General features: G+C 37.8%; 8 protein-coding genes across 13 annotated transcripts; 1 reads left to right on the forward strand and 7 right to left on the reverse strand.

Annotated features, from left to right (window-relative positions):
- The first annotated feature begins 2768 nt into the window (after positions 1-2768).
- On the forward strand, positions 2769-4048 carry cdkn1cb (cyclin dependent kinase inhibitor 1Cb). Its single transcript, XM_082158911.1, has 2 exons — positions 2769-3496; positions 3610-4048. Exons 1-2 carry the CDS (start codon positions 3016-3018, stop codon positions 3669-3671), a joined length of 543 nt encoding a protein of 180 aa, XP_082015037.1. The 5' UTR covers positions 2769-3015; the 3' UTR covers positions 3672-4048.
- A 6907-nt stretch (positions 4049-10955) lies between these two features.
- On the reverse strand, positions 10956-14507 carry ifitm5 (interferon induced transmembrane protein 5). Its single transcript, XM_082160113.1, has 2 exons — positions 13453-14507; positions 10956-12917 (listed from the first exon to the last, which is right to left on the reverse strand). Exons 1-2 carry the CDS (start codon positions 13657-13659, stop codon positions 12696-12698), a joined length of 429 nt encoding a protein of 142 aa, XP_082016239.1. The 5' UTR covers positions 13660-14507; the 3' UTR covers positions 10956-12695.
- Positions 14508-14656: 149 nt separating this feature from the next.
- cat (catalase) lies at positions 14657-21586 on the reverse strand. The gene is made up of 13 exons (XM_082160101.1): positions 21362-21586; positions 19518-19689; positions 19083-19193; positions 18675-18805; positions 18489-18593; positions 18280-18405; positions 16960-17151; positions 16652-16804; positions 16275-16413; positions 15926-16056; positions 15742-15849; positions 15550-15633; positions 14657-15282 (listed from the first exon to the last, which is right to left on the reverse strand). The coding sequence occupies exons 1-13, from the start codon at positions 21422-21424 to the stop codon at positions 15220-15222; spliced, it is 1578 nt and encodes a 525-aa protein (XP_082016227.1). The 5' UTR covers positions 21425-21586; the 3' UTR covers positions 14657-15219.
- Positions 21587-22484: 898 nt separating this feature from the next.
- syt12 (synaptotagmin XII) lies at positions 22485-34097 on the reverse strand. Its single transcript, XM_082160102.1, has 8 exons — positions 33892-34097; positions 28868-28918; positions 28281-28474; positions 27202-27582; positions 26174-26389; positions 25925-26045; positions 25708-25841; positions 22485-24346 (listed from the first exon to the last, which is right to left on the reverse strand). The coding sequence occupies exons 2-8, from the start codon at positions 28908-28910 to the stop codon at positions 24173-24175; spliced, it is 1263 nt and encodes a 420-aa protein (XP_082016228.1). The 5' UTR covers positions 28911-28918; positions 33892-34097; the 3' UTR covers positions 22485-24172.
- A 1081-nt stretch (positions 34098-35178) lies between these two features.
- Positions 35179-42126, reverse strand: prc1a (protein regulator of cytokinesis 1a). Of its 3 annotated transcripts, none has more exons than XM_082160097.1 (15): positions 41969-42126; positions 40655-40787; positions 40447-40569; positions 40100-40333; positions 39728-39898; positions 38882-39031; positions 38643-38790; positions 37837-37973; positions 37645-37740; positions 37415-37561; positions 37215-37325; positions 36411-36503; positions 36164-36322; positions 36042-36067; positions 35179-35658 (listed from the first exon to the last, which is right to left on the reverse strand). In XM_082160097.1, exons 1-15 carry the CDS (start codon positions 41977-41979, stop codon positions 35610-35612), a joined length of 1788 nt encoding a protein of 595 aa, XP_082016223.1. In that variant the 5' UTR covers positions 41980-42126; the 3' UTR covers positions 35179-35609. The 3 variants fall into 3 exon arrangements, with proteins under 3 accessions (XP_082016223.1, XP_082016222.1, XP_082016224.1); XM_082160096.1 differs by having other exon boundaries at positions 36042-36070; XM_082160098.1 differs by lacking the exon at positions 36042-36067.
- A 148-nt stretch (positions 42127-42274) lies between these two features.
- On the reverse strand, positions 42275-47566 carry ubap1la (ubiquitin associated protein 1-like a). Of its 2 annotated transcripts, none has more exons than XM_082160103.1 (6): positions 46691-47566; positions 45619-45754; positions 44869-45528; positions 44133-44300; positions 43942-44043; positions 42275-43179 (listed from the first exon to the last, which is right to left on the reverse strand). In XM_082160103.1, the coding sequence occupies exons 2-6, from the start codon at positions 45748-45750 to the stop codon at positions 43045-43047; spliced, it is 1197 nt and encodes a 398-aa protein (XP_082016229.1). In that variant the 5' UTR covers positions 45751-45754; positions 46691-47566; the 3' UTR covers positions 42275-43044. The 2 variants fall into 2 exon arrangements, with proteins under 2 accessions (XP_082016229.1, XP_082016230.1); XM_082160104.1 differs by having other exon boundaries at positions 45619-45751; positions 46691-46710.
- Positions 47567-48376: 810 nt separating this feature from the next.
- peak1 (pseudopodium-enriched atypical kinase 1) lies at positions 48377-81726 on the reverse strand. Its single transcript, XM_082160084.1, has 5 exons — positions 81533-81726; positions 57046-60303; positions 55156-55373; positions 52796-53529; positions 48377-51916 (listed from the first exon to the last, which is right to left on the reverse strand). Exons 2-5 carry the CDS (start codon positions 60189-60191, stop codon positions 50753-50755), a joined length of 5262 nt encoding a protein of 1753 aa, XP_082016210.1. The 5' UTR covers positions 60192-60303; positions 81533-81726; the 3' UTR covers positions 48377-50752.
- A 4505-nt stretch (positions 81727-86231) lies between these two features.
- Positions 86232-91622, reverse strand: hmg20a (high mobility group 20A; the record flags this gene model as incomplete). Of its 3 annotated transcripts, none has more annotated exons than XM_082160598.1 (9): positions 91453-91620; positions 90557-90632; positions 90268-90477; positions 89530-89662; positions 89264-89301; positions 88234-88306; positions 87927-88142; positions 86750-86882; positions 86232-86665 (listed from the first exon to the last, which is right to left on the reverse strand). In XM_082160598.1, the coding sequence occupies exons 2-9, from the start codon at positions 90620-90622 to the stop codon at positions 86662-86664; spliced, it is 873 nt and encodes a 290-aa protein (XP_082016724.1). In that variant the 5' UTR covers positions 90623-90632; positions 91453-91620. The 3 variants fall into 3 exon arrangements, with proteins under 3 accessions (XP_082016724.1, XP_082016722.1, XP_082016723.1); XM_082160596.1 differs by having other exon boundaries at positions 88234-88309; positions 91453-91610; XM_082160597.1 differs by lacking the exon at positions 86232-86665 and having other exon boundaries at positions 86746-86882; positions 88234-88309; positions 91453-91622.
- Positions 91623-111799: the final 20177 nt, after the last annotated feature.

The raw sequence follows: 111799 nt of genomic DNA on the forward strand, positions 1-111799 counted from the left end.
TTTAATGAGAGGCGTTTGTAAACCATGTTTTCCGCCAAAATAAAAGCTTGATGCAGTTTGCGTCAAAATAAAAGATCATGTGCTTATCTCTTTCAAGTATAGAAATTGGAACAAACTAATTATGAAAGTTTCCTTTATTTTTTAGTGCATTTGATTTACAAAATATGGCTATTACTGTCATTGGATTAATATTATAACTATTATTATGTAGTAGGTGTAATGTAAATAGAAACATTGGTATAGCTATGCCATTACAGCTTATAGCTTGTTTTAGGATTCATCACTGTGGAGTATAGTTCAACTGTATTAATTAATAAATGTCAAATTTTCACTCGTTCCTATACTCACTTATTACATGGCATTTGTGGTTTTAAGGAATAGGAGTTGGTATGCATATAATTAAGGGCGTGCAAAGATGGGTGGTGTTTATGATCATATAGTGGGCCAGTCTGGGCCAAAATGCCCGGGACGATTTTTTCCAAGTGGTACTCGATGCAGAGCCAAATGGGAGGAGCTAGAGCTCCAGCTCCTCCCCTCGCTAGAGCTCCAGCTTCACCACGCTGGATTTAGTGGGCGGGGCCGCGCATGCGCAGGTTAACTTTCTCGCTATCAAAGAGTTACGTCACGATATTTTCCCGCAGCGTTGCATTCCGGGAAGGCGCCGCCATTTTAGGTGGTAACTCTATCAGTTACCATGGTTACTTCTACAGTGAGGCCAAGATAAAGATATGGATTAGGAGGAAGCAACGGGCTCTATCGGGAGAGACTAAATAATTATGCTAGGCAGCGTTATTTAGAGAAACTGCTTGTCGCTAAATTGACAGCAGCAGCGACTACGAACACTCAGCATGATTTCAAAAGCAACATATATCAGCGCCAGATCGATTTTTATTTAACACAAATGAACAAAATTAATACTCTGTTAGTCAACAAGAGTTGTTTCATTTGTTGTAGATATCTGTACCGCGAACAGTTATAAAAAGACACATTTTTAATGACGTACGACTAGCATTGACAGAATGTACGATCTGTCCGCTTAAATGGCAGGTCAAAAATGCACATCCAATTCATATCAGATTTATTTCCACATATAAATGACGCCTGAAACCTTCCTTTTTACCGGAGTCTGACACTGCCATCTCTGTTTTATTATTGATAAGTCTGTCTGATACTTTTTTTGCCATTTCTGTTTTCTTATTTTATATTTTAAGTCCGATAATGTTTTTGCTACTCCTGTCCTGTTTAAGGCTGCTCTTAGCTTTGCTGCACTAATCTGTGTTGTGCTGTTATGCAAGTATTATTCTCTTTTAATTTTGTAGTTCTGTAAAGCACTTAACGTTAGGTCAGTCAGTGGCTGTTATAAAATGTGCTGTATAAATAAAATCAAATTGAACTTGAATCTACCAGTGGGGGTACTATGAAAATAAATTGATTGAGTTTTGTAAAATATTACAATGTTATGTGAAGTGTGTTCTTGAAATATATTCATAAAATGTATTATTTTATCTTATTATACCAAAAATGTTGTGTGGAAAAAAAGTGTTGTGTTCTTGGGATATACTTATGTTATTTTTATTTATTTATCTTATAACATTTTATCTAGATTTAGGATTAATTTTATGTTAGATGAACATTTAGCTAATTTAGGCTAATAGAAACAAATAAATCCAACTCAACACTTGTGGGAGAGTGGAGCAAGTGACTTTTAAATTATCTTCTCCCAAATTTGGGTGGATAATCTCAGAGCACATTTTGTTATCTTGTTTTTCCTTTAGTGTGGGAAGTCACATGGCTGGTTTTAGAGTACTGGACTGCTTGTTTCCATTTCATTAAAATAGCTTAATGCATAGCCTATCAAGGTTGAGTCTATCCAAAATTACAGTCAATATTCCATTTAAATTTACAATATAACAAAAAAAATTACAACTGGCCTGTTGGAGTAGCCTTTTACATTTACGTACAAAAAGGGCAGATTAGGTAACCTAGTCTTATTATTTTTATTTCATAAATTAATCAGATGATTTAGATTAATTCACAAATAACACACACGTTAATAATGCAGTGGACAAAAAATAAACGGGTGCACAGATAGTAAGCTTTCACATTGCCTTTTAAGTCTAGTAATTTACATAATCATATAGCAGACGCTTTTGTACAAATCGGCTTTAAAAAGTGAGGAAAACAACGAAACTGTTCATCGTAATAAAGAGAAAATAATACACAGAAACAAAGTTTCAACAGTTTTTAGAAAAACACACGCATAGTGTGAGCAATGGTCTTATTAAGTGTTTACGCGTTTGTCACAGAAACGATAAATAATTAATCAATCATGACAAATATTAGAGAAATACAATATTATGTATGCCAACATCTTGCGCATCAAAACAAACTTGTCTTTTTATCACGGTTGAACTCGCACTAACATTAACAGGCTTGATAGCGCGTCATGTTCTGTCCACTATATCCAGCGAGGGATTAGATCTAGAGCTCTAGCTCCTCCCATTTTACGCTGCTGCGAATCCCCACTCACTAAACATAGCGAGGTGGAGCTGGAGCTCCAGAAAAGGGGGAGCTCGAGCTCTAGCTCCTCCCATTTGGCTCTGCATCGAGCACCATCTCTTTGTTGTCATTAATTTGACTTATTTTACTCCAGGTGGTGCAATGTGAGCGGGTGGGGGGAAGGCAACGGGGTACAACCAATTACATGTGAATGTCTGCGGGTCTAACCAATCATAGCCAAGTAGAGGCGGGTCTAACCAATCACAGCCGGGTAGAGGCGGGTCTAACAACAAAACAAAGCCAAAGGGGTAGCGGATTTTGACCAATGGGAGCGGAGCATGTGGTTTTGCACTGTAGAGGCGCAGGACTTTAAATCTGACGAGATTAAATCACGGCCAGATCTGGAGTTTCACGATTCGTAACGACGTGTGGTGTAATTCACACTGACTAGTCTTGCTCTCAGGGATTTTCACACCCATTTGGCCCGTTTTACTCTGGATCTGTGCACTATCAACGATGTCTACCATCCTGCTCTCCACCATCGCCGGGGAAAGACTGGCCTCTTCAAGGGAAACGGTCCCTCAGAGGAACACAGAGACTCTCCCTCAACGGAAACTGACGGGAACATGCAGAAATCTGTTCGGACCCGTGGATCACGACGAGCTGAAGCGAGAGCTGACTTCCAAACTTCGCGAAATATCTCGACGAGATCAGCTGAGATGGAACTTCAACTTCAATGAAGGACAGCCGCTGAACGGGGCTTTAAAGTGGGAGGAAAGCCCAGCTGAGGACTGTCCGGAATTTTACAGAGAAAAGACTGTCGTGTCAAAAAGACCATTTGTGGACTTCCCCGCGACAGACAGAATCGCCCATGCCTCAAAATGTGGGAGTCGTTCAATGAAAGTTTTGAAAAAGACCATGTGTAACCGAAGAAAATTATCTCGCAAAACAGTCGCTCGCGTCCAGACGAAGAGACTCACAGACATGCGCATTACAGGTAAACAATACAGGACTGTTACTACTACTGTACTACTGTAACATTAACAACAGTCATAATAGTCATGTAAAATGGTTCACGGTTTTAATCTTGTGAATTTTGTTTTCTTGTAGATTTTTATGGAAAGCGAAAGAAAACGGACAGCGTCCACAAGGAGAGCAGAAACATGGAGTGAAAACGCGCATCCTCTGAAGGAGTCCGTGCCGTGCTGGCGGGAAAAGGCCGGAAGTAATGACGTATCAGAGTCTGACCCACGTTATTACGTGATAATGTGATTCTGGAATCTTATTTATGTACTGATTTATGTTCGGTTTAATAACAGGAGCTGGTTGCTCTTTACAGTGTACAACTGATAAGTAACTTTAAATTAAAGTCAGGACAAGTAAGCCTATTTATTGTTGACTAATATATATCAGTGTATATATATATTGTAACGGCTTAAGTTATTTATTTATTTTATTTACTTTTACATTTCAAGTAGGCTATACTTTTGTGGTTGAAAAATGTATATTTTCTTCTTGATCCTGAGCCATATTTGTCACTATTGTAAAGATGTTGCTTTAATAAATGTGTATATATAAATGTATGTTGCATCCAGTTTGTGATTTATTTTATTTTCCTTCCATGCATGTTAAAGTTGTAATAGTTCAAATAACAGGCTACTGTAATCTAAACCTTTACAGAAGCAAATACACTCAATACACTGTTGAATGGGGTCTAGATTATCATAACTAGTCTTACAAAACATCTAGTAACTTAAGGAACGCATATTGAGGATAACATTATTTTGGGTCATTTTAATTATGTACCATTACAGCTTTGCAATTAATAAATTAATTATTTTATCTGGTTAAGCTTATGGAACAGAAAATTAAACGGAAATAAAGCTGAAGTCAGTAACACTTTAACATTTAACATTAGCTAACTAGATTAGTTAACATGGAATAAGAATGAACAATTCTTCTAAAGTAGGCTATGTATTAATCTTAGTTCATTTTAGTGTAAACATTCACTAATACATTATTCAAATCAAAAGTTGTACTTGTTAACAGTAGTTGATGCACTGTGCATGAACAAACAATGAATTTGATTAACGTTAACAAAGATGAATAAATACAGTAACAAATGTATTGCTCATTGTTAGTTCATGTTAGTTAATACATTAACTAATGTTAACAGATGAAACCTTATTGTAAAATGTTGCCTTAATGTCAGTCATTGCTCAGTTCATACCTTAAATAATGGCCCCCAATATGAAGTTCTTTCAAATGGTGATATATTGATTTCTGTAATTTTTACATAATATGATCGAATATTTTTAAGTGAGAGACAAACACATACTTGCTTATGAGTGGGGTTTTCCCCTCCAAAATTATGTCAATTCCCCAAAGATGATGTCATTGATGAACTGGCTTTTTTTCTTCTTTTTTTTATAAGTCTAAAATGATGGAAAGTGAAATTGAGGTCACATATTATCAATTTAAACAATATGTTTACAAGGAAACATGTAAAAAAATATATATATACAGTACTGTGCAAACGTCTTAGGCATGTTAATATCCCCCCACCCCCCCAAAAAAATGGTTTTAAGTCAGTTATTTATATATTTTGCTATAGTGTGTCAGTAGGAAATATCAGTTTACATTTCCAAGACACTCGCCGGTGATCTGCTTAATATTCATGTGTGTTTAACATCTGTATGACAGAGAGAGCCCATCTTCACAGTCAGACGGCAAACATTATTCTTTGTTGTCTTCAAATCTCAGTTGTTTTCAAAGTACAAATCTCACTGGATTATTACAATTAATGGCAAAAAGAATGTTTGGAAATGTAAAATGTTTGGAAATGCTTAAAACCATTTTTGGGGGGGGGGGGGGGGGGGGGGGGGATTAAAATGCCTAAGACTTTTGCACAGTACTGTATATATCTAAACATTTCTATTAGAAAAAATATATAATTATTTAAAAACAATTGAAACTAGAATATTAATTGGAATCATTAATAATAGTTTGCCTATTTTTCATGTTAAAATTCTAAAAACATCCTTTCTAAGTAAGTTATATAGAACATGTAGCACAAGCCTCACGATTGAAGGTATCATTAATGTCTGAAGCCGGACAATATTTAGCCTAATACTCGGGTTAAGGGTTTTTTCAATTTGCCTTTGCAAGCACACCTAAAAGAAAGAAGGCGCAGTGGGGGTGGGGAGGGGGAGGGGGCTGGATGTTTTCAAGACCACATAGGCAGAAGAAAAGCGGGGCGAAAACGAGCGGGAGAGATGAAGGGAGAGCGGGAGAGATGAAAAGAAAGGATGAAGAGCGTGCCGCCTCGCTTTGACCTGCAAATTAGGCCGAATTAAATCTCCGTGACCTGCGCGCTCCTCCCACAACTCCCCGCGAAAACAGTAAACACCCGCTGGAGCGCGCGCGTAGGAATGGCGCGTGTCTGCATACAAACACAAGACACTCGCCGGTGATCTGCTTAATATTCATGCGTGTTTAACATCTGTATGACAGAGAGAGCCCATCTTCACTCTCAGACGGCAAACATTATTCTTTGTTGTCTTCAAATCTCAGTTGTTTTCAAAGGTCCTAATCCGAGACCAAAAGTTTCTGATTGTATTTGCTTAACTTAAAACTTCAAAGCTCTCTTCATATTGACAAAGTACTTAAACTACAAAAGACTTACCTGTATAAACAAGATAAAAGAACCAACTATGACTTTAATGGAAAAGGGAGGACCATCTGAGTCCAATTATTTTTAACTGATGTGGTTTTCTATGCATATGTAATCATTCAAGAGAGAGGGGGGGGGGGGGGGGGGGGGGGTAACAGATTGAGACGAAACCGTTGAAAAGTCCACATCAATCATGCACTGTTAAGAATATGGGGGTGGGGTGGGGGAAATGCACATCAATCAAACATCTGAGTATTTTAACTAGATTAAATGTAATTTGCAAACTAAGATGAAATAAAAGTATAGAGAATGGATGACAAGATTGCAAGTTACATATTTGCACATTTAGCCTAAATTAAACTATTATTCAGTAGGGGTTCAAATGTTGGTTTGTAGCAATTGATATTGATAATAAACCTATTTTGCCATAAATTGAAGAAAAATATGTTGATTGTGTTTTAATAACATGAATGTTTGTGCATGAAGAATGACAAATATTTGTAAAACTTTAGAAAATGTAATGAAATTATTTGTTTTCCTACCTTGCAGTAGAGAGTAAAGAGTCCAAATAATATTATTTCTTGGGTGTCACAATTTTAAAATTGTGCAGTAACGGGGTTGCATATTAACTAACACTTTTCTTTTATTCCTGGGAGTAATTAAATATATTTATTGATTAAAATAGAATGAATTGAATATTAAGTCAACACGGATTATGTCAAAAGAAAGCATGATTACAAGTAGTTTGGTAACACTTTATTTTACAGTGTCCTTGTAACACGTTACATGTAGTTACTATACTATAAATTGTGCATAATTACATGAAACTAAACCCCAAACCTAACCCATAACTCTATAAGTACATGTAGTTTGTTATAATAACCCAGTACTTAAATAAATAATTACACTGCAGAAACCTTAAAATAAAGAGTAACCCAGATTTTAACTGCAATGTACTGAATATTACTTTTAGAATTTATTTCAAAATGTTGACACCGTATGAGAAAGTTGAGAAAGTCAAGACCTCTGATGTGAGACTGGCCAAAATCGACATTTAAATTGGCATACAGACACTTAATGTGTTTAACAGTAACAACTTTTCATTCTAGGTTAATTTTATGTCATATAATAGTTTGATATGAATTGAGCATTAAAATATTAAAAAACCCAAAACATCATAGGACACTAAAATGTATGATATTCGTGCTTGTGTAAGTGCTATATAACCATATCTGGATCTGTGGGCATTGTGAAATGACAGGGCAGATGTCGTCCCTCATGAGTGTCAGGGTCTCCAGTGTTTCTCAGCCACTCCACAGCTGCGTCTCCATGGACACCAGCTGGCCAAACCACATCCGAGTGTGTGGACCACCAGCTGACACACTCGCTCAAGCACGTCTGTGATGTCAGAACGATGACACACGTCATGAAACAGCGTTTATGAATTAGTAAACTCACCAGCTGACCGAATGACCCTTCTTGGGAAAACTCTTGTGTCCGTGTAATTAACGATTTGCTCTCCGGTGACCTGTGTGGTAAAATGAATTAGCCTACATTAAGTTGTTCAAACAACATTATGCATAGAATGCTTTTCTTTAGTAGTTAGTGTACCTGTAAAAAAAACACACAAAAAAAAAAAACACAAAGATTATCTGTTATGGGACCCAGGAATAGACTTGTGTCCACTATAGTAGACATTAAATTTGAGTGAATTTCACACAGTTTTAAGTCTGGATGTCCTGTAAAGAACACATTCAGGGCTTTTCAGAGATACCAAATGTTTGGTCGTCTTTAAAAATGACTGATGAAATTTAGCACTCTTAAGGACATACGAGAATATTTTGTAATTATCATTTAAATCAAACTAATTTTCAAATTGTTTGTCACAAATCAACATCTCAGGAAAATGTTATGGGGTTTCTAATCAAAATATGATTTTCTGTTACAAAAACAGGGCATTTCATACATGACATGCATGATTGTTTAAAGTAAAAGGGTATCATTCCGTTATATCTTTCATAATTTTTTTTTTACAATGTTTGGTAAAAAAATAAAATAAAAATTTGATTGGTGAATGAAAAAAAAAAAATCCCATTGTTTTTGCCTATACATGTCATTTTATGTCTTTTTAAAAGTCCTGGAGTCCTGGTGTCCACAGTGGACATAGCATATGAATAAAATATATTTTTTCAAAAAGGATATATATATATAATTATTTTTTTTAATTATTTTTTTACATTTGCTTATGCTCTCTAAACAAATAAAAAAAAATACTACCATACAGCGCCATCTGCTGGTACTTACAGAATACTAAGGCGCTACCCTACCACATGGGTACATGGACCTTTGAAATGTAACCATGGTATTTATATTGTAATTTAGAATACAATAAAGTAATCCGCAGGTAGCCTTTTTGTAAGTGGAGATTTATTTGCACGTTTGGTTAGCCGCTAGAGGGCGACACACAAACAGATGTAGGCTAACGTGCATTTATTGACTCTTTATTTATCGTTCTATCCAGAGACTTTGATTCAAGATGTATATTTTATTAGCAGGCCTATATATGTGTGTGTAGTGTGTACAATATCAGATCATTCAGTGCCATGGTACCCCATAACTTTTTTAAGGAGATAGGCTACGTGCCTAGAAACAGACCTTGGTCCGTCCGAACTGATAACAAATATACCAAGTCCGCTGTGTTATTAAAACTGGGTGGGAGCTGAAAGCCACCCAGAAACTACCGAGCTTCATTATAGAGCCTGAAACCAGGCGGAAGGGCAAGATTATCCCTCAGTCCTCTCAGATCAGCTGCATATAGACGTCTGCTCTCTCCAGGGTAATTTCAGTTTGTGGGTGTTTATATGTGTGATCCTCCCTAATGTGGTTGTGCAGCTCAAACCACGGCAGCTAAAAGCTGAAAACCCTCCTACTGAAAGCAGATGAATCCCACTGAAACTCTAATGAAGACAAACCAGACAGCAAGAAAACAGAAGCTGCAACTCAATCTAAAGAAACTCAGTTTCAGAAGCACACTCGGGACCGAGGCTATATCACTGCTGTGCCCTCGAGGCTCTGCAGGCGGACTGACCCTGTAATAAGCGCACTGTAAATAGCCTCGGATGAATGTGTCTAAATGACTGCTTATGTGCTGCTAAATCACTACTCACAAGCATCAAATCAGTCCTTTCTGGATTTGGACATATTAGCATGCACGTTGTTTTACAAAGCGTTGAAATGCTGAAACAAATTGTCAATTATACACGGAAAAAAAATCAGTACAGTTATTTATTAAAATATAATTAATGAAATATATTTAGCTTTTTTACTGTAATGACAATAATGATAATGTCTGTTATCATCATCACACATCCAATGGGCATGTTTCCAGTTATCTGAAACTGAAACCTGTTCTATTTTTTATTAAAGAACATTTTAATCCCATTTTCTCAAGGAAGAATACATTACACAGAACAGGGCATTTAGGTTAATAAGTGTACCTTTCTAAATGTCTTCTTCGTACCTGTCGTCTTCTTCTTCGTGAGGTAAGATATATAGCTTTTGGGGTTTTCACATCATGGTTATGTTGGTCTGTGGCCTCAGCTTTCCTTAAACAATGTCCAATCAGTACCTTTTTATTTGTTCAATAATATACAGTACAGGCCAAAAGTTTGGACACATTACTATTTTTAATGTTTTTGAAAGAAGTTTCTTCTGCTCATCAAGCCTGCATTTATTTGATCAAAAATATAGGGAAAAAAAATGTAATATTGTGATATATTATTACAATTTAAAATAATTGGTTTTCAATTTATTATACTTTAAATGATCATTTATTTCTGTGATGCAAAGCTGAATTTTCAGGATCATTACTCCAGTCTATCACATGACCCTTTAGAAATCATTCTAATATGATGATTCATTATCAAAGTTGGAAACAGTTCTGCTGCTTAATATTTTTTCATAACCTGTGATACTTTTTTAGGTACTTTGATGAATAAAAAGTAAAAAAATAAAAAGAAGCAAATGTTTTAAAAATAGAAATCTTTTGTAACAACAATATACCCTTACTGGTCAGTAATTTGGGGTCAGTCATTTTTTTCTTTATTTTTAAAAAATAAATCAATGCTTTTATTCAGCAAGGATGTGTTAAATTGATTTAAAAAAAGTGATAGTAAAGAAGATTTATATTATTAGAAAATATATATATATATTTTTTTAATAAATGCAGTTCTTTTTAACCTTTTATTCATCAAATATATTAGGCAGCAGAACTGTGTCCAACACTCGTAATAAATCAGAATATTAGAATGATTTCTAAAGGATCATGTGATAGACTGGATGTCACATGTGACACTGAAGACTGGAGTAATGATCCTGAAAATTCAGCTTTGCATCACAGAAATAAATGATAATTTAAAGTATAATACATTGAAAACCAATTATTTTAAATTGTAATAATATATCACAATATTACATTTTTTTCTGTATTTTTGATCAAATAAATGCAGGCTTGATGAGCAGAAGAAACTTCTTTCAAAAACATTAAAAATAGTATTGTTTCCAAACTTTTGGCCTGTACTAATATATATATATATATGTTCTTGACATGTTTTGTGAGATTCTCAGATTTGTCTGTTTATTACAGCAATTATAGCATGATGATGCTATATTTTACAGATGTTATCTTAAATCTGCATCTCACCAAAGACCTCTGAGATTTAATTGATAGTGTCGTGGATTAATGAAATCTTTCCCTCTTTTTCAAAAAATCTCTCGAAAGAAGTTCCAGATGCTAAAAATATTAGACTTTATTGGACAAAACCAAGTCGAGATGCCAGTTGATCATCCCGTTACAAATATCATTCTTATTCCATTTGTGTTACCTATAAGTGTGCATTATTAACCAATTATGTTTGTTTGCCAGTTAATCATCAAAGCTTCTAATTGTGGCATGTTGCCAGCTCAATTTTAGAACAATTGTTTATGTTTATTTTAACATATTTAAAATAAAAGAACATTTTATCTCATTTATCAAAAAAAGTGTACATTACATGTAAACAGAATAGAACACTTTAATTAATGTTGGGTGATTTAAGGTTTTCTTTATCGTGTTTTTCGATTGTTGAAATAAGATACACAGAAAGAAACCATAAAAATGTCCCATATAGGCTGTGTGGCCTATGTATACTATAATATTTAAACCAAGATATCAGCAAGAATCCACACAGATGAGAAATAGGCAGAACAGAAGGTCTACATGAGGGTGTGTGTTAACTGCTCTTTAATCGAGTCCCTGCACATCTGTGTCCACTCTGTATACCGACTGAAATAGAAGGGGAGTGAAGTTTGGCAAACAGCTCTGTCATTTAAATGATAAAAATACCAGTCGAGCTGGGAGGGGTCACCGCTGTAAGCACAGGCGGCACAGTCCAACATTACAGAGACGCATGAGAACTAAACCACAGCACCCCTTCAGTCTCCCTGAAACACACACTCCAAAGAATTCATGTTAACCTGCTCTTCATAACCTATTAACTTCCCTGATGAAAAGAAAACAGCTTAAAACCAGCCTAACATGATCTTCATACCCAGGCCAAGCTGGTCTCAGTTGGTTTAAGATGGCGTCTCAACTGAAAAGTAACCAAAACCCCACTAAAACCAGCAAAAAGACAAGCCTGACCAGACTGGAAGACCAGCAAATCAGCTTAATGCGAGTCTTTTTTGGTAATAAAATAAATATTTTGTTGTTTATGATTATCTTTTACTTAAATTACACAGATTTTGCACTATTTATGGCTGTCACAACCTCATCATAGTTTTATTACTTAACATGGTATTTAGCACAATATAGGCCTAGATGTGAATTATTAAATAGAACCGGATCAAAATAATTATTTGTTCGTGAATCAAAAATCACTGAAGGTGCAGCATTTAACATCGCCAGACGCCATTTCGCGGGCGAAAGCAGTCAATGGTCACGCGAATTCATCGCGCTGCTTACTCTTTTGTGCGAGGTTTTTGTTATTTATTCGCTACACTATTGAAATTTGATCTTTTTGCCGTCGAAATTTCGCTGAAATATCGCGTTACTTGGCGAAATTTCGCGGGCGAAATCCAGTCATTGGTAACGCGAATTCGCCGCGCTGCTTGTTTTGAAAGCGACGTGGTGTGCGTTATATCGCTACACGATTGACAATGGACCTTTTTTGTCGTCGAAACATCGCTAATGTACTTATTTAATCTCACTGTTGATAGAAATCTATTCAAGGAGACGCATGTGGAAAAATACTGAGGACATTAAATATTTTATTAAATACAGTTGAGCCAGATTAACTTCATAAAATAGAATTGTTGGATAGATATACAGTACATTGACATTAATTATGAAAAACAAATCAAAATTATAATAAATTCATCACACAGCCAAAGAAAAAAAAAATCATGCTGATAAAGTGAGGAGAACTTGAACTGTCCAGAAGGTTTGCAGGAGCTTTTGGTGGTGGGATTGCTTGAGTCGCTCGGTCTACCTGCTGAAGAGCTTCATGAAACTCTGAAATCCATCTTCACCGAAGAAATCAAACGCTCCCTCTGAGCTTCCCAGATGAACCAGGAGCAGGACCAGCAGACCCAGCAACAGCAGCGGAATCAAGAGATTCCAGCCCGATGCCAGAATGTTGTACCACTTCGCCTTGTCTGAGCATTCCTGTGCTGCACGCAAGTCGCCCAAGGTCTTCTGATCTCGAGCCTGAACACACAAACACACGGAGAACGGAAATGAGAGTCTCAGACAGTCGTATTTTAGCACATGAACTCAAATCAAGGTTCTTAAATGGTTCTCTTTTTAAGCACTCTTAAAAATAAAGGTCCTTTATTGCCATCTATGGTTCTTTAACATTTATGAAACTTTACAGTTCACAAAAAGGTATTTTTGGAAAAGGTAAGATTAGATTAAAATGTTCTTCACACTAAGAAAAAATTTTACCTTTAAAAACTGTTCACTGAAAGTTTTTTTTGAGGAACCCAAAATAGTTTCCTATGGCATCACTTTTATTGTTCTTTGGAGATTAAAAAAGTTCTGGATGTTGCATTATCGGTTCTTCAGATTTTGGTTTAAAGCACCAATAGATAATCTTTTTCTAAACTAGAGGTTCTTCTATGGCATTGGGCTGTAAAACCATTTTTGGTTCCAAATAAGAACTTTGATGGTCCATCATGTGACATCCAGGAATATTTCTGAAGAAGTTAAAGCCACACAAAAGACATTTGGTGTTGGAGCTCACCTTGATGGAGTAGATCAGAGCCATGAATCCCAGGCAGCAGAAGTTGACGTAAAGAGTGTTACAGAGTGACCAGACCAGGTAGTCGTTTGGTGGCTTCTTGCCCGCTTGGCTCATGTTGACCACAGTGGAGCCGCCAGCCTTACGGCCGGACTTACAGTTAGTGAGCGGAGTGCAGTCGTTCACGTAGCTGTATGTGGCGTTATCCATCCTCGGAGGTCAGGGGTCAAAACTCCTGGAAGAATCTGAAGAGGAATTACTGAGGAGAAAGATCAGGACACTACTTATACAGCACTGCATATGGGTGGAGTCAGAGAGAGAGAAAGGTCACCCATTATGTGGTTGTTGCTAGAGAGAACAGGGCAGGGTGCTGCTTCTATACATATATCCATTTCGAGTAAATCTCTAGGTTTGTCAAAAAACGCACAATTAAAACTATAAGGCTATTTTTTAAAATTCGAAATATGCATTTAAATAAAGATAATTTAAAATGCATAAAAAGAACGATTTTTTTTTTTTTTAAATAGACTATTATTTTTACTATTTTAAAAATGTTAACTTACCAGATTTCTGAATCATTCCCGTTTTTCAGGGGTATTTAAGAGCCTCTCATTCATTTTATTAAAAAAAAAGAAAAGAGGAGCCTACTGACTTTTGGGGGATAGAAATGGGGATGGGATGCAAGCATCCTCATTGGAACACCAAAGCGCTTATGTTTAGGAAGCATGTGTGCTGCAAGCTAAACATTTTTTTTATCATCATTCAAGTGATGTTTATTTTGGTCACCACACTGTTACAAACTCCCATCTGGGGATCCTGTGCAAGGAAGTGGCGCCTCTTACTGGAAGAGCAAGGCATTTAAAGGTAAAGTTCACTCAAAAATGCAGTCATTTACTGAAAGTATGGAACCAAAAAAAAAAAAAAAAATTATTTTTCTTTCATCAAATATTGTGAAGTTCCAACATTCCAAATAAAAATGTAAGGAATCAGAATATGAATCATGCAATATTTTGAGCCTTCCAAAGCCATACAGACAATATTTTTGTGGGATGAACAAGCTGAAATGTATACTGTACTGTAAATCTCACACTTGCAAGAATACAATTTAAAAGGTATGACAAAGATGAAGATTCAGGCTTTGGAAAATTAGTATGTAGTGAAAAGAAAACGCACAACCAAGATTTCAAATGAATCCACAACTCAGTCATAGAGATCAAATATTCTTATTTATTAATTACAAAAATGACAAAAGCCGTTACATTCGTATTAACACAACTGAATTATATTCAGTTAAGGCAAAAGGGACGGAAAGGGATAATTTCTCCTATTCAGCTTTAAACTTCATCAGTAGCCAAGCTTCCAGTTTCTCCAGTCTTACAGAGAGCAAAAAAAAAATCTAAAGCATCAAAGTTGTCAAAGTAATCTCAGATTATTTGTCTATTCTACACTTCACAGACAATCAAAATGCAGAAATTCACTGAAAGAGGCTGATTAATTTTGGATTAGTTCAACGCTCTTGCGTGTGCATTAAAGGCCCCCATTTGGTTTAATGGCATAAATCATGATTATGAAATCAGTGTAGCATTTGCAAATACCCCTTGTGTTGTGAATTGGCCATGTTAGATATGATGTCTGTATTTTAACAGCACACAAGGAATGAGTTAAGCTTCATGACTCTAAATCACACTCTATAAGAGAATGAATGTGTGTGTGTGTGTGTGTGTGTGTGTGTGTGTGTGTGTGTGTGTGTATAGGGGCGGCACTTTTCAATCACATCTTAGAGGCTGCAGCCACAGCAGACGCTCCACCGCGACTATAAACATGAATAGTGTTCTGGAGAGACAAAGACAGAAAATAATGATTGAATACTTTTCAATGTAATATTAGTCGAATTTTTAGTAATTTTTTTAGACGTCTATATAGTTTATTAATATTTATTTCAGTTTTCGTTTCAGTTATTTTGCAAAGCTAGTTTGATATTGTATATTGTGCATTTATTTTATTTCAAATATATATTTTTTAATGGTTTTAGGTATGCTTCCTGATACATTCTAAAAGAACACAGATGAATGTGTGTGAGACTGATCGAATGTTTTCTACCTTCTTCCCTTCAGCGTTGTGTTTATCCAGGAGAGCCTGAACACGAGTCCCATAATCGGGGTGAACGGACATCAGGTTTTGGACCTGCAAAAAAAATCACAAAAAACATGAATTATTAGTTTTTTTCTAGGCATGTTCCCCAATAGCTGCTAATGAGAAGTTTGAATAATTTGCATGAGATTAAAATCATACCACGCGTTTCTGAATAAACAGTTGAGCTCCTTTCATATGGCCGGCCATATTCTGACACAGACGCTCACGCTCGGCTTCGTTCAGCACCTCGGTGAAGAACGTGCGCACCTGCGGAAAGGATCAGAGCGGGAAATATTATAACTCGCGGATGGCTGGATTATCCGTACACAGATCGCTAACACACCTGGGTCACATTGTCATCGTCTGCGCTGTTGTATCGGCCCACATCAGGAGACACTTGACACTTCGACTCGATGAAGCACGGCTGGGTATCAGGAGCACTGAAGCTGTTGGGGAAGTAGTTCGGAGCTCCCCCTACAGGACCGGACAGAAACTGCTTAACATTTCAAAACAGATTTCATTGTGCCACAATAAGTTTATAAATGCTTCTGGGTCACATGCCCTGATCCATCATTCCAGACAGATGTTGCGTTGTTAATCTGAGTCACTTTTAAGAGACTAATACCATCTCTTACCCAAAACCAAACCCAGTATGACACATGACGTTTTTTTCTGCCATGCATCTAACTCACCCTGGTTGTCGTACATGCACATGGGGCCGTCTCTCTGGTAGTTTGCCACACGGGTGCGGTAGGGGCAGTTGACGGGCAGTTGGAGGTAATTAGCTCCGAGACGATGCCGATGCGTGTCTGGGTAGGAGAAAAGACGCCCCTGTGGCGAAAGAATTGAGTAATTACAGCATTTAGTCATTCTAGTGATTCTTGTAATTAGTCATTGTTGCTTTAATCCAAAGTAATCTACAGGACGCTTATTACAAGGAACCAGAGCTTAAATGCCTTGCTCAAGAACAAAATAGTGAACAAGCATCTTTTTGTGCATCATAAGCCTGTGCAAACAAACCTGTGAAATGTGTCTAGGTATGTTGCTTGTGACATAGTATAAAAAGTACCTGCAACATCTTGTCTGGGCTGGCCTCAATGCCGGGCGGCATGTTACTGGGATCGAACGCCAGCTGCTCAACCTCAGCGAAATAATTCACAGGGTTTCGGTTCAACACGAGGCGTCCCACAGGAATCAGAGGGAATTCCTTATGGGACCAGACCTGAGAGATAAAGATCCAGACATCAGGATGAGACTAAAATAATGCACAGATTTTTGCAGTCTAAATAGGAGGGCCTTTGAATATTGTCTTGGACAAAGGGGGGACTTGGAGTCAGAAAGGTTGAGACCCACTGGTGCATTCTGGGATGAGAGTACCTTAGTCAGATCAAACGGATTCCACTTCCAGTTCTCCGCCTGCTCAAAGGTCATGACCTGGATGTAGAAGGTCCAGGATGGGAAGTTGCCGTTGGAGATGGCGTTGTACAGATCTCTAGTGGAGTAATCTGGGTCAGAGGATGCAAGACGATCCGCCTCTTCAACGGTCAAATTCTTAATGCCCTGATCAGTCTGAAAGACAACAACAAGTGACAGGGTTTCTTAACCAGGTGACATCATAACATCAAGTGATAAATCTCTTAATTTTACATAATAAAACAATTTATTAAAGCCTTCAATTACCTATACTACTATTACTAATGATGATAATAATAATATTGTTAACCATAATAACATTTATTAAAACAGGACACATTCAATATTATTGAATAATATTATTAATAAGGGATATCAAACCCAGATATTATATAAATTATTAGAACATGAAATTTGCTATTATTAAGCAATATGAAACAACAACAATATTTTTCTTCCATGTTTTAATTCATACAGTATACAAATTCTGTTGTGCTGCGCTATTTTGTGCAGGTTATTTTTGGTGTAAATTAATTGTTATAATTTAATTTGATTACATTTTAAATGATTGATTAAACGGTTTAATGAATTCATTTCATTAGGCACCATTTCTGATAGTAAATTTGTATTAAATCATAAAACAGAATTCAGAAAAATTTTGGGAAAAATAAAATGGATTTCATGGGACCCTCGTGTTCCCCTTCATGTTTAGGGGCGTGAAAATGTAAGTCGATGTCCCTACGTTAACAGACCGGCATGCATCTAATAAATTCATCCAAGAACATGCAACAATGAAATATTGCAACAATGTTGGCACCAACTTAACATACTTTTGAAAATCTAGCGTTTAGTTGATCCTGATAACTCATTGTCACAGTTGTAAACACGCCGACTTTCTTTTTCCATGAGGGGGTTTGGCTTTTGTTTCTAGGCGGACTGTTAAAGGAAGCGACACACAGGTCTTCCAGAGATCCCGTAGAACTCAACCAATCAGATGACGACTTTGAAACTGCCAAAGTATTTCGCATTTTGTGTGACGTTCAGCCAATGGTCCGTGGGTGAGACGTCGGAGACTAATGTGGCCTTATATGTTACATTCATTCCCAAGGTCTAACAAACATTTCCTTCCCCATTAATGGTATGAAATAAATATTGTGATAAATATCGATAATCAAATGATATGGAGAAATATTTTTGACCATTATCACCTAGCCCTATTTGTCCTTATTGGCTGTGATTTTGTCACTTCAAGCTGCAGATTTTACACAAACAAACATTAAGTACCTTAAAGTGGAACTTGCAGTACACCGGCTGCCCCTGAGCATTGACCAGTTTGAAAGTGTGCGATCCGTATCCGTTCATATGACGGTGGCCATCCGGAATCCCCCGATCGCTGAAGAGGAAAGTCACCTGCACATACACGTAAATCAGTATGAGTGAGACTTTCTGCATTAACGTGAGAACACAAAAGTGACCGGCTTCTGCCGCCGTACCTGGTGCAACGATTCAGGACGCAAACCCCAGAAATCCCAAACCATATCCGGATCCTTCAAGTGAGTCTGCGGATTTCGTTTCTGAGAGTGGATGAAGGACGGAAACTACAAGCACAGGGAACACACATATTCTGTTAATATCGGGACAAGGCACTTAATGGACTGTGTGAGGATCGTGTCTCTCACCAGAAGCGCATCCCTGATAAAGAAGATCGGGGTGTTGTTTCCAGTAAGATCCCAGTTGCCCTCATCAGAGTAGAACTTCACTGCAAATCCTCGAGGATCTCGGACGGTATCTGCCGACCCAGACTCACCAGCTACAAAGATACAAATACACATTTATCAAGGGACAAAGGTAGTACTTTTTTACTTTGAGTAGGCAAGAGAGCGGGAGTGTGCCTTATGTTTATCACATCGTTTCTGCATGTGCTCTTTACCCTCTTACAAAACCATTTGGCTTCATTTCAGAGAACTGAGTGTCACGACTTCTGTTACGACACTGTTTCCTGGCATTCCTAATCCCAACATAACAAATCGATACATACAGAGTCCAGGCACCACTAGAACCATTATAACATCCATACAGAAACGTACCCACAGTGGAAAAGCGAATAGCGATGGGTGTCGTCTTTCCCACATGCTCGAACACTTTGGCCTTACAATAGCGTGTGATGTCATGGGTCACTTCGAAGTAGCCAAACGCTCCTGCAAAGAAACAGAGAAAATATTTAGTTTTAAGTTCATATTATCTTTCCAATAACATACAAGCGTCCTGATATTGCTTATCCAATCAGAGCACAGCTCTCATGAGCCAATCAAATTTCAGCACAGTCATGTCATTTCAGCCTCTTATACTACTGGTCAAAAGTATGGGATCAGCAAGGATTTTTATCTTAAATTAATACTTACACTGAAGACTGGAGTAATGATGCTGAAAATGCAGCTTTTCATCACAGGAATAAATGACATGTTACTGTATATTTACTGCACAGAAACACAGAATCTCTTTATGTCTCCGTTCACACTCACCTGCTCCTTTAGCGTGCACGACTCTCTCTGGTATCCTCTCTCGGTCAAAGTGGGCCATTTCATCAGCAAACACCACGTCCTGGACCAGCAGGGGCCCACGCGGACCCGCCGTCATTGAGTTTACCTTGTCCCCAATCGGGACTCCGGCTCCAGTGGTCAGGACATCCGGCCGCTGAGAAAAAAACAAAACAAAATGAGACAGAATAGCAAAACTGGATCTAATTAAAATAACATTAAACAAACCAAATCATATTATTTATTAAACTCAAATAACATGTATTTTATGATTATTTAACAGTCAATGCTTTCACATCAATATTCATCATATTTAGATATGAATCTATTTATATTTATAAATGGTACCATGTAAACCATGTAAACATTATAACATGTTGGCACTAAACTTAAAAAAAATGTTTCGACAATCACAATGCACTTACACCAAAAATGATCCACAGACTGAGTTTAGACAAAGCATGTAACATCCTGCTTAAATGTCCCTTCTTGTCTGGACAGAATGTTCAAAATATCTTATTTTCATGAACATACAAATGTTCTTATTTATTGTTCTATTTATTTTATACTATTGTACTATTGAGACAATAACAGGTTTGCAGTAAAAAAATATTATTTTAATTCGAAAACACTGCATTTAGTGGTTGTTGCTAGTTTGAGTTGAGAAATACACATTTCAGCATTATCACTAATCTGTGTGCAATTTCCTTGAAAACCAAGCAAGTTGACTCATGAAACCATTTGTTTATTATATCGCAATCGCAAGACATTCGTGCAGCCCTAGATATTAATCTATTTATATTAAATCACTGTGTCACTGAAGTAATCGAGTTTTATAAAACTATACTGGCAAAATAAATTGTATTTTATAGGCATTTGGCCTGAAAATAATGATTAAATAACCACAACAGATATTTATCTGCTTATCTGGTTAAAGTTCAACAGTCGCAGATTCGCAGAAGTAGAGTGTGTCCTCGTTAAATAAATAAAAAGGAAAGGGGCATATATCAAAGTCCCTTTAAGGATGTATATAAAGTATACGTATGTACATAAATATAATAAATAACATAATTAGATCAAATATAAATGTATAAAACTTTGGCCTTCAAAAACACAACATGCGTTCTCAAATGTGATTCGTTGAGCAAGGTGTCATTCATGCTATTGACCAATCGCGTTAGAGAGGAGTGGGATGGGGCGGGGACTTGAACCTCTTCCGTTTATTTATGTCGTTGACCCACTTGAACTACGAAAACATTTGACCTGAAATTATATAATAAACCTTATCTTTGTGTGCGACATTTTGTGCAAATAACATATCATGCAATAAGACCACAGGGGATGTTATTTTAAATACGCACACCAGCATCTGACTAGTGTTTTATGCAATTAAATATAAACAAATATAAGACCGTAACGTTATCTACTGCATGCATGCGTGACAGTGACATATCTTAAATTCATGATTAAAACGCTCTGATAGTCACATGTTTGCTTGCAGTGAGACTATGCATTCTTTTTTCACTGCAGTCATGACAAGATGACAAGACAATCTCTATTTCAGATTTAAGTATAACATAGTTTTAGAATAAAGTCAATTTTAAAGCAACGCAACGATTCAGTGTTCTATAGAGACGTTTTGCACATCAAAACACGAAGATATAATCAAATCCCTTTCGTGTTTATTCATTACAGCCTTGCGACCTTTGGCACAATTTCTCAATGCACAATAACCCATTAAAAGAAACGCTGAAAACCCAATTAAATGCACAAATCTGAACTTATTTTTAACATAACACAATATTCAATAAATACATTCTGCAGCAGACCTGAGAGCCGCGGCCCTCCTTCCACAGTTTCATCTGATCCGTCGCCTTTTCTCTGTCTGCCATTATTCAGGTCTTGAATGACACACAAAACGCGATACAAAACTTTTGTGGATCCAAACACCGAACTCGGGGTCTGTCAAAACGGTTGGTAATTATTAAGGCTGGTAATGGTCTGCGCTTTGTATTTGAACTCTGAGACCCTTATGTGATGTGATCTTATTTGTCTCCTCCCATTGAAACGTAGCTCCTAAATGGGCGGGGCTATGTTGTCCGAAAGTTGTCTCTTATTTGCCAAGCACGATAGGTCTACATTTGACTTTTCTAACACATATTTATTAACTCTCCTGTGTGTATTTAAGTTCAGTGCCTATTAAATATTATCGGTGTTAATATTCAGATGAAAAATATTCCCTAGACCGAAGCTGAAGCGACGCAAACGAAGTGGTCACGGGAAGTACGTTACTTTTCTCAGCGCTGACCATGACGGACCAATCATAATAGCAGAAAATGTCATCGATATCTCATTAGCAGACTTTTTCAAATGCTCGAAAATAATGCCGGTACTGTCAAAATAATAAGTGCGGAAATACCACTGTCTATGGGAAATACAGTGACATTTAATGAAAGACACTGCAGGTGAATAAGGTAAAACTTTAACTAATAGATCACCATACTTTTACCAATTATAATCAGTTACATTTTTTGTTGGCTATTAAAAGTTTTCTTAAATGGAATGTTTAAATAACCAAATGCATTAAATATGCACTCATTGGCATACATTTCCAGAACAGAAATCTGAAAATTGGACAGGATCAAAATTCTTCTTTAAAGATACATATTGCAATCACCGATCTATATGATTGCAATTGAAATCTACAGATCCAAATAGATAAAGTGTAATTAACACTTAAATGTGTATTTGAGATTTTTCTTTTCAGTTGTCTGAATGAAAACAGATTATGAAAGCAAAATAGCCAAAAATGGGGGAAAAAAGTTAAACAAATTGTTCATTTGCTTTCCTTAATATTTACTTGTAACTAATATTTTTTAACATAATACAATTACCTATAGGCCTACTTCTCTCACCTCTCATACAAAACAACTGACTTCATATGAAACAAACCACATAAAGCATTTTTATTTAAACAATTCAGTTGATTGCAGTATGTTCTACATTACATGTGCATGCATTGTAAAGTTGTTTTATCATTCTTTAAATCTTTTAAAGTTCACCAACATCAGATGTACACTGCAAATGAGAATATTGCTTCTATTAGGGTGAATTTGGCACAGAATGCAGTTTAATGGTGACAAGCTTAAAATATTGTTAGTAGTAAAAATGAATCACAGCATTTGCAGCACATCATCAAATCAAATGACTTCACCACTGCAAGAAGCTCAAATCCGTTACTCATTCTACAAAACATTGGAGGTGTTTACGATGTAGGAAGTGATTTACAGATTTTGGTATGAAGATTTTACATTCTGTCATCAAAAGTTTTAATTATTGCGGCAGTTAAAACACCTTTAGATTTTCTTTCCTGCCGAAGAAAACTCATGAGAACGTGAAAGGATATTAGTTTATACATATTCCAGTTTGATATGAATGTATGTACTTTATGCAGTGTTGGGGTGATGCATTACAAAGTACAAAACTACAAAGTACATGTTCCTGTGATGAAATAACGATTACTATTTATTTTTCAGTAATCCCGTAACAGTTACTGTTTCGTAGTTACTTGCGCTACATATATTATTTTAGTGTACTAAGGCTAATTCAACAACTATATTTAAGGTCCAACAACAAATATACTATTGATCAAAAAGCACTTTCTTTCATTTTGACATGCTAGCCAAGTGTGAGGATGGCAGAAAAGAGTGGCTTTTTTTGTGAAATGGGAAATACGCATTAGTGTTATAAATTCAAACTTATGCCCTGACAAAAACGTACCTCAGCCGCACAGAACAAGCAATCTGGTGAAGAACTGAACAACTTTGCCACATGAAACTGTTAAAGTTTGGATTTTAGAAGTCAACTGAATTAATTAATGGGTAATGTTATTACTGTTCAGAATAACTAGAAAAGTAATCACATTGCAATACAAAACATAAGAGGTAATAATTATTAAAATACTTTTTTTTAGCAACTTCCCCAACACTGATTTTATAAAGTACTTGCACGTCCCCAGTGGTAGAATGTATTAGTCAAAATAAATAAATAAATACAATTATTAAAAAAGGAAAAAAAGAAAAAGGAAGAAAACAACACTTCTCAATGCTGCATCTATTATATGTGATTTTGCTCAGTAGCGCCACTATTAGGCTAATAAGTGTCATTGCACTTGCCTGAGAAAAGGGACAGGAGAGTCCCAAGGTTATGTCTTAAATTTGTTATTTTACAATGTTTAAGCAGAAAAAATAAGACCATTCAACCCCCTAAAATTAATAATAATAAATACCTATGGCCAAACAAAAATGTCTTACTTATTTTTTATGCTGTACTTTATAGTACAACAGAATGTGGCTACTGCAATTTCCCCCCAAAGGCTGCAGCACAAGACCAGCCACCCTGTTATTATGTAGAAATAAAGTTAACCTGGATTAGAAAACCTGGATTTCAAAGACCCTTACAGATGAGACATCCTGAGCCGCCGATTTAGCTCTCTTTCTCTCTTTAAAGATCCATCCACCCTCGGGACAGCTGTGACGCAACGATTTTCTCTTTATATTCAAACGTCTTTACTGTTAGGACAGTTAGACAGTAGGCACCATGCAGACAGGAGTCAGGGGTCAGGGGTCAGGGGTCAGGACTTAGGTCCTCCGGAGCGGGTGCCACATTGAAACTGGTTTCCGCAAAGTCGCCAGCATCTGGTTCCAGTGAGTTATTCCCATTCCACTGGCCTCTGGCCCGATGATCACATGACCCACATTTTCACCACGGCCGTCCTCTGTGCTCTCAGCGACAGTCACTCTCAAAGAGAGATCCTGAAAAAGAAGGATAGAACAATATAACCTGACAGATAATAGACAAGACAGAAAGATACTCAGATACACAGATAGACAGACCTATCTATCTATCTATCATTGGATGGACAGATACAGATAGATAGACAGACAGACAGACAGACAGATAGGTAGATAGATACAGATAGACAGACAGACAGACAGATAGGTAGATAGATACAGATAGATAGATAGACAGACAGACAGACAGACAGACAGACAGACAGACAGACAGATAATAGACAGACAGACCTATCTATCTATCTGTGTATCTGTCCATCCATCCATCCATTGATAGATAGATAGGTAGATAGATACAGATAGATAGACAGACAGACAGACAGACAGACAGATAGATAGACAGACAGACAGATAGGTAGATAGATACAGATAGATAGATAGACAGACAGACAGACAGATAGACAGACAGACAGGTAGATAGATACAGATAGATAGACAGACAGACAGACAGACAGACAGACAGACAGACAGATAGACAGACAGACAGGTAGATAGACAGACAGACAGACAGACAGACAGACAGACAGATAGATAGACAGACAGACAGACAGACAGATAGCTAGGTAGATAGATAGATAGGTCTGTCTGTCTATTATCTGTCTATCTATCTATCTACCTATCTATCTATCTATATATCTGTCTGTCTGTCTGTCTATCTATCTGTCTGTCTGTCTGTCTGTCTGTCTATCTATCTGTATCTATCTACCTATCTATCTATCAATGGATGGATGGATGGACAGATGGACAGATACACAGATAGATAGACAGACAGACAGACAGACAGACAGACAAACAGATAGATAGACAGATAGACAGATAGACAGACAGACAGACAGACAGACAGACAGACAGACAAACAGACAGATAGACAGACAGACAGACAGATAGATAGATAGATAGACAGACAGACAGACAGATAGATAGATAGACAGATAGACAGACAGACAGACAGACAAACAGACAGATAGACAGACAGACAGATAGATAGATAGATAGACAGACAGACAGACAGACAGACAGACAGACAGACAGATAGATAGATAGATAGATAGACAGATAGACAGACAGACAGACAGACAGACAAACAGACAGATAGACAGACAGACATATAGATAGATAGATAGACAGACAGACAGACAGACAGACAGATAGATAGACAGACAGACAGACAGACAAACAGACAGATAGACAGACAGATAGATAGATAGATAGATAGATAGATAGATAGACAGACAGACAGACAGACAGACAGACAGACAGATAGATAGACAGATAGATAGATAGACAGATAGATAGACAGATAGATAGATATGTGTTGTCACCTGCAGGACGATGGCTGGCACTGAGAAGATCATAGCCTCATTGAAGATGGGGTTGGTATCATCCCTTTTTACGGAAGTCTTTTTTTTACTGATCTTCCTGCCGTCCTGGAGCAGGTACACCTTCACAAACGGATCTGTTCACATGGAAACAGACAACATTCAGCACACGTCTTTCACACAGTATCATCTAACACGAGCATCTCGCTCAGCTTCACACCTGCTGTGGTCTTTCCATTAGTCCAGAGCAGGTTCTTGGCTTTGGCGATGACCACAGTGAGGCGTTCAGCAGTCGGCAAATAACTGAGAGACAACAGGATCTCGCCGACGGCATCCACAGCCTGAGGAGAAAACTCAATCAGCTCTTTGAACTCAATCCTCTGAACAAAATGATTCATTCTTTCCATTTCTACATATAGGAGGAGATTTATTGATTCCAGTTCAGAGGCAGAATGAAGGTGTGACGTACCTTGTTGATGTCCTGCAGGTAAAGCCAGGCGTTAAACGGCCGGAACGGAAGGTCCACATCCGACAGTTTAAGTTCTGCCACTCCAGCACTGATGTGCCGGTCGTCTGAATCCACACCGAAGGTGGAGAAACGCAGACTGTTCTCATCCAGATTTACTGAATCCAGCGGAGCAGAAAACCTCTCGTCAAACACCACGGTGAAGGCGTTTCTCTGGACCTGCAGGAGAGAACCACAGCTCATTGATTAATTAATCAATGTTAGAGTTGTTATGATAATTACATTTTACATTATGATTTTACACCCTTTTAATGATCCTAAGAATTAAACTGGATGTTTTTGTAAACTTGACTTCTATATTTAGACTATATTCTTGACTATATTTAAATGAGATCTGTTCTGATTGGCTGACCTCTTGGCATATGAAACAGGTGTTGTTATTGTTAAATAAAAGGGAAAAAAAAGAAAAGAAAAAAAATATATACATATATTTTTTTTTTTCATTGAAATAAAGCTGAAATAAAAAAAAGTTAACTTAAATTTTAAACAATGCTTATACTAATATATATATATATATATATATTATTGTCATTTAAGTGAAATTACTTAACTTAATTATACAAGCTTTATAAAAATTATCATTCTAGAAGAAAATTTCAGATGGCACTTAGAGGCTTTTGCATCTGAACTCTTCATACACACACACATATATATATATATAATAAAGTACTTAAAAAAACGAAATAGAAAAAAAATTAAACAAAACTAAAATTAAACAACTAAAAAGACAAAAGCACACAAAATGACAAAGAAATGAAACTAAACTTAAATTTTTTTAAAACTTAAAAATAAAATTACAAATGAAAATATAAAAATAAAAGCTAAATATTACAATAGTATATCAATAATACTAAAATAACACTGATATTGTTGCTGAATACTGAATAGGATTCATCTATAAAATATCAAAGGGGCAAGAAAAATCAATATTTTCTTTCATGATACGACAGGTGTCTTCTGGTTTATGATACCCGTGTGACTCCCAGGCTGATCTGCTGAGGGACCAGCGTGACGGTGATGCAGCATCCAGGGAAGTTCTCCTCCTCCTTCTCCAGCAGGTCTTTCCCCTGGTGCAGCGAGACGAGCAGAAGAGAAGCGCGGGTGTCCAGCTCCAGCGTGACCTCCAGCTGCCCCACCGTGAAGTCGTGCCCGAAGGTTTGAGCGATGGAGGAGATGGAGCACAGGGATTCAGAAGACAAGGAGCGATTCAGGGTGCTTCCGCTCGGATCCAGCTCTCGGCTCATCAGCTCCAGCGTCCCGAGATCCCGAAGACCATCTGGAGTGTCCAACAGCTGGAGACTCGGCTTTCGGCTCGCAGAGGACGCCCTCCGCTGGTTGGAAGCTGCAACACGCTGCACGAAAAACAGCAAGCATCATATTATTAAGAAAATATTTTGTACATTTAAATGTGTAATATTTAAGAAATTATAATACTTATACTTCTATTATATATATATATATATATATATATATATATATATATAATATATAGATTAACAAAACTTTTCAAATATTTTTCACAAAACTGCATCGACATTTTTATTATAATATGATACTTTTTACTCATAACCGTTACAATAAATCTTGTAATTTCCCCCCAAAATTATGTGGTAATAATAATATATTAATATAATACAGTATAAATATATCATAAATTATTATATACAATGTTTAATATTGATATAAAATATATTTAATATTTTAATTTTTAAATAAGATTATTATTAATTAGTATATATATATATATATATATATATATATATAATTTATATATTTATTTATTTTATTTCCAAAATTCTATCCAGGTTTTTATCACAATATAATTTTTTTTTACTGTTAATTGTTTTTTTTTACATAATATAATAATATTATATATATTTACCATTTAAATAAAAAGATTAAGTAATTAGTATACACATCATTTCTATATTGATTTTATAATAAACTTTAATATAAAATACATATTTAACATTTTTTACTATTAAAATAAATGTGGTAATTTTCTTTTCTCAGTTTTTCTACAGACCCCAGTTTGAAGACCCCTGCTCACCTTCTGTCTGACCTCAGAGTGGGAGGAGCCATATTTCTCCTGCAGGTAGCGGTAGTGGAAGTTCGGGAACGGAGAGGGAGTCGGGAAGGAGCCGGATTTATATAATTTCCACAGATTCACTATAACCACAGCAAACAGAACCAGGAACCCAAACACATACAAAAACACTTCCCAGCCAGGCGGGTTCAGCACCACTGACACACACACAGACACACACACAGACACACAGACACACAGACACAGACACACACACACACACACACACACACACACACACACACACACACACACACACACACACACACACACACACACACACACACACACACACACACACACACACACACACACACACACACACACACACACACACACACACACACACACACACACACACACACACACACACACACACACACACACACACACACACACACACACACACACACACACACACACACACACACACACACACACACACACACACACACACACACACACACACAAAACACAATCAGAAACTCATTCACAGGGACTCTTATGAAATCACTATGAAATCTAGAGGCGTATGAATGACGACTGCTCACCGCTTAGATGATATTCAGAAATATCCTGACCCTGCACAGACATAGTGCCGCCTGAAACACACAAGACATTCAGAAATACCGCATTCACAAATGTATCATGGTAACCATAGTAACAGAGTTATTGTTATTACAAACCATAATAACCCTTACAAATAATATACTGTGGTTGTACTATGGTAAAGTGATGGATTCCGATGGTAAGACAATGGTCCTATAGTATTTTTGATTTATAACCAACATATTCATAGTACATAATACACAATTGAAAGAATACCATTGTACATACCCAAAAATATCGTAGTGGGAACGATGGGACATGGGGGAAAAGGCCAGAAAACATGGTATTACAGTTTTTTTTATTCGCTTTGGTACTTTTTTCACAAGTAAGGTGTACATTTTCAAAACTCTTAGTATCCAAATTGATCACACAGCTAGTCATTCTTTCAAAACCTGATCTCATGCTTTCATTACAGTTATACACTTTTCAGTCCACATAACCATTGTTTAGAACACAAGATTATTGTAATATGTAATGAGAACATTTGGTTTAATCATAGAAACACAACAGTATGATCTTCTTTCAATTTAGTACTTTTAACAATCAGTTCATTAAACATGCAAGATACATGTTTCAAATCACCGTTATTGCTGAAATAATTACAGTAATACAGGCTACAGTTTCCACATTAGAAGTAATTGAATCCATAATGTTTGTAATAATATCTATCCAGTGTGTTATCAAAGGGTGTGATGAAGTACAGCCATTAGGTTCTGTGCTAACAGAGTTTTCTGGCAATACAGTAAATGATTTCACTCTATACCATTTGACTGAATCTATACTGTAGTGGACCTTTACAGATGGAGGTTGAGTTACAGTAATTCGGCAGTCTCTACCATGGTAATCTGTTTACAGTATTGCATACACACTGTAATGTAAAATGCTGTATTTGATGCCGTCTGTCTCCCTTCTACTGATGCATCTCTGATCAATCTGATGTTTTACAGTCATTGACTGTTTCCTCTCCCTTATACTCTATTCTGCTTTACAGTATTTGCACAAATGGCAAATTTCTCTGTATCTTTCTTTCTCTCTCTCTCACACACACACACACACACACACATGCGTGTGCACACACTTTGAACATCGTGGTGGTTAATATCTATAAATCACTTATGTAAAAAAAATTCATTACATTTGGTTATCCATATCAGAAATTGCAAACAAGTTCTATAGAAATGTGTGTATTGAATCGATATCTATAGGAGTACCAAATGATTCATTGATTAACCATTAAGATCAGTTGGATTAAATAATAGACAAATGTATTAAACTGAACAAGAAGAGATGCAAATCAAAGGTTTGATAGTAAGAGCTTTATGAAAGGCAGTGCCTGTGAATGAAACACTTATTTTGTGTTGTGAAAAGGATACTTTGTGATTTTGTGTATTGTACTAACACAATTGAAAACATGATGAAATGTTTGAAAAAAGCGCACATTTGATGATCTGTTGTGATATTAGCACTAAGAGTTTTGAAATGTACACCTAACTTGTGAAAATAGTACCAAAGCGAATAAAAAAAACTGTATGGCCCTTGTCTAAATAACATTATTATGGTACATATCCAAAAATACCATACGAGTACTAGCAAAGCACATATCCAATAAAAATCATGGTAGTACCATGATACATGTAAAAAACAAAAACAAAGCTTTATTATATCTATCCAAGAAATCATGGTATTACTGTGGTAAATGCCCTCAAAAACATGGTATTATCATGATGCATGTAAGCAATAATGTCCAGAAAAACAATGTATACACACGGCCCACGTCTAAATAACATTAAAATGCCACATAATTACTATGGTACATATACGGTTATAACATTTTCACATATCCAATAAAAACATGGTAGTACCATGTCAAACACATGGCTTCATCGTACCTATCCAATAAACTATGGTAATGCTGTGGTAAATGACTCCACAAACATGGTATTACCATGATGCATGTAAACAAATGTCCAGAAAAACGTGGTATTAACATGTCTAAAAAACATTAAAATACCACAAAATTACTATGGTGCATATCCAAAAATACAATGGTATTAACATATCCACATAGTCATCATACTTATCCAAGAAATCATGGTATTATTGTGGTAAATGGCCAAAAAACATTGTATTACCATGATACATGTACAAATTGTATCATTATTTATAAATTTATATATAACTACTATTAGTACTACAGTAATACTGTGGTACTTTTTGCAAGTGACATAATAAGCTTTCGGAATCTTTCTCACTTTAATTTAATCACAAGTTACCGCAGTTTTATTAAAGTAACTGCAGTTACTATGGTATTTCTGGCAGAAGCCATGAAGGTTCCTGTGGTAAATTGTTACAAGGATACTGAAGCACCTTTGAAACCTGGGAAAGACACCCCAGACATGAAAAGAAAGTCAAGTTAGGTCTAAAAAGAGAGAAAGTGAGAGGCGTATATGCTGTGAGTCACGCCGAGACTTCTGGGTAAAGAGATGAAGGGAGCAGCGGGAGCTGAGGAAGACTCCTGCAGAAGAATATGACAACGGGCCAATTAAAGCATCTGAGAAGCGAGCGCTCGCACGCTCTCATCCGCAGGGTTATGAGCGCTGGGATTCAGGGCATTGTGGCTTTTACATGTCTAGTGTGAAACGGAATATCTAATGAATATGTGTTGAAGTCGCACTGTCAGGATTGTTAGCAACTCTATGTAAGCGCGCGTGTGTGTGTGTGTGTTTGTGTAACGGCCCACGCTCAGTATGTAATGACTACAGGAGCACAGATGGACACACACACACTCTTGGAACAGTGATACTGTCTGGACGCTGAAGCCAATATCCCAAAATAATTTCCCAAATGGCACATTCACTTGAGCTGTAAACCTTCATCCTGATAAACAATGAATCATGGAGCAGAAATCCCAAGCTTGCTTTCTTCAGTTCGCTTTAGTTTCTTTATTTTAGGTTGTGTAGGCAGTGCCTTGCCTTTTATGAAGATGCCATTAGTGAAATAAGATTGAATTGGTTGCGTAGATGTTTAAGTCTTTATCTTACAGACATTAAGGTTTAAAGGGATAGTTCAGCCACGAATGAAAATTCTGTCATTATTTACTCGCCCTCAAGTCGTTCCAAACCTGTATGAAATAATTTCTTCTGCTGAACACAAAAGAAGATATTTTGAAGAATGTCGGGAACAAAACAGTTTGGACCCCATTGACTTCCATAGTATTTTTCCATGCAATGATAGTCAATGGGGTCCATCAACTGTCTGGTTACTCATATTCTGCAAAATATCTTCTTTTTAGTTCAACAGAGGACAGAAATTCATACAGATTTGGAACGACTTGAGGGTGAGTAAATGATGACAGCATTTTTATTTTTGGGTGAACTATCCCTTTAATTTATTTTAAAAACTCACCAATTTTTGTATATATATATATATATATGTAAAAAGAGGACATTCTGTATAAATTCTGTCTCCTTTTGTGTATTATGGAAGAAAATCATAGACAATAATGACATAATTTTGGGTGAATTATCCCTTTAAAGATATATATCTTTCATAAACCCCTTAAACTCAGAGTAAATATTCTGGAAAAAGCATCTAAACAGATTCTAAAAAGTCTTGAAAGCAAATTGATTTTCTTCTTAAAGCCACTCCACCAAACAAGGCCTGAAATACCAGGAGGCCCAAACCAACAACCGCCTGCTTGACAGCCAAACTAAATCACCAGAGCTAATCAAGATGCTTTAAACGATCCTGTGGCACGGATCATTCAGATATGATTGTTTTCCAGCGCTGCATTCAGAGCGGATGAAATAGAGGCTGTGGACGGATGGAGAGCTCGAGTCTCGAGTCTGCACTGTCAGCTACTCTCTGCAGGACTGAAGGAAGCAAACGCTAATAAATCAACCGAGCTTTTAATCTCCAGAATGACTCATAATAACACTTTCACTGAAACACAGACTAGGAGAAGCTGCCTGCAGGATGAAAGACCCACAGCAGAACCACACACACACACACACACACACACACACACACACACACACACGTGTTTTCATGTTTTGTGGGGACTTTCAATAGACATAATGGTTTCTATACTGTACAAACTGTATATTCTTTCCGCTTACACTAACACCATCACAGAAAACTTTCTGCATGCGTATGATTAATAAGCTTTCTTCATGGGAACCAAAAATGTCCCTACAAGAACAAGGATTTCAGGTATTGCCAGCTTTTGGAGGGACATTTTGTCCCCATAGTGTAGTGTTTACCACGACCACACACACACACACACGCACACACACAAGAAACGTTTTTTGGAATTACAACTCGAACTCCTCAAGATAAAAACAACCACAAAGCATAGGAAATTTACATACAACATGCCCAACACAAGGCAGATGGACTAGAGACGTCCAACAGGGCACGAAACACCTCAGACACAAAAATGACGCACAACAGACAACATGCGAACACATAATAGACACAAAAGTGCACAGCACATATAAAAACACTCAAAAAACACATGTAAACACCAAAAAACTAGCACATTCAGCACAAAACAAACACACTGGTGTTTTCATTTCGCAGCTGTTGTACTGGGGGTGCAGTGTGTTTTATTTGGCCCTTGGGGGTTAAATGAATGCCCTCATCAGAGGAGGGTCCATCAAGATCACCATGACGACCACCCGAGTCGCGGGCACGCGCACTGCATCAGCACGTAAACGGGCCCGAACTTCCAGTTCCACATCGAACCGACACCAACCGGCAGAAATAATAGGCTACATGACAATAATTCAGCATAACTGCAGCACACGTGTCTGAAATACGTATTTCACAATAATAAATTAATGTATGAGATAATATGTATATATTTATTTATTCACATTCATATTATTACAGGATAACTCGCGACATGTGCAGCATATGTGCGTGATATGTGAGCGCTCATAAACACGCTTATGTGTGTTCTTACCTTCAGCAGTGTCTGTTTCTCCCTCTCCTGCTCACACACACTTTCATCCATCAATTAACGCGCAATACAGCATCAGAAGCACGTGCAGGATTCGATCACATCTGACGCGCGCGCGTTTAGATCAGATCTGAAGTGTGTCTGGGTTTTCCTCTGCGCATGATGAAGATCTGAATGCAGAAGTCCCACCCCTGCAATGCAACTTCAGCACCAACACACACACACACACACACACACACGCGCGCGCGAGAGCACGGATAGGGTTGAAGGGGCTAGTTGTCACACGGAATTTAGACAGATTAGTACGAGAATTGGCTACAAACAAAGAGAAAAAGGAGAGAGAAGAAGAAAAAGAGCGAATGGACCGTTGTTACCCAAGAAAAAGATTCAGTTCATTGAACAAACGCCAAGCTTTTGTGAAAATACGCACCAATAGCGGCACTACAATGGAGCCTGCCATTAAACAATTATATTTAAACAGCAAAGCAAACTAAAACAGCAAATGTGTCATACTACAAAAATATCAAAAACATTGTTTTGGCAATCAAATATTGGAATTAATAGGTACAATACAACCTGATATTTATATACATGTATCCTTAGAACAGCGATCCTCTAGCACTGTAACTTCATTTTATAAGATATTGGTATTTATTTTGTTGGACAAAAATGTAGTTTAGATAGAATGATAGATAGACCAATAGATTCTATAGACAGATAGATAGATACAATAGACATATAGATCCAGTATAGAGAGACAGGTCCTATAGACAGACAAACAGATAGATAGATAGATATAGGTAATATCATAGTACTATTAACACATTAATGTGCTATGGTATTTTAATGGTGCTCCACTACTTCAAAAAAATACTATGGTCCAAAAACCATGGTAGTACCACAGTATCCGAATATCAGACACTCCGTAGTGGCCAAAATGGTACAATTATTTGCATTAAAAGGTTATGGTAATATAACTAGTACCAGTTTGCAACTTCCAAACACCACGATGAGACTGACCAAAAAAAAAAAAAATTCCCTGACACCAGAAGTCTTGTACATTTCATGATAAAATACCTGTGCTTACATTAAAATTAAGGTGGTGGTGGTCCAGAAGTTGTCTATGACTGGTCAGGATCAATAGGTCAAAATAAAATAAAAACTCCCATTTTATTTTGTTACTGTGTATCTTTAGTTCAGTGGCTCTTTAGTTCAGTGGCTATTTAGGTTACTGTTCAAGTATAAATTATGAATAATACTAAATAAATCAGACTTCCAAGATACAAAGTGTCCCCATGAAAACAAACATTTATTTACAGGATGCCAATGACTACAGTAGCAGCAATTTCAGAGGAGTAATGCCAAGGAAACTTAGTGTTGCTGTGCGAATACAGAAAATAAAAGTCTAACGCCATTGTGATAGAGTATAAAAGATAAAATCCATCTCCGAGCATACGATCAGTGTTAAGAGAGTTTTTATAAAAACTGCAGTTGAAGTCAAAATTAAAGACAGAACTTATTTTGTTCAAAACTCAGTAAGAAAGTTAAATAAAGGGAAAAAAAACAAGTTAAAAGAAAAACTATAAAAAAGCAGAGCTAAAATATTTACAATTCTGCATTTACATTCATTAACTCCATAAAAGCTTTTTTGTCTTCATTGATGCCCATCAGTTCAGTCGAGCTGCTTTCGATCCACCGTGTTCAGTGTGTGATGGTTGAGTTCAGAACTCCAGTCTTGACGTTGGATTTAGTAGCATTTGAGAGCTCCCGCTGTTGGCAAAAAAAAAAGGAAAAAAGTTTTTGCTATTATTCCGTCACATGACTGTCTGACAGACCACAACCCTTCATGTTCATGCAACTTTAGGTCTTAAAGCGGCAAGGTTCAATAGCGCATTTAATTCAACTGCTCATGTAATGGTATGACCCATTTCAGGGGTGGCCAAAACACAGGCTAAACCACAAAAATGCCACAAACTCCAGTTTTGATTTCATGGGGTCTTTACAAACAGCAGATTGGATTTCAGTTGTGCTTCTGTTATTCTCCGAGTGGTCACTTCACTGTTAGAAGCTGAAAGAACCCTCCTCCATTAGTCGGGTTAGGTGAGAAAAGTGTGTTAGTGTGATGGACAGTGAACGTTCTTAGACATACAGACCTGGACGTTGCAGTGGATTCAGAATCCTTCTATAACAGAAGGCAGAATAAGCACACGGGGGTCACTCGATTGCACCTGCTGCCTGTGTGTCTAGACCGCTAGAGGCAAGATTATGAACTTACCGCAAACTCCGAGTAGGAGGAGGCCACGGACGTGATGGAGTAGTTTCTGTGAGGGCTGGCGGTCATCGTGCGCAAAGCTCCGCTCAGATGAGAGATATTCTCCTTATTCTTCTCCAGACCACGAGGGGTTCGGCCACGAGCAGGCGTTCGCGCAGCCAACTAGTGGAGAAGCGGTTTACATTATTATTGATGATTATAAAAATGTATGTAAAATATATTAGTGTGAAAAATCCAGTGTTCAAGTCACCTTGCTGGAGGAAAGGGGCGGTCTCATAGAAGGGGAGTAGCATATGGAACGGAGTGTCGTGTTGGGGGTGGCGATGCTGGAGGTGGAGATCAGCTTAAAAACAGAACATAAAACAGTGTGGTTTAAAAAAAGAAGAAGAGAGAAATAAAACAATCAATCAGCTTTAAAAAATAAAAAAAATAAAAAATTTAGTTCCTCCTGATTCAAATTTAAGACCACCTGGTCAATGCACATTTTGTTTTGTAGTAGACTGAATAAATTGTGTAAAAAAAACAAATTTTTTTTTTTTACATTTATAGTTTATCTATAAAATTATGTTATTATTGTTACATTAATTTTTGATTTGCATATATTATATACATGCACATTTTGCCAAAAAATACAGAAATACACATAAATCTAAAACATGTTATAATATAATATTACATACACATATATATAAATAAAATGATCAGATTTCTGCATTAAAACAATAAAAAAAAAAAAAATTTAATAAAAAAAATAGCATGCATATATACACACACAATAATTATACATGGAAAAATATAATAAAATTAAAATAAAATTAATATAGGAATAGTATAAATGTTCAATTAATTTCAGCAATTGTATGTACATTAACATTATGCATTTAGTGTACATTTGCTATCATTATCAAATTATATTGTACTAAATTAATTATTTATTTCATCTGGTAGGGCACATTACATTAGATTTTTTTTTTTTGATAAATATAAATTTGTCTAAATGTAACATTTGATACATTTATTCGGTCGACCATAAGTCCACATATTCCATCGGTACCTTGCGTGTTTTGCTAGGTGTCGGCGTTCCGGCGAGTCTCCTCTTGGTCGGGGTTCTGATGATGGTGCCGTACAGCAGATCTTCCTCCGTCTGCTTCACTTTCTTCATTTGCTGCACAGTACAAACATCACGTCAGAACTAATCAAGAACTTTTGTGTATAATATTACATAAAATTAGCAATGTCAGAAAGAGTTCATACCCGTTCCTGTTTTTCTCTCTCTTTCTCCATACGGTGTTGATTCCACTGGTCTTCCACATACTGCAGGAACGGCTGCCCATTCACACGGAACTCCTTACACTGCGCCGCTTCCCATTGGTCAATCTGAGCCTTCAGACTCTTCTCGAGCTAACCAACCAAACAAAACTAATTAGCATACAAACCATTTCTGTCAATCAAACTTTTTTTTTTGCTTAAAGAGCAGCTCAAACCTTCGGCAAACTCTTCTGCAGGTCGACTCTCTGTTTCTCCTCCTTCAGCAGGTTTCCTCCTCTGTTGTTGAAGCGAGACGGGTCTGTGGCCTTTTTCTGGAGAACGAAGAGAAATCATAATTGGATTAAATATCAGAAATCTCTTTAATATACGTTTATGAATCTTTTCAGGTGATTTCCCATGATTCTCACCTCCAGCTCCTGATAGAGAGTCCAGTTGCTGCTCCAGGTGGAAACGGCGTCGTACATCTCGCGGTGTCCGTTATAATCCTCCTTCAATCGGTCCAACTCCAGCTCATGTTCACGCAACAACTCCTCGTCCAGATCGTCTAACAGCACAAAACAACAAATTCAATCGTCAACCAAACTCTGCCTACCTATCGCTCAATCCCAATTTGCATAAAGTCTGTACGATTCAGATGAAAATCGGCATGAAATTGACGTTGCAATAGTCTTTTATTCTCTATTGTGAAGTATATCCGAGTAAACTGGTTTCTTAAAAAACAATGTAGACTTGATTTTGTCCATTTTGAATTGATTGGATGGTTGTGGTTTGCTATTGGTCAATCTCATATGAGTGACAGGTTGCCCCGCCTTAATGCCAGTAAACATGTCATCAGAGAAGAGCTATTTTGATTAAAGGTTACAAGGCACATAAATTTAAAAAAAGATAATAATGTGCACGAATAAATAATTTTTGATTTCATGGTGACTAAGATTAGTTCGATCTCAAATTCAAGGTGCCAAAATTGCATACTATTTATGAATTTTTTAAGTATGCATCCATGTTTTTTGGCCTGATATTCTCCATAAAGCCTTTTGCTACATTGTTGTATGCATGAGTGTAATGTGGTCTCAACATGAAATTTGAATCATTCCCTTAAATATCATCTTACTATATTCTCAAGTATGTACTTTCCCACCACCAGCACTTTCTGTACTCTGAAGTATACAAACTGGGATTCAGCCAAGTTCCTGAAATCTAGCTGTTGGCATACCGCTGTGGTAAGGAACGAAGGCTTGTCTCTGCTCCAGGCTGTAGTAGCATTTCTCCCAAAACTTGACCATCTCTGATCGGATCGTCTGAATAACACGCTCAATGTTTTTCTTCTTCAGCTCCTCCAATAGCTGAAGCTCTGCCTGCAGCTGTGACACAGCGAGAAAGACAGCGTGAGGAATGTTTTAGAATTCCAGAAACATCATGACCTACTTTAGTGACAGGTGCGCGAGTACTTACTGCGTTCAATCTGCTCTTTGTGGTAGTGTGGGTGTTCTGCATGAGACTCTCTCTTTCTTCCACAGGAACCTGCAACATCTCCCACAAGTCCTCAATACGACCACGGATGGACACACACAGAGCTTCACTTTCAGCTTTACGGCTCTCCAGCTGAAATACAACACACACACACCATTAACCAGTGACACTTCACCTACTGAAACCAAATATTAGCATAAAAAATGATTGTTTAAAAAGATATAAAATAAATAAGGTTACACTTTATATTAAAGGGGAGTAATGTGAATTTATAACATGTACTTATTATAGGGTTAGGGGTTAGTTACATGTGATTATGCATAATTTATTGTTATTACTATAGTAAATACATGTAACATGTAACGACACTAAAATAAATTGTTACTAATAAATATGCAAATGCATTTATTTTAGTTTTTTTAAATAGATATTGTTTAATAACTAATGTTAACAATATCATAAAAATATACAACCATTTTTTTTAACAAGTCTCATGCTCACCTAGGCTTCATTTGTTTGATCAAAAAGACATTAAAAACAGAAACAATATGAAACATTAGGTTTTTCATTCCTGTGATTTAAAGCAGAATTTTCAGCATCAGTCTACAGGGTCACATGATCATTTCTGATCAATGTTAAAAATAGTTGTGCTGCTTAATATCTTTGTGGAAACAAGATTTTAGTGAATAGAAAGTTCAAAAGAACAGCATTTAACTCAAATAGAATTGCCTTTAGTTACTTTTGATCAATTTAATGCATCCTTGTTGAATAAATATTTAAATAAATAAAAAGGAATGGCTGAAAGAATAGTGTGAAGAGTGTCAGTACCTGCCGCAGTAACACTTTAAGTGAGCTGATGTTTTCCACAGAAAGACAGAAAGCGTCTTCATCCTCACACACAGCGTCCTTCTCAAAGGTTGTGTCAGGATGCTGCTCCAAATCCTCCATCAACACCGTGATCTGATGCTTCATTTCCACAAACTCGCCATGACGACGCTCCTGTAAACACAAGCACACTTCCTGTAACCATTCTGGATGGCAAACTACCACACTATTCATTTAAGAACACAGGATACATTAGTGGACAAAAGTTTGGAACAATTAAGATTTTGGAAAATTGTAATCATTCCTGTGAGGTGAACTATCGCGCATTACATACCAAAAAAAACAGTGCTACTCAGCTTTGTGAGTGTGTTTTACCTTCTCCTGGTTGCGTGTGTTGATGTATTGCCTGTAGTTGTCCAGCTGCTGTTGTGACGGCACTCTTTCGGGATGGATGGGGAAGAGGTCATCGCACAGGACATCGCACAGATCTTGATCCTGCTGAATCAGAGACTTCAGCTCGCTCTGACGCCCACCCTTCTCCTTCAGCATCATCTTGACCTGCGTACGGAGATCCTTCTCCAACTGCAGCATCGTAAGGCCGTCTTCCTCCTGCCAAACACAGAAAATATACAATCTGATTGGCCGGCTGAACAGAACGTCTGGGGGTTAGAGGGCACAGGTTTTTCCCCCTGAGACTTTATGGAGATAGGCAAAATACTCACCTGAAACTCCAGCAGCTGGAGTTCATCACACAGGCAAGCCACCTCTTTTCTGCATGCTTCAATACTGCTCATCAAGCGTTTCTTCAACCCCTCCTCCTCTGCGATCATCATGTCCAGCAGGTTCTGGAATCACAATGAAGATTTCACTTTGTTATTGTGTGTCGCCACTCTCTCCGGTTAATGAGAAGCGCACATGCCCTGAACTGACCTTGATGTGCATGTGAACGGCATCCGTGCGCTGACACCGCTGGTCCTCTGGGATGCCGATCTCCTCCCAGATGTCCTTCAGCTCACCAAGAGCATTGTTCAGATATGAGACAGACTCTGCAGCGTGGATCTCACTGAAATTACACACGTTCAGATCTACTGAATACATGTCCTGTTATCTTAGATGCTATTTAAAGGGTCAGATGGCAGACTCAGAGAGTGTATGTACTGCAAGTTAAACACCATAAAATAGTCACCATTGAGTGTTATTCTTATGAATTAATAAATGATTAAACCAACAGCATTATTCTACTATTATACTTAAATTGCTCACGATGCTTATAAATGAAAAACAATTTGAATTAATAAATGATCACTAAAAACTTGCTGCATTATTGATTGCTGTCTGTATTTTTATTTAGTTTCTAATAATAGCAGAATTATTGATTATCATTGCTATTAAAGGAAAAGGGCTTCACAATGTTTATAAATGAGCAGAATAATCATTTGTATCAATAATTAATCATTACAAATGTGCAGCACAATTAACTGCGGTCTGTGTTATGGAATAATTAAATCATTATATTTTTCCAATAAAAGCAGAATTATTGTTTATCGTTGTTATAACTAGAAAAAGGCTTCAAAATGTTAATAAGTAGAATAATCATTTTTATGAATAAATGTTCATTAAATATGTGCAGCATTATTGATTCTGTCTGTATTACTGAGTAACGTTAATAAAATCATTATGTTCCAATAATAACAGAAATGGGGATTCATGTTGTTTATAAATGAGCAGAATAATCATTTCCATTAATTAATGATCACTAAAATGCAAAGCATTATTGATTACTGTCTGTATTGAATAAAATGACTGTATTTGACAATAATAGCAGAATTATTATTCTACGCAAGGTTTATAAATTAGCATAACATTTGTATTAATAAATGACCATTGAAAATATACAGCATTATTGATCGCTGTCTGTATTAATGAATAATAAAATCATTACATTTTCCAACAATAGCGGAATTACTGAAAAGGACGGTTTTAAATCAACAGTATTTGCATACCTTCCGTGCTAATGCTAAATAGTTAGTTAATCCATTTGAAAATGTTAAAATTAAAGTAAAATCACTCACAAATCACGATACATCGATCATTTTCAACCTAAATATAAATACTAACGATATTTTCACTAAATCATAAGCATCGACGTGGCGTAAAGCTAACACAAACAGAACACATTGCTCTAAATAATAATCTATAACGTACGTTACATGAACACACACAGCTTCAAACTCTCCCTCTTACCTCTTCCTCATCCTGTCCTTCGCCGCAAATCTCCGATGAGATTTATATACTTTATAAACGCTATTTTGACACTTCTAAGCTTCTATTTTACGCCTCATTCACGATCTATCCGACGCCGGGCTGGAAGTTTCTGACTAAAAATTCAAACCCCGCACTGATACGCCTCTGGCCTCTGATTGGCCGAGGTCAAGCTAGACAACTACATCATGCTCTCTGATAGGCTGAAGTACGTCATATTACAGCGCACTGATTGGCTGATATTTCAAGCCAGCTGACTGACCAGTTTAACCAGCTGTACTGAAGAATGGAATTATTACGTTGAGTTCGGACCACTGATCTCTATATGATCATTATATAGATCAGTGATATTACATGATATTGTGAATCATTATATAGATCAGTGGTTCGGACGCTTTAATAAGCAAAATTGAATGTTTTCAAATCGTGATTGATTTGTTTGGGCAAATGCTGAGTATAATAATTTCTGATACTGTTTGACAACTTTTATGATACATTTTTTATTAAATTCTAAACGTGGAATACAATCCTGAAACTGAATGATTGATGCAATATAAATAAACACAATAGAGTGTATAATTAAATTAATTCAAACTGTCCTAGCCCTTTTCAAAATCTGTAACTTTTTTACTAAGTGATTAATCTTCATCATGATGAACTCTGTCTGAGTTATGGTTCTCATCAACTAGGTGATTAATCTTTGTCAGATCTACAGTTAATCATGTGGCATCAACATAAACAATAATACAATGAAATCAATAAACAAACAGGACCTCTTCTCCATAAGAGACTGGAGTATTAAAGCTGCAAAGGATTCATTCATTGAGAAGGATTTGTAAGTAGCCTATTTATACATTCATTTATGGAGCTGAAGATAAAGATGAATTAATTCATTAATGGATTTGAAGACTGATTCATATGCTCATATTGCATGTCGATGATTCATTTATACTTTCCTTAATGGAGTTGAGGATTCATTCATTCATTCATTAATTCCAGTGTTCCTCAGGATTATTTCATTTATTTATTTAGATGGCTGAGGATCATATTATGGTTTCTCAGCCGCTCCGGGTCATAAGCTCCTCCAGGGCTCTCTCTTTATGGTTCTCATGGACCAGTAAAACTTCTTTAATGGTGCTCTGCTGGAAACCCATCTCACAGAACTGAGCCAGCAGAAACAGGAACTCTGAAGCCTGAGAGAAAAACAAAAAGTTTATTTGCTACATCAGGTTGGTGTATTTGATTTGCTAAATGCTGATTGGATGTGTGTTTTGTATGCTGGGTCAGGGTGCCAACTGGTTGAGTGTTTGGAGCACTAAATACTGGTTTGATAAGCGTTTTGTACCCTGGATGCTGATTTGTTGAGTGTTTAGAGCGCTATATGCTGATTTGAGGGGTGTTTCGTGTGCTGAATGCCGATTGTTGAGTGTTTGGAGCACTAAATAATGGTTTGAGGGGTGTTTTGTGTGCTGGATGCCAATGGTTGAGTCTTTGGAGTGCTATATGCTCATTTGACGACTAAATACTGGTTTGAGGCGTACTTTGTGTGCTGGATGACGATTGGTTGAGTAAATACTGGTTTGAGGGGTGTTGGGTATGCTGGATGCTGATTGGTTGAGTGTTTGGAGTGCTATATGCTCATTTAAGGGGCGTCTGGTGTGCTAGATGCCTATTGGTTGAGTGTTTGGACTCGGAGCATTAAATACTGGTTTAAGGGGTGTTTTGCACGCTGGATGCCAAATGGTTGAGTGTTTAGAGCGCTATATGCTGATTTGAGGGGTGTTTTGTGCCTTGGATGCTGATTGGTTGAGTGTTTGGAGCACTAAATACTGGTTTGAGGGGTATTTTGTGCGCTGGATGCCGATTGGTTGAGTGTTTGGAGCGCTATATGCTCATTCGAGGGGTGTTTCGTGTGCTGGATGTTGATGTGGTGAGGTGTCTTTTCCAGGTCTTACTTTGCTCTCACAGTTCTGGAACATCTCCAAAGCTTCTTCCACCTGAGTCTTCTCATAACCCAGCCGACAGAGACGATCACATGAAGTCAGGTACCTCAAAATCTGGAGGAAATCAATAGGGAATCAGATACAGATTGTGTATTTTTATACTATGTGCTTTTGCATGCAGTGTATGTGTGTGTGTGTGTTACCTGATCAGGGCTCTTGGGTCCTGTCCTCTGCAGTGCTAGTATGGCAGTGCGCAGTGTGTATCCTTGTTGTGTAACGGCTTCAAGAAGATCCCTTTCTTCTTGACTCAAAGCACACAGCAAGTCTGCTGGAGCGTCCTTCAGCCCTGTGGACGTCCGCGGACGCACACCCTAAAACACACCGGTAACAAAAAAATCAGCTCAACAATAATCCTAAATAAGATTTAAGGATCTGCAGCATGTGTATATCACATGTGAGGCTGGTTGAGGCCTGGCTGAGGGTATGTATATTACATGTGATGAGGTGTGGTGTGTATTACATGTGATGAGGTGTGGTGTGTATTACATGTGATGAGGTGTGGTGTGTATATTACATGTGAGGCGGGTTGAGGCCTGGCTGAGGGTGTGTATATTACATGTGATGAGGTGTGTATTACATGTGATGTGGTGTGTATATTACATATGAGGCGGGTTGAGGCCTGGCTGAGGGTGTGTATATTACATGTGATGAGGTGTGGTGTGTATTACATGTGATGAGGTGTGGTGTGTATTACATGTGATGAGGTGTGGTGTGTATTACATGTGATGAGGTGTGGTGTGTATTACATGTGAGGCGGGTTGAGGCCTGGCTGAGGGTGTGTATATTACATGTGAGGCGGTTTGAGGCCTGGCTGAGGGTGTGTATATTACATGTGATGAGGTGTGTATTACATGTGATGCGGTGTGGTGTGTATATTACATGTGAGGCGGGTTGAGGCCTGGCTGAGGGCAGCTGTTCTGCAGACGAGGGTCTCGGCTGTAAGAGTGTGTGTGAGTTGCTCCGCCTGCTGGTTCTCGTAACAACAGGTTTCCTGCGGGGCGCTCTGGAGCTGTGAGGACTTCCCTGCGGCGTCTGGCTGAGGGAAAGCGGGACAGGCTTCCGGATGTCTTTGAGAGAAGAGGCAGAGTTCGGTCGGGCCTTCTGGAGAGTGCAGGACGGGGCGGGGCGAGGGGTGGAGCCTCGCTGGGTCTGACGAACTGAACATCGCAGGCACTGTGAGCCGGAGCTCTTCGGTCTTTCTTTGCTGCGAGCATCATCTTCCTCGGTAGACGAGCCCTCGTCATCTTCACCGTAGCCACCCTCGCCGTCCGTGTCGGCGATGAGGAACTGGACCGTCCGCTGGGGGCGGAGCTTACGCGAGTCGGCAGCGCTGAGGCTTTGGCTGCGGGGACGTGGGCCCACTTCCCAGAACTCTGCGCTTCTGAGGCGCACCAAGCGGCTCTCCTGCGGGCTGTTGAACATCAGCCAATATGGCGGGCAAGTGGGGGACACACTCGGGGGAGCTTTAGTGGCCTTCCTGTTCTCCCGCTGCTGTTCTTCCACTATAGCCATGATCCGTTTCTCCAGAGAGAATGAATACTGTCGAACAGGACAACATGTGAGCATTAAGAGACAGAAGATCCTACAGAGTATAAAATATTAGATATATGTTTATTGTTGCATTCTGACCTTTGTATCACGCAGTATTTGAGCAAAATCTGGGATCTTTATTTCAGGAGCTGCAACCGGCTCTTTCTGGCCCAAATGCATCTCCATAGAGTCCAGTGCAACTTTAAATGGAACCTCATCCAGGCTACACATTCTGCTTAAATTAATAATATTTATGTTAGTCAGTATCTCAATCAGTATTGCTGAGGCACATTTCCATGAATATGATACACTTATGATACAAAAACATACCAATTGATGATACCTATAAACATACAATATCATAATTCCAGTGTTGGGTTTGTTACTGTAAAAAAGTAAATAAATACTAGCTACATCTTCAACAGTGTAATTAGATTACTGTACTAATTTATTTCTCTAAAATGTTATTTTAAATGTTAAATGTAACTAAAATGACTTTTTATTAATTATTTTCTAAATCCCATAACAACCTCAAACAGTTGAACAATACAAGGACAGACATTAAATTATAAATTATTCTTGGACTGACCTAAGTATTATAAGGGAGAAGGTTACATTAAAAATACATTTAGACATTCAAATTTGATGTTAAATACACTATTGTTTTATATAGAATTGTTCTAGACTATATTTATTTAATGCATTTACAACGGAAGTAATTAATACAATTCTAGAAAAATTAAGAGCAATCCCTTACTTTACTTTTTCAAAAGGAAAGTAATTAAATTACAGTAATTAATTATTCAGTAATGCATTACACACCCAACACTGAATACTAATAATATGATACTCACTTCACCTTATTGTAGTAAAAATCTTTATATTAGAAACTAAAAATGAAGATTTTAACTTTTTAACATTTAACTTTGATATAAAATTAATATTTAGAATAAAATAATGTAAGCTTTTTCTATGTAATAGTGATAATATGATGCTCAATCACTGTTGTAAAACGTATCCATAGGCTATATATTATTTTATTTAAAATATAATGATTTAATATAATCATAATATTTATACATTACAACATTTGCATGGAACCAAGTAAACTGTTAATTGGTATATCTGTATATTAGCATTGATTACAGGACATTCAATGAAAGTGTCTTACCTGTAGTTTTCGGTAGTGTCTGTGAGTTGAAGGATGTGTGTGTGTGTGTGTGTATCTTATGTTCTTCGGTTGCAGATTTATCAGGTTCATCAGGTTCACGTGTGCATAATAACAGAAGCATCATGTCCCCTGGTGAATCAACACAGGCTTACACACTGACTCACACAATAATCCTTCCATACACACTGTCGGAACAAACTTACATCATCATCATCATAATCATGTTCCTTTCCATTTCTCACAAGATGGTAAGGTGCTTAAGATACTAAGATGTTAAATTCCTAGAATACTCAGATAGATTCAATGAACCGTGATGCTGTTTTGCTTATGTAATATGTTATCAGATGTGAGAAGATTCTCAGTGCGTTATTGTTATTGTGTTGTTTACTCGCCTTGAATCTGAAAAAGGCACCAGGAGATTACACACACTTTATGAGCTTGAAGTGCTGGGCCATTACATAAACAGGGATGATTTATAATATGGTTTGTGGCGCCCTCTAGTGGCCATAAACTAAAACAGCAGGATGTTTTTTTTTCTGACCTAAAGAATGACGAATTCAAATTACATTAAAACAAAAAGGTTTCACTGATTTATGTTTATTAAAGATAATGCAATTTGTAAAATAAAACGTTTTTAATATTAACATCATGGTTTTTAAATGTCAAGAATTTGCATCATATTTTCAATTAGGCTACTTTTCTATTTTTGTCTAAACGATAAAAAGCTTGCATTCACAAAAGTCATATCTAGCCTAAGTAATCTAGAATTACTTTGGAAATTAGCTTGAAACGCGAAAAAAAGAAAGAAAAAGAAAGAGAAAAGGTAAAGACATGACATTTTATGACCTCTCATGACTTATGGACACAACCTGTGACAAAATGAATGATAACATCAAAATTAACTTTTTTTTTCTAAGTCAAATACATTAAAGGTAGCTACCAAAAGTAATTTAAATAATGAGTCAAAACATAATTTATACTTCAAAATTAGTTTTTGTCTTACCCTGATTCACTATAAGTGCTTATATTTTAGACGTAGCGGGATGGTTTTCGCGGGAAAACTTACTTCACTCGCGTGCACGTCTCCTCAGAGAAAACTTGCCCTGGCTACTACTTGTATGGTTTGAAGTACCGTGTCTATTAATGGGTATAGATAAAGTCTTCAGCTAGTCTGTTTGAGACCCTTTCCATCTAAACTGGTCATAGCCTAGACTAGAGTAGTGAAGCAATGTTTATGAGCAGCAGGATAACCATATCCATCCGCACCAGTCATGCAGAGCCGAAGCACAACCAAAACAATGTTAATGTTCTTCTGCACGGTTGTTGTTTAACTGTTAGATAGCCAAACGTTACAATGTGTACCTTTAACACCACTGAACCATAAACAATACATTTACACCAACAAAACTATTTTTTATGGGTTAAATAAGGTAGAAATAGCTCTAAGGTAATCACTTTTTACAGTGTATAATTAAAGGAACCGTATGTAAGATTGTGGCCAAAACTGGTACTGCAATCACTTTCAAATTACTGTAGAGCGGTGTATCCCCCTTTTCTTAATGTCTAGTGACATATCAGGGCCATTTTATGATTAATTGAAACACATTTCTTACATACGGTTCCTTTAAGCATTAATAGCGAATACAAGAAAGTAGTGTTTCTATAAAAACACACAAACAAGTCTCGTTTAAAAACATATTCATAGTTTTATTATGAGCAGTTAACTCAGTAATGTAGAGCTAAATACCATGAGATATGCAGTTGTAGGTAAAAAGCAGTTCTGTGAAATCATCACTGGCAAATAAACATTTGTAAATAACAGTAAATACATGATTTCAGTGAAATGATGTGAATGAAATGGTGGTGGAAGAGAAAAAACACACACTCGCACACATTCTCCCGGTTACAGACATCTGCTGATACTCTCTCTCTCACACTCAAGTTCTTTCTGTGACACAGAATTGTGCCCGTAATGCTAAAATGAATCTAAACTACACTCAAATTATTATATACAAATATAAATCGATACAACATATTTCTACGGTGTGACCCGCAAACATTCAGCATGACAACACACTGAAATATCTCTTTCTCACACACACACACAATATTGTTTCTCTCTAATGGAACTGAAACTGCTGCTTTGGAAATGGAAGACGGGAGCAAACTAATGTTCCCGCCCCTAGTTTGTGATTGACAGAGACTCTATCCAATGACCTCACACGAACCGTTTCTCATGCACTATCAATCATTAAATCCCTTTCTGGCAATCCCTTTCTTTCAACCTGAATATGTTAATGAAATAAAAATAAAAACCGTGAACCGTGACAATATCAGCATCCCAATTTGCATACCGTCCATGCAATAAAGATTAATAAAATAATCGGTGTGAAATACTCTTTCTGTGAACGCCTTATTACCCATAATCCACTTGTGCGTAAGAGGATTGAGGGCTTGTAACAGTTCATCAACTTTTTTTTTGTTGTAATAGTGAAAAATGATACATCCAAAGGCCAAAGTTGCCACAGCAGTTTTAAATAAATGTAATAGTAATAATACAGTCAGCTAGATGTTAACTCTTCCATACAAACAATGCATTCATTTGATATATATTGCAATACTAGCATACTACATACTCAAGAGTATATACTTTCCAATCACAGTTGAAGTACACACCTGTAGTACGCAGTAGAAGTAAGCAAACTGGGATGCTTCACTCTAATGTCCATCTCTACATTGCCTTAAACACACTCACGCATCAAAATAACACTATAACAAGGACAAAATGCTGAAGAATGTGCCGTCCCTGGTTCAAACTAATGATTCACACACACACACACACAATCAAATATCCTCACATATGAGGCTGGGGGTCTGATCCCAGAGCTCGCATTCTCATCAATTATGTGCCGAACAGAAACAGGAAGATAAAGAATAACTGCATGCTGAGAATATCAAGTGCGTTAAATATATCTAAAATACTGTAACAAATGTTAACACTTACTTTTAATGATTGCACATACATCCGCATAGCGATATTCGGTTCGTAATTCTGTAAGGTCAGGGTTAGATTAATCCGGATGTGTCTCAAAAAGCAGTTCAGAGCCTTTTCTGCAAGTGTGAACGCTACGATCTGAATCTGGAGTGACTCTAGTTTGATTACAGTGAGTTTGGTGCCAATCTCTGTGATTGGAAATGTATGTGCTAGTGCTCTCATGTACTTTTGAGAGCCAAAGTACTACTAAAGAACCAAACTGCATTTGTTTTAGGTACATAAGGACACTTTCTTTATGAGGGAGAGCATTAATATCTGCTCTTTGACTATGTAAAATGCAAAAATATTGTTTTGTTCTGTGTGGTCCAGAGTGTTCAGTCTTTGGTAAACTTTACAGTGCTCTTGTTGTGGTAGAAAAATATCCAATCTGTACTCTCGAACGAATCTGAATGATATATCAGGATCTGATAAAAACATTTGATTGAAATGACTGATTAAACAATGTTTTTGTCTCTTTCCATTAATCTCTCTCTCTCTCTATATATATACACATACACAAACACATAAAGTAAGGCATGTTAGACTAAATTTCATTCATTCAGTGACCCAATGGTGGACCCTTATTTTAGGGGCTCCTTACACAAACTCCAATATGTGATGATTACATAATAGTTATCCAATAGTTTCATGAGTTAGTGGAATCATAAATCATGATGCAGCTGATGTTGGATCAGTGGTTTTCTGCTGATATACACGAGTCCCTACAGCAGAATGAAAAGCATAACTAAACACACTGGCGGAAAACCCACAACACGCTCACACATACACACACGTCATGCAGTTTCACTTTGTTTATAAAAGCAGCTCTATAAATGTGCCATTATCTGTGGAGTTAAACATGACTTCACTTTGTCACTTTTCATCCTGTAAACGGTTTGATCGAACTCTCTGCATGGTATTGCATGGTATTAAAAGTAAAGCAAACCCAAAACACATTCACTAACAGAGTCAGATGATATGGTTTCCTCAAATAAAAATTACACGTGTGCACGTCCAAGCGTCATGGATCAGATGAGCACGCCCTGTGGCTGCTGCAGGATCTTGATCACTCTGCTGAGAGATTCGGTGGTGGCGAAGGCCAGATACTGACAGCACAACCAGTCCTCCAGACTCACGCCACAGCCCGAGTCCAAAGAACGCTCGGCGAACTTGATCATCATAAGCGTTCGCTTCAGGTCTAGCCAGTTCTGCAGGACGGTGTGGCGCTGGACTGTCCCGGTAGGAGGGTTTAGCGAATTAAACAGATCCTCTCGCGGACCCCACAGCAGACACTGCAAACATGCCCGGGCGTCCCCCATCTGGATGCGCTCGGAAGGGTTGGGGTTGAGCAGTAACGTGGCGAGCTGCTGAAGACCATTAGAGTAGAGAGAACGCAGTGGGATCTGGGGCAAGTCCGAGCTCATGTATTCCCTCTCTTTTAGCGCCGGACTTTCCTCGAACGGATTGGGTCGATGCAGCATCTCGTAGATCAGTATGCCGGTCTGGAATTCATCGCACTTGCGGTACTGAGTGGCAGTGAGGAGCTCTGGTGCCAGACGGGACTGGTCTCGGAGCGAAGCGGGTTCCAGCACCACGTTCTTGAGTTTAGCCTGAGAGAAGTTGCTGATGATGAGGCGAGCGGGGCAAGCCGAAGCCGTGGCGGAGGAAGAACCGGACGCCGCGTTGTTGTTCGGTTCCAGCAGCTCCAGGTTCCAAGGGTTCCCGGGCTGGCAGTGTACCAGGAGGAGGTTCTCGAGCCGTAGGTCGCAGTGCGTGACGTGGTAGGGTTTCATGTGCTCGAGTCCCGCGCACAACTGCAGCAGGAGCAGACACACCTGCCGTTCGTACAGCTCTGGGCTTCGTGTGTGTCGCTCCACGCCCTCGCGGACAAAATCCGCCACCGTCTGGAACGGCACCTCGCGGGTGATCACCACAACTCGGCTGCAGAGTTTCCCGCCCGGTCCTGCCGCATCTCTCTCGTCCTCCTTTCCTTTTCCCTCTTCTCCTCCTTCCGTACCGCCTCGCTCATCTTCTCTATCCTCCTCTCGCTCCCAAGGAAGCAGGCGGGCCGGAACATCTGCCAGGAAGTGCCCACAGTCCTGCTGGATGTTGAAGTGCACAGCGATACTCTGCCGAACTGCCAGGCTGTGAAAAAACTGCTGCTGAGTCTCCTTCACCACACCCCGACAGATCTGAGATCAGACAGAAAGAGAAAATTAATCTCTACGTACACATGCAAATCTACATAGGCAACATTATAAGGTCTCAAAGGAAAACTGCCAAGACAAAAGCTGCAAAACTCAGAGAAGAACTTGCCCATCTTTGTCAGAGTTACTATATGGTTTATAAGGTGTTCAATTCTCGATGTAAGCAACGGTAATGGCGATTAGCGATAATAGCATAATTAGCATAAATAGCAGGATAATTAGTGGGGTGTGCTATGATAGATAATTTATTTTGGACAAAAAGCAACAAATGTATCCATCGCAGATCATTTCATAATGCACTGTGATGAACTATGTGCTGTTTTTTAATACTGCTTAAAGTATCGATCCATTAGCTAAGCAACATGACCACATTAGACTCAATCAACTGTTAGTCAAATCACTCTTGCTGTTCTTGTAAGAAGCAATGTTTGTGAGCTGCACAGGAGACCATTACTTGACTTTCCTGCCTTAAACGATTAGTTCACTTCAAAATGAGAATTCTGTCATCATATACTCACCCTCAAGTTGTTTCAAACCTGTGTGAATTTCTTTCTTCTGCTGAACACAAAAGAAGATATTTTGAAGAATGTCAGTAACCAGACAGTTGATGGACCCCATTGACTTCATAGTATTTTTTTTCCTACTATAGATGTCAATGGGGTCCATCAACTGTCTGGTTACTGACATTCTTCAAAATATCTTCTTTTGTGTTCAGCAGAAGAAAGAAATTCACACAGGTTTGAAACAACTTGAGGGTGAGTATATGATGACAGAATTTTCATTCTGAAGTGAACTATTCCTTTAAAAGATTATACCAGAGTAGTGGACATACCACAGTAAATATGTATAAGACTGAGCTTTCACCTTGACAGCGTAGTTCACCAGAGGTTCTCTGGCGAAAGATGCTGTGTAGTACACGGCGTCTCCTGCCTCACAGCAGGGTTTCCCCGCAGTCAGCCGGAAGTGAGACCAGCTGTCCGTCCCGAAGCGCAGATGATCTTTTTGTCCAGCCATGAATCGATCTTCACATCTGGTTGCCAACTTACGAAGGGTGTCCGTGTGCAGACCTCGGATCCTCCCGACCACTTCCTCCCAGCTCTCCATGCCTCTATACGGCACCTGTTTCTGGCCTTTAGCGGGTCTCCCCACCCCTTGTGTCCGGGCCGTCAGACTCTCTGTGCTGCGGTAGCCTCGGCGGTCACTTCCCTGAATGGAGCTGCTGTTGGTCAGGCAAGACAGGCTCCGCCCACCCACAGGACGCTCCAGGGAGTCTCCGGATTCGTCGGGATGTCGTGCCTCCGAGCTGAGTGAGGAGCTCTGACTGGTCGTGTCCCATGTGGCCTCGAGATCGTAGACCGGATTGGCGACGCTCAGACTGGTCCCGCCTGGTCTGGCCTCGCCTTTGGGTCGCGGGGCAGAGAGTTCTCTACCTAGAGCGGATGGCTCTGTTTGAGCACGTGGGACTGACTTTTTGGGCAGGGGAGGTGGTGTGGATTTAGTCATGGGTTCGGTGACCTCTGGGTCAGAGGTTAACGTGTCATCAGATGCTTTAGGATGTCTGGGATGTTTCACAGGGATCATGTTGGCCCTGGACTCTCCTGTAGAGTGAGAGATGAGGAATCTCAGTGTCATTTGAGAGGAATATCAAAAGAAAATGTGATCATTTTTTAATCCTTCTGAACAACAATGCTTAACTGGTGCACTATTGGACTTCCTTTAAAAGCTGGTAACATTGTCTAACCTTGATCCTGCCATTACATGCTCCCTTTTACCATATCTCAATCTGCTGGATGAATAGTCTTAAATCGTTTCACACACGCTCCATCCGCAGGGACATGGGATACGAGTTAGGAATTATTTAACAGCGTGAAACCTCATCTAACATTCTTCACTAATCTGCTGTAATCTCCCAATAATCAGACCCAGGGCTTCCTCTGAGGCCCTTTCACCAGGACAGGGATTTTTTTAGGTCACGTCTATAAAACGATCAAAGAGTCAGTGGTACGAAATTAGAGGCAGCACATTAACCCCTCAGAGACCTGTTCTGCTATGCAGTTCAGAGGTTCATCAGCTCAGCAACGCTATTGTGAGACATCAGAGGTCAACTCTGCAAAATAATAATGAGGGAAGGAAGTAGCCATCAGCAAACAAACTCTCTCGGGAAAGCTGAAAATGCATGATTTTATTTCTCATATACTGTGTGATGCCATACAGCTCCATTTAGACATACTTGGTCTGATAATCTGACAGTCACTCAGAGCTGTGACCATTTAAGTCCCAAAAAAACTAAATCCCTGATTTCCACACAGTGACTACAGTCAGCTTGCAAGAATTTTACTGCATCTTGTCATATAACTTCTTCATTGAACCTCACGTGTGTACAATCATTACATAGACTACCAGTATTTTGTGGGAAAAAAAGTATTTTTTGAGGTTATTTTCAGGGTATTATCAATTTTAATTTTGTTGTAACGGTTAATTTCAGGATTTATCTTTTCCTATTCTAACAGTATAATATTATATCTTCATGTCAGGTTACAAGCATTCATATTTTCTGTACATTATAACGTTTTAATGTCTGAAGCATTTTATTTCTAGATCTTCTAGGAGCTTTACTGTAAAAACAACAACAGGACAAACAGTATTGAAATATATTCATATCAGTTGTCCGCCATAACATTAAATATAATTATAGATTGTCATGCCATCCAAAGGTTTAAGACCACAATGAAAACTGAAATGAAAATGTAATTCAAATTCATAAACAAACAAATGTGTTAGAATTTTACAAAATTTTTAAACTAAGAAAAGACATTAAAAAAGAAATATTTAAGATTTTGCACTATTTCTAGGACATATAAAATAAATGTTTAATGTTGTCATTTACATTTCGTGCAAGCAAAACTACATAAAATACACTGAGACACAATTCATGCAAATAAAACTAAAACAGAGAAATAGACAAAACCATACCTTCTTTTACCGCACAAACTCCAGAAAAAACTCAATCAGCTAAATGACTTCAAATTGAGAGATTGAGAAAAGTGATCTTGTTTATGAGTCTAGAAATGCTCTTGCACATGCTGCTGCCATGACAACCTAAATATATCAACGTGAGCCGGCCAAATCAGGTCAGAACCTCCCGCCGCTGGCCCAAATAAATGGACAGAGCACACAAAGTGACCCATCAAATGTGTGTGTGTGTGTGTGTGTGTTTGACTTACCCAGGTTGGTGTACGTGGCCCTGCAGCTGCTGGGCGCAGGAGAGTGTGAGATGGTGTGAGCGAATCCCTCTTCCTCTCGCTCTGCCTGGCTGCCGCTGTTTGAGGTGGGCGACGCTGGGGGCGGACAGGAGGCAGGAGGCTCACGCAGGGGCGACAGCTCCAGCTTAGCAGGAAGAGAGGTGCCTGATGAGATCCCAGTATCCTGAACTGGAAGCTGACTGAATGAAACAGAAACAAAACAATGATTGAGATTTGAGAATTATTCTTCTATACTCTACCTCTTTTTTAAAGGGATAGTCCATTGAAAAATGTAAGTTCAGTCATTATTTACTCACCAAGATTTTGTTCCAAACCCATATGACTATCAGTGAATAATGTCTATTTCTCACTCAAATCTATCATATGGCTGCATAAGACTTTGTACAAGTCGTACGGACCACTTTCATGACACTTTTATGGTGCTCTTTGCACCTTTTTAGAAGCTTGAAAGAGTAAGTCAGTCTACTTACTGAAAAAATAAAGTCATTCGGGTATGGAACAACATGAGAGTGAGTAAATAATGAGATAAATAATGATTAATAATGAATAATTGTATGAGAGTGCTTTAGTTCAAGATTTAATTTTAATTAGCCTGATGGCGTCCATCTGTACTTGACTAATCAAACACAAAATACAACCGTCCTTTGCTTAGATTCCAAACCACCATCCCTCCTGTTTCCCAGTGCCAACCTTACTCTCCTGAAATAAACAGTCCAGGAACGCTAAATGGGAGGAATCTTCTGCAGGCAGAGCATGTCTGGACATATAAAAACATTCTGTTCCATTAAAGTATGACACCCTCAAAAATCTATAATACGGAAATGTGTTCTTTAAAAAAAATAAAGATAAGATTCCCAATGCTTCTATCGAAACACCAGTGCAAAAATGTGTTGTAAACACACAAGGGAAGATATCGCCTCAAAAAAAGTGTTTTTCTTCAACTGATAGAGTATCTGGGTGTCTCAGTGCTTGAACTTGTTAAAAGAACCTGAATCAACGCGTCTGAACTATCTCTTTCTCTTACTAAGGGCAGATAACGCTCTGCAAACACTCACTCACACACACCAGCTGAAACAAGCACCCAGCTAAGAGCTTCAGTAAAGTGTTCGTCTGTTTTAATAGAATTTGAGGAAGTAACGCTTACCCACCATATTGGCTCACACAGTCACCCATTTGATAAGGTCAAAGACAATAAAAGTTTAAATCAGAAGCAGGAATTCCTTGCTTTCAAATACTCTCTTGGATTCTGTTTTTCTTATTCCTCCTCCCTCTGCTGTAACATTCGGTATGAATATTTCCCCTACACGATTAACCCTTAACAGACATCTACCTGTGGTTGTTCATCAGCTCACAATTGTGACATATCAGGATCAAAGTCCTTCGCTTCTGCAGATCACACACACAGGTATGACTAAAATAACAGGAAGTGGTTTATATAGTTAGGAAATCACCTAGTTACTTTTTATACTACTAAGACGAAAAATAATAATTAAATATGATTAAATATGACCTGAACACAGAATAATTAGAAATCAAAACTTACAATTAAGCTACAATTCCAATTAAATGGAAAAAATGATCAATTCATGTATTTTAAGTTCTTAAGTTAGCCTAAACATTTCTCTTTCTTTCTATTTTTATTTATGTTAGGTTTAGCAAGCTAGCCTGCTAAGCAAACATACCCTAATCTCAAAAACTTTTTTGCATTTCATCTGGGATAAATATGAAGGCCATGCAAAGAAACACATACTAAGACATACAGCAAGATAAGGACAGAAAAGACCATATCATATGTTTCTATATTTAAAAGCTAAGGGAGAGAGGGGGGATTGACAGTGAATGATGACTTACTTCATGACTTTGCTGATGAGAATACTGGCTCTGCTTTTGGGTGGAGTCGACAGATTGGATGCAGCACCTTCTGCGGTGATACCCTCTTTGTGCTCCTCAACTCGAAGCTCCGCCTCCTCTCCACCTGTGACGCTTTCTGATTTGTAGGTGAATATGATCGTGGGTTTCTGGTGAGGGTCATCGGTCTTGGACTCTGAAAACCAGTGCTGTCTCTGTAGAGGTGGAGGAGGCAATACGGTGATGACAGTCCCATCCAATCCCAACAACTTCCCTTTTTCCTTCTCTCTCTCCATTTTCTCTTTCTGTTCATCCTCGTCTTTCCGCCGGCGGAAGAAACTCTTGAAGGATATCCAGCGCTTAGGCTTGTTTCCGTCAGTCGGACGCCTGCCCTCCGCACTTGGACTGGTCTCTCCATCACTAGGTTTGGCCCCAGCTGGTCTGGTCCAGTTGCTGAAGTGCCTTTGGAGCAGGTTGCTTGAGTGGTAAGGAGAGGAGCTAGACCGGGCTGGGGGAAACGGGGCACTAGGTTCAGATTTGGGGCTTGTAGGCGGAACAGCAGCGGAGGCACTCTGAGATTTGGGAAGGAGTTTATGTGGTGTGTCTCTTTGAGGTTCTGCAGAACAGTGGAGTGATTTAGGTCGGTTAAGAGTATCTCTGGAAGCATCCGGTGGCAGCGAGTAAAGCTCCTCAGCACTGCAGGTCTTACTCTGGCCAGCAGGGGAGTCTGGAGGAGAAGGTGGCGGCTGAATGGAGGCCACAATCTGAGACAGAACAGCACTTGCCTTCTCTCTCTGACCTGAACTTCCACTTGGCGTGACCTGGTTATCTCTGCTGCCCTCTGGTAGTTGCTCACTGCTGGGGTTATGAACACGATCCAGGCTGCTGTGGATCAAAACAGCTGGTTTAGGGCTTAGGCTACCAGAAGGGAGGACCGAGACACCTGTCGTAGTCCTGGATTTACCATTGTTTACAGTTTGCCCAAATACTGTTGTGGTCCTCAGTTCCCCAGTAACAGTTACATCTGTTGTGTGCTTCAATTGAGGAGGTGTCTGCTCAGATGGAGAGGGCTGGGAACTTTCAGAAGATCCAATCTCCTCATATGTGTGGCTGGCTACTCGCTCTCCGGCCCTAGGCTTGGAATGCGGCAGCTCACCGTTGAGCCCCAGGAAACTCTTGTAAACAGCCAGGTTATCATAAGCACTGGGATTAATTACTATGGGAACCTTCACTGCTTTTTTTGAGCTGCGTGCATATGCAGGCTCGTCACGGATGATGATGGGAAATGGGGGCATGCCGGCATTGTTGTAGCTGTTGAATTTGATCTCGGACAAGTTGGGCGTTTTAGTCGGGACTGTACGGGCAGAGCCGAAGCCTGCAGTTGGAGATGTGGGAGCTGATTTGTGATTAATGAGTCTCTGAGCGGCACTGCCGCATGTTAAATCAACTTTAGGGATCTTCTGTCGAGGGCTGGTGCAGGATGTCCACACTTCTTGGTAACGGATGCTGCCGGGTTTTGTGCGGAAACCACTGGGGCCTGCAGAGGCAGCACCTGTAGGAGATTGAGGCATCAATGGAGACAATGAAATGAAGGGAGATGCCACAGGTGATACAGGAGATCTGGAGAACTGAGGGGAGGTGGGTGAGACAGGACAGGGGTCAGCAGAGGTGCAGAGCGCAACATTGTGCCCACTTGACTTTGGAGTGCTTTCATTTGAGTGACTGTGATCATCTTTAGTGGCCATAGAGGCAGAGACATCCACCACCGTATAAGGCTTACATATAGGAGCCTTCTCAAGATTCACTACTCGATAAGGTTTGGCCTGCTCCTCAGTTGGGCTGAAGCTGATTGTGATTGGCTGGCCTGGAAGAGCTTGAGGGAGAGCCCCACCCTCCCTTTGATTGTCAATTTGTTCTTCCAGTCGGATGGCTAGAACAGCTTTATGAGTTTCACTGGATTTAGGCGAACTCAGTCCTCTGGCTGAAGGTTCTTTACTAGGTGTGAAAGGAAGACCATTTCTCTGGTCACCAGTGGCCCTACTGCTGCCAGCGCAGGATTCTTCGGGCAGAGAAGTCAAGGACTCGGGTGAGGTGGTGGACTCAGAAGTGGACAGAAAGCCACTACCCTGGTGATCAGAGGCATATGACAGAAGAGCAGAAGCTCCCTTTGTGTCAACAGATGGGTATCCATTGAGAATCTCATCATAACTGTCATCATAATCCACTGCACAGAACCGTTGCAGTGAACGGTTACGTAGAGGCACTGTATTCCACTTCTTTCCTACAGCAAAGTGAACCGGGGATAGCGTGGCTGCACGGAAATTGGCAAAACGAGGTTGACCCCGCATTCGTATCCCCATTGCTAGCAACTCCTCGTCACTTTCATCCCAACTGTCATGCTCTCCATCATCATCATCACTACTCTCATCCTCCTCATCGTCACCATCACTAGAGTATTCTGGATAACAAAAACGTCCTCCCTCAGAACTGATGACCTCTGCACTGTCACTGAGGGAAACACGTTTTATTGCTCCTCTACCACTACTCCCAGCATGGAGACAGCTTGACGGTGTAAGGCCTCTCTCTAATGAGCGCCGGTATGAACTGCAGATCCGGCCAAAAAAGTCCTCTCTACTTGAACTTGGAGAAGATCCCAGACCAGCAATTTCTTTCAGCACGTCCGTCAAGCCATTGTTATTGCGGCTGCTAGTTGGCAGTGGGGAGATTGCACCATATGCCTCTGTCTGCCCAACCAAATCCTCCCCTTGATTGTTGTTTGTTTCTGCAGGTCTCTGGCTATTCAGGCTGTTGTGGTTCCACGCAGTGAAAGGTGAGCTCTTAGTGACCTGCGCTCCCTCTGCATACCTTGGCACATTTCCCTCAGAGTCCAGACCTGGCGGAGAGCATGGCAGCATCATGGTTGGCTTTACTGCAATCGTAGGTTTCTTGGCGACAGGTGGGCGAACCTGCCCTGCACGGGCTGAGGATATGCTCCTCTGGCTGTTTGTGAGTTTGGCATTGACGTTTGTCTTGCTCTCATTGGTGGAATTGTCTTGCTCTGGAGGCCGGTGTAGGCTCTTAGGCTTAAAGCAGTTTTTGCACTCCCCTGGTTTCCATACATGTTCAGTGAAGGTGTTGCATGCAGACATGTCTGCAGGGCAGTGCTGCAGGGTCAGTGAACAGGAAATCCCTCCATCACACACACAAACTGCAGGCTGAACTTCACACCCACACACAGTTTACAAACTGTGCTGTCAGTACCTGCAAAAAAGAATAACAGAGTCAGCCAGGGTACCAAATGTAATCACTGGTTTCATCTCACATATAGGGCTGCTGAATGAGGCACTCATTACACTTGTCCAGCAGGGGTCAGAGTTTTATTCTTAACATGAATTTCTAGTGTCTCTCTAATACACACATACACAAACACAGGCTGCCAGACTCTCACAGCTCTATTTTTGGATCACAACGCAGCGCTGAGCAGTTGCAGGTAAACATCATGACTTACTGACACCACATAGCCTACACAGTCAAAATTGTACTTTAACTGTAATCCCGAACAAACCCTGCCCCTACCATTTACAGACACATTTGTTGCGTGTTTTAAGATTTTAAGACATAGCCTGTCTTATTTGTGAACTTTTTTGCAAGTGAGGGTCATTCTAGTCAGTCAGGTTTTACTATATGAGGACATTCTCAGACATCTGGACCTCAAAAGTAATGAAATTATGCTGGTTGTAATTGTGTCCTATTTCTCCCAACATTTGAAACGCTTGTAAAATTCCCCAAACACAAATATTTTTATTACACAGCGGAATGACCTACTCAATCATACACTCATTTATATGCAATACAGTCGGGAACATAAATAAGAAAGATGAGTGCTGGCAAGGTTTTACAAACTCTTCATTTGTGACCTGTTGCTCGGCACTTGTTCAGGGCAAAGACTATCAAATGAGGGTCACGATGGTCAGATCATCAGGGTTCATGTCGCCATGGAGCACACTAAACACAGCAGAAGAACATGACTCAACACAGACACAATTGATCTAACAGAGGATCTACTGTTCGTTTTCTAACATTCCAGATATAAATCATAGGCAGAACTATTCGCTGCACAATACTGAATAGGACCTTTATGGTTATGCATTTATAATACATTTTAAAGGTTAAGAAAACAATTAAGCAAAGGACTCATAAATCACTTCACGTGTAATTGTGTCTGTATCGGCCTTCTAGATGAGATTTAGCATTGGTAAATCATACTAAAACTAATCTCAGATTTACTGTTTGGAAAATTTGAGTTTGGACTTACTGAAACTAAAAAGCTATACAATCTATAAAGCTCATTAGCTTTAGTTTAAATCTATCAAAACATAATAAATATCTCTTAACAGACCAGCTAATTGCATATAATCCAAATCAGGATTTAGGAACACAGAGAAACCCACTCTAATCTCTCTCGCTCACACACCTACACACACACTTTGAATACTGAGGGTTAACGGAGCTCCTTCCTATTGTCATGCCAGTATGAGTGAGCGAGAGTGAGTGTGTGTGTGTGTGTGTGTGTGTGTGTGTGTGTGTGTGTGTGTGTGTGTGTGTGTTTGTCTAGGGGCAGATATATTTTTGTGCTCTCTGCTAAATCCATCTGCAGACTGAGAACAACATTCCATTGCACAACATCTGAGATTAATGAGAACGAGACAGACAGAGAGAGAGACAGGAAGCAAGAGAGGGAGAGACAGCGTGTACTCAGGAGGATGCAGCAGCAGCTCGTGCGTTAATGAAGCTCTTTATGGCTTTCAGACAGATGGAGAAACATCTCTCCACCCTTCATTTCCCCCCTTAGAGTTCATGTCACTTCTCCCATCTTCCTCCACGGTTCTTTTTTTTTCAGGATGTGTTGACTCAAGTGTGCACTTATAGTCATAGCTTTATTAAAAACCAAACAAACAATACTTAACCTCAAAGTAAAAAAATTAAAATGAGGCAAAGAATGAAACTAAATCCTGTTACAAATCTAAGATGCTTTAATAGTCTCATTCAAATTTGTCTCCATAGTACTGTTCGAATGGATGGAATATATTTTCTGAACCACCAACTGTTAACTGTACCCAAGAAGGTAGCAGAAAAGATATAAGCTAGAAAGACTAGTCTTGGCTGGACGACGTGTGCACAGTCACACCAGATGTCCTTTGCACAGAATCAAAAAGGCAGTGAAACGGGCAGATGTGTTTTTTTTTTTTTTTTTGGGGGGACGTGTTTTGGGACAGTGCCAGGAAATATGGCACTGCTGTCTAACTGAGGAACATGCTGCCACATTCACAAAAAAAAAAAAATGAAATGAAATTCCTGAAATTTCAGGAAAATATTCATGAAATGCTCCTCCTGACAGCAAACAGAGGCAGGAACCAGGCACAATTTTGAGAAGAACCCTGAGGCTCCTGATTCTGTAGGCCAGAGCTTGAGAATCTTTGAAAATAGACCAGCAGTCAGAGCTTTGGCAAACTGAAACACTTTTGGTTCAAATCCCAGGAGGGTTGATAGATAAACCACTATAACTGAGCCCTCGTGCAAAGGAAAACAACATCAAGTTAACACAGGGGACAACATCTGCAAGTCACATTTAATAAAATATGACACATTTGAACAAATATATGAGAAAATAGTAGAGTCTCTCTGTCTCGGTACAATCTGTTTGTTGTTCTCTGACTCCTTCACTGAGTCTCTCTCATGTTTCACATACCTGAGTGATGACATCACTCCAACCACTCAGATCTAAACTCCACCCTCACACACTCTCTCCAGAGCCACCAGTGTGTGTGACGCTCAGTGACTGAGATGTGCGGGGTGTTCAGTGTGTAGGTATGATACGATTGATCTAGAGCAGCTAGAGTCACAGATTTAAAGTTATAGCAGTCGGAATAGATAATAAAATGACAGAAGATTGAACGTATATAGAGTTAAAGCAGTAACTAGAGCAGGTATAGGGCTGGAGAAAGACTGATACAGCAAAAGCAGCAAGAGCAAATGTAGAGTTAGGCCGTGTGTCCACCAAAGTGTTTTTTAGCCCTTCTGAAACGCCTAGCTGTGGGCGATTGAGCACTTCGGCAGGGCAGCGTTTTCTCAGTTGAGACGCTTTGCTTGTTATGATACAGAATATCCGGAAGTGTTACTAGTATCTCATTTCACAGATAGTTTGTTTCTATATAAAAATGTCAATACAACATACAGTATTTGCTCTGGCTCTTGTTTTAAATGATTTTGTTCCATTATTATGCTTCTTGTTGTCATCTGTTGCCGTTGTCCAAGCAGAATGTGGCAGTTGTTCGGTGTTGTATTAGTCCCGCCCCTCCTCCAATGCGATTGGACAGCTGGGTAAAAAGTGACAGTGATGAGCACTGCGTTTTTCCCAAAATCGAAATCAGAGATATACTGATACGAAATCAGAGTAAACTCTCTGCGAACGGTAAAAACCGGTGAGCACTCCCATTAATAACAACTTGGAAAAATACACTATAGCCTCTGGCAAAACGCTTTGGTGGATACTTGGCCTTACAGCAGATAGAGAAGTAGGGGTGCACCGATCCGACTTTTTCAGTCCCGATACCGATACCGATGCCTGGGATTTGTGTATCTGTCGATACCCGATACCGATCCGATACTATTGTTGAATTAATAATAAACTGTATACCTTCCACCTTATACCTTCCTTGAAGAGACTAAAGGCACCAGACTTTACTAACTAAACATAACTAAGACAAAATAAAAGATGTATGTAATGTTGAATTCTTATTTAGGCCTATTTAAAAAACAATTGTGCATTCAAATCTAAAATATAATGTAATCAAACTCTTAAATTAAAATAAATAAAATGTAGCCACAAGAAACAAAACAGTGCATTGGTTGAACATACAATAGTAATCAAACAGTAACCAAACATTGTAAACATGTAAAAAATATAAAGTGCAAAGTCCTGCAAACAGGAATTTAAAATGCAACATAGCAGCTGAACCTGAGAATAAACAAATAAAAAGTTGGTCGAACAACAACAACTTGATCACACATAATAATAACCAAACATTGAACATGTAGTGCAGTGTCACACCACCATCACAAACATGACCTGTGAATGCTCACTTAATCAGCAATGGCAAATTTAAATGTCAGTTTTAATGATCAATATGTTTCATATTTTAAAAAATGAAAACAAAAAGAAGCAGGGTTGTTTTATATTTCGTGTTGTTATAAATATATGCAGTAAAGATGATCAATGTACGCGTTTGCCTGAACCACATTTATGTGGCCATTAATATGTTTAAGATTTTTTTAAATGAAAAGAGGCAGAGTGGTGTTTTATAACATATTTCGTTTTATTGTTGGCTAATACATACATAAAGAGATGACCGGAGTAGCCAGAGCGAGCTGAGTGACGCGATCAAGAACGCTGCTGTTCCATTTGCAGAATAACCGGACTTGCCGCCTCTCGTCCTCGGGAGTTCGTTCTCCTGAGTCAAACTTGTCAAGTCCGAACTACCAAGGACGCAAGTCCGAAGTTTGCGTACTTGGTATTGAGAAACGGCTTCTGGCTCGCTCCATGTTGCTTCTAGCATGCGACACACGTGAAGCTAACGAATGACGTAGGTTCTGCTGCGACGACAAAAAAAAAAAAAAAAAAAAAAAAAAAAAAAAAAAACCTGGATCGGCCCGTGGATCTGTTATTTTTTCCGATCCCCGATCCAGCTATTTTGTCAGTATCGCGGCCGATATCCGATCCTAATATCGGATCGGTGCACCCCTATAGAGAAGGTATAGCAGATTTTGTAAGTATAGAATTACATTGGCTAGAGCAGGTATAGACAGAGTCATAACAGAGTTAGAGAAAATAGAGCAGATATAGAGTAGGGCTGCAACAAACGATTATTTTGATAGTCGATTAATCTAACGATTATTAGAACGATTAATCGACTAATCATCGATTATTTTGCCGACTAATCAGTAAGTTTGGAACGATTATTCAGCTTTTTCAATTAGTTAAAATACTGAGTTATACATATTCTAACTATAATATAAAAAAAAAAAGAAAATCACTTCAGCTTTTGAAATGGTTGTTTTAATGAACTTTGAGCCAAACAGGTCATTCTCTTTAAGTTCCCAGATTTCTGTCCAACTCAAATCACACACAAATGCTCTCTAAGCATTGGTTAAATATTCTGTTCTCTTTCAATAGAAAAAAATAAACAAAAATTAATCAGCTGCACTACAGAAAAACTAAATCTGCAAACAATTATTATAAGGGCGAATTACAATTGAGCTGACAGAGACACTCTCATTCACCTTTCAATTTACAGTATGAAAAAGTAACTGACATGATATTCTTCATAACATCTCCTTTTGTAAGTCTTCATGAATATGGAACAAAATAAAGGCAAGTGATGAGCCTGTTATACCTAACGTTAACAGTGTTACAATAATAAAAACAGCCCTGACTCCTAAGCTCGCTCAAGCTTTATTCTATGCAAAAATAAATCATATTACTGTAATTATATTATTATTGTTAATATTGTTGCTATTATTAGTAGTATTGCATTGTCTAATAAAGAGATTTACTGCTAGTTATTTAGCTCCAGCTGGAGAACATTCACCTCTCACCGGCTCATCTTGTTTCCTCTTTAAGTGCTTTAACATGCATGTTGTGCTCCCGTGAAAAGCAAGTTACGCCTAGCATGTATTGCACACGACAGCATTCTTGGTTTGAAGTTTTGTGAAACTTTACACACCTTGCTAGTTCGGATTCGTTTGCACTCCATCAGATCATAATTTGCGCTATGTTTTCTTCTACCGCAATAGCATTTGTAACATTACTCTCTAGCGCTACAGCGCCGTAGTGGTCAAATCGCGATATTGCAGGCCCTTACATTAGGTCACGTGAGCTCAAACGACTACTCGACAACAAGATATTTTGTCGACAATTTTTTATTGTCGACGTTGTCGACAACGTCGACTAATCGTTTCAGCCCTAATATAGAGGCATCAGTTAAAGATGAGATACAACAGCTAGAGCAGATTCAGATGTTACAGCAGATTGAGTATACAGATACAGTAGCTAGAGCAATATAGTTTTACAGCACTATAGAAGGTATGGGGTTATAGAATAAGCAGTTATAGAGTAACAGAAGCTAGAGCAAACACAGTGTTACAGCAGATAGAGTAGGTATAAAATTACAGTAGATAGAGCAGATATAGGTTCACAGCAGCAAGAGTTACTCAATGTTATTGAGTTACAGTAATAACTAGAGAAGGTATAGTGTAACAGAAGCTAGAGCAAATTGTTCAGTTTCAGCAGACAGAGAAGTTAGACAATTACATCAGTTACAGTAGATGTAAAATGGAGCTGGAAAGTTTTAGAGTATTCTGCATTAGTGTTCCAGAAACACCAGAAACTGTGCAAGAGGGAAAAAAAAGAAAACTGTATCATTGTGCCTTTGACACAAATACATATTCATAGGCACTACCCACACAGCCAATTATGTCATCAACATATCTAGAAAGAGAACCAAACAACTAATTATTTTTGATCCACAAACCAATGGAACTGTGTTGCTTGTGAACAGCAGGATGCAAGTTCACTGTGCTAGTATAAGACTGATTGGAAATGACTCAACGCCACTGGCAGGTCTTGCTGGGTTACCATGACAACCTAAAAGCTCATGCACACAAACCTGAAATGCAGGTTCCAAAATTACTCTTCTTCACAACTTGGAGCAAAAAATGTCTGGCACCCTTAAGATCCTTAAAATCATTTGACCCCTTGAGCCTGAGATCCGTTACATCTGTCCACATTCCAACCAACATTTGACCCAGAGATGCCCTGAACCAAAAAAAAAAAAGTCTGCTTCCTGAACACAGCTGGCACCTGTCTAGAATAATCAGCACCTGATAAAAGATGATTAATCTTCATCACTGTCTGCTATGAAGGCGAACAGCGCCCATGGGCTTTTAAACAACTTATGCATGAATGGGCAACAAAGAAAGAGTCAGGGAGAAAGTACTTATAACATGATCTCCTTCATGCTCCTAAACAAATTAGCTTGGGAAACCAGAGTATGTGGAAATCTAAGAGGAAAAGACATTACGATAAGATCCATTACGACATTAGAAGCTCTTTACTCGGCTTGGAGTCTCTCTGCCTGCATTTTAAATGATGTTTAAATGAAACCTCTGGTAGCGGATGTTACTCAGTGACCAATGGGATCTCTTGGGTGATGCTCTTGGACAACAGAGACCATTATCTATCAGTGTAATGTAAAGAGCCATGTGGAGTCTTTACGTTTCTTCAATCTGAACTGATGGCTGCTGGTGGATGGCTTCCTGTTGTCTGATTGAATCGGTGCAGCGATAAGTGCTGCACCGAGAGAAATGCATCATGGGATGTAAAGGTTTCATGCAGTGCATGTGCATTTCAAATTTCTCCAGGGGGTTTAAAATTCAAGACAGTGAAACATCCTGCCAGAGTGCCAGTTGTACAATCTGGGCATAAAAATGTGACATTAAATATTATGCAGGCAAAAAATAAACCGATAAAAATAAATGATGGATGGCACTTGAGATGCTAACAGTGATATTTGAAGGAGCAAATTCTACCCTCAACTAGACCCTGTTTACACCTGGTATTAAGATGCGTTTTGGTCGATCGGATCACAAGTGGACGACTCTAAATACAGGTGTAAACGGGTCTAAAACGGTTTGAGCTTGTCCACTTTCAGCCACTTCCAGAGGTAGGCCTAGTCAAAAATGCCTTTGACCGGATTGCTTTCGTAGTGTAAACGCTCATGTGGTCGAATGTGTTCGAACAGCCACAAAAGACCATCTACTGATCTAACGTGTAAACATTATGGAAAGCGAGCTAGTAAAACGGGATTTAAACTTTGTCAGTTAAAGACCCAAGTTTGGTTTGAAGATGAAAAACGTACCAAACACAATGTTCTCTCACCATTCCTGATTTCTAACTCACAGCGTTCAGAGCTCCGGGTGCGAGCTTATTTCGTCCATTAGATCGAATGTCCATTTGACCCTCCCCTCAAAGAAATCAGGACAGAAGTGGTTGAAAGCAAAAAAAGATACAGATTAAAAACACCAGGTGTAAACGTGAATGTGTCTCCCAGTCCCTCCTCTACTTGAGATCTGATCGACCAACAGAGCATAATTCTGCTTATGTTTGTCTTTTCTGGGGAAATTGTATTGACTCATCCTGAACGACACAGATTTTTATCCAATAAAATTCGCTCGAGAATGAGTATGAACCTCCCACTAAAACCACCTGCAACTGATTTGAACTCTTATTTCAAAAGAGCAAGACAAATCCTGTTTATATCCTGTCTCCTTTAATGATTTAATGATCACCTTTGTCCTGTAAGATTGTGTAATATAAGCAACTGCCAAGTCAATTTTCTTGTAATCTGACCTAACAATGCTTGAACGCACAGTCGCACACCTCACAGTTTTCCCGAACACAAATAAGAGGGGTGATTAGCCTGAATCCTGATTTAAAAAAAACAAAAGCATGTTTCTCATGTTTAACAGACTGGCGTGAGAAGAATATGCTCAGTCCGACTCATGCAGATTTACCATTGTGTGTGTGTGTGTGTGTGTGTGTGTGAGTGTGTGTCATCAAAGGGATGACAGATTCCCTCAGTGAGCTGAATACAGGATCAAAGCTTTACTCTAATCACATAGTGAATAATAATGAGAAACTGATCTGCAGCGCGCGCACACACACACACACACACACACACACACACACACACACACACACACACACACACACACACACGTACGCGCTGGCATCCCCCGGCAGTATGCATGCAGCTTCCATATGGGAGCGTTACATAACCGACTCATCTTCACTACACAATAGATTCATCTAATTCTTTTATTCCTTCCATCGCTCCAGTCTCTCCCTCTCTCAGCAGGTGACTGATTCCGCATATGTTCGACAAACTCATGACTGAAATAATTCAGATGAGGTTCACTAAGGAGCAAAACATGTTTAATGCAACTAAGACAAGAAATTCATGAATACGGGACAAAGATAATACGAGCACGCACACAAACAGCTGCTCCAAATCACTGAGAAGAGCAACATTATGGGTCCGTTCCAAAAACTAGTGAGCTATTGTTTTTAGACGCTGTTGTGAGCTAAACTAGTGAACTACACTGGCAGTATTTGTAGCAGCTTGTTAAAGTATTGTATGAGCATCCTCATATTGAGTGATTTGGCGCTCTCTATATACACTACAGGCCCCGATACTCACGAATAAATTTTTTTTATTGTTCTTTGCTTAGTGATAAAAAAAAATACCTGAGCAGTGATGCACTACTGTTAGGGAAGATCCAACACCACCCACACTGCTGAGAGGCATTTAGATGAATATGTAGATATAAACGGTGCACTTTCCTCTCGATAAAAAAAATAAACACGCAACAAAAATGACAGCGGTGAGAAAAAAGCAGTTAAGAAAGCATCATATGTGGATTTGTTTGCATGATCTCTGCAATACAGCACTCAAATCAGGAACAGTCACATCACGTTTATTTATTTAGCACTTAAATAGATTGAAAGAGCGAGCAGCATCAGATGTACACTCTCTGCCTTAATTTGCCATGTTGAAGTAAGCTATTTTGCTATGTGCAAGACTTCTGATTCATTCGGCGTTATAGAGAAATAACGAGAAGAATAAGAAAGTGCAGTAATTACGTCAGTAATTATGTTAATAATTATTACAACAATACATTCAAATAATATGGTAAGAAATATCAGTTTGCAAAATGAGCCGTTTTGTACAGCTAAAAATAAGTGGAAGCGAATGACACACGAAGCCAGACACATCCACTTTACAAATGGCACCGCCCTCTCTTACGTTAAAAATAAGATGGATTAAACATGAAAAAACAGAGTCAGTGTCATTTTCGATTAGAATAACTTCAATTTCTATGATAAAGCAGCTCTCCAGTGTGTTTATGTTTTTACTTGAGCCTGACCTCAACGGACTCGATGGTTTGAAGGTGTTTTTCTGGAAAGTTTGCTTTGGAAAAGCGGCTTCGAACTCCCGAAACAAACTCCCAACAAACAACAACGTCTTGGGCTAAAAAAAAAAAAAGTTATGCTCTAAAAGAAAAACTCAAAGAGGTAAAACATTTTTTTAACTTGAATAAAAAATTGACCATTTTCTATCAGTTTTCAGCATTAAATTTCAAATATAGATTTCTCTAATTTTGTCCACCTTCTTGCAATGCATTTTGGGTTTAAGTTGGCGACACAGGTAAGAACAAAAAAAAACAGCTAGACAGAATGCAAAAGAATAGAATCAAATGCAGGGGTTTCATAAACTTTTTTAAAAACCTGACAGCGTCTAAAAACACTACTCGTGATGGGATGCAAAAAACCCAAAGATGGTACGGCGCAACAGATAAAGTTCTCTGAAAGTGTATGGTGCTTTAACACACACACAAAAATCTAGATTAAGTCGTCAAATGCACTAAATGACTAGTTGCATCATGCATTCCTATTTTTTTTTTAATTGGGTGAACTTCCATTTTCTTATGCAATGCATGATTATTCATGTTACTCTGAAGAAAAAATCTAAATGTAATAACCTTCTTTGCTTCTGAAAAGACCGTTCCTCTCTGCTGATTCAACCAACTCTGCAGAGGCAGAGAAAAATATTATCATCTAACAATATTATAGCCTGCTTTGTCTTGCTTCCTACCAAGGTTTCTTTCTCAAACCGCTTACTTTTTCCTTGCCTCTGTGACACTGTCTTGCTCGGCGGGGATATCATGAACTATTCTTCGTAAAGCTGCTTTGGAACGATTTGCATTAAAAAAGAAAAGCGCTATACAAACCAATTTGAGTTTAACCAAATTGCTTTTCATGATCAAACCGTGATGGATTTGATCAAAGTCCCACCCTTCATTATTTCCCACTAACTATTCAGTTTGACTCGGAAATGAGTCACATTATGGATGTCGCCGTTTCTGTTATGAATGAAAGAGTGATTTTCCAGTAGGAGAGGGAGAGACTGATATCATTTCCAGCATCCTTTTGCACAGCTGCAATAACAGGCCACCCTGAGCATGGCAGGACGGAGCAGGACTGGGTGAAGTCGGATGACACAAAAAGCCTTCAGGATTACAACGGGCCCCTTAGGGCCACCATGGACTGTGATCTTCCTGCACACATTAAGCCAGTCAAAGCAGCTGTCCTGAGGAAATACTGTGAGGATTCAACCACACACACACAGAGGCTTTGAACTCAGCCTGTACGTTTCATCAAGTAATCAATACCTGAACCACAACAGACCCTAAGCTTAGTCTTGCGTAGTCAAACCTTTGACTGTCGGCATAAAGCCAGCTTATTCCAGCCAAAATGTGCCCTCTTAAACAGGAAGTTAATGGGCTAGTGGCCAAAAGGCCTGTTCACCTTAAAATAACTATAACTATATTGGTGTTCATGCTAATGGGGAACAATGTTCTGTTTGTTGTAAGCGCACAATGCAGTTTTGTTGTCTGCCGCATTAAATACTTGAGCTGGATTCTGATTGGCTGGATTCTTTAGCTTCTGATTGGTTGTCAATGTTTTTAATTGTTCATCATATGGAAAATGAAAATATGAAAGTAATTCAAATGATATGTTCCTCTGTGTCGTTATATTATTATTTGTGGTCTGGACTTCACTACTCTCATAGAAATTATCAAAACTTAATTGTTATAGTTATTATCCTTGCGTGAATGGGCCTTGAGACTACCAATATTGGGATGCACTGATATTAAAAGTCTGACAAAAACAATAAGCGGTAACCAATAACCAGGCGATTTAATTAAAATATCATACAAATTTGTCAAAATAAATGAAAAAGAAAATACGAAAAACTAAAAGTTATATAAAAAAATATATAATAAAGTGAATTCAGGCATCACAACATTATAATGTACAGTATGAAAAATGGATGTCAATTTTGAGATCTGCTAGAATATATTTAACAACATTATTTTATTATTTTTTATAAAGACTAACTTTAAGTCAGCGTTAGATGATGACAAAATGTGAAAATAAGGTAATTGAGCATAAATCGGATATATTTTTTGGAGTGATATTTTTATCAAAAGGTTCATTTGAAATTGATCATATCACGATATCAGATGAGCACATGCCATATTGGTGCAGCGGTCTCTATATGTGATGTTTTAGTTGTGTGATTTTTCTGTGGTTTCCCAGGACGACCATTAATGTCAAGCCCCTCGAACCGACACAAACTGCTCTAATCCGATCCGTAAACTTCCCCTCCTCCTTTCAGAGCCAGACCCTACAAACACACTCAAAGAGATGCACACTAGAACTGTATTATGAAGAAGAAACGCTGCTTCATAAATATTCAGATATGTTAGGGACATGCTGTCTCTGTTTAAAGAACAAATGAAACGTGATTCACACGCATGCACAGATGTTTGTACGTCTCGCTAACCTCTGTGTGAGTGTTGATGGCATGTTCTCATGCCACGGCACATTCCAACCGTGTCTAAGACTAAACAGCCACTACAGTGATAGAAACCAGAGGAATTCAGCGCTGTCACCCACTCGAGTGTGTGTGTGTGTGTGAGAGAGAGGTCTTTGCAAGGGCATCATTTTATTTGCAGTAATTGGTTTCTGAGTGCCATTTGGCTGATTCACTGAACGCTTTTAACCATTTCTCAACCATTCGTTTGAGAACTGATGCCGATTTGATACAGAGATCAGCCGTTTTTTTCGGGTTCAGTGTGTGTTTGTGTGCTCACAGGATGTGGCTTTGAGAAAACAGATCTCATTCCTGCATTCCTGGGTCGCCATAATGGCCTCACTATCGGCCAATCAGCATCCAGAACCAATTATGGCATTATGACCTCAAAATCTCCCTGGAGATAAACAAAAAAGCAAGACGAAGACAACCAAGTCCATATTTTCACATGTAGGGATTCGGGAAGTACCTCTGCTAGACACCTAAACAACGCATGCACAATTCTATATAAGGCGTCTTCCACTTGGCTGTGAGTCACCATTAGTGCTTTATAAGGGAGCAGGACTAATATTTACACTAGAGAGGTCAGAGAATGAGTGTGTTTGTGCTACAACTGTTTATATGAGCACACACACACACACACACACACACACACACACACACACACACACACACACACACACACACACACACACACACACACACACACACACACACACACACACACACACACACACACACACACACACACACACACACACACACACACACACACACACACACACACACCCATTAGAATAATCATTTCCTATGGGAGTAATAAGATAGGGTGGGGGTTCTGACATCACTTCCTGTTGGGGTGAGCGACTTCAAGTCCCTGTGGGTTAAATTATCCTGTATAATTAACAAGCTTCAGAATACTAGCTGTTTACTGCAAAGCTTTTTTTTTTAAATGCATTAGTATGCCATGTTATTTTACGCGTTTAATTTAACGTGTAGATTCGACTTAGCATCTTGTAAAAAAGTAGTTTCTCCAATTCTGTGTAAAAGCGTCTCGAAAAAGGAGACTAGAAATGGAGGATTACATTGTGGGATAGAGTAGGCTATTTCATGAGTGTGCTCTGTTGTATTCTGCACATCATCTAGGTAATTTATGCTTACAGAAAATTGGTATACATATTGCAAAAATAGAGATGATAGTATGGTGCTATTCAGAACACAAAATGGCCAAAAAGACAAAGGCCAAAAATATGCAAGTTTGCAAAAGCTTATCCACCAAGTGCGCGGTCCTGCTGTACATACTTGATGAGGGTTGATGAGTTCCTGTAGAGGTAATAAACCTCAAGTATTCAAGGGGGCAATGGAGTTACCTTAAAATGTCTGTGCCATTAAATAAGATATGTTTTACTGAATCTTGGCAACAGCGAACATGGAAGTTATCAGTTTCAGTCGAAACGGTTTCATTGATAGGTAACTAGTGCTATTCTGATGACGCGTTTTGACTAGGAATGCACTGAAATTTTGGCCGCCGAAAATAGTTTTTTCGGATTTTGGCTGAAAGAGAAAAACACCCAAACATCTATATGCAAATTTTTTGAATGAAAGATCAAAAGGATAAACAATGCAGATACATTTTTCACAGCCATTTTGGATCATATTTACCAGGGGTGCCATTAATTCTGACCACAACTGTACGCCACCCTGTCCCTCAGTATTCAGCGCTCATGCTTCACTCTCGCTCTAGTCGTTATCATTGACCGGTGTGAAGCTCACCTCAATATTCTGCTCTATGCATGTGCACTCCGGTCAGTTGCTCACGGCCTATGGGAATGCTCCACTCATGTACCGCTCATGCTCATCGATCTGCAATAATGCATCGACATGAAATTTCTATGTAATAGTATACTTGTTTCTGTTTGCAATAGCTCTATTGTGCTGTAACATGGTGTGGTACAGCCGTGCTGGTAAAATGACACTACTCCTTTCACTGCATCCCTAGTTTGGACTCTTTTAGTGTCTATTTCAAGCAAACAACGTGGAAAAGCTACAATTAAACATGCGTAGTAACTAGATATAATATAAATGTGATTCTGTTCGAACTTTTGCAATGGAAAGAAAAAACTGACCACACAAGGTCACTATTTAGACCACTCACTATTTACTTGCGCAGAGCAGTGGCGACTTAACTTTCAATACATTTACGTTAACATACTTAACATACCAAAAACACTAATGACATTTCATCAACAGAAGCATGTTTAAACTCAAGCCTAGTTTAAAAGTCAATATACCTCTTCTAAGCAAATCGACAAATTAGAAAATGTTGTACTTACCAATGCTCACTTCGTGTAAATCAGTCGTCTTTGTATGTTTATAAACAATTTTGTATTACACTAACAAAGTCTGCAAAATGGCCAAATTGGGAATAGAAAGCCATCAAAAATACACTGCAAATCCGGAAAAATTAGAACGAAAAGGAAAAAAGCTGGCCCTGAGAGTGTGTTTCGGCCTGAAAGCTTAATGCACAGCTCAAAAGCGAAACCCTTTGTTCGGTTATGCATGAGTGTGCATGTGTTAATGGGCAGGCAATTATGCAACCTTGATGGTAAACTTCAGAGTGAACGAGTGGCAGCACTAGAGCTCTAAAATATCAGCGTTAACACAATTTCAGCCTACACGGCTCTCAATGCCAACCTCTAACCACCTCCACTCTTTCTTTCTGGCTGTCTGTCACTCTTTCCTTTGGCTTCTCACATTGCCTCTGTTATCCTGAACGCCTGTGGGCTGTATCTCTCTCTTACTCGCACTTGTTTGATACCGTCTTCTCTTACGTTTATCCTAAGGTGGTTTTGTAAAGATCTAAAAATCTTTTTTTTTTTATTCCAGCAAATAGATATTTGTATGAAATCCAGTTCATTCACTTCACTTCCTGACCCTCACGCCAAGCCAAATGCAGTTCAGGGTGGCCTGAGTCTGGAAACTTATAAAAGTCTCTGAGGGCAGCCTGAGACGGCAGACAAGATTTCGGGAGCTGATATGAAGCAGAGCAGGGGTGGGGCTAATGTGATGTGGGTGTGGCCTAAACAGAGGGCAGAGCATGGAAGAACCCATGTGAGAACCGAGCCAATTCCAGCAAATTCCTATTCAATGACAGCAAGGACGAACCATCTCCATGACAATTAGGGCAGTCCGTCTGGAGGAAGCATGTTTTTGATATCAAGGGATCACTTAAAGTGAAGCACGCTGTCATCATGATGGAGAAGACGTCTTGGCGATGACATCATGTATGATATCACCCTCTATTATTAAGCCTAATATTCCCACTGTGGATTAGCAGATCATAAAACATGCCAGTAAATCACATTTAGGTCCTGAGGTGCTACGACAAGCAGATGGTGTGCATTATCCACTGATAGACACACAAACAGATCCTGGATCAGTACGTAAAAGACTGCCGATTGACTCAGAGTTTCAAGTCAACATCAAATGAAAACACATCATGGAGTTCAGAAAGGTTTTTTGGAGAGGATTTTTGCAGACCCAGCCAGGATTAGCTGCACTTCACTCAGAGTAGCCTTGAGCTAGCTGGCACCTTTGTTGCTATGGGAACTGCTGATGCTGTTGTCATGATGTCACTATGACTGAAACTCAAAATTTTATGACATATGACCCATCATCACTGTGGAGATGATCATGTACTTCACCAAATCCCAATTCGCATGCTTCTGCTAGGATGTGCACGAGTAATCGACAAGTAAAAACACAATTTAAACTGCAAAAATTGATTTTCCTTGGCACCTTTGCCAGCCGCAGGCAACATGTACTTTACTACTGAACCCTTTTCTTAAATCTTACGCTTACAATTGAATATATTGGATGGCACCCAATTGCAATGCGGAGGAGATGCTGTAAGCTTCCAAGTGGCAACATTTAGATTTTCACTGGTATATTGAGTTTTTATTGGAGTCATGCATTCACAGTATTAAATTAACACCCGTTACCAGCCAAATGAGAGTCCTTTTTAAAAAGCCGCCGGTACATCTTGGACTGACATTTAACAAGAAATGCAAATTGATACAAAGATGTGCATCTAAACTAAAGAATTACTATATTACATATTGCTGAACAGACAAAAACAAAGCTTTCAATGAGCATGATTGGCTATTTTTGTAGTTATAGATGACTCTATAGATGGCACTGACTTTGTCATATCTTTTTTATTATGAATAATACACAATCTTAAAGTCCAACTGAAATCAAAATGGCCCCTATTTACTTTGTTAGCACATATTACTAGTCTTGTGGTGAACAATTAATCCGTGCAAGTTAAAACACAGAAAAAAAATTTTTGGCTTCGTAATCTTTAATCAAAATCTGAAAATGCCCCTCCCCTGATGATGTAGGTTTGACTGCTTGGTTTGGGAAACGCTTAACCACTCCTCTCAAATCGTTAGTCTGTAATGAGCGAGAGATGGAGAGGAGGAGCGCTAGAGTAAAACCCTGCCCTCTGTTCAATATTCCTTTTCACTGGGAAATACATCACAGCACTGGAGAAAAGTCGTTTGCAACTTCCGGTTCACGCGGACTTTAATCCCACATACTACACAGGAGAGACAGTATGATGTGATTCAGTATTTGTCTTTCAGTGAAATATGAAGTCAACAATGTATTTTTGCTCATCCCTAAACTGTTGCATTATCCTTTGTTTTATGATAAAGCACTAGGCCTACATCTAATGTGATCATCTCTAAAGTGATAGAGCTAATGTGCACAATAGTGGTCGACCGATATATCGCCATGGCCGATATATCGGCCGATATTTGGCATATTTTTAAATGTTTTTTAAAAAAAACTGTTTTTCTGATTGGCCGATGTGTTGGAAGCGGGACTTTTATTTTGACGGGCGGCGCTGAGAACACCAGCGCCTGAGTAGAGAACACCAGCGCCTGAGTAGAGAACGACAGCGCCTGATCACACAGCGCTCACTCACATTCTCCGTCTTTATTAATTTACGATCTCTGTCAGTCACATCCAATACTTTATTAGACAGAACTGGTACACAAGGAAAGTAAATGGTATGCGAAAAAGTAAAGCGTTTGCTTTCATATTATTCGTAACAGAAAAGGCAAACAATCAGGCTAAAATACTCTCTCATTTACCGTCAACATTCAGCAAATGCGCATCTACATCATTTAAGCAAATCTCTGAATATTTAATAAACATTTAGTTTCACAAACCTTGCAGATTTAATGGAATCCAGCTGTGATATCTTGTGAAGTGTGCATTTGTAGCCTGCATATACGTGTTACTGCGAGTGACAGTCGGTCCGTGCGAAGTGAGTGAATGCGAACAGAAGATCAGCCTCACAGGAGACGCGATCGAAAAACGTTAAATCCTTCATTTTAAAATATGCTGTGCTATATCCAGTTGCCCACTGTGTCATTCATATCGTTGTCACCGTGTGCTGTATGTAAAATTAGCGTTACCTTGTCTTTATTTGAAAAAATATAACCAGTGCGCACGAAATTACCAGATTACTGAGTGCCCGGTTACAGTGTTTACTTCCTTTTTATTCACATATTCATATATTTTTAAACAATTACTTTATTTGTGAAAAAAAAAAAAACTGTAATAGGATTGCAGATTCAAGAAGTTGCCATCTAAAGTATAAGCATGTTTATTTAAAAGATTTTTTTCCTAATTTAGGCTATTTATAATTTAATAAATATTGATTAGAATAAATATGAAGTATATATATATATATAAATATCGGCTTTATATCGACCACCGGCCACCCTGCTCTCTAAGATATCGGCATCGGCCATCAAAAAACCAACATCGGTCGACCACTGGTGCACAAGTGAAATACTTCATTGAACTTGCGAGCGAGTCAAACCGCTCTGGGAGTGTTTGGGCACAGGGCTAGTGGAGGTGTATATTTAAACCTGTCTGGCTGAAACTAGAGATTATGTGTGTCTCATACCAAACACCTGAGGCAAAATGCTCCCATAGCTCTCTGTCTGTCTGTCTGTCTGTCTGACTGACTCACGCCAGCTCCATAACTCAAGACTCACCGCAAAACAAACAACTTTTTTGTCATCGAGCATGTCACACACACACACCACCTGTTATTTTACAAATGACTAATGCCTTTTCACACGCAACTGCACAGAGGTGAATGACCGTTACGTTTTTTCTGTGTAAGTATTTTGTTTGTGCACTGCATGCATGTGTTTATGATATGTTTATGATAGCATTGATATGTTTGAATGGCATGTTTGTATGACTCACACATCTGACCGAAGCCTGGTTCACACTGACAGGGATTAAATCGCTGGACATTGTCAAGTCACTTTGCTTTTTGGTTTTTAGTAGGCGTTTCTTCTTGACCATCAAATCCAATTAACCTTAAGACAAGACAGCGGATATTTAAAGGGATAGTTCACCCAAAAATGTTCATTCTTTCTTCAATTACTCAACCTTACGTCATTCAAAAGCCATAAGACTTTTGTTCATCTTCAGAACACAAATGAAGATATTTTTAATGAAATCTGAGAGATTTCTGTCCCTCCATTGAAAGTCTATTCACCCAAAACATCAAAACGTTGATAAAGAGATCGTAAAAGAAATCCATATGAATCGAGCAGTTTAATCCTTTAAGTCTTCTGAATAAACATGATCGCTTTATATGATGAACAGAATTAATTTAGGCTTTTATTTACATAAACATTGATCAGCGAACATAGAGAACCGGAAGCTCAAGCATGCTTGAATGACAGGCGAGAACCAATGAGGTTTGTTCTCACGCCTCAAGCAAGTACGGTTGAGCTTCTGTTTATCTGAGTGCTCTATGCATGTTTGCTGATCAAACACTGACCATTGAAAACATTAATGACTTGAGGTCAATGTCAGACAATGACAACTTGCATTCTTTCAGATTACAGTCGGATTTTGCCAAAGGAACAAACAAAACTCCATTATATGGCCAGACTGTCTGTATACCTAGTATTCAAATTGCATGTGCCATAAAAGCAGCTTTTTAACCACAATAAAAGGAATTAGCCAAAAAAACGGATGTGTACGTGTCTGATAGTTCAGTTTAGCTTAACGGACAAAATGGCAACAAGGCTTCTCGGTGCAGCGATTTGATTGGCTAAGTGGCCTGTCAGTCATTTATCTGTCGTAAGGTCAAGTGTCACCGTTTGAACTTCTATAGGACATCAGCGAGGAAGGGATGATTTTGTCTGGTTAATCTGATCTTAGTCAGGTCCTGATCTGATTCCCGTGTCCTCACTCTGTGAACATAATCACACACACACACTCCTCCCCAGGGTGCTCATCACACCTGTTTCATAGAGCTCAAATCCTTCCCTAACCACATCACAACCCTCTCACAACTATTCACCAAAACACAAAAATCTACTTAAACTCAGAAAGTCTTTTTTTTCCACTATTCGTATATTCGAGTGAAACTGTTTCTCGAACAAGAAAAAATTTTGTGCAGGACTTGATTGTGTCTATTGGGATTTGATTGTATTGTTATCATTTGCAAGAGGGAGGGGAAGTTATTTGGATTAAAGATTACGAGGGAACATGTCTTTAAAAAAAAATGTATGTGCAGGGATAAATCATTTATAGTAAATCCTGCAATATTCCATAAAAAATAAGAATTTTCCATTTTGATTTCATGGTGACTTTAAAACCTCTGGATCGACTCTAGAAAAAAAAGACGTTTCTCCAAGCTATGATGACACTACCTCACAAAAATTCACAATGGAAACCAGAGTTTCAATCAAACTACTACAGAGACCATTAGCCTACAACTTCAGTAACTTGTTACAGACTTCTATATATACACATTATAAACTACTATATATTGTATAATATATCTATCTATTGTATAATATATCTATCCATCTATCTATAAATGCTAAAATTATTTTATATTAACACATTACATTTACTCAATTCACTCTATTTGGGGGGGGGAAAGCACTATCCATGAACAAGTCTATAAGTAATTTTTAAACTCACACTATAGGCTATTTTGTTAAATGGCTGATTTGGGCCAATATTGGTCAATAACTAATACTAATAAGAATAACCCAGTAACTGTTGTTATTGTTACCATGGTAAAGGCCAAGTGCTTAAAACTAACATCCAAAATGAAACCCATATGATTCAAGCCTCTCGCGCTGCCTTTTCACTGTCTGAGAGTCTGGATACAACTAACGTTACAGCAATTCCTGATCATCGTGTGTCATAAGCGGTGAAAAAGAAACATTATGCATGTATGGTTAATAATAACCACATATTAATTATACAGGCATAATGTGAGCTCAAATTAATCCTTCTCTAAAAACTATTTGGCAGTGAATGTAAAAATGCTAAATCATCCACATGGTAAAAATCCTCTATCACACTGACAACTGAAGACATACAGATATATGAAACACACATTTCTTAAACATATTTTCTTTACAGTTACTAAAGTGAAAGCTGATCATAAAACGGATCACATCACACACACACACACAACAGCATCCTGACAGAAACATTGAGGAACTCTCCAGAACCGGCGTCAGATCCCATCAGGTTTTCCCTCATGGACTTTCCAGAGAAAATGACATTTTATCTCCTCACAGAAATGATTTAGCAGAAATGACACTTTATCCTTTGCACGCAGAAAACACTCCTGAAGCGGTTCCACACCACAATCAGACATAACACGCGTAATGACTCAGGTTAACCGTTTAACCACCACAACACAAACATTTTCATGGCCCTTCTGATATGTTCAACTGTTAAACTGACAATAAACTGGTTGAAAAAATCACAGCTGCGCGTCACGCGTCTAAATATGCGCCATTCGCTCGAGCTGACGCGCCGCGTGGATCTTTCTGTGAAACTCCGTACGAACTTTCTGCTCTTACCTTCAGCGAACGACAACGCTCTCCTCACGAACCCGTGTGCGCCATCCTAATCCAAATATCGCGGAACTGTCGTCAAACTGAACGTGGGCTCTGATGGATATTTTGCTCGGGAGAAATGTATGATCACGCGTCCGTGTTCCGCCGCTCCGGTAACGGCTCGAGCACGGTCGGGGACGCGCAGAGGGCAGGGCGCTGTGGACGCGCACTTCGTGTTGGAATGTCGGAAACGCGCTTTGCCCCCAGACAGTTTTGCTATGATTTTCATTTAATATTTTGAAGAACATTAATGATAAAAGTGACTAAAATGTAAAACTGAATTATGTTTTGAGACAAAAAAAACTAAACAAATTAGGAAATCTCATTATAAGGACACTTGTGGTATTATTTTTGAAATAATTTCCTTAGAAACTATATTATTACGTAGAATACAGAATGCGATTGTCTTAGAAATGCTTAATGAAAACATTTAATTTGTTGATACAGTTCCAGTTCATATCTGTGTCGCCATATAGTTAATTTTGCCGCGAAACGTTTGCGAACAAACTCATAACCCCGCCCACAAGTGACATTTTCATACATTTCTACTCAACTTTGGAAAGCTCAAGGGCCACAAATCAGGGCCACACTTTTAATTTTTACAGAAGCCTATATTGCCTACATAGATGGTACATTTTTTCATTTCTTTTTACACATTTTCTTTTAGGCTATGCAAATAAGCTCTGTGACCTTTCGTACATGAAAAAAATTCGTACATGTTTTGTTTAGCAAGATAATCTGCACAAATGAACAATAGCTTTTATGAATTTTGAAGCAGATACTATTGCCAGAGGTAAACAGCCAAATGTAGGCTATAAATAAACTAGCAGCCTATATGGTCTTGATTTCAAAAACATTTTTGGGTAAGAAACTTTTTTGTCTGAAAGTTTGGGTTATAGTTTGCAAGAGTGCGATTATAAACACAATGAGGCTGTAAAAGCATTGTGAGTAGATGAGTTTACTTATTCAGTGTGATCACATTTAATGTCCCAGACAACCCCTGTAGTCCCATTTAGCGACTTGTTTACAACCCCCTTTTTCAAGACCCAAAAGCTTTTTAAAAAACCACAATTACTGGTGTATTTTACGTTGTAGAATAAAACATGAAAATATGAGTTTATGTTAACCTCAGACCTTATTTTGGGCATTTAACCAAAACCCAATTTATAAAAAATGCTAAAATGCTAACTTGTTTTGGCCAACAGAAATACATCATCACAGATAGGCCTATCAAATAGTAAAACAGGGTAAAACACAATAAATTAAATACTTTTAGACAGAGAACAGTGCAACATGACAGTAAAATCACATGCTGTCATACAATCTTTCACTTAAGAGATTCATCTGTCATCATTAACTCATCATGTTGTTCCAAACCTGTAAGACGTTAGTATTTCTGAGGCCCTGAATCCCCCTACAGTAGAAAATGAATGAGTCTAAAATCTAAATAGTTTCACAACAGATCTGTTTATCTGCTATCAGCCTTAATTTGAGAGTTGCAGTCTTTTAAAAAGTGTATTAATGTAATGTCTATGGATAACATCAGAAAACACATTTAAAGTAATGGAAACCCAATGGAAGCATTCAAAGTATCTTTGTTTTTGTAACCTCATTGCATTTAATGCTGCTATTCAAAACCAATCAAAAATTAAATTAAACTTTCCAGGCTTTTTTTTTTAATGGTGCTTATTTGACCATTATGGAGCTTGACATCTGGTTGCTATATGCTTTCATTTTTGTAAAAAAGAGGAGTGTGAACATTCTGCATATCTTTCCACTTTGTGTCCTGAAAGAAAGGCATGAATTATTCCTAAAAGCCGATAGCTATTTTTTCTTCCTTTTGTGTCAGCTGAAACTCATGCATAAACCATCACTACAATATTAATCTAATACATATCTGACCATAGCTCTTCATGAAATATATTTTTCCTCTATGATACAGCAACCACATTTAGGGCAGAATATTGAAGAATGAGAATGACAGAAGTAGACCATCATCAGCCATGGAAAAGCCGGAAAATCCTATTCCCTCATGACAGGACAAAGCTGATTCAGAGAAAGTGTTGCTGAGCTCATTGTGTGTGGGTTATTGGTTTGTGTGACTCTATTGTCTGTGGGTTCAGGGTGGATATTCAGTATGAGAGACAGGAAATGAGCTCTACATCTCATGACTCACACAAGCCACATCATAACCTGATGGCTCTCTTCTCTTCTCTTCTCTTCTCTTCTCTTCTCTTCTCTTCTCTTCTCTTCTCTTCTCTTCTCTTCTCTTCTCTTCTCTTCTCTTCTCTTCTCTTCTCTTCTCTTCTCTTCTCTCCTCTTCTCTCCTCTTCTCTCCCTCTTCCTCTTCCTTTTCCTCTTCTTCTCCTCTCCTCTCCTCTCCTCCCTTCAATATGTTGTTTCTCCCAATTGAGGAAATGAAAAACATCTCTAGGGCAAAGAGAGTCTCATTTTATGATATGATTATGAGTTCTTGCATTCAGCTGGATCTTCGCTTTGGGCAAAAGAGAGGGAAAGATGAACAATCCCATGCTTTGAAAGAAAAGTTTGTGAACCCCAAAATGGCAATTCTGTCATCATTTGTCATGTTGTTCCAAACTTAGATTACTTTCTTTCTTCTGTGGAAAACAAAATTACAATTTGCACCATAAAATAGACAACTATATTTTGAAGTCATGGCATTGTTAAAAATTTACTTCATTTTTTCAGTGATAATTACTGAGCTGAACTTGAGAACCCGATAAGTTTGATTCACAAATGAATCATTCAATCTGGTTTTGTGAATAATTGATCACTGACACGATCCAATTCAAAAGAATGAGCCGTTCACAATCGGACAAATGCGAAAATATCTTCAAAATGTAATTTGCGGTCCACATAACATAAGAAAGTATGAGTTTTGAACAACACCAGGTTGAGGAAATTGACAGAATTTGAATTTTTTTAGCTTACTTTTTTTTTTTTGCCGCCGTTTTTACACAGTGAAGGACATAGGGTTTAAAAGGAAGTTAGGTCATCTGACCCTCCTGTGCCATGGATGCCGGACTCCATTTCTGACGGATTACAGGAAGTCCTGCTGTCTGACAGGAAATGGACATGACAACAGAAAGGAAATTACACATGTCCCAGAGTCCTGTGCAGCTGCAGCTCATCTCTTCTCTATTTAGACACTAAATTCACACCTATAAATCAGAGTTATTATAGTTTACTAAAACTGAAACTAAAACCATAAAACAGTTTCTTTACTTGAAACAAAAACTGAAATTAAATTAAATGAAAAAAAGGTCACCGTCCAGCTTGGCGCTCTTTTTTGAATTCCTTTTTTTCCCATCACATATTTTATTAATCATAAATTAGGAATCATTCGAAAGCTTAAAAACTCAAAAATGCATCCTGTCAAAACCATTTTGAAATCGGACATTGTGTTACCATGGAAACGGTACTTTAAAATCTTTTAGCGCGCTCCTGCCCTATAGTGAGTGACGTTTCATATTACAACATTTATTTTAACAAATTTTTTCTAATCTTGACAAAACACATATTGACGGAAAGGTCTGAGACTCAAGGCTCCATATTTGACTGTTTTGTGAATGAAGAGATATTGTGACAGAAATATATTAATTTGTCACAGGAAAATGTCAAATAATGTCAATTTTTTTAACAAAATTAATTCAATGGAATATGGGTGTCTATTTTTGGTATAGCACCTAATCTCATAGGAACTTCAATTTTTGTGATATCAACTTCAAATTTGGAACACAACTTGGTTAGACATATGGCTTTGTTTTCTTAGCAATTATAGATTAAAATTATTTAGAAAAATATATATTTTACAAAAGTACAGTATTTGTTTTACAGTAAACTACACTTTCATCAAATGTTTCAAGGAAACATTTCTCATTTTAATTTAGTTTAACCTGATTTACTAACATAAAATAACAGTTAATAAAAACGATATAGACATACTGTATAAAAAATAACAGAATCACACAACAAAATTACTAAAATTAAACTGAAAATGGAAAATATATTTTAAAAAACGATTGAAAATATGAACAATGATACTAAAAAAAAACACTGCTACAAATGTGTGAATGTCATTTAATTAATTTATCAAATCAATAGTCCAAATAGTAACTGTTAAACCCGGTTTTAAACTCTCCAAAATTGAATTTGACTTTTGGTTACACTTTATTTTGTGACGTAGTTACTTAAATAAGTACTGAATAATCTTAATTAACTTGAGTTACGGTTAGGGTTTGGTTTAGGGTTAGTTACTTGTAATTATGCATAATTTACTGTTATTACTAGAAGTACATGTAGTAACATGTAACTACATCACCCTAAATCAAAGTGTCACCTGACCTTTTTCAAAGATTTTCTCTTTTTTTGGCAGCCGTTAAATAAAAACACCAGAGTCGCCGTTTTTCACCCCAGATATTGTGTTTTTTAATATAAAAACCTTTAATTAATTCACACCTGCTCATAAGCCCAACTGTGTTACAGCTGTTCAGTAGCAGCCTTCAGCAAACCGTCTGTCCTGAGGACTATAACACTGCTGTCTCTAGCGCTTCATCCCAGAGGGAACTAAATCTAATTAATTAATGGCAACCATCTAGCAAATGAGCTGGAGGAGAGAGAGAGAGAGAATCAGACACTCATCAATGTCTTCATACATTTGCTTTATTGAATTCTTCAAATGTCAAGACCATAGAGGGAATTCAGTAACTCCAGCACAAAGACACCAGCTACACATGAACCTGCCTCTCTTCACACGAACACAACATCGCACTTTCTTACATAATATGAAAGAAATTATTACAAGTATAAAATTCAGCTTAAAATCAAAATAACATGTATACATGCAGATGAAACCACAACCCTTCTAAAATAACGTTTTTACATTTTAATAACGCGCATAAATGCATGGCAAACGTGAACTGCTAAAATAAAAAAATAAAAAATGAGCAGATAAAAACAGCATTGTAAAAAAATAAATAGGAAACAAGTGAATAATTGCTTGACACAAAAAACCGCGGTCATCGCAGGATAGGAGGAGGGGCTACTGCACGAGAGGGGGCGGGGCCTCACAATTACCTGCAGGCGGATCAGAGCAGTGCATTAACGCACACGTGGATCATGTTCACATGCAAAGCGAGAATGCTGTGGTGTGCGGCTTACCTGTCGAGGCGGTTGACCACGTCCCTGACGGTGCCGATCAGGTGCTGGTGCTCCTGTGGGCTGGACAGGATGATGCTGTGAAGCTTCTTCATGTAGGAGTCGATGGAATTGAGTGTGGGCGTCTCTCCGCTGCCTGCAGGAACACGGGGAAAGTCAGTCAGGAAAAGATTATCTTTCACATAACGGGAAGATCGGATTCACAGTTGAAACAGCCTTCACTCAAATAAGCTTTGGGAATAAAACAAAGAAAGTAATATGTTGGCAATATTTTGACAGATAATTTTTTTTTATAAGAAAATGTTTTATTGGAAATATATTCAGTTAGTGACAGTGAAAAGACTTATTTTTCAAAGGAATGCTGTTTTTATAGCTTTCTATTCATCAAAAAAAATAAAAACATAAATAATAATAATTCAATATGTTTCATGAGCAGCAAATCCACACATTAGAATGATTTCTGAAGGATCATGTGACACTGAAGACTGATGCTGAAAATTCAGATTTGCATCACAGGAATAAATTACACAAATAAAAAATATATATATTCAAATAGAAAACACTTAAATTATAAAAATATTTCACAATATTATAGTTTTTACTTTTTGATCAAATATATGCAGCCTTGGTTGAGCATAAGAGACACCCATCACAAAACATATACACTGTTTAAATAATTTATATACATATTTATATTATGTATTTATATTATATATTTCATACAGTATATATATATATATATATATATATATAATTTAGTTTTTGTGATATAGGTCTCTTATGCTCATCAAGGTTGCATTTATTTGATTTATATGATTCATATATTTAATGTAATCTAATATATTATGTATATACTTTTTTTAATTAATTGATATTGGGAACAAGCAAAACCAGGATTATCTGTATTTCATTTCATTAGAAGTGGAATAAAGTGGAACGTATATGTATATGTATATGTATATATATATTTATATATATATATATATATAAATATATATATAGGCCTATAGAAAGGTAATATTTATCTAAATATTTTCAGATTTCATGGTCATGGCTGAAATGAATCATTGAACTGATTTAAACTAAATGAACTAAAACGAATCAGACCGCTCAACTGAACCCAGCTGGCTGGAGGTTTTTGTAGTTCAGTCATGTGTATGTGTGTGTGTGTGTGTCTCACCGGGCAGGGGGACAGTAGAGAAGCTGTGTGTGAGGGCCGAGCGCAGGGTGTCCAGGTGTTGCTGAAGGAGGCTGTTTCGCGTGCGTTCCTGCAGCACGTCTCCTTCCAGACGCTCCACGGCGGAGCGCATGCTCTCCACATGCTTCTGCAGCGCCGCGTTTCGCTCCTCATACTCCATGTTCGTCTTTCTCAGCTGACGCATTTCAGCCTCACGCGCTGTAACACACACACACACACACACACACACGCTCAATGAATCATGTTTTCATTAGACATACTCACACACTCAACAGCACTCTGCTCTCACCTTTACTGTGATTGAGAAACTCTTCAGTGAAGATGGGAATATCGAACACAGAGCGATCCTTTATCTCCAGATCCTTCTGAGAGACACACAGAATGTTTGAGTGCTCAGACTGTCATTGATTAGTAATAAATATTATAATATAAAAATATAAAGACCCGATCAGAGTCCGCACCCATAGAATTACAGTGGCTGTCAAAATGATCTACATATCGTCCACCCTTTGCAAGTTTGTTCATTAAATATTAGCCTAAATCGATCATATTCCAGCTACCAATAACATATTTAACACATTTTATGAAATAAGGGTTTTCACACCTTTCTATTTTCAAGTTGTTTGCAATTTTTGGATCATTTTATAGAATTTAGCCTATTAACTATTGAATAAAAAAAACCATCTAATAGTAAAAATAAAAATATTATAAAAAACAAATATATATATCAAATTATAGCTATTTAAATATTTTTTATTTTCCATGACTGTTCAAGATTTTCTAACTTTTTGTGGCTTTTACAGTCATTTTCCAGTAGTTTATGACTACTTTGCAATTAAAATCCCTTCAATATATCAATATTTTAGTATTATTTTTAATATATTGTTATATTTAACTATTTAGTATTATATATATTTTAAAGAAAGAAAGAAATCCCATTACTTTTATAGCCTTGAATATTGGATATTGAATACTGAATATTGGATAATCTAATAAAAAATACTGTATAAAAAAAAAAGGCAAATGAAATAGATTAGAATAATAATAAAAGACTACAAAAACAGATGTTGACTAAAGAGTTTTCCTGTACTTTCCCAAGACTGTTTAGGATTTTATTGCCATTACTTTTCCAGTCTTGTATGATTATTGGATGATTCCATAAAAAGATCATTCCATAAAAACAGCAAATTAAATAGTTTAAATCAATAAAAACAGAGTTTTCCATGACTTAAAACCACAATCTCCAGTTAATTCCAGGTTTTCCATGACATGAAATATGTGTGCATATTCCATGTGTGTCCTGTCGTGGATATTTTTACCTCATGAAGGGATTCACCAGGTGCCTGCCGTCCAGCATCTGATAACGACAGCAAGAGAGAGGAATTTTTACTTTGGACAAGTGATTTGTGATGCACATCATTTTGTCAGTCTCTTCGTTTCTATTCTCGTTTTACCAGGAAGAACCACCCACTGTGAAATCTCACTGGTCCCAAATCCTGCCCCACACAGCTTCATAGTGAACATCAAAAGTGTTCTGATTGGCTGTGGCTGTCACTTCATTGCAGGATTGACAGAAGTTTCGTACCTCCTCTGTGTCTCTTTCCTTTCTGTTTCTCCTGCACTTTCCTGCTGAAGTGTTTATAGGCTTCGGTCTTCTGATACTGCTCCAGTTCTCTCATGTAGCGCTCTTTATCTCGGTCCGCTTCATCCAGATACCGCTGGGAGAGAACGAGACATGAGAGCGATGTTAGATGTCTCTGGAAAGCTTTTAATCTTGATTAAAGATGACCTTTTACGGTCTTCATTTTGCATGGGTCTGCTAGAATAGGTTTTTACGCTTGGATGTTCAAAAAAAGACATAATTTTTCACATATTTGACATTGTTGCAGCACCTCTCTTCCTGTCAGTAACGCTCTGTTTAGTTCTGGTGTCTATGAAGCCCCTCCTTCTGATAAGCACAATGTGCTCTGATTGGTCAGCTGGACTAGTGTGTTGTGATTGGTCAACCACTTTAAGCGTATTTGGGAAATGTCGCGTCCCTTACCATAACCGTGAGTTTCAACACTACTTTTTGGCGGGAATTATTTAAATGAGGAATATTGTGACGTGTTCGTTCCCAGAGAAAACTCAAGACTACAATGGAGGCGTTTCAGGGAGTGAAAAAGTGACACTGATATAGAGAATAACTCCCTTTAGAGTTACTTTGTAACTTTTCAGATCTTTTTCATGCTCAAACAGCGACATCACACACTAAAGAAAGATGAAAATGTGAAAAAGCACAATAGTTCCTCTTTCAGGTTCACTGCACTATGTGTGTCCTGACCTGTTTCTCTTCCGGGGGCAGTTTGCTCCACTCGTTCCCGAGCATCCTGGTGATCTCTGGGAAAGGCACGTCTGGTCTTTCCGCCCGCAGCTGCTCGCGGCGCTCGTTCATGAAGCGCACGTATCCTGTTAACGGGGCTTTGGGGGCGTTGCTGTCCTTCAGTGGCTTCTTCCTCCTCCTGCCTTTGGTCCAGCTGCTCCTGCGAGGTTTCTGCCAAAAACACCGATTCACATGACTGGTTAACGCTACTCGACCTGTGCAACCGACAGCCATCACATGATCTGCTCACCTCCTCGCCGTTACGCTGGCTGCTGTTGTCTGTGTTGCCCCCCGGTGACCCGCTCTGCTCCTCCATGACCTCTGACCTTTAGTGTCACATATAGGAGATATGTAAAAAGAGAAGATGACTGGACTCAGCATTTAAAAATAATTCAGAGCTACTGTAATAAAACTCAAAATATCATGTACAAATTATGTTTCAATTATGATTATATATTATTATATTTATATTAATTTTCCATCTTATACGCACTAACATAATATTCAAACATATATATATATATAATTAAAATATTAAATATATATTTATATTAAATATTATATTAAAAATATATTACATTAAAACATTTTATTTTAATAAATATACTGTACATTACTAAAATGTTATTACATATATATATATATATATATATATTTATGTAAATTTGTATACATATATAAAACTTATATATATAAAAGAACATAATATGTATACATATATAATATTATATATTAAATTATTTTCAATTTTAATTCTACTAACACACACACACAAATATAACATAAAATATACATATATAAAAAATAAATACATAAAAATGTATCAATATAAATATATTGAACACCCATATATATATTATTTCATAAATTTTCTTCAATAAAATTTCACTTTACTAAAATGACCCTGGTTTCATGAATACAGTACCATTCATACCATGTTTATGGGACATGTTCCATGGTGATATATTAATGGAAATAATTATTTTAAGCAATATTGTACATCGATATAGCAATCTTTTAGTACTATTACCATCTGACCATTTTACTATAGTACAGCCACGGTACTTTATACAAGGTTGGTACAGAAGATTAATTTAACAGATGCATTAGAATCAAGCAAAACCCGACAGACATCAATTGTCTCACCTGTCTTTTGTTCTGAATGTGGAATCACGAGCAAAATTGCGTCTTTAACGTGTTTTTTCGTATGATTTCTCAGGAATTTTACAGAGAAAAATATTCCGAGTCAAAACAATGCACGGAGCCGGCTGACGTCATCACGCGGCGACAGGAAGCAGGACGGCTTCGTCATGCGATCTCAGCCCTGTCAGTCAGATCCCTGATGCCTCCTCATCATCACAATCTTTATTCTAATCATCCTCCTCTCCGCCTCAGTAAAAGTGCTTTATTTCGGTAAAAGCCTCAGTAAAAGCGCTTTATTGTGTTGCCTGAAACTCTGCTGGAGTACTAACGGCTGGAGAGATTAATGGCGTTTTGCTGCCCTCTGCTGGCCAGAAGCTGCAAGTGCAACTAATTTAACTGCGGTGCTCCTCTGTTAATTTTTTTAATAAGGAAAATAGAAAGAAAGTTCTAATACACAACAACATGAAAATAACAATATGTTTGTGTGTATTGAATCATACACATACCATAGAATTAATATGTATGTGTGGTCTATACAGTCTGTGCACTTCGGCCATGTTTTACATTTTATAAAAACACATTTTTTAACTTAAATAATTTTCCTTGAAATTATGTATTAAATCGTGTTTTTCTGTTTCTTGTCATATGGTGTTAGACAAAAAAAGATAAATAATATTTGTATTTTTGCTGCTTTTTTGTTGTCATTCTCTGTACCATGTGACTATGAACGTCACATCTGACCAATCCAAAACGAGTTTTCAACCACTACGCCCCGCCCACTTTATAACATCATGTTTTGGCAGTTGCCGCTCTACCAATTTAAACTCTGTGCCGCATTGCCATCTACTGGCCATATGTTGCATGTTCATTGATAATAATATTATTAGTCGGTTTGTGAGCAAGCAAGTAAATAAATAAATAAACAAATAAACAGACACTTATTTGAAATAAAAAACCTCGAAATCTGCAGAAGATTTGCTAGAGGCAGCCCTTCTTTTTTTGCTCACCATACCTTGATAGTTGATGGTTCACACTCTGACTCTCTCTTCACAGCAGGTCTAAAGTAACATAAAGTGTTGAAGGAAGGTGTGAATTACAGTTGACTGTGTATGTGCTGGGGGTAAAGACAAATCATGTTTCCATAAACACTTTCCATTATGTCAGAAAGAATTACAGACAGTCTGAAAATGTGCTGAAGGCTGTAATTAATCCAGGTGGTCTGAGGGATCAATTCCATGTCCACATGAATGATATCAGAGTGACAGACAGTCTTTCCGCTGCTGCGGCTCAGGCCTCAGGGCTTGAGAAATGTGAACATCATTTCATGAAGTTAATGAGGTGACCTTTTGCCTGGATGGTGTTATGTTTTTGTAGTTGTTTATTATTTTGGAAGAATAAGGCTGTGTTTATAACCAAGCTTCTGGAATGGTTTGGCGTCAGGATGCATATTTTACATTTGACAGTGAAGTGTAAAATATAAAAACTGTGACCCATCACAGAACCAGAAATGTTGATAATTATTTTAAAAAATATATATAATAACAACAACAAAAACAGCAATAATATTAATAATACAAAATTACTAAATAAAATAAAATAAAATAAAATTACAAATGAATGAAATATAATAATTGTAATAGTCATAATAATTTTGTAATTAAATTAATATTCAAATTAAATTAAATAAAAAAGAAAGAAAACGTAAAATATTAAATAATTATAATACATTATTATGCAAATAAAATAAAAATAACACTTAAAAATTAAATAATAACAATAAAATAATATTCAAATGAAATGAAAATTAAATTAAATAAGAATTAAAATATTGAATAATAATGATGATGATGATGATGATGATGATCATCATCATGATATAAGATCATTTTATCATTAAATTAATTTTAAAATAAAATGAAAATTTTATAAAAAATAGCCTACTTAAACATTTAGCAACAACAATAATAATTAAATATTCAAATTAAATTAAAATTAAATAGAAATAATAATTAAAATATTGTATTAAAAATAACAACACTAATAATGAAAAATAAAAGCGGTTAGGCAGTCCTAACTACGCACGATAATATGGTTGATTGAATTTTTTATTACATTTTTTTTTGCACATAGCATTTTTTTGGTTTGTCTCACAACTCTTTGAAAACAGACCCAAGTCCCACTTTTGGGTCATGACCCCTCAGCACAGCCCCATAATAGCCTGTAGGGGGCAGTAGTGCTGCTTGACTAATAATCACATGACACTATATGAAGAATAAATCACTTTATTGATCAGTTACAGCAATTTCACGAGTGATCAGCTTGCAATATCATTAATCTGAAGTCTGCTGATGATAACTTTTTAAATTGTCACGGAAGTGTTACACAATATCAATTTTATATGATTTGATTATTGTTATTTTGCCATTCAGCGACTCAATCATGTTCCTCCTCGATCAATGGCAGAGATTGCGAGTGTCTCTGGAGTCGCCCTGCGCGAGACGCCTGATGATGGATTATAAAAATGACTTTACTCAAACTCAAACCATAATTCTCCGGCTTGTGTGTGTTTGTGAACGTCTGATGATCAACTCTCCAGCTTGTCATGTGGCTAAACTAATGAGTTCACCCAAAAATGTAAAGATTTATGTCGTTCCAAACCACTCTGGATTTATTTAGGACGGCGAATGGCCTTTAATGGCGCTCATAACAAACTGCAGTTGTGCAGGTCTTCAAGTCTGGCTTTCTGTTAGTCAGATGAGCACAGGTCAGAAGAACCTCTCTCTGAATATATCTCTGTGATGTGTGTATCTCTCTTTACCCGTGATCCTGACAGCTCTTTGACAGCAGTTTGCTGCCTCTGTTTAATGTCTGTTCAGTTTCACCTTTAAAAGAAGTGTAGCTCTAGTATACACTAACCTTGAGCTCAAGAAACATAAACAGAAAAGATAGAAAAACCATTTCAAACAAGTAACCCAGTGATTGTGACCTGTACAAACCATGAATGATTTTGAACAAATCAAAAAAAAATTGTGCTGTCAAATCGATTAATAACATCTAACATAAAAGTTTGTTTATATATACACACACACACACACACACACACACACACACACACACACACACACACACACACACACACACACACACACACACACACACACACACACACACACACACACACTCACATATATTATATAAACACACTTTTATGTTAGATGCTAATGATCGATTTGACAGCACTCATTTTTTTATGTGAAAAATACAAAACACACACATGGGGTAAAATCATATTTTTTTAATAGATTGAGGAATTACAACAATATTACTTAGCTAATCACAGAACATGAGGTGTAACAAATAAATAGGATAATTTTTCATATCCTGACTCTTGTTCAATCCAACATTTCATAAAGTGGCCACTTATTTGAATGTTTTTTTTTTTTTTTTTGCACCAATACAATCAACTCTAAAGGTTAAATTACATTAAACTGACTTAAAAAAAAATGAGTTGAGACTTTGTATAACATAAAAAAAGTTTAAAATTGCTTAACTTATTTTGATGAGTTAAATTTAGCATCACCCCAGTTCCCTTGCCAAAAACCCAATATTATTTTTCCATTGGCTTTTGGATTATTGCAGAAACTAAGCTCTGTGACCAACAAAAGTTTATGATCCTTACATATTTTGTTCATCAAGATGATAATCTTCACAAATGAACAACTTTTATGTTTTTTGACAACAGGTGCTGCTGTTTTGCCACTGGTTTAAGGCATTGGTTAGCTAGTCTAGAGGTAGCTTGGTAGGGGAAACCAAAGAACTGAACAGTGATTAAATAAAACATACATTTTGTGAGACCTAGCATGTAACCTCAGGTCCTGCTTGTTCTTGTTGTGACTTTAAATCTTAAGAGCTTCTCACCATGATGTAACATGAACGTTTGAAGGTTTGTTTACTGTTTTCACTTCATATTTCCTTGGTATATTTCTGTGCATGTTTCATCAGTGCATGTTATCCGAAAAGAAAATTGTTTTTTTTTGTACTCATTCATCGAAATGAAGTATTTTCTCTGCCTCAAAGACGGTTGTCTTCTCTAATGATGATTCTGCATGACTGCAAGCATGATATTGCTTTTAAACAACAGTTCAATAATCAAGAAGTTAATACTGAGTACCTTACATATACTTAGCCCCCTGGTTGTGTTCAAAACCCTATAACACTTTTGATGTTCCCGGTCAAAAATGACCGGCCTATAAAAACTAGCTTATAAATCACTTGTTATGCTTCATTATCACCCAATATTGGATTCAATATTTTTGTCAACTTGTCCTCTTTCAATTAGGACTGGTTTTATATTTCTATTTGCATCTGATTAATCTTAGGCCTCATTTATTTGAGAGTATAGGCATCTCATTTTTTGAGTAAAAAAAACATTATTTTTGAATAATTTTGGAAATATTAAATAAAATCTGAAGAAAATTGGCACTGTTGATCACACTAGTCTACTTTAATTTTTCACCAGGAATTTTGTTTTGAAAAACCCTTATTTTGTACAAAATGGCACATTGTCACACTTGTGGTGTTCCACTGGGCCATTGAGGGCCTAACTGAAAGAGAACAAGTTGACGAAAAGATTGAATCCAATATTGGGAGATAATACAGTATAATGAGAGATTTATAAGCAATTTTTTGTAGTCCGGTCATTTTTGACCGGGAACACCACAAGTGTAACAAGGTGACAACCCCCCCTCCCCCCCCCAAATAGTTATACCCTTTGTGAACAAAGTCACTACGTTTCAGTCCAAAGAGATAACATTAAGTAGTATTTTCGGGAAAAAGAAAATCTTCTCCGGGTCAAAATGACCGGAACACAACCAGAGGGTTAGGAGGATATAATGTACATTTACACACAAACTGACCACCAACCGCAACTTTCAGGCGCTATCTTTCTTTTTTAGTTTAAAGGTGAACTAAGTAACTTTTTTACCTTAACCGAACAGCTTCGGAGTCATTGCAATAGTTATATGACTTTTTTCGGGTTGAATGGTGGTCGTCTCGCACCCCCCAAGCGCCTGTGAGCCGAAAAACCACCCTTGTAACTTTGAGCCGGCGGGCTCAGGAAGTATCGCGTGAAATCAGGTCTCGCGATGTAACGAATTGCTTTACGGCAAAAAAATCTGCTAAAATTCGGTAATTATTGCGCTCCCTCAAGCTGTTCGAACCCGAATGAAGAAGACGTTTTAAAGAATGTCCCGTCTGCTTTGATGTCGTTGATCTACTAGCCTCTGGTATCTGAGATTCGCCAACGAGTTTTTCGACAGTGTTGTCAAATATCTATTCCGAAGCTGTAGGGGGAGCTCTATAGAGAAACCTGCGAGCAAAAAGCGAGAATACGACGAAGAAATTCCCGAAACTGCATAGCCCTGCTTTAACTGCTTTAACTCTTTAAATGGAAAGCACAGGATTGTGGGATACCAAAGGCAGTGAAGGATACATCTATGCTGCCTTCAAAAATCCATCAGATCTCAGGAGACAGGAAGTGCCGGACCTGCATCATACAGGCCTATACGGAAGTGGGCTGATTACATTGCATGGTCCAATACCTTAATGGACAAAATCAAGCCTGTGAATATTCAGTCACAAAACAGAAGTTAAAAAACACTGTGGACGGTGTTTCATTATGCGTTTAAAGCTCAGGCTGCGATGAGGCGTGACTCTCAAGAAGTCCCTCGCCGAGGAATCAGCTCTTCTCGAAAGCACGACATTCACTTAAGAACAACATCAAGAGAAACTCAGAGGACATTCAGCACGGAACATCTGCCAGTTCATTTATCTAGGGTTCAGTGAGCTTTGTTAGTGCTGAGCTGTTTGTTCATTCCTCAAGGGCCGGGGGAGTGTTTGTGTTGACCACTGCGAGGGAAATTTCCCCCCTAATTAATCTGTTTTAATTGTCGGTTCCTCATTGTCTGCGTCAATGTTAATCCTTGAGTCTAATCCGCGGACACACACGCACTCATTTCCCGTCTCTCTCCGTGGCTCGGGAACTTTTGGGGAACGTGATAAGTGTTGGTTTCATCTCTAATTAAGCCCGAAACACTATCCGCTGTTAGCTTTACTGAGGGCCATTAAAACAAACACAGCAGAGAGGAATGAAGTGTCCAGGACAAACCTTCCCCCCTTGAGAAACGTGCTGCTGTATAATCACATTTCCAGGCTGTTAATTGAAAAGCAGAGTGTTAATCTTCCTTTTCTGAAGCGCTCATAATTACCGCAGCTCAGCGGCGTCTCCAAGATTAAAGTCATCTGAAAATCTCCCTCACCTTCATGAAAGGGCAGAAACTGATGCTCACTTTCTCATATAGGCTGTGTGTGGTAGCAGAGCATAGCTAGAAAACTTATTCTGGCCCAGACATAAAACAGTCGTCTGACTGACACGTAAAATGGCATCCTGTTTGTCATTTTCCTTTGCGACTAAAGGCCCACATTTATAGGGATAGTTCACCCAAAAATGAAAATTCTGTCAGTGATTACTCACCCTCATGTTGTTCCAACCCCGTAAGACCTTCGTTCATCTTCAGAACACAAATTAAGATATTTTTGATTAAATCTGAGAGCTGGATCACTCCTCCATAGGCTTCTAAGGGATTGAAACTTGCTGGCCCAGAAAAGTTATTAAAGAGATCGTTAATATACTCCAAGTGACTACAGTGGCTCAATCTTAAGTTTATCAAGCGACGAGAATACTTTTTGTGAAAAACAAAACAAAAAAACCCCGACTTTATTCCACTATTCATTTCCTTCTCTCTGGGCCTCGAGTTAGTTCATGTAGTGTAATCGTTCTGTGTTGTGCGTCACACGCATCACACACATGACCAGCGTCGGCCAATAGTGAGCCTACGTGTGACGTACAACACAGAACGATTACACTACGTGAAAAAACTCGAGGCCCAGAGAGAAGGAAATGAATAGTGGAATAAAGTCGTTTTTTTTGTGCACAAAAAGTATTCTCGTCGCTTTATGAACTTAAGATTGAGCCACTGTAGTCACTTGGACTATATTAACAATATCTTTAATAACTTTTCTGGGCGGGCAAGTTTCAATCCCTTAGAAGCCTATGGAGGAGTGAGACAGCTCTCAGATTTAATCAAAAATATCTTAATTTGTGTTCCGAAGATGAACGTCTTACGGGGTTGGAACAACATGAGGGTGAGTAATTACTGACAGAATTTTCATTTTTGGGTGAACTATCCCTTTAAGGCTCATTCACAACAGGAACAATGACTATATTAGCGTCCTCACCAATGCAGATATCCTTCTGTTTATTATTAGCAAGTGCACTTTCTAACTATTAAAAGCAGGGTGGATTCTGATTGGTTGCCAATGTTTTTATCGTTCATCAGCTGGAGAAAATCATTGTGGAAGGAATGGAATATGCTTTTCTTTAACATTTAGGCTAGAACATTTTTTAAAACTAGCCTATATCTTTAACGTTATAGTTGGTGTGAACGGACCTTAGTATCGTATAATCCATGCAAACAAATCATCATCTTGACCTAGACGTTAAAGGAATAGTTCACCCAAGAATGAAAATTCTGTCATCATATACTCACCCTCAAGTTGTTCCAAACCTGTGTGAATTTGTTTCTTCTGCTGAACACAAAAGAAGATATTTTGAAGACTGTCCGTAACCAAACAGTTGATGGACCCCATAAAATTACAATGGAAGTAAGTGGGGCACATCAACTGTTTGGTTACCCATATTGTTCAAAATTTCTTCAGCAGAAGAAAGAAATTAATAAAGGTTTGGAACAACTTGAGGGTGAGTAAATGATGACAGAATTTTCATTTTTGGGTGAACTATCCCTTTAAGTTTGTGACGGAGAAAAACAATTCTCGATTTAAAAGGCAATCAATCTCAATACTTTTTTATTTAATTTTTTATTATGAAGTAAAAAACTGTTTGTATACTAATTGTTTTTGGTGTAATAACTTGGTTAACCCCCCACAGAAATACGCATGAGTATTTACGGAATACTTCATGTTCGTTAAAATAAATTATTTAAAGACTAAAACTTTGTTTATCACTATTTCAGAGGATTTAGACTTGTTGTGGGTTCCCAGAATAGTTCCCAGTACACTGCAGTAGAATGCCAAATTCCTTATATTTATTTAAACAGCAACATTCAGTCTTAAGACAATATAAAAACGCCTGAAGAAACCCTGCTGTATATACAGTATAAATATAGCCAAATAAAAATTTAAAGCTATGGATAAACCATCCAGGTGTGTCTTGTTTATTGTTCTCTACATATTTAATATATATATTTTATTATTTTGTTATGTGTGCACTTTTTCAGGGGTTCTTGATTAAATAACTAAATTAACCAATGCTGATAAATTATAATTTTTTTGTGTAAAGTGTTAGCAATATTATTTTCTTGCACCTGGCGGAGCTTTGAAATTTGAAATCTCTTCATAAAACATTTATTTTACGTCGGCTTTTTTGAACTTTTACTGTAATAAATGAGATGCTAATTTATGCATGGCGAGGCAACATGGCGGTGAGTCATTGGAGGATCATGTAAACAGTGGCGTCTCCTGCTGAGCTTGGCTGCTGTCTGTCAGTCACACACACTCTCTCACACACACACACACACACACACACACACACACACACACACACACGGAGCTGCCGGATCAATATATCGCCCTGACGGAACTCCAGGGAGTTTAACTGACAGAAATTATGCCTGCAGCTGCAACTGAACTCAAACAGCGTCCCACAACTCTCTGCATCTCATTCAAGAACTCGACATGGTTCTAGAATTCTCTCTGAATAATTATAATTGGCTACACTTTTTTTGTGTGTGAACCAAACTCTCAGCTAAGGTGTTCTGGACGGTTACCAGGGCTTTGCTATGTGGTTGCTGAGTGGTTTTTAGTCACAAGAGTCTATCTCCAAGGTCAGTTTAATGTAATCACATTTTGAACATTTTTTTTTTTTTACAATCGCTAGGACACATTTCTCACCACAGTCAGTTTTTCAAAAACTCTTCACACAGTGAGCACAACATCAGTCTACGTGGGCTAAAGTAACTATTGATAATTTATCATTGCTTTGGCACAAAATTTATTTCCTTCAAACTACATGAATTATTTTCTGACGCAGACACAAACACAACCACCAGAACTGTACTTTACAGGCCAATCTGCACGTTTACATACTCTTTTCACTGTTAAATTTAAGTCAAAACCTAACACAAGTTAGTTTTTGCAGAAATTTGCAACATTTCTACAGTAATACCATAATATAATGTATTCTAAATGTGATCTGATATTGATAGTACATTTGAATCTGATACTATCAAAGCAAATAGATGTAACCGAACACATGCGGTAGTGTTTCAATTTCATTAACATCCAATTCAGAAGGGAAAAACTTATGGATAATTTTGTACTGTGTGTAAACATGGGCTGTAACATATACCGCAGTGAACTATAAGCAGTACATGTATGAATGAAGTGTTTTGGTAGTTTTAGTGTGTTTTGAATGTGAAATGAACTGCTGTGCCAAGCTGAAAGTTGGTTTGGAGAGCTTAAATTACTGAGAAGTCTTGCGAATGTAACAAACTGTAAAAGGAAATGCCCTAAATATGTCTTGATTCTATGATGTCACCATAAATGTATTACAGACCATCTGGAGCAACCTGGGGTGAAGCTCAGCGGTGGCGATTTCAAAACCAGCAATCTTCCAGTTAGCAGCTTTAACCACCACACCATCCAGATGCGCTCAGTCCGAGCTGTGTTGCAGATTTGTTTTCAGAGCAAGAACCCACGGGGAACACAGGTTTGTCCTGTCTGACCTCTACACAAGCTGATTTCATGTGTAAAATCGCCACTCTTCTGCTTGAGTGTGTTTGTGCTAATAAGAGACGGTGAGAGGAAATTTGGTACAATAATAATTACATGTAGATTGATATAAATAGAATATATACACACCATCCGCAATTATGTTTTATCAACGAATAGAGTTCTGAACAAAGCCTCAGCAGAATTAATTGAAGTGCGTCTCTGCAGCATCAGTACATTGTAAAAAAATTTTTTCATGATTTATGAAAATGCAACTTAGAAACGCACCACTAATAGGCAAAGAATTATAGAAACAGTAAAAAATCTAAATAATCAAGTAAAAATAATAATTGTAATAATTATAAAAATAAATTGTATTTAATTCAACACAAATTATTTCATCATAGAAGATTCATTAATTTAACCCCTTTCAATTAAATCATTTTAATCATGTTTTAAATATGCAAATAAAATATTTGCATTCACCTAGCAGGGAATGTTTTGATAATTGTTGCTTATATAATTCATCATTATCAAAACACCATTGGTGACATGTTGAGTTATTTTAAGCGTATGCATGACTTATGTGTGAAATGCTCATGTTCAGTCCTTTGTATTGATTCTGTAAGATTGAATATCAGACTAGGTGCTGAGCTCGATTAACAGAACATGCATGTTTTGATGAGAATCACAGCCAAAACGCAGCCCAGCAAATTGGTGGAAATGTTTGGAGCATCTGGGATGATCTGAAGTGGAGGAACGTTTGGAGCTCTTGATTGCTGATTAGGGAGCGAGAGAGAGAGATCAGAGAGTGTGTGCCGTGGCCATGTGTCACACGCTGATGTAATTAACAGCTGTGTCACAGAGCTCAGGTGCTGCGGAAAGGTGCCAGAACCCCCTCAACCGCACCGGCCAGAGAGGTCCAGCTCTGCGCTTTCAGATAGACAGAGAGAGTGACCACTCCAGCGAATTATGAGCCCATCATTTAATAATCGGTTTGAAATGGACTATAGCTCCAGCTTCCTCTACACCCTGCTTACCAAACCATCTTCAACCAGTCTGTGTTTACAAGATAATGGTGTACTAAAAACGGAAACGTTTTTCATTTGCATTTTTGAAAACATACAGACGACAACGTTCCGTGGAAATGACTAAAAACGCTGTATTCTGCTGCCAGGCCAGTAGGTGGCGATGTCACTTTGTTAAGAAACACTATGCACCTATAGACTGAACACGTAATACGAATGCACGTGACATCACCGTTTTCACACACCAACGTTTTTGTAGTTTACATGGAGACGATAACAGTATCGTTTTTTTGAAAAACGTGCACTTTGAAACCCGTTTTCAAAAGATTGCATTTTCAGGCCCCAAAAACGCCACCGTCGTGCAAATGAACGGCCAAAACTCCTAAAACATTTTTCATATTTAGTTGTCAGATGAAGATTAGATAAAACCAGCTAAGACCAGAAAACCACATTAAACTGGTTAAGAGAAAATTTAGCTCGCAGCAAAAAGAAAATCAGAAATTATTAATTTGATGATTTTAATGTTTAGATTCGATGATTATCTCATTAACTTCTATTGTTCTTAAATGAAGCTAATTTTAACGAATTTTAGGGCTGCCCAATTTGTGGGGGAAATTTAATTGCCATTTTTCTGATAAAAATGTGTGATGGCGAAATATTGTAAATTATGAAATATTACTATTGTAGTATTTCATTATAAAATAAAAAAGTATTTAGGAAAAATATAATAATATTTTTATTTTACATTAAAAACTGTACAATTACAATACTAATATTTAATTTCTTCATTTTCATACGTCAGAAATTTATTTTGACAGAAAACCGGAGAGAGCCCTCAAAATCACAATGGACAAATGGACAATTCTTGTTTTTAATGGAATATTACAGTATTTATTATAAATGATTTATTAAAAAAAATACAATTTTTTAATTAATCTGCCCTTGTAATCTTTAAAAAAAATACTGGAATAAAATGTCTCACATGTAAGAACACAATGCAGTACATATATTTATTTGATTAAATCACAACTTTTGCGAATTTAATAATCGCAGTGAGCCATATCACGATGTGATATTTTATTTTGATGAATCGTGCAGCCTTAATTAAATACAAAAACACCCCAAAAATATCTGTAGCTTGTTTACAAGTGACTAGAGACATTATATAGGTCATATTACCTTTTGACGAGGCCTCCCGACAGCAGTTTTGTAAGACTTGGCTAACTGGAGACATTTTTCATTCTGTCTCCAAAAGTATAGCTAGGTCACAAACACACTCATACACGTCTGTCTATAATACTTCAGGATGTTTTTAGGCATGTAGGGCCACTGACTCTTATTGATCGAGTGAAGATATTTGGGTATTTTATGTTTGGAGTTGGGCTGAGATAAGAGGAAGTTCAGAGTATTGCCGTAGGACATTAAAGGAACCTCTCCACCCCCAGACTGGCTCATGGCCCTTTTGGAGGTTACGGCAGTCATTGATTTAATAAAAAAAAAGGAGATGGTGCTCTCGAGAGAAAGAGCTGAAGCTTTTAAGCAGGGGAGAATCGGATTCTGCATTTTTTAGCCTGAAAGTTAATCGATATATGCATTTAGATTCATCACTCAAGAGTCCAGAACTAACAGCAGACATTTGGGTCAGACGGAGAGAAAGTTTTTATAAGGGCTGAAGTAGATGAGGATTCAAAGTCCTCTCTCTTAGTTTAGCTTTTTTAGTTCAATGTATATTCATGTTCCATTTTATATTTATACAGTTTTTCTTGTTAAATGCATATGGGACACTATCAACTCTCTTAGACTATTAAGAAGAAACAAGTTAAATTAAGATAATAATAAATGACAAAATACCCTAGAATAGTACTTTCAGTGTGTTCAGAAGAAAATATAGGTAGGTATTATTTAGCCGTTATTGTTTCATCCTAGATTACAAATATATGTTCTAAGAACATTTAGCTAATGTTCCAATTAGGTAAGAAAACCTTATGAATGTTCTCTAACAAAGTTTTTTTCTTGTATATGTGAACATTTGATCATTTTGCAAACATTATGGGAACTATACTTTTGAATGATCTAAAAACAATCTGAAAAAAGTAGTAACATTTAAAAAATGTTTGACGAACATTCAACTAAAACATTTCCGAAAAAAAAAAACGAAAAAAAAAAACGTTCCATGAATAAACGATGTATAAATAATGTTTGGTTACACTTTATCTGGTAACACTTTATTTGACAGTGTCCTTGTTACATATTATGTTACATACTTACCATAGTAATAACAGTAAATTATGCATAATTACATGCAACTAACCCTCAACCAAATCCTAATCCTACCCTAACCCTATAGTAAGTACATGTAGTTCATTATTATTACTCAGTACTTGAATATATAATAACACTGTAACAATGACACCTTAAAATAAAGTATAACCTTAAAGGAACTGTATGTAAGAAATGTATTTCAATTAATCATAAAATGGCCCTGATATGTCACTAGACATTAAGAAATCATGTTCATTTCAAATACTTATATCACTGACAACAGTAGTCCGGCCAGGATATTGTCATTTAAAAGTGAAGTTGCAGCCCTCAACTGATGTTGATGTTGTCATCTTGTGTTTTGGCCTGATGCTCCACCCTCCACACCGCTCTACAGTAATTTGAAAGTGATTGCAGTACCAGTTTTGGCCACAATCTTACATACAGTTCCTTTAAGGTGATGTAGTTACATTGTACTTACTCAAATAAGTACTGAGTAATGTTAACTACATGTAGTTACGGTTAGGGTTTGGTTTAGGGTTTAGTTACTTTTACTGTTATTACTATAGTAAGTATGTAGTAACGTGTAACTACGTCACTTTAAAATAAAGTGTTACCTAATGTTTTGAGAACATTACAATTTTGAACAAACTTTCCATTAATGTTACTAGAAGACCGTTCGTTCAGACCTTTGCCAGAACGTTCTGAGAATATTACCCGTTAGCTCGGATTTTGCTTGCTTTCCAGGTGGTTTCTTATAGCATATGATATTCAATAATATATATAAATCCTTTATTTCTCTAAAGCAACACTGTAACAGTGACACCACACCAGCCCATAAAGTACATTATTCACTGTCATATTATGAGATTTGATCTATTTTTGTACTGATTATTATATTTATTCTTTTCTCCTCTGAAAAAAACCTTAGGCTGCACATTATGAATTTATTTGAGGCCACAAAATATAGCATATAGTTTCATATTCTAGTTGTCCAGAAGTCTGAATTAAGCAGACTTTTCCCCTATTTAAAGCAGATGGTTGGTGTAAATCTGGACACTAATCATGCAACTCTGCGATCAGATTATTTAAAGTGTCAGTATGTATTGATTAACATTCACGATGACATTTTATTTAGAGTGTGTCGACTAACAGTATTTACAGTGTTGAAGGAATGATTTTGATTGGAGCGTGACCACTGACCGTAAAGAGCTCTCAGGACAGATGCTGGTTGTGTGTGTGTGTGTCCGTTGAGATCATTCTGGTCACGGCTGATGCTGCAGTCTTGCATGATCCGCTTGTAAATCACATGGACACTGAAAGATTAAACATGATGGTGTGTGTGTGTGTGTGTGCCACTGCAATAAATGTCAAAGTGTGAGTTCGATGCGATGCTGTTTTAGTCTAATGGTAAAGGACGTGGCGGCTGATGGAATGGTTGCAGGTTTATTTCCAGGTGTGGATGACCCTGATCTGTTCCAGGAGTCTGGGATTGAATAGTTTAAGAGCTGATTGCTCTTGCACACAACAGTAAATGTAAGAGTGAGAGTAATATGGGAGCCACTGCAAAGGTTGTATGTTCAATTCCAGAATGCAGTGACCTGGAAATGGAATTTAGACACTAAAAGGGCAATTCACTTAGAATGAATTGATCCAGCTGATAGCATAGCTTATTTGCACGCGCTGTCTGGGATGTCTTAGCATGCGATTCACTAAAGGAATTATGCAAATCAAAAAACTGTTGAACTTTTACGCACCGCAATCCCTCAGCTTTCAGCAAAGAACTGGAGGATTCCTTTAAATTATCCTTGGGATGGACTGATATTGCTTTTTGACGAGGTTCAGTACTGCAATTTTAAACCTATTTTTTTTTACGTCTGATAACATGTCCGGAATGTAATATTTATGCATAACTGTTTAAAATGCAAAACGTTATTAATAAAAGTAGTTATGCAAACAATTAAATAAGTATAATTACTCACACACATGTTCAAAAGTTGTGAGTCAGCAAGATTTTTTAATAGCTGCATTTATTTGATCAGAAATACAGTAAAAACAGTAATATTGTAAAATATTAGTACAGTTTAAATTTGGGTTTTGTTTTCTATTTGAATATATTTTAAAATGTCATTTATTCCTAATGATAAAACTGAATTTTCAGCATCATTACTCCAGTCTTTAGTGTCACATGATCCTTCAGAAATCATTGTAATATGATGATTTGCAGCTCAAGAAACATTGCTTATTATTATCAATGCTGAAAACAGTTGTGATGCTTCATATTTTTGTGGAAACTACTTTTTTCAGGATTCAGTCCTGTTCCTACAATGTACTTATTACAGTAATTACAATAACTGGGTAATAACTAGCTACTAACCCTGAACCTACTCCTAAACTTAACCTCTGTAGTTATATATATATATTATATTACCCAGTATTTTCTTAGGTAAGTACACTGTAGGATAAAGATGACTAAAATAAAGTGTAAACGGATTCTTAAAGCTCAAAAGAACAGCATTTATTTGAATTAGAAACTTTTGTAACATTATAAATGCCTTTACTGTCAATTTTGATCAATTTAATGGGTCCTTTTTAAATAAAACTATTCATTTCTTTCTTTAAAAAAAAAATCTTACCGACTAATTGCACAAAGAACTAGAGAATAATAGTTCTTTTTGGAACTAAGAAATAACAAAAAATCCTTTTGCTTTTAATTAGAACCTCTATTTTTAACAGTGAAGGTGATGTGATAATATGCAAATCTTCTGAGTTTCTTGCTGTTTTTGATGAAATGTAGCCCCCTTCCTCTTTCTGTGACTGTGGTAATTAAGAGCTCTTTGAAGCCTGCGGATTTATACAGTATGACATTCTTCAGGGAGAGTAGTTGACAACTCTTTTATAGATGGAGACCTGAACGGAGACTTTCTTAGATAAGCTACACTGTAAAAAAAAAAAAAAGGGAGTTACATCGGTAAGAAATGCAATTTACCACATAAAACACAGACCTGCAGTGTGAACAGAGTCTGCAACAAGTAATTTCATATTGCAGAATATCACTGATTTGTTCAAAACTTCCTGTGGTGAAAATCTAGTGGTGTTTTAATATGCTTTAAGACAAACCATGTGCAAATTCATCAGTCCATGCTATTGCTGAGTATCTCCTTAAAACTAAAGTTTAAAGGAGCCGTATGTAAGATTGTGGCCAAAACTGGTACTGCAATCACTTTCAAATTACTGTAGAGCGGTGTATCCCCTCCCCCTCCCCCCTGACTCGAGGTTGCCAGATAGGCTGCAGGATCCAGCAGGAACGTAGGCTGCTATGTAGTCTCGCGTAGCCAGACCTTCAGACTGATGGCAGAAGGTCTGGACTCTATCTGAGCTTTTCTTGGCCAAGGACCGCCCAAGAGGACGTTTGACTGACATGTAACCCAACCAATCACAGTTCGTTTTGTTCCGCGTCATGTTTAGGGGCGTGGCGATATAATGTCGATGGCCCTACAATAACAGACCGGTGTGCATCTAATAAATAATTCATTCATGAACGTTGTGCAAGTTTACTGCAACAATGGAGCCGCGAACTTCACATACTTTTTGAAAATCCAGCATTTAATTGATCCTGGCAAGCGCTATTGTCGCAGTTGTAAACACAACGGCTTTCTTCTTCCACGAGGGGTTTTGGCATCACGGCATTTGTTTCCAGGCGGGCCGATAACGAATGCAACACACACGTCTCCCGGACATCCTGTAGAATTCAACCAATCAGATCGCGACTTCGAAACTCCTGAAGTGTTTCCAGAAAAGTGTGCCATATGCATCAGACGTTCAGCCAACGTTTTGTGGGCGTGACGTCTGAGGCTGAGACTAGCTGCTATGTAGCTGTGGTAACTAGAGCAGAGCTGGCAACCCCGATGCCGAAACACTGTTGACTTCGTGATTGGTAGATAGGTGGAGGGTGGCGCTTCAGGCCAAAACACAAGATGACAACATCAACATCAGTTGAGGGCTGCAACTTCACTTTTTAAATGACAATATCCTGGCCGGACTACTGTGTTCAGTGATATAAGTATTTGAAATGAACATGATTTCTTAATGTCTAGTGACATATCAGGGCCATTTTATGATTAATTGAAATACATTTATTACATACAGCTCCTTTAACAAAGACGGTCCTAAAAACGTGGTTTGAAATGGCCCGTTTCCTACCATCACAAACAATCCCATCAACATGTGGGGAAGGTTTTTTTCCACTGACTTTCTGTGATGTTCAAAGCGTTCGGATGCTGAGTTTTAGAAGGCAGCTGAGACTCTGGGATGGCGAACGGGAACATGGTTTGTGTAACATTAGCAACACATTATTAGCTGTTTTATAACGTAGCCAAACAAAAGGCTAATCATATAAAAATTACTGTCATGTGTCTGACACTGTATAATTCACTCTTCCTCTTCTGAATCCGTTTCTGATTCAAACATATATGGCGGTATATTCCAATATTCCCACTTGCCATTGTTTTACATTTACTATAGTTGACTATAGTGGATCAGTGAGTGGAGGCGGGGCTCATTTGCATATTCATGAATCTGCGTATACTAAATTAAATGAAGTTACAATCAAGCTTTAAGGCATGAAGAAATTATTTTCATTATATTGCTGGGTTCACTTTATAAGAGTCATATAAAACCGTGCTTAAGAATAATGACAATGAACATTAATTGTGTTGCTAATTTATACTTTGCTAATAAGGAAAGGTTCAGTTTCCTAAAAAAATAATTAATTGGCTAAATTAGACATTTTGCAATTTGAAGATTCAAATTGGTTCGATAAAGTTGCATTACTGGGCGCAATTATTAAGAGACTAATTAAACACACACATGCACACGCTTGCTTTTATATCATAGAGATAGAGGGAATGTTCCACTGACGTCTGTTGTTCTTTAATTAACATAACTGTAATTAGTATAGGCTTTTGGCCTACTTTCATGTAATATAATACACAATTTAGTCATTTTATGAAGCCGTTTTCTTTGTAGCAACGACCAGGTAGGTTTGTGAAGGCATTTGGTTCTCTCAAACCTGACACACACATACAGAGGCCTTTCTTTTTAAACAGATGTCTTTTCTACCTTCACACACACACGCTGACACACCAGTGTGATATATGAGGAACAGAGCTATCATTCTGGCAGGCTACGCACCCTCAATTTAATTGGAAAACATGGCTCATCATTTAAACAAGACATTCGTATGGTTTCGTCTGAATGACAATAAATCACCATAAATGTCCCATTTTCAGCTCTATCCATTTTTTAAATGTGTCACGTCTGCACAGGTCTCGGCGGTCTCGGCCCCTCCAGCGATATGAAGATCCCATCACACGAAATCCATTAACCCTGCACATGCTCAGCTTTGAGGCTGACAGAGGAATATCAGGAGCGATCGAGAGCAGAGAGAGCAGCTGTAAGGTACAGGTTGTCAAATGATTCAATCAAATCGATTCACAAAAAATCACACTTAGAATTTTAAAGTGCCCCTATTATGCTTTTTCTGGATATTACCTTTCATGTACTGTGTAATAAAGCCATTTGTGAATGTAAAAGGTCTGCAAAGATCAAAGTGCAAGACAAATTGAGTTATTGTCTCCCAAAAGAAAGAACTGATTCTGAACTTCCTGAAACAAGGCGTTCCAGTCTTACTTCCTGCTTGAACCAATGCATAATTTGCATAATGCTAGCCTATGGTCTTCATTGGCCGTGAACGACGTCTACTTTGACCCTCAAACACTGTAGTTGTAGCTGATGCCTTGAAGAGTTTGGTTCATGTTGTCGACATGCCGAGAAGATGCTGTTTTCTGAGCTGTGAAAGCAAATCCTCTTTGCTGCACTTCCAAAGGACGAGGACTCAAGCTTGAATTGATACGATAAAGCTGACGCCATCGTTACTGTTCATATCACTGTCCACAAGTGCTGAGGAAGATCCGGAGCTGAAGTTCAGATATGCTAATCGTTTTGTTTCCGACACGTGCTGTAAGCGACAGACCAATCACAACAGACTGGGCCATCGGACCAATCAGAGCAGAGCAGGCTCTCAGAAAGGCGGGGTTTAGAGAGACCCAATCCTTTGTTGAACCGTTTCAGACACTGTGAGAAAAGAGCTGATGCTACAACATATATTATGTGAAAATAAAATTTTTTTTTACCTTGAATGCATGTAATCCTTCTGTAAGAGATTTCCAAAACAATATTAGGAGTCTTTAAAATAGCATAATAGGCGCACTTTGAATTATTATTCAGTTTATATATATATATATATATAAAAAAAGTGCAGACATATTTTAGTTTGGCTTTTAGGTAGATAATTGAGTTGTAAAAGCATTTTTAGAATTGGATCATGGCAAATCATGACCTGAATCAAATCGAATCATGAGGTTCAGAAAGCTTCCCTCTCCATTAATGAACAGGATAAAGGTGCTCTTCCTTTCAGGACTGAACCCAGATTATTTTTGTTGCTATGTGTTTGATGTGTAAAATCACCAGAGGAAACTGAATCTTATTCCCCTCTGTTGTATTTTCAGCTCAGCCGCACTGTTTCCTAATTATCTCTGTTTTAGTATTTGGATCTGATGAAAGCCTAAGGCAAAAATAAAATAACCAGTAGCGTGTTTACTACAGAAGAGGAGATTTAAAAAAAAACAAAAAAAACATAATATTAACACACAGTCACACACTGCGTGGTAAATAATATTCAGACGAAAATATGAATAATAGGCTGCTCTGATGATTGATAGTGGAGTCCAAAAATCTCAGAGCAATTGCAAAAATGCTTTTATTTTGCCTTCTAATTTAATACATTATTACATTTAAAGTAAAAAATAAACAGGTGTACTATATATATATATATTCACACACACTGCAATTATATTATCATAACAATTTAAGTGAAAAGTTGAACTGAAAAAAAGTACATGACATTCAGAAATAATTTTTTTAATATTGTATTATATTATATATTTTTAGGTTTTTAATCACAGTATAGCAGCTGCATGAAACTCCACAGTTTTCTGCAAAACATTTACTTAAATAATATTTCTTTCTTTTACATTTTAAATCCAATCTGTTTATTTTCAGGTTTAAATTTGATTTTGTCTTAGACTTTTGGACCTCACTCTATATAAATACATAAAATGCAATAGTTAATGTAGTGAAATAAGAAAAGAACTCAA

This window comes from Leuciscus leuciscus, assembly GCF_965113295.1.
Source record: "Leuciscus leuciscus genome assembly, chromosome: 25".
Taxonomy (NCBI): Eukaryota; Metazoa; Chordata; class Actinopteri; order Cypriniformes; family Leuciscidae; genus Leuciscus; species Leuciscus leuciscus.

Bases quoted from the DNA above. Each gene is read 5' to 3' on its own strand.
- cdkn1cb (XM_082158911.1), top strand. From the start codon at position 3,016: ATGTCTACCATCCTGCTCTCCACCATCGCCGGGGAAAGACTGGCCTCT. The intron at 3,497-3,609 runs GTAAACAATACA...GTTTTCTTGTAG, and splicing joins CACAGACATGCGCATTACAG to ATTTTTATGGAAAGCGAAAG.
- ifitm5 (XM_082160113.1), bottom strand. From the start codon at position 13,659: ATGGATAACGCCACATACAGCTACGTGAACGACTGCACTCCGCTCACT. The intron at 12,918-13,452 runs GTGAGCTCCAAC...TTGTGTGTTCAG, and splicing joins CTCTGATCTACTCCATCAAG to GCTCGAGATCAGAAGACCTT.
- cat (XM_082160101.1), bottom strand. From the start codon at position 21,424: ATGGCAGACAGAGAAAAGGCGACGGATCAGATGAAACTGTGGAAGGAG. The intron at 16,805-16,959 runs GTACTCTCATCC...TTTATCTCTCAG, and splicing joins ATCCGTTTGATCTGACTAAG to GTCTGGTCCCATAAGGAATT. The intron at 15,283-15,549 runs GTAGAAAACATT...TTGTCTCTCCAG, and splicing joins ACAACGCTGAAGGGAAGAAG to AACACTATTCATGTTTATAG.
- syt12 (XM_082160102.1), bottom strand. From the start codon at position 28,910: ATGTCTGTGCAGGGTCAGGATATTTCTGAATATCATCTAAGCG. The intron at 27,583-28,280 runs GTGAGCAGGGGT...TTTTTCGTGCAG, and splicing joins ACTCTGAGGTCAGACAGAAG to CGTGTTGCAGCTTCCAACCA. The intron at 25,842-25,924 runs GTGTGAAGCTGA...CCATGTGAACAG, and splicing joins TAATGGAAAGACCACAGCAG to ATCCGTTTGTGAAGGTGTAC.
- prc1a (XM_082160096.1), bottom strand. The intron at 39,899-40,099 runs GTAAAACACACT...TTGTGTTTACAG, and splicing joins ACACACGCAACCAGGAGAAG to GAGCGTCGTCATGGCGAGTT. The intron at 36,071-36,163 runs GTAAGTTCATAA...CTTCTGTTATAG, and splicing joins CCTCCTACTCGGAGTTTGCG to AAGGATTCTGAATCCACTGC.
- ubap1la (XM_082160103.1), bottom strand. From the start codon at position 45,750: ATGTGTAGCCTGGATGAGGTTCCATTTAAAGTTGCACTGGACTCTATG. The intron at 44,044-44,132 runs GTAACACACACA...GATTTCCTCCAG, and splicing joins GACCCAAGAGCCCTGATCAG to ATTTTGAGGTACCTGACTTC. The intron at 43,180-43,941 runs GTAAGACCTGGA...TTTTTCTCTCAG, and splicing joins TCCAGAACTGTGAGAGCAAA to GCTTCAGAGTTCCTGTTTCT.
- peak1 (XM_082160084.1), bottom strand. From the start codon at position 60,191: ATGTCTGCATGCAACACCTTCACTGAACATGTATGGAAACCAGGGGAG. The intron at 55,374-57,045 runs GTAAGTCATCAT...TGTTTCATTCAG, and splicing joins CTCATCAGCAAAGTCATGAA to TCAGCTTCCAGTTCAGGATA. The intron at 51,917-52,795 runs GTGAAAGCTCAG...GTCTGATCTCAG, and splicing joins TGGTGAACTACGCTGTCAAG to ATCTGTCGGGGTGTGGTGAA.